At 35.0% G+C, this 144,179-nt stretch overlaps 4 protein-coding genes, 1 long non-coding RNA gene and 1 pseudogene across 8 annotated transcripts in view; 3 read left to right on the forward strand and 3 right to left on the reverse strand.

Annotated features, from left to right (window-relative positions):
* Positions 1-12,974: 12,974 nt before the first annotated feature.
* On the forward strand, positions 12,975-77,470 carry LOC6050461. Its single transcript, XM_038248535.1, has 4 exons — positions 12,975-13,037; positions 65,302-66,092; positions 76,775-76,891; positions 76,958-77,470. The coding sequence occupies exons 2-4, from the start codon at positions 65,302-65,304 to the stop codon at positions 77,073-77,075; spliced, it is 1,026 nt and encodes a 341-aa protein (XP_038104463.1). The 5' UTR covers positions 12,975-13,037; the 3' UTR covers positions 77,076-77,470.
* LOC6050463 lies at positions 36,866-37,900 on the forward strand. The gene is made up of 2 exons (XM_001867035.2): positions 36,866-37,026; positions 37,118-37,900. The coding sequence occupies exons 1-2, from the start codon at positions 36,912-36,914 to the stop codon at positions 37,813-37,815; spliced, it is 813 nt and encodes a 270-aa protein (XP_001867070.2). The 5' UTR covers positions 36,866-36,911; the 3' UTR covers positions 37,816-37,900.
* Positions 57,887-71,936, reverse strand: LOC119765179. Of its 2 annotated transcripts, none has more exons than XM_038248536.1 (3): positions 71,781-71,936; positions 59,089-59,170; positions 57,887-59,025 (listed from the first exon to the last, which is right to left on the reverse strand). In XM_038248536.1, the coding sequence occupies exons 2-3, from the start codon at positions 59,168-59,170 to the stop codon at positions 58,235-58,237; spliced, it is 873 nt and encodes a 290-aa protein (XP_038104464.1). In that variant the 5' UTR covers positions 71,781-71,936; the 3' UTR covers positions 57,887-58,234. The 2 variants fall into 2 exon arrangements, with proteins under 2 accessions (XP_038104464.1, XP_038104465.1); XM_038248537.1 differs by lacking the exon at positions 71,781-71,936 and adding an exon at positions 71,436-71,502.
* A 4,334-nt stretch (positions 77,471-81,804) lies between the features above and the next one.
* The window catches only part of LOC6050468, an 85,276-nt gene continuing 22,901 nt past the window's right edge, over positions 81,805-144,179 (reverse strand). For both annotated transcript variants that reach the window (XM_038248939.1, XM_038248940.1), the window contains exons 2-7: positions 116,462-116,574; positions 106,892-107,040; positions 102,733-102,949; positions 102,299-102,672; positions 96,556-96,730; positions 81,805-84,804 (exon numbers count right to left, since the gene is read on the reverse strand). In XM_038248939.1, coding sequence (XP_038104867.1) covers positions 83,365-84,804; positions 96,556-96,730; positions 102,299-102,672; positions 102,733-102,949; positions 106,892-107,040; positions 116,462-116,574 — 2,468 coding nt within the window. In that variant the 3' untranslated portion in view covers positions 81,805-83,364. The remainder of the gene's footprint in view (positions 84,805-96,555; positions 96,731-102,298; positions 102,673-102,732; positions 102,950-106,891; positions 107,041-116,461; positions 116,575-144,179) is intronic.
* On the reverse strand, positions 138,285-139,394 carry LOC6049496 (annotated as a pseudogene).
* On the forward strand, positions 139,650-141,305 carry LOC119765317. Of its 2 annotated transcripts, XR_005276641.1 has the most exons (3): positions 139,650-140,297; positions 140,368-140,593; positions 140,918-141,305. It is a non-coding gene; the product is annotated as an uncharacterized LOC119765317 (long non-coding RNA). The 2 variants fall into 2 exon arrangements; XR_005276640.1 differs by lacking the exon at positions 140,918-141,305 and having other exon boundaries at positions 139,653-140,297; positions 140,368-140,672.

A 144,179-nucleotide genomic window follows, 5' to 3' on the forward strand; every position in this document is an offset into this window, starting at 1 on the left:
GGTCATCCTCCCAGCAGAGTGATTTACGAGGCATTAATGTGAGCAATCAGCATGGGATTAGATTAATGGATGTGTTTTAATTTAATCTTAATGCACCCCGACTCGAAAAAGGACACTTTTTCTCAGGCCATAAGTCACTTTGCGCTGCTTGATCGCAAAATTAATGCAAAAGACTCGAAATTTGTCTTAACAAGGCGCCTCAAGGCATCACGTTTCGGACTTATCTTAATGGCTTTTGGTTATCGCGAGAGGATGCGAAACATTTCCCTAATTAGAGCAAATCTTGAGCTTTTAAAATGGACACTTTAATGTCGCTTAAAAGCTTTTGCCAGCGAGGATGACACTGCAAATTGTTTAATTGCTTATAAATCAGGAAATCACGATTTAATTTGTCAAATCTGTATTTATGGGTTCGGTATTTAGCTGCATGTTATTGACATTTTTAAAAGAATTTACTGTAGGTGAAGATTTATACAATGTTGATTTATACGTAGAATGTTATTTTTCACCTACCGTAAACCGGGGTGACTTTGATAGGATTTCAATTTGTTTTTAGAATATTTTCCAACAGGTAAGGTTTTTCTCAAGATTATTATTTTTAAAACATGTACTGGGGTAGACCACACAAAGTCCATGCACTATTTCGGAAAAAAAAGTTTTTTCAATAATGTTTAGAAAAATAGTTGAGTTAAAAAATCTTAGTTTGAATTCCGGGGTGTCTTTGATAGCCATAGTTTTTCTTGTTAAAATCATATTTAAGATGTTCAAACTTCATTTGTACGTTAAATGTACCATCACTAAAGTAGCTGATATAGTTTTTAAGAAAAAAAAAATCAATGTTTATATTTAGTTAACTAAGTGTATAAGCTTTAAAGCAAAATACATATAAAATTTAGGTAAAATTGTTAAAAGTCGGAATTTTGCCTGAAATTTGTTAAAACTGGTTTTGTTTATAAAATTATCGATTTATATTGCATTTTATACTGAATTCGAAGCACGAATCACAAGTTTTCACATTTTACATGAAATTTGTTCAACTGAAATTGCCTATAAATTTAGAGACAAACTTTTTTGATCTTCTCCTAGTAGAAAATTACCCAAAGAATCCGAAAATTCATTCCGTTTTCCGATTAAAAATCATGTTCATTGAGAAAATCATGACACTTTGAGAAGTTTAGAATAATGACTTTCATCAACATTTTCTTAACTATAGTTAACTAACTTTTTAAACTTGTCAAAATTTAATGAAAAGTTCTTCTTAAGGTACTTTGAACACTTCTCTACCACGGTCAGTATGTTTCTAAACCATTCCTTACGTATTTTAATTGTACTCTTCATTTTGCGGAAAAACCTATCAAAGTCACCCCGGCTATCAAAGTCACCCCAGTTTACGGTACCTGAATACAAATATGTTCGCTTCAAAATATTTTATCGGAGAAAATTGACCTGTGCTTTTTCGGGATGTTGTTGATTTTATTACGAGAACTTCAACCATAGGGGTCATTTGCTCCATATATTTCGGGATATTTCAGTATTAAATTTGCACCTTTTTTACCCTAAGATTTTTATAACTTTTGACCCTTAAGTCAAAATTGACCTGTCAAAAATAAAAATGTTTGTTTTTTTAGAACTCTAAAAGTGCCCCCCACTTTTCTCTAAAATTCAACTTTGAATTGCTACATTCAAAAAAATGATTTTTAAAGGTATGCTCAAATGCTTTCCCTAAATTTGGTCGTAGAATGCACAGTGGTCGGAAACGAAAATTTAGCAGGAATAATTTATTTCCGCTTCTGGGATGCATTTTCGAGCTTCGGTGTCTAAGAAGCATTTGTTAAGAATAAAATTCTACATCTTTTGGTCAAAACGATATTAGGGTGGTCCAACAATTTCTAATATTTTCAAAAACTATCTTCGCTTCTAGATGAGATAGAGGTGTACTTTCTTCAACAGTATTGTAGTACTAGCCATTTCAAACAACTTTGTCGAAGACACCAAATCTCTATCTCTTAATCTGATCATTCTACAGCATTTTATATTAAAAGCAGTAGGGTGGCCCATCAAAAAAGTGTTTTTATTACGTATCTTTTTTGTATTATTTTTGGCAATTTTGGTGTCTTCAAGACATATTTAGAGCATAAAAATACGCGTCTTTTGGAATGTCAACGAAGTCGCTAGGTCATTTTGGTAAAAAGTTACAGCGTTTTTAAAGTTTTTAATAGGCCTTTTTCAAATGTTTGTATCTTTTTGAGGGGGACACAAAAAAATACGCTCTGCGGTGCATCTGAAAGCTCAAAACTTCTTCTTTAATATGAATATAACATCTCAAAAGGGTTTTTCTTAAACCCATGTTACAGCGATTTAAAAATGGTCATTTTATGAGATTTTGTACCATGCTCTATGAGAAAATTTACATGAATGTCGCATTAATCAGTATCAAAACTGAGCATTGTGAGCTCAAATGCAGGAAAAATTGGTTTGTGGACAAACGTGGTCGAACCTGGTTGTTATGGCAACTAGGGTGGTCTTAGATGACCTAGGGTGGTTCATATTCGTTCACTCTTATAAGAATGATTTTTTTTTATTCGAATAGAAAGAAAAATAAAAAAAAATAATTAAAATACATAACCTGTTTTAAATAGTAAAGCAGCCGAGGATATGATATCTGATTAGGGTAGCTCAAATTAATTAGAAAATAAAAAGATTAAAGATTAAAGATTTTATTCGTTAGAAAATGTATTTTAACATATTATTATTTCCCTACGTTTTCGTAAATCGACTTTTATTTGTATTTTTTTAATAGGATAAAACTTTCCATGCATTTACAGTGTTAAAGGGTGCCATTTTGCATCATTAGCTGTTCCATACAAAGCTTCACACAATTTTGCCAATACAAAATGGGAATGTGAATATTCGTAAACATGATACATTTTCTTATCGATTTAGCGTCTTGAAAAAGTTGTAGGTTATGATTTGAACCCTTCAAAATAGTTTCAGGGAAAAATGCACAATTTAGAAATTGATATTAGAAGTTGATTTTCCGATACTCTTATTTTATTTCTGAAAATTTGTTATATTTGTTAGGAAACATCTTTTAGGCTAGTGTTCAAGTTTTGATGTAAAACCTGGTACTATTTATTTTGATTAAATGCACCGTTTTCATTATTTGCATTTTTAGGTAAAAAGATATAAATTGGAAAAGGATCCTCGTATTGGCATCCTAATTATACAAAGTGACTCCTTCTGTCAAAGAAAATGCATGGAAAGTTTTATCCAAGGGTTTCCAGCAAGGCCTCAGACTGGCAAGTAATTAATAATTACTTTGATTTTTAGCTGGTAATTAGGTAATTCTTTAATTACTTAGTAATTCATGGTAATTAGAGTAATTTAAAGTAATTAATTGATAATTAAAGAAATTTTGAGTAATTAAAGTAATTGTTTTTTTTTTAATTGTACTTCTTCAACAAAACTATTTCTTTTTCATATATAATCTATTATAACAGTATTTTATTAATTTCAAATCAGAGTGAAACACAAAGATTAAAAAAGACTGGTTCTATACACAGTAAAAAATAATGTAAATTTGGAAGCTGTAATTTTGGAAGGTTGAATATTACCTATAATATGATGTAATTTTACCTAAATTTAGACTGAAAAAGTGACATTACACCAGAAAAGTGGTAAAATTACACATTTCCAGAGGTAAAATAACACCTTTTTCCTGACATAAAAGATGTACCCCTTCCCAGATGTAATATTTTCATGATTTTTTTTTCTGTGTACGTAGAAGGCCTTATTCAATATAGTTCTCTCCTAAAACAACCCCTTATTTTTTGTCATGTTGTTTATCGAAGCTGATTAACAACAAAAGGCAACGCCATGATATAATACCAAGTGAAAAATGTTTTGTGAATACGAAAACTATTCATTTTTATTAAGTTATTATAAAAATACGTTTTTTTTTTACAGGACCTTCATTAGAATTGATTATTTTTTAATGCTTTTCCTTCTAATAGGCAGTCAAAATTATTTGAAGTTTATGTGGATCAAATATTTAAAATAAAATGTACTTAATTATCATTGATAAAAACTAAGTTTTCAAGTGATAGCCATTTAAAAACCAATAAAAATAAAAATATGTTTTTTTTTTCATAGTCTGCAGAAATTGACAGTCCTGTCATATCTCTCTATTAAGAGCTAAGCTATTTTCCCTCTAAATTTCCAAATATTTCTGAGACGAATGTTTCATTGTTAAAAACCAAACTCAGTGAAATTAAAATCGAATAATATTCAGATGCAGAAATTAAATCCAATGTGAATGTCACATTTCACATTATCCGTATTTTCAGTAATGGATTTTTTTAATTTGCTTGAAAAAAACATGCAAGGTAATGACAAACCAATGTTTTAAACATTATAAAACTTAACGTTATTTCGATGAATTTCACAATTTTCATGAAGAGCCGCTGAAAAAATTCGTCAAAGTTTATGTTTGGCTCGAAAAATCGGGGGCCGTTTTTCAAACAACTTCTATATTTTAATGGCATTCGACTTGCAATAAACTGAAAACAATTTTAAATTATACGCGAAATTCACAATATCCAGATTGGTACAAAAAAAAAATAAACAGCATAATTATTGAAAGAGCTATCGAATGAGCTATTTATAAATAATTTAGTTTAGAACCGTAGAAATGAATACTTAAATTCAAATTAAATGTTTTTTTTTATCGTAGTGAAAAGTAATTAAGTAATTGATGTAATTAACCATTTTGGACCAGTAATTTGAGTAATTAATTGGCAGACTGGCAAGTAATAAACGCTTCTGGAAACCCTTGGTTTTATCCTATTAAAAAAATACAAATAAAAGTCGATTTACAAAAACGTAGAGAAATAATAAAATCTCTAATCTTTAATCTTTTTTTTTCTAATTAATTTGAGCCACCCTAATCAGATATCATATCCTCGGCTGCTTTACTATTTAAAACAGGTTATGTATTTTAATTTTGTTAAAATGTTTTTTTTTATCTTTCTTTCTATGCGAAATTAAAAAAATCATATCTTATAAGAGTGAACGAATATGAACCACCCTAGGTCATCTAAGACCACCCTAGTTGCCATAACAACCAGGTTCGACCACGTTTGTCCCCAAACCAATTTTTCCTGCATTTGAGCTCACAAAGATCAGTTTTGATACTGATTAATGCGACATTCATGTAAATTTTCTCATAGAGCATGGTACAATATCTCATAAAATGACCATTTTTAAATCGCTGTAACTTGGGTTTAAGAAAAACCCTTTTGAGATGTTATATTCATATTAAAGAAGAAGTTTTGAGCTTTCAGATGCACCGCAGAGCGTATTTTTTTGTGTCCCCCTCGAAAAGATACAAACATTTGAAAAAGGCCTATTAAAAACTTTAAAAACGCTGTAACTTTTTACCAAAATGACCTAGCGACTTCGTTGACATTCCAAAAGACGCGTATTTTTATGCTCTAAATATGTCTTGAAGACACCAAAATTGCCAAAAATAATACAAAAAAGATACGTAATAAAAACACTTTTTTTGATGGGCCACCCTACTGCTTTTAATATAAAATGCTGTAGAATGATCAGATTAAGAGATAGAGATTTGGTGTCTTCGACAAAGTTGTTTGAAATGGCTAGTACTACAATACTGTTGAAGAAAGTACACCTCTATCTCATCTAGAAGCGAAGATAGTTTTTGAAAATATTAGAAATTGTTGGACCACCCTAATATCGTTTTGACCAAAAGATGTAGAATTTTATTCTTAACAAATGCTTCTTAGACACCGAAGCTCGAAAATGCATCCCTGAAGCGGAAATAAATTATTCCTGCTAAATTTGCGTTTCCGACCACTGTGGAATGCTAGACAAAATTTTGGTATATCCGAAAAAGTTGCTTGGATTGGCAAGTCCAACAACTTTCAAGGAGAAAAAAAAATCTCGAAAATATTCCTGACAAGTAAGTTTTTTTATAATCACCCTGATCGCAAACCAAAATGTCCAAATCTTATGCAAAATTTGCTGAAACTCGGAAAATCTGGTCAAATTTATCACTCTTTCAAACATTTTTTTTGCAATTCCGTCATGAAACTACTTACTTTTCCTGTCATTCTCGAACGACGAAATATCCTACTTTTCTGTACCAAAAATAACAGAATCGAATAGCAACACTTTTCAAAATAAATGCTGAAAAGTTCTACTTTTCAACATTTTTTTTTATTTAAACGATTTATTGACAAGATACATGAAAATTTGACTTAAAATTTCATTCAATGGGTGTTTTTCGGAAATGCAAAAAACATTGTATGGAACTCGTTGAAAATCTTGATTTTTCAGCACTCTTTGTATTTATGTAATGTACCACTCGTGCTGAAAAAATCCTCTTTTTGCAACTTGTTGCATAAACTACTATTGTAAAACTATGATAACGCGTTATGAATGCAAGCATGAATGTTTATACTAGAGCGTTCAAAAAATCAATATTTATTAAATAAATAAATAAATTAAATATTAGGGTGTTAGTTTGTTTCTTTCACTCTTGGGGCAGTGACTGTCGATGATGGTTCTGAATTCAGGGTCCAGAAAAAGTAAATTGAGATGAAAAATCAATAACTATATGTACAATGCTTCTAAAAACAACACAAATAAAACCATTTTTTTGATTGATACATTCTGAATCATGATTTGAATATTTTTTCTAAAACAAACATGGCCGCCAAATGGCCGATCGGGAATGAAACCTTTCTGAGCCTTCAATAAACAAAGGAAGAAAAATCTGGCACGCTACCATAATTTACGATTTGACTCTTATTGACTCTTAAATTTAAAAAAAGAAAAATCATAGTTGTAAAATTTGGTTTAATTAAGTTATTTTTCCGCTAACCTTAAATTTACTAAATTAAACATATTTAAATTGACATCACAAGTCGTAAGAGCCACTGTGACCTTCAATACTAATTTTCGTTTTTCTCCAAATTGAATCAAAATTTTATTTACTTTTAGTTTTGAGCACTTTTAGTTTTGAACAATCTCATACGAATGGCTCTTACGTCCTTTTGAAAACTAATCCGAGAAGTGTTTGTAATAACCCTCACGGTGCGTGTCCAAATAAACGACAGCCGTCGCCCAGCTGGGGACATTTCGTGCGGATCTCCCCACGGGAACCACGTACGTACTTTAAGGCTGACACACGTTGAGTGTACTTCAGGTAGCGTTTCCCCACCCGGCGAGGATCGTGCTGCGTGCCAACGCCACTTGTCATCGTCTCACGTGGCCCTCGGCGGGGGGTCTGCACTAATTATCGTTTGCTCATCACAGCGTCTCATTGCTGGCACGAACCCAGGTGATCTGGATTCTTCGCCGGTGGTAGCCTTAACCCTTGAAGACTCAAAGCTGGAACTTTGATGAAGAACTTTCAACTTAAGACAGGGTTGCCAGATTTGTGATTTGTGACTGGTTAGTAGAAGGTTAATTACCCCACCTGCTTTTACCTTTTAATTTCTTCTTGGCCCGCACACCACTAGTGATGTCCAGGCTGGGAATTCCAAGGTGACGATCATCGCCTGATTACGCCTAATTGGGTGAAATATCTGATTAAATGCCAATTGGAATCAATTTGTGCTCTCTCTCTCGCAGCAGAGTTGACGCCGCGAATACCAATTCGTGTAGATCTTTAATTTCCCGTAACGACAAAGTCTCGCGTCCAACTACCCTCACGTGGAAACAAGAAGAAGAAGAAGAACCAGTTTTGCAGTAGTCGTCGATGGCCACGTGCTGCTGGTCCGTGAGGATGTCGAATGAAGAGATTAACGATGACGTTTGGCCACGAGAGAAGAGGAGCAGCAGCCACGGCGATCCGCGAGTTTATGAAAAAGGGCTTCTTCGTGCGCAGAGGACCTTCGGTGACCTTCCCTTATGGTAATCGAACCGAAAGGTTAGCAGATCAATTGATCTACAATTATGACGGGGTGAAGTTGGTGGCGGGACTATAGGCCTTTATCCACCATTGAGAGTAACTTGGACCGAGCTTTTCACAAAGGGAAAATTGTGTTTTCTCAAAAGATCGAAATATTGGGAAAATCAAAGCAGCGTCAGGCGAGCAATTGTTTGTAAACAATGCGAAAACTGTCAAATTTGATTGTTCACTGACACCTGAAATGATATTTATGAAAAAATCGTTGACTCTTTGATGCTTTTATTGAGAGTTCGGAAGAGATTTTCTTCATCGTGTTTTACCATCACTTTCGTTAGTGATAAAAGTTTGCTAATACCTTTGAGCAAAAAATTCCAAAAAATCTGGTCCACTGTCCACTCCGTCCCTAGCCAGCGCCAATTCGCGTTGGGCTAGGTCAGTTTTCTCCGCGGAAAGAGGATACCAACAACAACCCGGAGGAGGCTGACGGTGGCGGTCCCAGCACGAGAATCCTCGACATTAACACTGGCGTTAAATATTGTAATGACGACAGTTACCTTTATTTTGCCACATGTTCATCGGCAACCAAAGGGCAACCTGATCTCGATCGCTGGGTGATGATCGCGGAAGGCAAGCGACGTAGCAAAAAAAAGAAGGTTGTAAATATCTCGCCCCGGTCGTGGCCAGTTCTGCCGGTCAAAGGATCATAAATAATATTGCTGGACCATGGACACGACGCGGAACGGGTGGAGATCTGGAAGTGGCTCGCGTGCCCTCTGCCCCGTCCAGGGGCGTTATACGAGCAGAAGGAGTGCAGACTTGCAAGCATATGTTTGTCTCCTACTGTGGTGGATGTGGTAGCAAAAACATGCGTGAAGAAGTCACTTCTTTGAAGACAGCAGGGCGGGCAGACAGTAGGAAGTATTGTACGGATCGTGTTTATCAAAGCTACTGGATGGTTCTATTTTATTGGTAGACAAGTTGTTTTTTTTTTAATTGATACGAACCTGAGTTACCATCGTGATCTTGAAAAGATTGGCCTACTATCCAAGTCATGAATCAATTGCAAAATTTTTGACAATGCTCGAAAATTGCATGACTTTAAAAGTGACTTTCCCAATAGAAAATCGTATGGAAAATGTTTTGGAATAAAAAAGGTCTTGGCTTTGGATGCTCGAGTTTCGTCCAATTGAGTGCATGTTTGTGTTAGGGACTCCATGATATCCACACAGTATTCGGCAAATATCAACATTGAACCACTCTAGTGACCATATTATGATTTAGGGTTGCCAGATCATCAAATGTCGTTAGTTGCTGTGATGCAGCTTCGAAAAAGTACATAAATATCACTCAAGCAGTCTAAACTTTTGATATGGTTTCCAGATTGTGGAACTTCAAAAACTTGAAAAAGTAAACAAGTAAACAATCACTAAAGTGGTCATAACTTGAGATAGGGTTGCCAAATCTTCAAACTGTTTAACTCTTTTGATAAGTCTTTCGATTAAATTTCCTGTCCAACGAGAAGTTTGACGATGGATCCGGACAATATTTTTATATATATACAGCAATTCCCCACGAAAACAGCATGGAAAAAAACAAAAGTGCTCAGATCGGGCTCCAAATTTTTCTGGGGGTTCCCTGGCCGAAATAATTAGACCCGTATTTTTTTGTTTGGCCATTAGGGTGACCTACGCCGTGTTAGGGTGGTCTGAAAAATGGCCATTTTCGTCGATTTTCGCAAAAACCACTTTTTTCAAAAAATCATATCTCCGCGTCATTTCATCTGATTTTAGCTGTCTTAGACGCAAAAGAAAGGTGATAAGTTGGTCTTTCAAAGAAAAATAATAAAAAGTTTCAAAAATCTAGCCTAACATATGAAAAGGGCGTATGAAACTTTAAAATGCCGTTTTGACGGTGTCTGGACCAAAGAGCCTATGTCTGGAAATATTTTTATCGGATTCCCCGGACATTTTTACATAACATACTAAAAAATGGGAGGAGTTCATTAACAGGATTCCGAGATATGATTTTTTGAAAATAAAATCCGTGTTTTTCGACGCGCCGCGCGCAAAAACCGGAAAATGACGAAATCGGCAAAAAATCAACTTTTTTCATTAAAACTGCGATAACTTTAAAATTTCAGCGATGACCTATAGATGTTATGGTACCAAAAGTTGCGTCTTTAAATAACGAAAATTTTGGTACCCAAACATCTTTAGGTCATCGCTGAAATTTTAAAGTTATCGCAGTTTTAATGAAAAAAGTTGATTTTTTGCCGATTTCGTCATTTTCCGGTTTTGCGCGCGCGTCGAAAACACGGATTTTATTTTCAAAATCATATCTCGGAATCCTGTTAATGAACTCCTCCCATTTTTAGTATGTTATGTAAAATGTCCTGGGAATCCGATAAAAATATTTCCAGACATAGGCTCTTTGGTCCAGACACCGTCAAAACGGCATTTTAATGTTTCATACGCCCTTTCATATGTTAGGCTAGATTTTGAAACTTTTATTATTTTTCTTTGAAAGACCAACTTATCATCTTTCTTTTGCGTCTAAGACAGCTAAAATCGGATGAAATGACGCGGAGATATGATTTTTTGAAAAAAGTGGTTTTTGCGAAAATCGACGAAAATGGCCATTTTTCAGACCACCCTAACACGGCGTAGGTCACCCTAATGGCCAAACAAAAAAATACGGGTCTAATTATTTCGGGCAGGGAACGCCCAGAAAAATTTTGAGCCCGATCCGAGCACTTTTGTTTTTTTCCATGCTGTTTTCGTGGGGAATTGCTGTATAAGTGAACATTAAAAAAGTATACAAATCTCACATAAGTGGCCTTAACTTTTGAAAGGGTTCCCAGATCTTCAAGCAGAACCGAGTCAAATTCCACCTATTTAGACAAACCCGTTTCAGCCAGTGCTGAGAAAACTGAGTGACAATTTTAGTCAATTTTAGTCAGTTTTTTTAGGTAAAACATGAATGTTCAAAACTATTTTCTGAATAATTTTATAAAAAAATAATTTTGAAGAGCATACAGGGGGGAGACATTGGCTATAATCCTATGAAAAATCATCCAAACTTTAAAAAAATATAGTGTTTTAGAATCGGGATGATGTCAGTCATCCATTGCAATTATAATTAAAATTTTCACAAAAATACGTATTTATATTGTATTTTGAAAATGCAATTTTTTTTTCGAAGCAATACTCCAAATTATTGATTTTGCTTTATGGGTATCAAACGTTCGGGATTTTTTCAACATTTCGAAAGTTATAACACACATTTTTGAAAATACTCCAAATTTTCACAAAACTACGTATTTTCGAAAAAAAAATACAAAGAAAATCAGTTTTTTTAACAATATGGGTATCAAATGATCGGATTTTTTCATACATTTCGATAGTTATAATATTTTTTTGTGAAATACTCAACATTTTCACAAAACTACGACTTTTTGAAAAAATACTACAATTTTGTTTTTTTAAATAATTGTAAAATGTTTGGAGTTTTGCATACATTTAAATACATTTTTTTACAAAACTTTAATACAGAACTACGTACTTTTGAAAAAAATACACAAAATTTTAAGTTTTAATGATAAGGGTATCATAAAATCGGATTTTTGCTTGTAAAAAACTGAAATTTTAAGTATTTTTTTTAAATACGTAGTTTTGTGAAAATTTCGAGTGATTCAAAACATTTTTGTTATTACTTTCGAAATGTGTGAAAAAATACCGATCATTTGATAACAATATTGTAAAAAACTTAATTTTTTAGTATTTTTTCGAAAATAAGTTGTTTTGTGAAAATGTTGAGTATTTTCAAAAAATTGTGTTATTACTTTCGAATGTATGAAAAAATCCCGATCACTTGACACCCATATTGTAAAACACTGAAATTTTGAGTATTATTTAGAAAATACGTTATTTTGTGAAAATTTTGAGTATTTTCACAATTACGTGTTATCATTTTGAAAAGTATGATAAAATCCCTATCATTTGATACCCATTTTATAAAAAAATAAATTCTCAGTATTTTTCCGAAAATACGTAGTTTTGTGAAATTGACAGTTTCACAGCGGAATGGCAAAAACAAATTTTCGACGAGCTGAAAGTTTTTTCTTTCTATATCTTGAGATGCAATTTCGGAACGATTCAAAGTCTTCAACAATCTTGTTGGTTATGATCAGAAATAAAATACACAAAAACTACTCATTTCTGAAATCAACTTTCTACCTTAAAAACTGTTTTAACTTATGTATTTTTGATTTTTTTAAAGTATTGAAAATATACTCAATTTTTCATTAGATATTAAAATCTATTTTCATTCGACAAGTATTTCAGTTGTTTTTGAATTAAGTTTACCGATTTCTACACAGAAAAAAATCATGGTAATATTACATCTGGGAAGGGGTACATCTTTTATGTCAGAAAAAAGGTGTAATTTTACCTCTGGAAATGTGTAATTTTACCACTTTTCTTGTGTAATGTCACTTTTTCAGTCTAAATTGAGGTAATATTACATAATAAAAGAGGTAATATTCAACCTTCCAAAATTAAAGCTTCTAAATTTACATTATTTTTTTCTGTGTAGTTGGAAGTATTTTGGTGCTTATTTTTGTTTGAAAAATTAGCATTTTTTTATAGAAAATCTGTATTTATTTATTACTGAACATTGTTTTGGATGATGATTTTTTTATTACCAAAAAGAGGGCTATTTTTCAACTATATTTCTCGAAGGGTGTAAAACGATCCAAGTTGATCCAGAGAGTCACATCAAGGTTTTTCCAGAATTTTCCATTTTTGTTATCACCCTTATGATCATTAACCTTAACTTAAAAGTTGTTTACAAACAAATCAAGTGTTTTTTTATAGGTCCAAGCTATTGTGTTTTCTATGTTTATAGGACCAAAAAATAAAAAAAATAAAAAAGAACCGTGGAATGGAAGCAAAAACAAAGTATTAATTGGTTTGGGTTAGATTGGAATGATGTTTGAAACCACTCAATAAAAATTTATTTTCTTTGTTTTATTTTCAGACTAAGTTGACTCCTCCAAACAAAAACAAAGCAATAATAGCTAACATTAACTGGTCGTAAGGTAAGTTTGTTTTGTTCTTTCAACAATTTTCATCGAAACAGTTCTACAACCAGTTTTCTTCGCTAACTGTCTTCACCATTAATCGCCCTTGCCAAAGTCAACAACTTTGCGTGCAAAACATTAAGAAACTTTTTGTCCGGTAGCTCGCGGCGTCCACCCATCCTTGAACATGATCTTGTTTGTCGTATAATGCTTCATACTTAATGGCTTCTCTCCGTCGTTATACCCCGCCCAAAGTCAGTCAGATTTATTTCCCCGATGGTATTTACAACTTACTACTTTTTTTGCTCTCTCGAAAAGATGATCCTCGAAAATGGGACCTTGCCCGGTGCTATGCCATAGAACGGTATTCAAGACTCGAGAATCGAATTCTTCTGGGATACTCAGTCCTTTTCGGGTTACGTGTAGTGACAGCTGTCAGTTTGACATTAATATTTTTGACAGCTACAGTGACCGGGGGTTGCTCAATCGTAGCGCTGATCTTCGTCACCGTACCGTACGACCGAGTTAATTGGAACTCCTTATGCTGGTCCTACCAGGACCGTCTCCAATTTTATTAAGAATAATCTCTGTTTCCCAAAGGTTGTCAACAAGTTTTATCAATTTTCAACAAGTCACGGTCGGCAATTTGTCCGCTTAAGTAGTGTTCCTTAACGAGATGCTACTTAATTTTTTCGCTCCCTGCCAAGCAGCAACAAAAGAAAGACCCTACTCCGCGGTAGCCCCCCTTAAGTACACGATAAATGCATGTCTGTGCGTAATTTAGTTACCGATGCACATCCTGTCCGCTTGGGGTTGGTGACATTTAGCCAACTTCGTAGAGTTTCACGCGCCGGCTTGGAAAAGGTGAAAAGTATCGCCATCAAAGGAGGCCACTTGTCTTGCGGACGATCCGATCCGCCAAGAACCAGAGTAGGCGGTGGTGACCCAGTAACACGGCGACAATAATGGGTATTGTTGGTTGCAATCAAAGTGGGCGCATCTTGCGCAACGAGAAGAATGCAGAAAGCAGGAAATGCCAGAATGGCGTCCGCAGCTGTCAAACACCCGTTATCGGGTAAACGCCAAATTAGAATGCGAAAGCAACCTTAATGACATTCTAGATTTGGAGGTGTCAAAAAATGTAAACAACTTCTACGAAATTGAGCTCCCTTTTGCCGGCTGCGGTCGGTGAAGGTGTTAAATTCAGTCACGTCCCGCGCGCCACCGCTGCGAAAGTGTCAAAAACGATCCGGAATGACAGCTCCTAGAACCGCTTGCGCAACAGGTAAAGGTGGCCGACGCGTTGATTACCGGTTGCCGGTGACAGACCGCAAAAGAAAACGAAAACAAAAGGACGTCCGTTTTGTGGCGTGATGAATATTTCATTTCTGACATTGACTTACCCCTCGGCTCGGGTAAAAGTGTGTGTGGAACAGAGTGAAGTTCGCTTTGATGACCTTACGGGCGGCGGTGCGTGTCTACGGGATTAAGCCAAAACCGGCCAGAACTTGTAAATTGGAAGTTTTACCCTGGCAACACTACTTTTCGAAAAAACGTGATTTCCGCGGCTGTAATCTGAGTCATGGCACGCTGCGTGAATGGTCGCGTGGTTGGTGACATTGCCCTTTAACGATTCGGCAATATGGCGGATGGGATTTCAGTGTACGAAATTTGACAATTTGGCGTTTCACATTTGACTGTGTTTTTTTTTTAAATATGTGTTTTTGTTTATGCAAAAATCGCTTTGTTTACCTGGTTAGTATAATTACACAAATGTCGAAGCTTTTTTTCGTGATAATGTTACCCAAAGAAACTTCGTTTAAAAAGTAGTCTGGCAAAATGTCAAATAAACGGGGGTTTACTGTATTGTTGATAAACATTTCTAGACTTTTTGAGTGTATCCCTTTCACACCTTATGTCAGTGCCCATCGGAGTAAGCGAGATACACTCAATGTTTACATTTGTTTGCAGTCTATCTCCCTCTTACTTGACGTGAACTGTCACTTGAGAAAAAGTGATAAACTGCTGTTTACAATCGCAGATTCGCCCTATTGAACTGTTACTACGGTGTTTATAGGACCTTATAAAAAGTCTAGACATGTTTATCAACATATTTTGCCAGACTACTTTTAAAACAAAGTTTCTCTGGGTAAATCTGGGTTGTGAATAAGCTTCAAAAATGCATTAAATTGTGGAAATCAATTTTAACTTTTCGCTTTTGCATTTTCAACAAGCGCTGGTTGTTGTCTCATTAAATCCTCTAGAAATTATACTTTAAAATAGTTTGTTTTGAACAACCTGCCCAGAAATCGTGTTTATTGACACAAAATTGATGATCTACCATTAGCTTAATTCTAATGAAATCACTACCAAACTCGAAAAAAATAATAAAAAAAATCGGGAGATAACGAGTTAGTGCCATCATCAAGAAGTTACTGGCAAAAGTTCAACATTTGCATATCAATCAGCGGTTCTCTTGCGCGGGGAGATGTCGCGCTGTGCCCACATGGAACGTCCGATTAACTTTGACAATAAATCGCCACTTTTTTTTCTGCTCCGTGAATCAGCAAGTGGGCTCATTACGGCAGGTTCGGTTAATCTTAGCCTCATCGGAAGATTAATTTCTTTTCCGCGCCAATTTGGAACTTGTTTCGGATCTACCTCGTACACATTGTATGGACTCACCTTATCAGCGACTTTCAAAAATCGACTTTTCTTCACAGAAAAAAAATGTTGTTCTTGTTTTTTTTTGTGGTTATTACCTCCCGTGAAGGCGTGACCGCAGACTTACCTTTTTACGTTCGAAATTAATTTAGAGTGTGGGACGAAACCTAATTTAAATATCAATAGCATCATCGGCGTCAGCCGTAGAGGTCGGGTGATGTCGTCGCCGCTATGGAGTGATGTGTAGAGTTCAGGAGTGCTAGTTGAAGGTGTAACTACCATCTCAAAATTTCAACTTGTTGTCATGTTTGAATAATCATCACCATTTTATTTTTGCTTCTATTTTTAATATTTTTTCCTCAAATCATGAATTTCCAAATAATTCTAAAACATTCAATCGGCACTGTTTAACATATCTGGAATGTAATTTAGGTGAACGGAATTCATGAAAGAAGAGTAAACGAAAGAGAAGAGCCCATTGTTCACGGGTGGCGAAACCTGTCTGTTGATTTGACACATAAGGTCAGTAATTCAGTAGCCTGAATCACATACTCACCGGTGTAAGGTAGCTTTGAGCTGCCGAAGTGTAAAATTTGTATTGTATTGTCGGAATCAAGCGGGGGGTTGGCAACTCTATTCCGACCAAAGAAAACTGACAACAGTCAACATTAGCACGGTTGTCAAATGAGAGCCCACAACAAAAGCACTAGCTGTCAAATGGTAGCCCATAACAATAAATCACTGTTTGGGATTTTGATTTTCAAATTAAAAAAAAAATCATGAAATAAACACGTGAATTGTGCTGCCGATAGCAAATTCTATCAAATTCTTGTAGATTCCATCCAAATATTGGCTGAAAATTCACATCGAAAAAAGTGATTTTTCTGTTTACCTTTTTTGCTTGTTTTCTTTTGGTCGACAAAACAGTGCGCCCGTACACTGAGAATCGGCATTACACATTTTCCAGTTTGCTTTTACACATTTGCATGGGACTTTTGAGTTCAACTAGCATAACACACTTCGTGTAACCATAATAATATGTTACTACCGGTAAACTTGAAAAAAAGGGTGGAAGTAACCCTCAAAAAGGGTTTTTTTCCTTGGGATGACAGATAAAGGGTAGATTGTTGGACTTCGAAGAGTGGACTGTAGTTTTCTCGCGGCGACCGGACGTTTCGGACAGGTGCAAAACACGACCTCTCGATTCAACGTGTGAAACTCAACTTGACTTTTATTCTGTATGCATGCGTGTGTTAGTGTGTACGTCAAAGCTGTCAAACCGCACAGGGTGCGTCAAAACTGCAGGCTGGGGATGTTCAAGTGTCAACGACATACTCCCGGGCGTTGAAATGTAGATTTCAATCATTCTCTTCGTACTCGTCCAACGCCTCGCTCCACAGCTCGTTCTCTCTGGAGTTGCGCTCCAACACCGAGATAGCCGGTTTCACCCTCGACCAGACATCGATCAGCGATCTCAGTATAATCGGCCCGACGTCGGAGTCGACGTACCAAGATCCACTTGTCACCGTTCTTCTGCTTGTGTACGTTCTGCTGATGCACTCTCCAGACCTCACTCACACCAATCATCCGTCTGCGCGCTGGCATCCCTGGTGCTGCCCTTCTTTGCTTCTTCCTGTCAGCACTCTGCTCGGCACCTGCCTTCATTCCGGGCGACGTCGGTGGGGGTGGCGACGACGATGAGGAGTGTTCTTCTTCTTCAAAACGGAACGCCTTCGGGCTAATCCCGTCGCGATCACACGTTCCGGATCACTTTCTCCGTTCTCCGGAAAGTGCTACTCAAACCTTCTTTTTCGAAAACGGAACGCCTTCGGGCTAATTCCGTCGCGATCACACCTTCCGGATCACTTTCGTCGTTTTCCGGACAGTGCTACTCTGTTTCAGCAGCAACGCGTCAATTTCAGCGTCTTGTTCCGACCGCGGAACGATTTCGTTCAAAAAACCTTTTTCCGAGGCAAAGGGGAGCCAACAACAGTTTGAACTGTTGCTCGATTCACGAGACGGCACGGCGTCACACTCGCGGAGTCAACCGACGAGTGCTCGATTTCCTTTTTGAGGTAAGGGCACCTACACCAACTGGATCCTCCAAGTTGATGCTCTTTCACTTGTTCCGCGACGACACGGCGTCACATTTGCGGGCACGGCCACAAATGCTCGGTTCTTTCGCAGCAACCGCTTTTACCCGAAAGCGCGTCACTACACCCGACCGACAGCAGCGATCGAATGCTCGTAAACTCTTTCCCTTTCCGAGGAGGGAAAGAGCTTCCGCCGAGATTCACTGGGTCTCGCGATCCGGTTCGAAGGACCATGTTGGACTTCGAAGAGTGGACTGTAGTTTTCTCGCGGCGACCGGACGTTTCGGACAGGTGCAAAACACGACCTCTCGATTCAACGTGTGAAACTCAACTTGACTTTTATTCTGTATGCATGCGTGTGTTAGTGTGTACGTCAAAGCTGTCAAACCGCACAGGGTGCGTCAAAACTGCAGGCTGGGGATGTTCAAGTGTCAACGACATAGATAGAACCCTTTTTGCGGGGTACTTCTGATTTTGAGTGTAGTTTTCAGTATGACTTCGTCGTGGTAGCCAGATACAAAGGATTCACTACATTCTGCTGATCTGAGCAAAGTGTTGGTATAAAAGGTAACAAACATTCCAACAAACTTATCGCTTGCTATCAACAACTAATCTGTTGGTTTTGTTTATGAAGCAATGAAGTGCCTTACAAACGACTTCATCGATTCGTATCGCAAAACCTGATCAAGGAATGCAAAACAATTTACAGCACCGTCAGGATTCGCGCCCAACAACAACAACGTCAATAAAGTATTTTAATAGCTCAGGATCTCCACCCTTTTCAGACGCATGAGTACCCTCCTGTGGGCTGTGGGTTCCTTGCTCTAATAACGTCCAGGTTGATATTTAAAAAGTGGCACGGAATATTGATGGTACACGCCCATCGTACTATCATGTTGCTCCTTGCTCAGGATGATAAGTCGTGAACGGGTTCGCAATCGTTCGAAATTTGTATTCTTTTTCTTCAGTACCAGTGAAGAAAAACAAGCCTCTTTGGCGCTAATAAATGGGCCGTAAATTTTATGGAACTGCTTTTATTGGTCACCAGCGCCGCCAGACGCAAATAAAGCTCTTAAAGTTTGTTTTTTCTCCTCTTAGTTATTTGTACTAGGGGGAAGATCTAGGATACTCGATCTTGCCAAGCGCGGTGGCACCGATGGGATAGAGCGATTAACCTGCCTGCTGCTGAGGTGGTCGGTTGATTAATTAGTGGCACGATATAAGGTGATGATTTTACGATAATGTCTGAGGTTGCATGGTCATGTTTGAGGTGCTCAATCAATGTTCTGCCTGTTGCAGTTTTTTTTGTTTATCTTAAAACGATAAATAAATTGATTATATTTTTTTCAGTTAATTTTTTTTTGCAAGAGTAAAAATTGCATTCGAAAACGCACTATTCATCAAAATACGAGCACGTTTTCTGAAATTTCTAATAATGCGGCATCCACAAATGATTTTTGGGCAATTTGTTGGTCTCTTTATCAGTCTTTGAATTTTGTCTTAAACGGCCTAACCTACTCTCTTCAAAAAGTTAATTTTTAAGGCATCAAAAAAAAAAAAAAAAATGGAGCATCATTATTCTGGTCTTGTTACATAAAATGACAGACCTAACCCAAACAACTAAACAATACCGTGTACACTAGGGTGGTCCAAATCCGGGTAACCCCCGGTGCTACCCTTGGGTCCTTAGAGATGGTTATCAGAATGAGCTTAAATTCGAAATTTAGCCTAATGATGGGTCAATCTTTGCTTTCAGGGGGTGGCACCTGGTGGTACTCGGATTTGGATCACCCTAGTGTACACTAGGGTACGTTATCCATTAGTGGACCCCTTTCCTATAGTGGACCCTCTGAAGGGTTTTTGATGAAAAATTCAATAAAATCACAATTTCAAGCGTGTTGTTGTCTTCAAATCTTTTATTTGGCATGTTCAGCATCATTTAAAACAATGTTGGCTGACATTGACGTGTCCTTTCAGCCAAAATAAGTGTTTTGAGTTCGATATCTGAAATCAACAACAAAACTGCAATCAGCAACAAAACAGAAATTTTCACAACAAAACTGCAATTATATTTTATGATTGAATCAACTATCTAATCATTTTTTGACTGATTATTCAACTTCAGCAGGTCGAAATAATGTAAGTTTAAGGAACTTTACTAAAATAAAGCGAAGAACTGCTAATTTTTGAGCAAAAATTAGAGGGGTCCAGTAGGACAACGAAAATCCAAACTTTTCCAAAAGTGGACCCCTGTTAATTTCACTTACAAAAATTAAGAAAACTGTGTATTTAAGCAAAAGTTTCTCTTAAACATACAATAAATGCTTGTTGTAATCAACCTAAAAGCATATTTTTTTTTTCAATTATGAGTATAAATATAGCTGTTTTCATGTTAAAAGTGCCAAATATGCTGAAGCCGAAAGAATTTATAATTAATCAAAACTTTAGTTAATGGTACTTAACTGAAGCATCATAGTTGCAGTTTGGAATGATATTTTATAATAATAAATCAATAACGAAACATTATTTTTAAATAAACATGCGTGGTTTTATCAGCAACTGTAAACAAATCTATTGTTTAGTTTCGGTCAATCATTTATGTAATTAATATGGAAAAAATTGCATCAAAATGACTTTTTTCAAATTATTTGTTTGTTTACAGTGGTTTTTGAAACGTTTTCTCTGAACTATTTCGGAAATAAATGTGTTTAAATGTCTGTTAGGTTGTTTTGTTGTTTAAAGCCAAATTTGTTTACAAAACATATTTGTTCATGATGAAAAGTGAGCAAAATCCATCTTTTATTCATTATATCTATCATTAGACCCTGGGTGATGAATAGGGAGTAACGTGATTTTCGAATGATCCCACTTTGTTTACATCTACAAACTAGGAGGCTGTTTAAGCACAAACATGACTTTTTTCTTACTGGTAAATGAGTTGTTTTGTGCAGGGCTGAGCTGTAGGTTAGTCGAGGTTAGTCGTCGACTAACAAGTTCTTTAACAAAAATGTCGCCCTCCTTAAACCATTTGGCGCCCTCAGTAGGGCCCAAGAAAAACTTTGCATTTTGCAAATTTGCCAAGTTGCCGATTTGTGCTGCGCCTTCTTGAAAAAGATAAAGCGCCCCCTCATGAAGCCCCAGGGCGCCCAAAATGCCATTTTTGCAAATTAAAAAAAAGAGCCTAAGGGAGAATTTTTGTGGTAATTGTTTTATTTTGTAATATTTGACATTTTTTTGCTTGACAATTGTGTGTTTTCAAGTTTCGTTCGGTTCGAAGAGGTTTTTCTTTTTTACGGGTGACGAAGAACTGCGACGAGAGTGTCATTATGCGATGTCGAAGATAAATATTTTGGCTTATTTTAGAATCCTGCAGCTCTTCCTGGTCCAGCGAAAAATCATCGCTAATTCTAGCAAAGCTGGTCCAACAAACAGAAAAGATTCTCACTAAATCAGTAGGTTTGAACACAGAATCAAACAATTAAAACAGCTTCTGGATGGTACAACCGCATCGACTCTATAAACAACTTCCATTCATAATTATAAAAAAATGACGATCTCGCCTTCAATGTTTTTAAGATTACTTGACTTCAACTTCAGGTCCACAAAAGCCAAAAAAAAAATCATTCTTGAAAAAAAAACAATTTTTGATCGATAACAATACTCTCCACTTTTGGCGAACAGTAAATTTGTTCCACTTTGACAGTTCAAAATTGAGGCCGTTTTGCGAACCACTATTCAGCACCCAGATTAGACCTACACCATGCATCAAAACATCAAATATCGGTTAAATTTGGTATAAAAATAACAGTTTGCCTATAGTGGACCCGGGTCCACAATCGGATTATGGACCCGGGTCCACTATAGGAAAAGGGGGTCCATAACAGGCAAAAAAAACTTTTTTTTCAAATGGCTATTTTTTCTGCTCAAAAACAAAAAACTGATGAAACAAATACTCAAAACTGTTCAAAACACTCCAGATTCCATTATGTTGTACAAATGGTTATGAAAAAGTGCTTAAAATATTGAAAATTTGTGAAAAATTTGCTTCGGCTCTACTAGGGGGTCCACTAATGGTTAAAATACCCTACAAATTGTTTTTTTCCAGGAAGGTTCTGTGTCCTATCCCTCGCCTAGACCATACCAAAATCCATGATAGCGCTGTCGGCGCTGTCAGACCAAATCTGTCAGACCAAGACTGTCAGACCAAAGAGCAAAAAGTAAACAATCTTGGTCTTCGACGTAGGTGCACACAAATCAAGAAAAGAATATTCGAAAAGAATTTTATTTTTTAAATTTCAATAACTGGTTTTGGGCCGCAAAATTAAATGTACGCCAGAAAATGATTAAACAGTGCGATGTCCTGTACACCGACAATTAAATAAGCAGTTAAAAATTTCGGTTTACACCTGAACAATCTTGAAATTATTTATGCGTATTTGTTTTTCCTCCCGTTCCATCATTCCCTTGTTTTTTTTTCTGCCGTGGTAAGTTTCCAACCGTTCAAATTGAATTATTGAATGATGGATTTAGAAAAAATAATTTCGTCTGTTTGTCTGTGGTGAAAGGTAGGTTGACCTCTCAATTTCGACACTCTAATCGAAACATCCTTGGTATTTCCGTTGAAAAAAAAAGTTGTACCAATTCATCACCGAAGGATTATTCGTCAGTCACCACGATTCGCATGACAAATATATTTTACCCGATTAAAACGGTAACCTGTGACTTAAGAAGGTACCACAAACGACAAAAAAAGGAGACAATCTTAAGGCGCGCGGTGACTGACGAGGCTGCCATTATCTTGGAAAGTGGTCTTCAATTTGTTTCCCATCGCTGGGGGAGTTGTTTTTGTGCCTGCCCGAACTAATAAACATATACAACCCCTGAACCGCGCACCGCACAAATCCTTGGGACAGCAATCAATTAATCATTCCCTGGAACTCTTGAGCCTACTTATTTTATATAAGAAAAAAATCTGGGAAGAAAAAGCGACAAGAACACGCCTCTGCACCAGACTTGAAATTTTAAAATGTTAATTGAAATTGCAATGATGAGAGTAATAGAGTTTTTTCCTAAAATAATAAATTTAAAAAAATATATTTTCAATCTCTCACTTAGACTTAAAATCTGAATTAAGAAATTGCAATGTATTTTTTTCCAAATGTTGAATGACCCTATTGGCCCTCAAAAGCACCGCGTGGTGAGTACGTGTGACATTATACATGCTAAAAAAAGTCGCATTTCGTCGATAAAGCCTGACTTCCCAATGCATCTTTACATTATGCGCGCGCGGTCGCACTTTACAAATTAATTAACGAACCTTATAAAGGTTTTTTTTTCGGGCTCGTCAGACCAGTGGAGTGGCAAGAGTACCTACAGCGAAGGATGAGAGAGATTTATTGCGTTCATTTCATCGCTATATTTCACTGGAAGTAGATGAATAATTCAACCCCACTTTGAACTTTGCAACTTGGGCTTTTTTTCTGTGAATATTATTTATGATTTACGCTTACAAAAGCGATTAGTGCTATACAAAAGCAAAATTCTATGATGCAACATCCACACCTACAATCAATATTACTAAATAGCCATTCATTCACAAAGTGACCGTCATCGTCCCCGATACCGATCTTATTTGCCGACTTTAATGAAACCCATTAAACTCTCTTACTTCCATTTGTTGTGCTTAAACGCAGAGAAGAAATAAAAGCTGCATGAAACGCCCATTTCGACTCTCCGCCAAACACCAATCTTGATTAATTGGCACTGTTCAAAATATTTAAGGCTCAGAACCAGATCTTGGCTGCAAACTGAAATGCATCCGAGTCGTGCGAAAACACACAAAGTATGTTCGACGATATGCCAACGATAAGACAAAACGCATTAACTTTTGTTTTTTGTTCCGGCCGAAGCATGCTTTACGGATGGTGACCCGCCCCCCACGCCTCGAAGGATTTCCACTGCGTGCAGACCCGCGCGCGCACGCCATCTATATGTCAATGACGAAGCGTCGCGATGACACTATCTTCGGCATCTCGCGAGAGAGGGGACCCGCGATGCCGCGGTCAGCTTGGGGGGTCAAGTGGGGTGCAATGGGTTATGAGTTTTAAACATAATATCTGAAAAAAATAAGTAATAGAAAGCAATCAGTTTTGCACACAAATACACAATCGCTTTTAAAATCATCACCCAGCAAATTTAACGGTCAATTTGAATTATTAGAAACTCACCACGGCCATTTTGAATGTACGCTTTTACACGGGTTTGACAGTTGCGTGAAACTGTACACGCAGAAAAATAAGTAATATTTGAATCAACAGAACGTTTTGTTGATTTGAAAATCATGATTTTTGTTGAATCAACGCTAAACGTCAAAGAAGCTTTTTCAAAACAACAAAAGACTTTGTTTGTTTCAACGCAATTTTTTTGTTGATTATTTTCAACAACATTTTTTGTTGGTTTAAACCTCGTACAGGCTGATTCTACAAAATATTTTTCTGCGTGTACTCACGCACACTATCACACATTTTGTGCGTGAAGTGATTGACGAAATTTGATAATGTTGTTCAATGATTCACGTTTGTTTATCTGTGTCCTGCATCTGTGTACTGCAGACAAACAGACTTTTATCACTTTTATATATCATCAATCAATAGTTTAACAGTCTATTTGAATGTTCGGAACCTCAAAAAAGCATTTTTTTTTGCGTTGAATAAGGATTTCACTTATAAAGAATCCAAATAATGTATGATTTCTTCAGAAACAAGTTTTTATCAATTCTTGTTTTGTTTTTGATTTGTGATTCAAAATAACAACGACTTTGTGAAGTCAAAAAGCGGTTCATTTCGATGGAAAAAATGTTGCAAAAAAGGTTTTACGATAAAATGTTTAAAAACAATTGACTTTTTGCCCAAATTTCATCTTGAAAGTTCAATGAAAATGAGATGAAAACACAAAGTTTTTAAGTTTTGCAAATAGCTTTGGTTGTTTTTATACTACGAAGAATTGAAAAATAATAAATACAGTATTTTTGAAAATACCTAAAAAATTTAAACATGCAATATGTGTATCAAACGATGCGAAACTTTGTATGTATTTTCGCATTATAAGTACTAAAATTTTCACAAAATACTGCATTTTATGAAAATCTACATAATATTCATTAAAAAAATTTAAAAAAAATCATGATTCACAATATGGATATCAATCGAGGCAGAATTTTTACTTCATTTGATATTTTTTAGAATTCGATTTTGATGTTAATTTACTAAGCATTGTTACTGTTTTAGAATTTTTGGAATAAAATACCCAATTTTTCCAAATTAACCTTATTTTATAATGATACGAAAATTTTCATAATTTTGATGCGAAATTTAGATGTATTTTCACTTTTTTGGATTTACTCAAAGTTTTACAAAATATCGTATTTTTTGTACCCTTTCAGGCATGACCCAATTTCCAAAATCCAAAATTTCCAAAACTAGCTTATAATTTTCGTATGATCACAAGAATCATTTTCCCATCATCATTTTTTTTTAAAAATATAGATCTGAAAGGGTTGAACGATGCCAAATTGTGTATGCATTTTCACTGTTTTAGAGTTTTTGTGGAATAAAACACTTTTTTTCAGACAATTCCGTATTTCACAAAAATACTCAAATTATCACAAAACATCGTATTTCATAAAAATATTTTTTTTTTCAAAGCTTGCAAACGATGCGAAATGTTGTATGTATTTTCACTATGTTGGATACACAGAAATTTTCACAAAATATCGTATTTTTTGTATTCATTTTCGCTTTATTTGATTTTTCCAGAATTGATACTATTTTTTACAAAATACCGTTTTTCATGATATTTTATTTTTTTTAAATAATTTTCATTGTGGGTTTAATTAATTCGATGGGCTAAAAATGACCCAAAAATCAAAATTTCCTAAACAAGCTTATAATTTTCGTATGATCATAAGAATCATTTTCTCATCATTATTTTTTTTAAATTCAGGCCTGAAACAATGCGAAATTTTGTATACATTTTCACTGTTTTAGAGTTTTTGTGGAATAAAATACTATTTTTTCCGAAAATTCCGTATTTCATAGAAATACTCTAATTATCATAAACACCGTATTTCATAAAAATAATAAAATTTTAAAAATTTACAATGTGGGTATCAAACGATGCGAAATGTTGTATGTATTTTCACTACTTTGGATACACTCAAATTTTATCAAAATATCTTTTTTTTGTATGTATTTTTGCTTTACTTCATAATTTTCCAGAATAGATACTTTTTTACTACTAAAGAAAGGTATAGGGTTTGCTTTTGGTTCCGACTCCAAATCAAGCTTCGTTCCCAAATCATTTCTCGAGTTTAACAAAATACCGTTTTTCATGAAAATTGCATTTTTTTAAATAATTAGACGGTATTAAACGATGCGAAATTTTGTTTGCGTTTTCACTGTTTTAGAGTTTTTGTGGGATAAAATACATTTTTTTCCGAAAATACCGTATTTTATAAAAATACTCAAAATATCACGAAACACAGTTTTTCATAAATATACTTAAATTTTCATAATTCACAATATGGGTATGAAATGATGCGAAATTCTGTATGTATTTTCACTTCATTGGATACATTAAATTTATAAAAAAACCCATATTTCATAAAAATATTCAAATTTCCCCGAAATAATGTATTTAATGAAAAATACTGCAATTTTCATAATTTATAATATGGTTATTTACAACTAACGATGCGAAATATTGAATGCATTTTCACTTTATTGGATATTTTTAAAAAAATACTTGTTTTTACAAAATACCGTATTTCCTTAACATTTATTAATTTAATTAATTTGCAATATGGGAACCGTACGATACTAAATTTTGATTACTTTTCTATTTTATTAGATTTTTGTAATATCGAACGTGATGACGTTTTATGTTTTCACTTTTCACTTTATAAGAGTATTACCGTCATCAGGGGTGACATTGGGTCTGGGGGGTGAGATTGGGTCATACAAATTTCTGCATTTTTGTATGACCCAATCTCACCCCCCAGACCCAATGTCACCCCTGATGACGGTACACAAAATATGGTATTTTGTAAACATATTAGGCCGCTGCAAATATTTTTTAAGTTTATGTCTTTCGATTCCAAAGTCAGAGGGGGCAAAAATTAAAAAAAGAATATAAATTTAAATGAGGTGGCATGGATTCAACATTTTAATGAAAAAAAGTGTTTTCAAATGCGTCAGATACTCGAACCACGAAAAAAATATTTGCATGAAATGCATTTTTTTTTCAATATTCCGTCACCGCCATATTGACCGCCATCTTGGATGTACAAATTTTAAATCACTTTAGCGTAGTTTAGGGGTCATACTTAAGCTCCACAATCAAAAATTAGTTAACGAAAAAAATGTTTTTTTGTGATTCGATTATCCGAAGTGAATTTACATAAAATTTGAAAAATATTTGCAATGGCTTAAGTATTTTACAAAAAAACTCTCATACATTTAAAATGCATACAGAATGTCGCAGCGTATGATATCCATATTGAAAATTATGACAATGTTAAAAAATGTGGTATGTTATGAAAATTTTAGTACTTATATTATATTCACTAAAATTAAATGTGGTTTTTGAATGTTTGCAAAAATTGTTGAATATTATAAACTTTACTTGTTTTACCCAATTGCCCGACACCGGTTTCGTGGACCACCAGTCTGGGAGAGGTCGCGGGTCGCGGTCCACGTCGCGTTCGATGCCGTCCGGTAGTGGATCATCATCAGCCTCGGGACCCTGAGAGGACTCGCCGACTCTCTGCGTTGACCACTTCGAGCGATAATGTCGTCGCATAAAGAAACGATTACGCGGGTTAATTTATACGGCTTACCGGGCGCGCAGAGAGATTATACGCCTTTTCTTGGGGCTCTCTCTCTCCATGTCGGAGCTTATCTCCTTCCGTGGCGTGTAAAATTATTAATCGATTACAATGGAACAATTATTGTCCGCGATATTTTAATATTAAATTACACGCTGATTTATGAGGAAATTGGCGGGTTGTGGCCAATGCGCGCAGTCCTGGGTGATCTTGAGGTCTACCCTTCTTTTATTTTGTTCTGTTCTGTTCAAGTCCCAAGTTATTAGTGTATAATTTTAGCCCGTGTGCTAATTGCACGGATTAATTGATAACGTACGGTTATGCTCTGCGGCTGGAATATTAAAGTGCGGCCTCCTTTCACGGTTCTTTGCTTTACGACGTGTTTCGATAACGATATGCGATTATCGGAAGATAGTACGTTATTGACTTTGGTTCCGCCGCGTCTGGGGTGTACTTTCAATGTCATTGGAATAATTTTTATAAGCTAGTTTTTTTGGTCGGTCAAATTGTTATAATTATTATAATTGACTTCAGAATAAAAGACAGATTTTTATAAATTCGTTCATCCGTTCCAATAAGCTGCACAGACAGGTTCGACCACCATCGATCATTGCATCGAATATCCCATTTAAGAATTTGCCAAGAGAACGACAGTTCACTGCACCTCTTGTCTCACTTCGATGACCAGTGCAAATACATCAGAAAAAAAATACCCGGTTTACTGACGTCGCAAGCCGGCCCCACATTGAACCTGACACTTGTCAGAACAACTGGCACCCATCTCTCGATCAGTTTGTTTAATTGATCCAGAAGGATTCTCCGAAGGAGATCCTTTCCTGGCGGGGACGTTTTCCGAAACCCGTTCCGAAACCTGTAATTCTGGAACGACTAGAATCGAGTCCGATCACCCACAGCAATCCCGCGATAGATCGCTAATCCCGCAGGGATTTGTAATTGACGTTAAAACAATCAAATTCTTATCGTTTTTACGTCAATTTATGGCAATCCGACAAAGCGAGATTAAATCGTTAAGCGGCGCGCGTTGGCTCCCGCGATCTAGATCTGGCGCAAGCCAGCTGTACGAGTCTAATTTGACAACTCGCTGACGTCCACGGTAGTCTTCCGCAAAGGGGCTATGCAGTGTCGTTGGAACGTTAATGAAGCATCCAGTGCGGGCTGAACTAAAACCAGAGAAAAAGAAGCTCGGAAATCGGAGCAAGAACAAAACAAACGACATTTTGTGCATGCCAAGGCGGAGGAGTGTGACCGCGGGACGTGATAAGAATTGAGCCAAGAGTTGCGTTCGTATACGCAGACGATATTCATAGTGAACGGTTTCTTGCGGGTTGTAGGGTAAATGGTGCTTATTTCGAACTAACTTTTAAAATTATGGTGAAACTTTTTCGAGAGGTTCAAATTAGGTACCCTCACCCTAACATGTTTGTTTCTTCCTACGCACATATCTTGTTAGTACGAACGTTCTTGGCGGGTGCAAAAATCCTTGTTTTCAATCGTGTAGAATATGCTGTTGTGGCAATGTGGCCGTTTACGGCCTTTCACTTTTGGTTTGGACACTCTTTGTACCCTCTTTGGATTGCAGATCTTTAATTGAATTATAAAAAGTATATTGTATGGTTCTTCGACCAATTGTTTTCCATGAGATAGTCCCTTGGGGTACTCCAGTTAATAGCATTGCTTTGTTAATATTTTAAGTCACAATTAAAAGTTAATTGGATTTTATGCATTTTGTGCAATTAATTTTTAAAATTAGATTTATGCTATCATAAAATTATCAACCACAGTTGTGAAAACTATGGAGAAAAAATTTCGAAATGGAATGTTTTAAAAACAATTTTCATCCGATATTTTATTCGACAGTAAAAAAAGAACCATTGCACAGTGGATAGAGTTGTAATTTTAGATCATTTAAAATGTGTGTATTTCAAAATTTGTCAATTGTAAACAACATGTTTGTTGATCGATAAAATTATCGTCGATAATATTATCGTCTAACGATAACGACAATGGTTATCGTCGGGACGATAACGATAATCTATCCTTATCGCTATCGCCATCGCCGTGATGGATGATAACTAGTTTTTTAAATTTTGAAAAATCTACTTAATTCAAACATATTATGCAATATTTTCAATGCTTCCACTAAGAATATATTTTTTGAAAATATAGTAAGTTTAAAAGTATGAATACTCAAATTGTTCTCAAAATACCGTATTCTTACGAAAGTACTCAAATTTTCATAATTTGAAAAGCGTCATTGTACTTTTTCACTTTTTTTTATAATTCTAAAATTTCACAAAATACCTTTTTTATTCGGAATTACTAAAATTTTCAAAATTTGCAATATGGGTTTCAAACGAAGCGAAATTTGTTAAATAAAAAAGTTAAAAAATTGAAATGACCGGCCACGGTATCAACATTTGAATGGAAAAAGTGTTTTAAAATGTATTATACACCTGTCCAATTGTTTTGCAATCATTAATTTCCAATAATTTTAAGTACTGACAAAAAAATATTTTTGCGAGGAAAAAAAGTTTTTACGGTGCTGTACATTGTAAATTCATAAAAGTTTAAAATATTGTTAACGAGCCCAAACATGCAAATTACGATTATCAATGCAGAAAAAGGCATTTTAGATTGGTCTCAGTCGATTTGACTTCTATATCCATTGAAATGTTGATGTTTTTTGAAAAAAAAAATTTTTTTTTGCCCCCTGATTTTTGGGACCAATTTTGAAGGTCATAAACTTTGAAAAATATTTGCAACGGCCCTAATTCAACCACATCATGTTATATTTTCAATGCTTCCGCTATGAATATATTTTTTGAAAATATAGTAAGTTTAAAAGTATGAATACATAAAATTGTTCTCAAAATATCGTATTTTTTCGAAAGTACTAAAATTTTCATAATTTGCAATATGGGTATCAAACAAAGCGAATTTTTTTAACTTTTAATTTTTTTTTAAATTTTACAAAATACCGTATTTTTTATGGAAATCCTCCAATTTTTTAAAATTTGCAATATGGGTTTCAAACGAAGCGAAATTTGTTATTCATTTTCAAATTATTAGGGTCGCTTTTGGAAAATACATACCAAAACTTTTCACAAAATACTATATTTTTCGAAATTACTAAATTTTTTATAATTTCAAATATGGGTATCAAACGAAGCAAAATTTTGTTTGCGTTTACACCTTTTTAGAGATTTTTCACCTTAAAAAGGTTTTTTTTGGAAAATACAAAAGAAAATCCTAAATACCGTATTTTTTGAAAATACTTAAATCTAAGAAAAATTAAAATATTGGTACTTTCAAAAAAATACGGTATTTTTTTGAAAATTTAGTGTTTAAGTATCCAAAAAAGACTCTAATAATTTGAAAATGCATAGCAAATTTAGCTTCATTTGATACTTATATTGCAAATAATTTGAGTATTTTTGAAAAGATTGGGAATTTTAAAAAGTTTTAAGTTTAAAAAAACTTTAATAAGGTGAAAACAAATTATGAAAAAAACATGCAATTTCTTTGTGATTTCTCTATTTTTATGATTAAAAGTCTAAGCCTACGCCTAAATAGCCTAAGATATTACAAATTGATGGATGGAATAAAAAAATACAAAAATCATTAATAGTGTTTTTTTGAAAAGGGCTCCAAATGTCAACATTTTCAAAAACCGAATGCGGAATTTTTTTCTCTCCATACAATTTTACATAAAGGTCTCCATAATGACCATTATCCCAAATCCAATCCTTGTGAAGTTACATAAGTTTTTTTAAAAGTTGAACAAATAAAGGTTTATGTAATTTTTTTGGCAATGTTGCCAAACTTTTCTCGTAATGTTTTAGTCTCGAAAAAAATAAAAAAGACCAATTTTAAAAATAAAAGATAAATAAAAAAAAATACAAGCCATAGTGTTGACATTAAAATTGAAAAAAGTGTTTGAAAATGCATTTTAAACCTGCCCAGTTGTTTTCCATTCGTTATTTTTTAGAGTCTCCTACGTTTGGCGGAGACTCGAAAGGCGAAATCACAAAAGGCGAAAATTCATTAGGCGAAATGTATCAAAAGGCGAAAACCACATAAGGCGAAAAGCACATGTGGCGAAAAAATACCCAAAGTACGCGCCAGGTGGCCGTGTGCATCTCGGCCGCGGCCTCGGTGCACACGGCCACCTGGCGCGTACTTTGGGTATTTTTTCGCCGCATGTATTTTGTATAAAGCATTTCCTCTAATATTCCTGTTCTTTTTTCAAATAATTTTTTACAGATTTTACATTAATGATGTTACAATCAGAATTATTTTGTTCTGTGTTAAAAACCATTTTTTAGACCAAAACAAACCTCTCTAGATAATATATTATATTTGGTTCGCCAAAGTCAGATTCCCCTTGAGTGTAGCAGCGTACTAAACTTCCAGAAGTCGTGTGTTCGTTGCACATACCGGAATGGTAAAGAGTTAAACATGCTTAAACATTACACAATACAACTACAGATCAACTAAACCACGTAAAAGGGCCAAAACGAAGTCTTGAGTTTTAAGGTCCGATTATAAAGATAATAAACATATGAAACACATTTTAAAAAATAGCCTTTTAAAAATACTCTAGATGTGTAAACAAGCAATACATCCACGAACGAGCTGGATGGATTGTTTGTTTACACTTTGTACTTCATTGTCGGAGAGAAAGGAAGAATCCTAATCAAATAATACTTTTTCGCCATTTGATCCATTTCGCCTTTTGTGCTATTTCGCCTAAAGTGGTGGGTCTACTTGTTCGCCTTTTGAATTTTCGCCTTTCGAGATCTCGCCTATTCAGTTATCGCCTTTTGTGGCAATCCCATTTTTTACAATATTCAAGTATATGAGAAATTTGTTTTCGTCAAAAAAAACTTTTTGCAGTACTGTTGAATTTCACAAATAATCAAAATATGTTTGATCGATCCTAGACTGCTAAATATGATTTAAAACGCAGGAAAACACATAAAATTTAAATTATTTCTGCAATGGCCTAACTCTTTTCACAAAATGTTAAATGATAAAAAAAAACATTGAAAATGTATTCCAAATTCAATTTTAGAAATCATTTTTAAAACCATCATCAGGGGTTACAATGGGTCTTGGGGGTAAAAATGGGTCACACAAATTTCTGTGTTGTCACCCCTTATGAAGGAAGTTAAACAAAGTTCGCAATCAAAAAGTACTTTAGCCATTTAAGGGTTAATTTTGGAATTGATCTCCAGATTTTTTTTTCAGATAGCCGAGAAATTCTTTGCAATTGCCATTTTTGATATCTGAAAATTAGAAAATTCTTGCTGTTTTCCAATTATCAATTATCAATTATTATAAAACAAAATCTTTGTAAAATTCATAAGTTTGGCAGGTTAAGGATTCGGTCCTATTCCCATCCAAATTTACTTTTTCTCACTATTTAAACAAATTATTTTGCAATTTTGTGATTGAAAGTTGCTTGCTCACTTTGTATTGAGCTATTTAGGCTGGTATACATTTTATTTGAAGTTTTTGTCGCCCACCCCCTTTGAAATTGGCTCGAAAAATCAGGGGGGGGGGGGGGGGGAACTTTTTCAAAAAACATCAAAATTTTTATGGAAATTTATGTGCAATCAGTTGAAATCAATTTAAAATGTATTGCGGATCATTTATAGCATGTTTGGGTTGATTTTAAAATCTTTTGAATTTTAAAAATTTCGATCTTAAAAATTCGCAAATAGTTTTTTCTTGTTGAATTCATTGAATTCAGTTGAAAAATCTCCCCTAGAAGATGTTATTGAACGTCAAAGATTCTTTTTCTTACGGGCAAATTTGCATTTGACATATAAAAGTTATTAAAAATTCTGTTTCCAAAATTGCAGCCATTTTTTCCGGGAACCAAAAACCCTCTAATGAGAATTCTAGCGATGATAAGTGTACGCTAATAAAACCCGAAAGCTGAAACCACAAGTCATCGTCCCACAAAACTGGCGTCACAGCGGGTCTAGGAATCCGCACATTACGGTGATTAAAAGTGCGAAATGTCCGTTACTAATCAGGCGCTCCATGTGAGAGTTGGATTCGTAGAGAAGTTCCGCCGGTTTGATCGCCTGTGAGTTATGACCCCACTAAAAAGTTATGTAAATTCAGTTCACAACGCAACCGGCTGATCCCGGCTGAAATATTCCAAAGCATGATTAATACCTTTATTTTCTCAAGTTTCTCGGAGAGATGGTCTATAATGATTCACGGTGAGGAGATTTACATAACATTTCAATAGAGAAACTAGCCGAACTGGCTAGATTTGTGTACCGGAGGAGGAACGAGAAGCTGTTCTGGGCATAAAGCATGCTCCACTACTGATAAGACCAGTCACATTTGTTCTCACGATATCTGGCTGCGAAATGGAACTTTCTTTTTATTTAGAACACTCTTGTGTACGGAAATAAGTCAGGAAGGCTGTTCAAGGGGAAGTCAGTGGTGTCTCATTTAAAGTACGAACTTCTTAGTTTCAAATACATAGAACAGTGAAAATTTCGCATTTGAACACAAAATTTTGAACACATTTCGAATCAATTAATCAAGGTTGTTAACTTTAAAATTATCGAGGCTCGATAACGATAGTTCTATCGTTATCGTTAATTCGATAATTCTATCGGCGATAATCTTATCGCTGATAATGGACGATAACTAATTTTTAACATCTATCTAAAATCGATCAAAAAATATCATGTTAAATTTTTAGTGCTTTTACTAAGATATTTTTTTAAATCTAATAAGCTTCAAAGTAAAATATGTACTCAAACTTCTTCACAAAATACCGTATTTTTTCGAGATTACTAAAATTTCATTTGCAATATGGGTATTAAACGAAGCGAAATTTGGCATGCTTTTTCACTTTATTAGAGAAATTTTCACAAATTACCGATTTTTTTTTCGAAGATACTAAAATTTTCAAAACATGTAAAATGGATATCAAACGAAGCGAAATTTTGTATGCTTTTTTCACTTTATTAGAGATTTTTTTAGAAAATATAAAAAAAATCACAAATTACCTTATTTTTTTTATAAAATACTCAAATTTTCAAAATATCCAATTGTTCTCAAAATATCGTATTTTGTTCGAAAGTACTCAAATTGCAATATGGGTATCAAACAAAGCGAAATTTGTTTACTTTTTAAACTTTTTTTAATTTTTTCAAAATTCCGGTTTTTTTCATGGAAATACTCAAATTTTCAAAATTTGCAATATGGGTTGCAAAAGAAGCGAAATTTGTTATGCATTTTCAAGTTATTAGGGTCTCTTTTGAAAAATACTAAAATTTTCACAAAATACCATATTTTTCGAAATTACTCAAATTTTCATAATTTGAAATATGGGTATCAAACTAAGCGAAATTTTGTATGATTTTTCACTTAGGCCGTTGCAAATATTTTTCAAAGTTTATTTCGCCCCCCTCCCCCTTTAAAATTTGTTTCAAAAATCAGGGGCAAAAAAATATTTTTTCGTAAAACTGGAAAATTTCAATGGAAATAGAATTTTAATCTCACAAAAATAAAATTTTCGTCAATACTTAGAAATTTAAAAAAAAACTTATGATTGCAAAACAACTGGACAGGTGTATAATGCATTTAAAAAACTTTTTTCATTCAAATGTTGAAACCGTGGCCAGGTATTTCAATTTTTTAACTTTTTCTATCCCCCCCCCCCATAAACTTCAAAAAATATTTGCAACGGCCTTATTAGAGTTTTTTTTTGTAAAAAACTATCGTTTTTGACGAGAATACTCAAATTTTTAAAATTTGCAAAATGTTGATACCCATAAAGCGAAATTTTGTCTGCTTTTTTACTTTATTAAGTTTTTTTTTGAAAAATACTTAAAAAATCCAAAATACTGTATTTTTTGAAAATACTGAAATTTAAAAAAATTTAGTAGTTTCGAAAAAATACGGTATTTTGTGAAAAAAATTCAATTTGAGTATCAAACAAAACAAAATTTTGCATGGTTTTTTACTTTATTAGAGTTTTTTTTGAAAATACAAAAAAATTCACAAATTACCGTTTTTTTTTCGGAAATACTCAAATTTTTAAAACAAAATTTGCAATATGGGTATCAAACGAAGCAAAATTTCGCTTTGTTCGATACCTATGTTACAAATTTTGAAAAATTGAGTATTTTCGAAAAAATGCGGTATTTTGTGAAAATTGTAGTATATATAAAAAAACTCTAATACATTGTAAAAGCATACAAAATTTCGCTTCGTTTTATACCCATATTGCAAATTATAAAAAATTTAGTATTTTCGAAAAAATACGATATTTTGTGAAAATTTTAGTATTTCACAAAAATACTTTAATAACGTGAAAGAAACATCCAAAATTTTGCTTCGTTTGAGACCCATATTGCAAATTATAAAAAATTTAGTATTTTCGAAAAAATACGATATTTTGTGAAAATTTTAGTATTTCACAAAAATACTTTAATAACGTGAAAGAAACATACAAAAATTTGCTTCATTTGATACCCATATCCAGGTTTTTAAGCGAAGATGGCGTTCGAATGGTGAACGCCCGAAATGTCAAAATCGCGCAGTAGCACCAACATTAGGAAAAAAAAGTGGCTGTCATGCCATGGCACACTTTTTCCGTAATGTTGGTACCACTGATTGATTTTGAAATTTCGGGCGTTCACCATTCGAACGCCATCTTCGCTTAAAAACCTGGATAGCAAATTATGAAATTTTGAGTATATTCGGAAAACACGGTATTCTGTGATCAGTTTTGAATACATTTTAAGCTTTGAAACTTACTAGATTTTCAAAAACTATATTCTTAATGAAAGCATTGAAAATTTAACATGATATGGTTGAATAAATCGATTTTAGAAAGATTTTAAAAATGAGTTATCGTCCATTATCGGCGATAAGATTATTGCCGATAGAATTATCGAAATAACGATAACGTTAACCATTATCGTTATCGTCAGACGATAATATTATCGACGATAATTCCTTGCAATTAATCAAAATTTAAACTCTGTAATAACATTTGTGTCAAACAAAATCTTTTAACGATTTTTGTTTATTTTTATAACATTTTATCAAAAATAAGATCCCCCTGAAATCCCCTTCCCTGCAACCGAACAACATCTGCTCCAAAGAGTCCCCTTCTAATCACTTGAAATAGTAGCTCGCGAAAGCTCGCCAAGAACGGGACCCCGCAAAGTCTATTCTGAATCACGCACGATGCCAAAATCTCGCCGCGATTCGGCCGACTCGTCGCCGTTAGGCAGATTAATGGCGGCCATTTGTCTTGCCGTGGCCAGTTTCGGCACCCCGACAGTTTGGGCGGCCATCGACGGTACGGAATCCCCACCTTCGGGTAATCCTAATTGAGTGAGACTTCATTAAGTGGGACTGTTTTCTTCCTTTCCTTTAATTCGGACTTAAAGTGCCAACGAACTGTATCCAGCACGAGGTCATCTCCGGCTCGTACGATCAGTACTTTGAGCTGGACGCCATCGGGAACCAGCGGACGGAGGATGCCCCGGTCGACCTGGTCATGTACATCGCCGTGCAGAACATGGAGGAGGAGATCGCGTTCCTGCTGTCCCACCAGGATCGCTCGTTCGAGTATCCGGACTTTGCCCGGACGTACGAGGTCCGCGTGGGCAACGTGTACACCGTGATCTACCGGGAAACACTCAAGATGAAGGCGTATCACAGCGCCACCAACAAACTCTTCCCCGGTGATCAGTTCAAAATCCACTTCCGCATCCTAAAACAGGGCAACGTGACCATCACCCTGGACGACAACACCAAGAAGCCACTGTTGAACGTGTTTGACGAGGCGGGACCGCTGGACGTGCGGTACATCAGCTTCGCTTCGAGGATGAACGCGTACCCGATTGTGTTTCACTTTGCGTGCAACCAGGAGGTGTCCAGTACGGAGCCGGGACCGCGGTCGGAAGCGCTGTCCGGGTGTCCGGTGTGTCCGAAGCAAAAGTGTGAGGTTATCGTGAGGGCGTGCACGGATAACAGTAAGGACGGGGCGGCGACTGATCCGGCCAAGCAGCGGTACTACTTTAACTTTAATATGTACTTGAGCAAGAATAAGGGGAAGGCGGTGGAGGAGAATTTGCTGGTTTAGGATGAAGTTTCTGGAAGTTTCGACTTCACCGATTAGGGTACCTTATGAAATGCAATTTTAAATAAAATAAAAAACTCAGTTTTATCTGAAAATTCAATCAAAGAATTATCCATTCTTCAGTGCACAGTGGTCCGAAACCGCAAACGAGCGAGACGAAATTAATAGCGGCCACACGTTAAGTAAAAAACGTTTAATTTTACCTCTGAAACTTTGTAATTTTACCACTTTTCTAGTGTAATGTCACTTTTTCAGTCTAAATTGAGGTAAAATTACATCATAAAAGAGGTACTATTCAACCTGGGTGCAGAATAGTTGTCCGCAAAGCGGCCTCAATTTAGAACTGTCAAAGCGGAACCAATTTACTGTTTGCAAAATGATACCAAGAAATGGCAAGTATTGTAATCGATCTATAATTTATTTTGTCAGGATTAAAAATATTACTCCAGCTTTTGAGGTATTCGAAGTCAACAAATCATAAAATACAAAGATACATAATCTCGGAACTTCCATTCGGTTGTTCTTCTGGTTCACAAAATTCCACCCACTTCTGACGCAATTTATCGTCACGTGGAGAATTAAAAAAAACATATTTTGGCCGCCCATCGTTTAGTCTACGAACAAAAAATGCGCGAAGCACTAAATTTTTCAGCGAAAACTTTAACATCAACAGATTCAAAATGTTTCAAAACCAGTCACTTCAGCAGCAAAAAATATGTCACGCTTGAGCTTGAACAAAGCCTTCTACTTTGTTTATGTTTACAGTAGTAGTGCACTTGTAGTAGTGAGGAGCAGTTGGGAGCATTCGAAAATCACGTTACGCATTCTGTCTTTTCAGCACCCAGTATTCAACCTTCCAAAATTACACCTTCCAAATTTACACAATTTTTTACTGTGTAGGGACCGCCATTCTGATGGAGGCGTTAGACTATGACAAACAAACAAAGGAACTCGCACTTTTTGACAGTTTTTTTTCAGATTGTCTGTGACATAAACTTTGAAAAATATTTGCAGCGGCCTTGGAGTGATTCCTAAAAAAAATATTTTTGGATGTATCATTTCTGACTTACGTTGTAGTGGGTTGGTGTCTTTGTTTTTCTTTACACTTGTAGAGCTAATCAAAACAAACTTTTTTTTTTCAAAGAAAACGAAAATCGGACCAGTTCAACAAAAGTTACAGTCAAAATACGATGAAAAAAGCGCAATTTCAAAATGTTGATAACTCAAAAAGGTGATGAAGTTGGGCTCACGCTTGGAAACATCTGGAAATATATATTGTAAAGTACATTTTCTGAAAATATCTCGGAGTACTTTTTTGTTCAAATTATTTAATCCTTATATTTAAAAAAGCTTTTGAGCTAAACAGAAACACTTATTTTATTTATAAAAAAAAACATTTTGATGGGCTCTACAAATGCATAGAATTGCTAAAAAAATGTACAGAGAAATATACATCAACTACTAGATTTCAAATGAAATATTTCCCGGAATTAATAAAATAAATAAAATTCAGTCTGGGCAGTAGGGCGTCCAATTATCCCGGGTTTTGAATTTCCCGGGAAACGGGAAAAATAATTTTGAAATCCCGGGAAATTTTAAAACAGTTATAAAATTCATGTTTTCATTATATTTGCATGATTTAAAAGCCTTCATTTTTTTCAAGCTCAATACTATTCATTGGTGGTAATCTACACTTCAATCTAAACTAGGATAGCAGTTTTTATTTTGTTCTTTGTTGTGCTTTGGTTTTTTTTATCTAATGTCTAATCCAATGCGAATTGAATTAAATAAGTCTCTTATAAATACATAATTTATATTTTTTTTATATGTCTAGATATGACTAGAAAAGCCTAAAAAAAACTTTGTCCAAAATAACAAATAAAAAGAAAGCAATTAAATTAAACCAGTTAAATTAGACATTCATGTTTTACATAAAAAATATTTTACAAATTATCTTAAGGTCATTACCGCCAACTAGGGAAAATCGGAACTAAAGTCTAAATAGGTACAGTAGATTTTAGAGTAATTAATTTGGAGATCGGTGTACTAATTGTTTTGTTCTTTTCCTTTTTAAACCGAAATCAATAAAAAAATAAAAACAGTATGCTAAAAAATTACTAAAACAACTGTCTTAATTCGATACATTCGTCTTGATTTGCCAAAAATGTTTCATGAAAAATATTTTAAAATTATATTATTTTCTAAATTTAAAATCACAAATATACGTAGTCTTTTCTAAAATATATGAAAGTTAAAAAATTTGTTTAAATCGCTAGGCAATTAAAGGATTGGTATTTTTTTACAAATTTCTTTTATAAATCAAATTAATACTGATACCTAGTTTGAATAGGTCCTACAAACATATGAAAACACAACAGCTTATAGGACCTTTAAAAAAAAACCCTGGATATATGTTTAATATTTAATTTTTATTTAATTTCCAGACAAAAATTTGATATTTTTTCCAATTTTGGGAATTCCCGGGACAAAATACGAAAAATCCCGGGATTCGGGAATTCCCGGTTTTGGAAAAATCCCGGGAATTTTGTCCCGAGAATTCCCGAGATGGACGCACTACTGGGCAGATATAAAGTTTTCATTAAAAGATCAATTTCGCATGAATTTTGATCTAGCTTGGAACTTTCAATTGACTTTTCCTTATTTTTCAAAAACTTATTTTTCAATTCTTTGAGATTTTTTAAAATTAAAACCTATTAGGCCATTGCAAATATTTTTGAAAGTATATGTCGCACCCCCCCCCCCCCGCTTCAAAATCGGTTCGAAAAATCAGTGGGCAAAAACAATATTTTTTCAAAGATCTTCAAAATTTGATAGGAAATATAAGTTTAACCAACTGAAAACAATTAGACATGCATTTTTCTGTATTTATAACCATATTTAGCATGTCTGGGATGAATCAAAAATATTTTAATTTTTTGTGGAATTCCAATGTACAGCACCTCAAAAAGTTTTTTTTCGGCGAAAAAAAAATCTCTTCAATACATGGATATTTTGAAAACTAATGATTGCAAAACAACAGGGTAGGTGTAAAATGCACTTTCAAACACCTTTTTCATTAAAATTTCAATTTTTATATGTTTTTATTATTTTGCCCCCACCCCCATCGACCACGATCAGAGTCGCGGGACGTAAACTTCGAAAAATACTTGCAACGGCCTCTTTTTTTTATTCGATACTTTGCCAGATTTTTCAAATTTTGACCTGGTAACACTGATTTCAATAGAATCTTCTTCTTTTAATTTCCCTTATTATTTACATCTCAGCAAACTTATAAGAACTGATTATTTTTGAACTCATCAAAGTGTTACAGAAATATGAATAAAACATTTTAACCACTTTATCTTATTTTTCGCTTTCGATGTACAGTCCAGACTCGATAATCCGAAGGCCTCTGACAAATTTCACTTCGGATAATCGAATCACGAAAAACATTGTTTTTCATTGTCTCATTTTTGATTTTCGAGTCGAATATGACCCCAACACTACTCTAAAGGGAATTAGAATTTTTAAGTCCAATATGGGCATAACTATATTTGTAAAATGAATTTGGTATGCAATAAAACAATAAACCACTTAAATTTTATTAAAATGAGGTCGCAGACTCGTATTAAATGTTAAAAATTAAAAAACAATGCAAAAAAAAAGTTTATTCGTGATTCGATTATCCGAAGCCACATAAAAACCTTCGGATAATCGAGCGCTTACATCCGACTGCAACTCGCTAAGATCACCGTCTCCGTGCTGTGCGAAAAAAAGTCAATTTCGAAATAATTTGACTAACACTAATTCAATTTATTCAACTTTATGAGGAACCAATTGATGAAGTGCAAACTGACTTAGTATCAGCGCCCAAACAGTAAAACAACCTTCACTCATGAATTGTGCTCGACCTAGAACCTGAGAGGGATATTTGAGGTTAAACGGATTATGAATTGACGTTTTCAAAAAGAATATTTAGTGAACAATACAGAAAAACCCCAATGGTATGACACCTACAGATTTTTATCGGACGTCCATTTTACCCCACACCTCCTTGCGGGTAATCATTCAAGCGACAGCTTAATCGAAAACGACAAACACGTCTGGAATTTGCAAATCCCGAATTTTTTTTTCTTCAAATGTACCGTTTTCGCATCAGTCTTTTTTTTGGATCCCCCTTCAATTTTGATCCCCTTTTTGGCCTTCTCCATTCGATGGGTCTGCGCAATCCGATCCGGCCGAGCAATTAATCATTTTCTGCGACGCGGTTCTAGCACGGACATCTGATCCACTTTTTTTTGCGGGTTCTCAACATAACCTAAAACCTGTCAAAACCCGGTAAAAAACCGGATGACATTTGAGATAGAGGGGGGCCTGTCACGGCAGATTCCTGCAGACTCGTCCATCCAGAACTTCCAACATTGAAACACGATTATTTGGTGTACCCTTTTAATTGACCACCAGAAGACGATATTTTGAAGTGTGGTGATCGTGCGCTGCGTGATTAGAATAGGATTAAGCTGGCTAGAATCGTGTCATAAGAGGTTAGAACTGAGACGCGGCGAGTAATTGAATCTGTAGGCTTATAATTGTTGCCAGTCATTTTGATCTAGTTTTGAGTTGATCAAAATGTTAAGCCGTTTTTTTGTGGCCCAACTTGTCCACACAGTAGTTGTTGATATTTATGCAAATGCCACCACCTAGTTTTAATCGCTGTTAAATTTTCAATTTACGCTAAACAGGATTTGTTAGCATGACACAAATATCACAATCCAATCTTAAGTAGATGTCAGACGGTAGTCAAATGCTACTCGCTTGCTGCATCCAGTTGTCTCTGTTGAAGCTGTGATGGTGACGCGATGAAACGTCACGCGATCTGTCAACCTTCAAGGATGACTAGATGACCTCGTCATTGGTTGGCAGAAGATTTGACACCGGATGTCATTTGCATGGTCATCGCTGAATGTCAGCGCAATGTAATTTGGGTGCACCGTGAAATGTTTTGTTTTCTCTTTTTCATTGTTATTGTTATCATGAAGGCAATTTAAGACTTAAAACAACAACAAAAATCATGGAGGTCAGCGTTGATAATGTTCTCACAGAAGCTTTATTAAGGGCATTGTTCTCTAGTATGTTGAACTCATTGTGTAATATACTGAACTTCACCTTGTTGATGCCATCAATCACAATTATAGTGAGGTATTCGTTCACCGACAACAACACCCCTTCCAGTGTTGCCGAAAAAAGGAACAACATTCCTTTCATAGCTGCTCGGAGCCATGTCAACTGACCGTTCTAAAATGCGACCATCAGAACACGCACATCTGGGGAGAACTTCTCACGCACAGCACGAGATCAACCGCCTGGACTCAACGAGTGCCATTCCCCCGGGTGTAAACAAATCAGAACAAGCTACCACCTCTCTCCCACTGAATTCTCGTTACGGGGACCTCACCAGCCCCTCAGATATCAGCAGCTTGTGGTCAGCCAAAGAGGGACCCCGTCCAGAACTTGGTCCAGAACGAGAATTTTCAAATGCCAAGGACAAACGGCGCGCTGGTTCGGTGTACGACCGGGCTAAGGTTCTTGGCGGCGGGAAGAGATCCGAACGAGTTCTACAAAGTACCCGCAGTAAATCTACAGGAATCCCGTGCCTCTAAACGATGGAGCTGTTTGCGTAGCACATTTAAAGCAATAATTATTGTTTTGAACCTGACCCGAGAGATGGCGCGCGCGCGTCTGTTTTAAATAGTCTACATTGTTTCTTCGAGTTCTGGAGAAAAAAATCTTGTACCTGCACAATTATCGTCATATTTCATCGGTTTGAACTCGTAATCGTATTCTTGACGACCTCGGAAACTGACAAAGTGTCATCCCTTGTCCCATCCACTTGTCTGTGGTGCTCCCTACGGAGCAGATGTTGAAGGGATTACGAGGCACCTGCGGTGGCGCAAGCCCGGGATTGATCTTTCTGAACTAATGACATGCACCCTTCAGCGTGAGGATCACCAGAAGGGTCTTCGGGATGATGCCACCTGCTGCTGGTTATTGAAAGTGACGTTCGGAATTACACACCCTGTCAGTCGTGGTTTGATCTGCCGGGGATGCTCGGTGAAGGAAGGATTAAGGGGCACCCAACAAGGGTGCCTGTTGGTTCATGATATCCTAATTATGCATATTAAGAAATTTAAAGGTTACGTGTGAAACATTGTATGAACTGGGCGATGCCAGAGGTGAGATAATTCGATGTAATCGTACGTCGCAGCGTGATTGAGATTGACGCACAATTATATGATGCCAAATTTGGCATTGAATGCGTTGCATACAATCTTGCAGCAAAAGAAGGACACCAAAATTTGATTACGTATATTTATTTAAAAAAAAAAAAACACACACAACACGCTCTCAAAATCAGTGCCTATCAATATTAATTTTAGTTCATAGCTATGTTGGTTTCAATTTTCAACCTCCTAAAAATTAACATTTTCGGGGAGCGGCCGTGGCTGCCTGGTTACGGTGTTCGCTTTGTAAGCGAATGGTCCTGGGTTCGATTCCCATCTGCTCCCAACGAGAAAGTATAGGAAATATAAATCTTGAAACTCTGAACATGAACGAAAAATCAAAGTCGCTCGAGTCGGGGTTCGATCCCTCGTCCTTTGGATTGGTAAGCAAAAATGCTAACCACTAGACCATCGCGACTTGGTGAACTATAACTGGTATTAGGAATAATGTTACTACCAACTATATACGCGCTGGCTCCTTGTCCATCTGTCAAGGGTTCGGAAGTTCTAAATAACGTTTGAACCCGATTGGTGCAAACGTTCTTCAGGGCGGGGCTTGTCGATAAAGCTGAATTACCTCGCGCTCGGCTAGCCAGCGTAGAAATGGGTCACCGAATTGTTTTATTGATAACATTTTCCTCATTTAATCATTCATCATTTTATTATTATTATTATTATTATGTGTACACTAAAAGAAAAATAATGATGTAGAAATTGTCAAGGCTAATGCGGTTAATGACAACTTTTCTGCCAAAAGAAGCTCGCTAATCAATCGATTTTATGTGTACACTTGACAGCGAAATGTTCAGCGATAGCAGTCACAAATGCATCTTTATTATTTTCATGAATAAGGTCAATAACAAAACTGACCTATCCCTAAAGGTTCACATTTTAATAATTGAAATTTCTACTTGTAGAATGTTGTTACATTCTAATAAATAATCCTGCAAGGTTAGAAAAAAAAAGAAATTAAAAAACTTTTTTTTGTTCTAAATGAAAAATCACCCTTCTGGGTAATTGCAGATTCGAAAAGTACATTAAATTTTCCATGAATAGACATGTTTCAAATTTTTTGAAGTAACGTAACGAAAAATGGAACAATTTTAGAAACTATTTTTATATTTTTTTTCGATGAAAAATCCTTTTTTCGGAATTCTCAGTACGCCATCAAACCGAGCGTCCAATTTTACATAAAAGTCTCTTTGACACCAAATTTCCAAACCATCACCATTTCAAGCTGCACATTATTGAAAATCATGTATTTTTTCGAATGTTCAAAAATTGAAGGGGTCGTACCGCCTCCGTCACGATATATCCAAACATGAAGCTCGGATTCGTGATTAGGGGCAAAAAATACCTCTTAGGACAAAGTTTGAAGCAAATCGAAGAGTGGTCGGGATAACAGCTGTGTGAGTTGGCGGAGAATTATCCTGATATATGGGAGCGTTCTTTTATTACGTAACGCAAAAAATCGGATTGTTATACCCCCTCCCCCCCCCCCTCGACAACAAAATTTCCATACAAATTTTAAAAAAATTGTATGGATCGTAACACGGCCTCCGACCCCCCCTCCCACCAACTGCGTTACGTAATAAAAGAACGCTCACTTATATATCTAACAAGCTCTTCCCGGCAAACTTCGTCCTGCCCTTGTTTAGTTTCCTGACGTTTCTTGCTTGTTTGCTAATTCAGCCTCCTGTGATCAAAATTTGATTTTACATAACTTTTCCCATCAATCTGCAGATTTTCCGGAATCGGTTCCAGAGTGGCCAAAGTTGTAACTTTTTGGCGTAAGAACCTTCCTTGGACTTATACGAACCCAACGCAACAAAGAGCACCTCAATCCGACGCTCCGTATTGAACTGATTCGCATTCGAACAAAACCGTCGAAATTTTTTATATACACGGAGAAAAAAGAGTTCTCAAAATCGTGAACAAGCGTTCATGAAAATGGGAACCTCGAACAAAGTGTTCAAATCTCATGGTACGATTTTGAAAAACGTACCATGAAATTTGAACACTTTGTTCGTGGTTCTCATTTTCATGAACGCTTGTTCACGATTTTGGGAACTCTTTTTTCTCCGTGTATATAGATATAGATATTAGGATGTAACAAAAATGACTTTTTGGCGGGCATTCAGGGGTTTGTTCCGGTGGGCATACTGAGCCCAAATCCCAAATATGAGCTTGATTGGACGTAACAGGAGCTGGCGCTCCGCCCTTCAATTTTAAATGGGATTTAACCCGTAAAAAAAGATTTTTTCAAAAATGTCAATTTTTGAGGCATTTTGGCCACTGAAGCGTTTACCAAAAACATCACTGGCATGTAGGCCAGATCCTTGCGCATCTTTTGGTATATATAACATTGAAGTTTGGAGCACCCTGGAACTCGGTACAGACCTTCGAAATTTGGCATTTTTTCGAAAAACCGCCCCCGGCAAAAAAGATATGCGTCGCGTCTCGCGACGCCCGAGACGCCATTTGATTTTGCTGGGACCGAGCTCCAGGGTGCTCCAAACTTCAATGTTATATATACCAAAAGATGCGCAAGGATCTGGCCTACATGCCAGTGATGTTTTTGGTAAACGCTTCAGTGACCAAAATGCCTCAAAAATTGACATTTTTGAAAAAATCTTTTTTTACGGGTTAAATCCCATTTAAAATTGAAGGGCGGAGCGCCAGCTCCTGTTACGTCCAATCAAGCTCATATTTGGGATTTGGGCTCAGTATGCCCACCAGAACAAACCCCTGAATGCCCGCCAAAAAGTCATTTTTGTTACACTCTAATAGATATAGATGTTGCTGTCGATTTTTGTTACAACTATTTATTTATTTTTAATGTTTTTTTTTTTTTTTTTGTTTGATGCCACTATATCCACTGCGACCAGGAATTAGATCTATTGCGGACTTGCAATTCTATTTATAGAATCACAAAGGCTTCTTCTGTTATTAGGCAGATGTTGAAACATTTGTAAAATTTTATGAGCTTTTCGACAAAAATATTTTGAAAATTTTAGAAACAAGACTAAAATTTCAAATGGGCATAATATTGAATGTTTGGCCCTTTTGAAATGTTCGTCTTGATTCTAAAGTTTTTGTCAACCAACACCCTCCCCCCCCCCTCTCCTACAAAGTTGGCCCGAAAAATCAGGGGCAAAAAATCTTTTTTAAAACACTTTAAAACACACAATGGAAAATTATGTACAATCAGCTGAAATCTATTTAAAATGCATTCCCCTTCGTTTAGTATCATTTTTAGCTTGTTTGGGTTGATTTAAAAATCACCAGAATTTTTTTCAAAGCTTTCGACTTTTTTTCGTTATAATTTTTGTTTTCGTCAAAACTTACATTTTTTGAAAACTAATGTTTGCAAAACAACTGTACTAGTGTAAAATGCATTTTTAAAACAATTTTTGCATTCAAATGCTGCTACTATGGCTTGTTATTTTAATTTTAATATTTTTTTGCCCCCCCCCCTTCGATTCCGGCCAGAACCGAGGGACAAAAACTTGGAAAAAATATTTGCATCGGCAGGGCCGTAGCCAGGATTTTTGTTCGGGGGGGGCTTGGGTGCAAAAATTCAAGGAGTATAAAAATCAGCAAATCATTTATACCATCACTTGGTCTGTGGTATAATTATCGAGATGAATTGTAAAATTGTAATGTAATGTATGCAAAAAAGTTTTCAAAGATTTTCATATATATAGTTTTCAATGTCTTTATTGAAGAAACTCCTTCGTTATTTTTTTTTATTATTTTAACAGCTAGTTTGTATTAATTTTGTTTAAAGAAATATCGATTTATCTAACCATAAGTATTATGTTTTCTGTATTTTATACTGAGAGAAAACCCCACGAACAAACTGGTAAATTTGAACTATCAAATTTTAAACCGTCTGAATTTACATTTTCAGCTGTGTGATAATTGTGATGGTTTATCTGACATTTTTCATTTTTTCTAGCACAACATAAAACTCATAACTGGAATATTTGTTTTTCTTAAAATTTTATAAACAAACTTAAGCAATGTTTTATTTTAATTGTTCTAAGCTATTGAAGCCACTTCATATTTTGCGAAGCTCCTGGTGCTCTCAAAAATAAATAATTTTAATGAAATACAAAAAAAATATAATCGTTGAAATTTCAGGTTCTGAAGTGTCTCCATGGTAATTGGACGACCCTATAGGCCTATAATAGATATCTGTTAATAAATAGATTTGTAGAAAAAAAATCAGTGCCTGTGTTTAATTTTAATGTGTTAAAAAATTTAGATAAAATGTATTAAATTAATTTTTAACGCCAAAATATTCACTGGAAGAGTTGTTAATAATGCATATGTAACCATTTTTAAATGCATATGTAACCGTTAAAATTTTCCTCGATTGCATCAAACATTAAAACGATTCATGTTTAACTTTAATATTCCGACTAAACGCCATTTTCAAATTCATTACTCATTGTACTCTGAAAAATTGGTCCAGAATTTGAGCAAAAATAAAATTTTAAAACATGACAAAAAAATTTAATCAGATCTTAATTCTAAAGATAATTTTTTAATAAAATTTCAATCTATCGTTGCAGTTGTGCTTATCTTCGAAATTAAAAAAAAAATATTAAATTAAAAATAAAATTTTCTGATCGAATAAACGGTTAAATTTAAACCAAAGAGTATCAAAGAGACATTATTAAAGATATCCAGAGTCAAAATATTTAAAGGTCTATGAATTCATAGAATTCATTAATTTTTTATCGATAAAAAAATAAATCCACAGTAAGCTTTAAAGTGCATATTTCGTTAAAACACAAAAATTAACATTATCCAATTTATTGAAAATAGTGAACAAACTGTTTAACAAGTATTTCAATGAAAATGATGTAACAGCAACATCAAGCAAAACTTGTATTGTTCTTATCGTGTAAAGACTCAGAACCATTGGAGATTGATCTATTAGTTCTGAGACACATCTTCTTGAAATAAAATAAAATGTACGATAAAAATTGTAAATGCGAACACGATTAACAAATTAAAATCTATGATTCACTTATTTATTTATTTTGAAATAACTGTCAAAACTATATTATTTTTAAAATAAGTTTTAATAACCAATATGATTTTACAAGATACAGGGGAAAAATAATGTAAATTGGCTGTGGTGGTTCTAGAAAAGACCAAGAAAAGACTCTCTTAATATTTCTAAGCAAAACAAAAAAAAACACAAATGAAATCCTTTTTTTTCTATTTCTGGGATCTAATCATGTTTAATAATTTAGGAGTGTAACCATTTATTAAAATCGATGTTTGTTCAAGCAATATCTTGACTCTGGGAACAAAATCCTGCACATTTTATGGTTTAGAAATTTTATATTTACGGAACCTTGCTAAATTAAAAATAAAGAAAACTTTATGTAAGAATTCATAAATCGATTAGTTTTATCCTGTAAATCTAATCTTAAACTGCATTAGAATTCAAACATACCAATATTCGAAGTATCAAAAAATTTAGATTATTATAACATAATTTATTGAAATGATTGAAAATTATTTTTTGAATATCTTTATTTAAAAATGATAAAAAAATATTTATTATTATTTTTTTATAATTTAAGGATTTTTTTAGTTGAAATTATTTTATAATTTTTTATGTTTTTGATTTTTTTTCATTTTCATCATGTGTAATTATTATCTTAAATTTTTGTTTTAAAAGTAAAGAATACTTTATGTAAGAATTCTTAAATCAATTACATTTTTCCCGTAAATCAAATCTTAGTCTGAATTTTGCTACAAGAACTATATTTTACATTCAAACGAAAATTTTTAAAAGTGTCCTGTAGTACAGAGACTCTTAAAACTCCATACAAAAAATCTCAAGAAACGGTCAAGAAAAGGTTTACGAAAAAACTTCTCTTAAGCGGTACGCAGCTGAAAAGGAACAGAAACAAAAAGCGTCGTTTTATATTTCTTCGGGTGCAATATGAGTTGATGAGATTTGATTTGTTTATTTGAATGCGACTGAAAATAACGTTTGAAAATAATGTATTCGCTTAAATAATATTGAAGAATTGCCTCATGAAGCTGACTATCAAAACGCTGAATCTTAAAATGCTGAAATAAGGGAAAATCCATTACAATAATCCCTTAATTTTCTGGTAAAAATAAATAAATTTAGGAATACTTGAATTCAAACATAAAAATATTTAAAGCATCCGATAACTAAGATTGAAAAAACATAATTTATTGGATTTTGAATAACTTAATTTTAAAATGATATTTTTATTAGTTTAGGATTTCTTAGGTATTAATTATTTTACTAATTTTTCAGATTAAGATTTTTTAATTTTTGGAATTTCAGATTTTTTGATATTATTCTGTTGAATTGTTATCTTAAATTTTTTATGTTTTTATTATTTTTATTTTTGATTTCTGGCATTTCTTTGTCTTATACCAAAACAATTGAAATTATTTTTAAATCTTTAATTAGCCGTTGCGAATATTATTCTGAAGTTTATGTCACTAAACTCTGACCAAAGTCGAGAGGGTTAAAAATCAAAACTACAAGCTATGGTTTTATTATTTTAAAAGTGTTTCAAAACACACTTTAAATCAGTACAGTTGTTTTGCATCATTAGTAAAATCATGGTAAAATAATTTTTTCGTGAAAAAAAACTTTCCGCGGTTCCGCGACATGTTACAAAAATTCTAAATATTTTTCCACGAGCCCAAACATGTCGTATATGATTATCAAAGCAGGAAAAACATTTCAAATTTGTTTTCCGAACCGACCTGGTCGCTGGTCCTAAAAAACTTAATCGAAATAAGTTATTTCCATTAAAATTACGAAGCTATTTTTTTTTAAATATTGTATTTGCTCTCTGTTTTTTGAAAAGGTGGCAACATAAACTTTGGAAAATATTTACAATTGATATTTAGAAATAAGAAATTAAAAAAAATAATAAAGGAATTTTAAAATTTTCTAAATGCAAATTCTAATCCGTAAAATCAAAAAAATAGAAATTAAATAGTTTAAAAATGAATTATTGATCAGAAATTATACAATTTGAAAATGATGTTTAATTAATATAATTTCAGAGTTTTTGAATCCAAGCTTAATTTTTTTTAACGTTTTGAATATTTTTATCATTTTATTTCTTCCTTTAAAAATCGCAAGCTTATGCACAAAGTTAAAATTAGTTGATAATAAGGATTCACAGGAGCAGTGCGTGACCGAATGGTTACGCTGTCCGCCTTGTAAGCGGATGATTCTGGGTTCGATTCCCATCTGCTCCAACCTTCCATCGGATGAGGAAGTGAAATGTCGGTCCCGGCCTTAGTTGTTGTTAGGCCGTTAAGTCATTCCAGGTGTAGGAGTCGTCTCCATGCCATAAGTACAAACAACACACCAAACCAAGCCTACTCCGGTGGAATCGCTGGCGGCGGTTGGACTCGCAATCCAAAGGTCGTCAGTTCAAACACTGGGGTGGAAGGTTCCTTGGAGTAGAAAGAGGTTTGGGTGCTCTCCCCATTCAAGCCTTCGGACTCCTAGGTTCGAGCAGAAACTTGAAATAGAGACCACAAAAGACCTGGGGGTCGTTAATGTGGATGGTTTGATTTTTGATTTTTAGTTGATCTTCCGATTTTTGATATATTAAATAAAAAATTGAGATTGGCCACGGTGGAAACTAAAAAATGTGACCAAAAGAAAGCATTTTAGACGAGTGGTTTCGGAAAAAAGGTTTACGAAAAAGTAATAAAAAAAATACACACAGATATTTCTCAAGCTAAGGTCTCAGATATGTAACTAACCATATTCTTAAAACCAAAACGATAAAATTAGAATTGTATTTCTGATAATAGTCGAAGTTCACTCAAATGTTTTTCATATTAAATGCTTTCGTTTTTGAAATCAAAATCTAAATATTTTTGAGAAATTATGATAAATTTTGAAAAATGTAGAAAAAAACATTTGTTAACAGTTTAAAGGTTTTAATGCAAATAAAGTAGAAGATCTTCAGATAATCGAATCAGGAACAAATGAAATCGGCATGTTTTATTTGCTTGTTTTTAACATCAAATTCGGCATCTGTTTTTTTAAAGGTCCAATACATCAAATTTTCAGTTTTTGCTTTTTGGGTGTTTTTTAATACCCCTGACGGTTTCAAAAGCACCCAAAAAGCAAAAACTGGAAATTTGGTTTATTAGACCTTCAAAAAAAACACCAGAAATATTTCTTGACCTCAATTTTGGCCGCCACATTGAATCCAAAAATTCTAAATTATTTTATGGTTCTTCAGGGGTCATACTTAAGCTCTACAATCAAAAATAAGACAACAAGATCTAAGGATTTTTGCTGTCCCTATTAATACTGTAGTCCCGATTCGCCCCAGATGACGGTAATTATTTCTATGTAGCCCCTTAGAGCAGTCTGCTCGGAAATTGCTATTTTCGAAGGTTAATAACTTTTTAGCAAAAAACCCAAAAAAATAAGGTGTCTTCGGGAAAGTTTTTCCAAATTTAAAGAAGATATTAGATCTGAAAATTGGTAAGAACTGGATAGTTATTGCGCCTTCCATTGGTCTAAAACTGAAACAGTTGCTCTCCATACAATTTGACGATTTTGCCCAAACTTGGTGGTCAGTGGTCAGAAAAAGCTCAAATTTTGGAGCTTAGGCTAGTGATGCGTAAATCTTTGATTTCAGGGGATAGCCCCAAGTAAGCCCAGATTTGGACCATCCTAACCAATGTAATGCTAAAACTACAAGATAAATGAGATGTTACTGAATGGAACAATGTTCAAATCTGCAGCTCAATTTTTAAATATAGGATCCATAATCTACAAAAACTGAGCCCGGCAATGGACAGGCAAATTACTTAGTTTGATCAATCAATTCTTGATTCTCTATCTTACAAATTATTTCAGGGAAGAGAACACACAATCATTGATTTGAGATTTTTTAAGGTAGTATAATAAAAAAAAATGGAAAAATTTCGGGGGGGGCTGCAGCCCGGTAGCCCCCCCCCTGGCTACGGGCCTGTGCATCGGCCTAAACCTTTCGAAAAAAATATTTTCAGAGGTGGGCAATCTACTTTTAAAAAAATCGAAAAACGGGATTGTTTTAGTTAAAATGAAACTTTAAGTGGCTATATTTAAAAAACGGTGCACTTTATCAAAAAAATCTGTAAAGTACTTTCCAATAGCCAATTGATTTTACATTAAAAACTGAAGTCGAAAAATTTGTTTCCTTTTTTTCAAAAATCATTTTTTAGATACTAACTCGGCGGTAAAATGTGTGTCCATACTTCTCTATGGCTCATAAGTTACAGTTTTTTATCCCCTAAACCTATGAAAAAAATCAAAATTTAAAAAAAAAATATGAATTTTGTGTAAATGAAGTTTCGGCATTTGTTTCCATCTACCTCTTTTTTTCGGAATAGTTCTCATCAATACCTACAACTTTGTTGAAGATACCAAGTTATTCAGAAAATTCCTTCAAAAGTTACAGCTGTTTAAATATTTACATACCATTTTTGTATGAACAGCTGCCAAAATTGAATGGAGACTTGTATGGGTGAACCAATGACACAAAATGGCTTCTTTGGTCGTAGGGAAGACCCCCACCAAAGTTTGAGCCAAATAAAAAAAGTAACAAAAAATTAAAATGATTGAAATAAGTTGATTTCCTAGAGAATAGAAAATCTCGACAATTCTCGGCATTAATCGATAGATGCAAGGTAAGTATGGGAAAATAAATAAGTGCATTGACTTTCCGCTGAAATTTTATAAAAATTAGCAATATTCAATATTTTTAAAAAAATTGTACAAAACTATCATATTTTCATGCATTTACTGTTAGGTATGTGACTAGCAATTCAATTTTTCAAAAAAGTTTATTTTATTGTACCCTCTGGAATAAATTTGGATTCGGATTTTTTTTTTATGTTGTTCTCATAGACAGAAACTTTGTTTTCTGCTTGTGTTTTCACTACTTTAATATCCACATATAGATGAGACTACAGTGTCATCTTTATGTGAAGAAATAAAATCTAGTTGCATTAATTCAAAAGTAAAATCAACAAACTGTGAAACATTTGTGACGTTGGTAGATCAAGTACTACCGACTCCCATAAATTTGGATTATTCCCATAAACTGAAGCGCTCAGTAGGATTCGAGGAGTAAAAAACCTTAATGATGCCAATCCCTAGATAGGCGCCAATTCTCGGTAGTCGCGCGTTGGACACGTCCCATTAAAGTGCGCTCTGTTCTGACCACCACCAAGACTTCATTGAATTACGCTATCGTGGTCCGCGGGTTTAGGGTTTCATACATCTTTTACTGCTGCTGCAGAAGACTGTAGGCCTTTGGGCGATAGCCTTCTGAATTAATACATCATTTCGTCGCTGTCGTGCTAACATGTCGCACGTGCATTTTGGGCCAAATTGAGTTAAGAACGCAATTTTGTGCTACTCACAGATACCCAAAATTCATTGTTGTCACTTTTATTTAATATGAAAGAAGATTAAATCTTGTCGTGTAAGGGACCGGCCGTGGCTGACTGGTTACGGTGTTCGCTTTGTAAGCGAATGGTTCTGGGTTCGATTCCCATCTGCTCCCAACGAGAAAGTTAAGAACACATAAATTTGAAATGATGAATATGAACGAAAAATCAAAGTCGTTCGAGGCGGGGTTCGATCCCCCGTCCTTTGGATTGGTAAGCAAAAATGCTAACCACTAGGCCATGACGACTTGATGAGCGGGGACTGGAATTAGGAATACTGTTACAGAGAGCGAGTTGTGGTGCTATAACCACGGCAAATAGTGTCCAGGGCATTCGTGGAAATACAATGTCCCATCCCAGAGGGTCCCGGAGTACCAAACCTTCTTAGCATGGTGCTCCCAACGAATACAACCAAATCTCGGAGCGTATGGTGGTGTGTCCCCACGCTTCTTCCTCCCCTGTCGATTCAGAATTGTGTTGTTGTTCGAACACTCTTTGCTCAAACTCAACCCAATTACGAGTCATCTCTGCGATATGGCTTTACGCAGTAGGCCTGGCCGCTTTAACGCTTGTGATGTTTCAATGTATTTCGATGCAATGGCGCACTACAAATGTTAATAAATGACAAGAAGAGTGCTAGGCGTCATCTAACCTAAGGCACTCTCCAGGATCCCTTCGAAAGATTGGCTGCGTTAGGGTCTGATTAGATTAGATTAGATTAGAAAGAAGTTTAAATCTTGTCGTGCTATCTTGACACAGCCTGAAAATTGCTGTAAGTGCGACAACTGGCCAAAGGGATTTCAGGTCAGAACGCGTTTGACACACGTACATGCCCGACTATCGTAAACATTTTTAATTTTAACTCGGGACTCCAGCAACCAAATTCTACCAAACTTCGGGACAATGCACAGAATGGTCGACCAAACAAAACGTGATTGTTATAGTTTACATTGGGTGCTCTCGTTTTTGTTTATTCATTAACACGCGTTTTTCTCGGAACGTCAAAAAGCGACGTGCGACAAGATAGCACGACAACGTCGACCTGGTGGTGGCGCCATTCTGCAACGGTCAGCGGCGGCGGTTCCTTATTGGAATCGCAACGTTGGAATTACTTTACGACTTCAATATTGAACTTATCTGGGTGGCGGGCTGACATTTGGCGGGTGCGAATTCTAGGAACTTTATTGTTTAGTGTGATAATTGTTTATTTGTAAGGAAATCCCACCTATTTGCATCAACCTTTAAATATTATGATAAGCATTTGTCTTGAATTTGAGAATTAGGGAAAATATACCTATTTTAAGCCTAATAAACGGTCGTGTTTGAATGATACCGTAAAACGGGGTGACTTTGATAGCCGGGGTGACTTTGATAGGTTTGCGATTTTTCCGCAAAATGAAGAGTACAATCAAAATACGTACGGAATGGTTTAGAACCATACTGACCATGGTAGAGAAGTATTCAAAGTACCTCAAAAAGAACTTTTCATAAAATTTTGAAAAGTTTAAAAAGTTAGTTAACTATAGTTAAGAAAATGTTGATGAAAGTCATTATTTTAAACTTTTCAAAGTGTCATGATTTTCTCAATGAACATGATTTTGAATCGGAAAATGGAATGCATATTCGGCTCTTTGGACAATTTTCCACTAGGAGAAGGTTGAATAAGTTAATATGAGTAATAAATAATATGTGTTTTTAAAACACAATTAAAAAAATCTCCAAATTTATAGGCAATTTTAGTTGAACAAATTTCAAGTAAAATGTGAAAACTTGTGATTCGTGCTTCGAATTCATTATAAAATGCAATATAAATCGATAACTTATAAACAAAACTATGTTTAACAAATTTTAGGCAAAATTTCGACTTTTCAACAATTTTACCTAAAATTTATATGTATTTTGTTAAAAAATTATACACTTAGTCAACTAAATATAAACATTGATTTTTTCTTAAAAACTATGTCAGCTACTTTAGTGATGGTAAATTTAGCGTACAAATAAAGTTTGAACATCTTAAATATGATTTTAACAAGAAAAACTATGGCTATCAAAGTCACCCCGGAATTTAAACTAAGAATTTTTAACGTAACTATTTTTCTAAACATTATTGAATAAAACTTGTTTTCCAAAATAGTGCATGGAATTTTTATGGCCTACCCCAGTACATGTTTTAAAAATAATAATCTTGAGAAAAACCTAACCTGTTGGAAAAAAATCCAAAAACAAATTGAAATCCTATCAAAGTCACCCCGGTTTACGGTACTGGATAATCTGGATTGTTTCTTGAAATTCACTAAAACCTAGTACAACAACGAGAAGAGCAACTTTTTGTGAACATTTCTATTTATTTTCACCTTTATTAAAAGTTATGCTATTCCTTTTAATACAAGCATTTAAAAATATATTTCCCAAATGCATTCTAATCAGTCGAGTGCATTGGACCACGCCCGTTTTCCTATTTTCAGCTTAGTTCTTTTTTTCTTCCAGCGCTCTTTCGGGTCTGCTTAGTGCTGCCAAAACTGATGAAATTTTAAGCGAACACTCTCGAAAAGTAGCATTTATAGAGAAAATTTCCTGGCATCACTGGCTCACTCCAACAGGCGCTGCACCAGCAATGTTGGTGGTGTTGGTGGCCACCCTTTGTTCTTTATTTGCCTTCGCTTCTCGCTCGGTTTTCTTCAGCCTTCGATTAGAATGGATGGTCAAAATTGAAACGTCAAAAGACTTAGCGCGTTTGTTTTTTTGATGGCGCTTGCCATTTATTTACATGTTTCGGGATTATTTTTCAAGTGAGTGACTAACTAATGTGCAAAAGAACATGTTGCCGGTAGTTGGAAGCAATTTTATATCTTAAGCGCTTTGGAATCGTTAGCGCAAGTGAAAAGATATTGATGGCGACCTTCGTTAAGCAGTTAACCTCTCATCTTTCGTGTGGATGTGTGTGCCACCAAAATGATGAGAAATGGTCTCGCAAAATAGAAATTATGATCAAATGTGCATTAAATTTGATCTTTTTGGCCAGTAAATGGCATAAATTTGCGTGCTTACTCGAGGCGGTGCTGTTGCTGGTAAATGTATAGCCTAAAAAGTATTTTTGGAGCTTTAATCGAACATCAAACTCTTCATATGACGAAGATAGGTGTTTGATTAGAAAGGGTATATTTCCCCTACCACGCGTCTCCATTTCTTATTTACAAATATTTCTAGTCGTTTTGATGGAGCAGCAAGATGAATGAATTGAACTTGTTATGAATATGTGATCAGACTTCGGATTTCTTTCAAGCAAAAACCAGAAACGCAACTTTGAGCATCAATTATTGTCCGTTTTTATTAGTTAGTTAATTTGCATGCATGCTGCATAACATGTTGTAACGTGTAGTGGTGAAGGTAGTAAGTTTCAAGGAGGAAAAATACAGCTACTGCTAGAAGTATTGTCAACTACTGTAGACGCTACTTGAAGGATTTTAAAACACGTGAGAAAAGTTGATATAATCTCGCAGTAAATAGTCTCTCTACAAGTGCCCTATAAGAATTCAAAGTTTAGCAAACGCTTTAAAACTGTTGAGTTGAGTTTGATATTAGAGTTTGTTGGAAGAATTTCGTTGTCATTGTCCGATATGCCGATTTCTTTGCCGTGGTTGATCCATCATTTAGTCCAGCTTGTTACTGTCGGTAAAGTCAACCGCCGATGAAGAAGAAGAAACCGCAGTTTTCCCCCCATTCTTCCCGTTCTTGCTTAAATACATGTTAAAGTAGAAGAAATACTTTTGCTTCTCGGCGTCCGTCATCTGCCCCTGGGAGTCCTGCGACGTGTCCGCACAAGCCCGCACCACAACCTCACACTTGGCCGGCATCGGACACACCGGGCACCGGTTCTCATCCAACTCGGCCGCGTCATTCTGGCTAAAGTGTCCCTCCCCCTCCTCCGGTTTCTCCGTCGGCGGTGGCGGCGTCGTCGGCGGATCCCGGCAGTACATGTACCACGTGATCGGATACGCGTTCATGCGCGACCCAAAGCTGATAAAGTGCACATCGATCGGCGGCGAGTCGTCCACCACCGAAAGAATCGGCTTCGGCAACCCGTCAATAATGACCGTAATCAGCCCCTTCCGGGTGATCTTGATGTGCACCTGGAAGTGTTCCGCCGGGAAGAAGTTGAAGGTGTGGCTGTGGTGCGCCGACATCCGGAGCGTTTCCTTGTAAATAACCGTGTAAACATTGCTGATCCGGATCTCGTACGTCTTCTCGTAGTCAGGATGCTGGCGCGAGTGGTTGCTGACGGACAGGAGCAGGGCGATTTCCTCCTGCATGTTCTGCAGCTGGACGTACATCACAAAGTCGACGACGTTCTTTTCCGACCGGTTGTTGCCCATCGCGTCGATGTTGAAGTACTCCTCGTACTGACTTGTTGTGGTCGTGTGGATGTCGCAGTAGCCGGGGACTGGGGGGAAGGGCAAGTTTTTTTTTTGGGAAAGTGTCTCGATGGGAAATGGTCAATACTTACTGTCAATGGCGTCACCCATCGGAGTGGAGCAGATTAGGACCACCCAAACCACCAGGTTGAAGAACCTAGTTGACAGAGCCATCTAAAAATTAAAAAAAAAGATTTTTAATGTTTCTTGGTATCATCAGGTTTACCACTTTTGTGTTCCATTTTTTTAAATTGCACTTTTTTCTCACGTTTTTTTAGAAATCTAGAAATAAGAAAATAAGACAGAGTGTCAAATATAGATTTTTAAGTCATATTCAATATGTTGATACTTTGGCTCAATTGGGTCCTAAAATGAAGCTTAGATTGCTGATATTATTGTTTACAGCGATAAAGCTTATTTTTCTGAGTACAATGACCCTTTGTACGACCACAATGTATTAAAAATGGATTTTTAAATCAATTTTGAAAAATTAACTTCGCGGTCCTTCTTGACAGAAAAGCTCCTACTTGACAGCTCGTTCCAAGGGGACCATAGTTGATCCATCGAAAAAATGTTGTTTTTGCAATAAAATGAAAAAAGTGATAAGAAATGGTTTTTAATCGTGTTTTTTAACGTTGTACATAAAAATTGACATAGGGCTTTAGTACCCAATTCGATGGGCAGATTCAGATTCAAGGCTAGTACGGAGTTCGGAAGGAAAGGGGTCAAGAAACAGCTTCACGAACAGCAGAACAAAGAAGAGGGAGCGATTTCTTGGGGCATTTCTTCACCCTCTCTGGCTTGCTTTCGCCGCCGCTGCTTCCCATTTGATTTTTTTTTTCGTGGCCGGTTCTTTCCGAAGTGCATATACAGCTTCAGCGAGTAAAATTACATCGAAAAACATATCTGCACTAGCAAAACAAAAAAAAAAAAAAAAACAAAAAGTTCGGATATGTTTGGACAATTTTCAAATTTCGTTACGTTACCATACACTTTTCCCTTGATAATTTACCTTGATAATTAAAAAAAAATACCCCTTAGACAAAGACAATAGGGTGCCCAGAAAAAATGACCCCCTGCTCCACAAGCGGAAAACGGTTTTTTGGGTTATTTTAAGCATCTGTGTAAATTTTGAGCGAATTTGGTTAACATTAACCCATTGATACTCTTGCCCAAAGTTGGCGAAAAAAATAATTTTCATACACTTTTTTAAAAACTAATCAGGATCGAGTTTCACAGCTTTGGCATGTTCTACAAAGTTGTACAGCATTAAACTTCTAATAAGAATCTCACTTTTGAGAATATTTGGATAAAAGTAGTGCGCCCTGCAGACAAAACCGTAAGATTTTTTTTTCGATTTTTCCCATACAAACTTCACCCCCGAGTATCAATGGGCAAATGTTGACCGATTTAGCTCATATTCGGCCAAGGGTCCTAAAATAGTTCAAGGAACAATATTAAGCTTGTGGAGCGAGGTTTTGAAAAAAAAGTTCCATATTTTGGGCACCCTAAAGGACAAGGATCATGAAAAGAGTTTGCGCTTTTTAGAGACAAAAAATTTAATAGAACAAATAGCATTTTTTCTGTAACTATTGATTGATAAGTTAAAAAACAATAATTACAATTATATTAACGATCATATTTTATTTGCTCTGACCTCTGACCATCAATTTTCCTCAATACTCAACCATTCTTAAAGGAATTTACTCTGATGCTTTTCATAAAAGAAACGTTTAAAGAAGAGAAAAAAAATCCCAAAAGAATTCCTGAAAAGTAAGAATACTAAAATACCCTAATCGTGAACCATCCTAATTTTCAAACCAGCGAAAATTTAGGAATACTGGCTCGAGCCTCGAGTTGATTTAGGCTCGAACTCGAGCCAGATCAAAATGTTACTCTCGGGATTCCAGTCGAGCTGTCAAAACAAAGTACAGTCCAGACTCGATTATCCGAAGGCCTTGGGAAAATTCCACTTCGGATAATCAAATCTTCGGATAATCGAATCACGGGATTTTTTTTTTTAATTGTTATATTTTTGATGTTTAAGCTTAAGTATGACGCATAAACTACTCTAAAATTACTTAGAATTTCGGCTTAGAAGATGGCGGTCAAAATGGCGGTGATTACATATATAAAAAAGGTATTATTGAATTTGAAAGACAAAGAGATCAAATATTCAAATTTGAATAAAACGCAGTCGCAGAACTCGAATTTGATGTTAAATATAAGAAAATGAAATAACACAATTTTTTTTGTCGTGATTCGATTATTCGAAGTCCCATACAAACCATCGGATAATCGAAACTTCGGGTCGAGTCGAGTCGACCTTGCAAGAATTAGGTTGGAATCAGGGCCCCGGTGATGGCCTGATATAAGCTACCGAACAACATTGGCAATATGGCGTCGTTTGTTTACCAAGATGAGATTGTTTGTGGACGAACCAAAAAAATCCTTTTTTGTAAAATTTTCTTTAATCGTTGTGTACTAATTTTAAAGTCATACATAATAAATAAAATTTTGTTAAATTCTAGAACAGAACAAATATATTATTTATTTTTCAATTTAAACCGCTTTCATCGCGATTCTAAGCAAGATTACGCAACAATACATCGTGCCTTTAGTTTATCTTTAGTTTTTAAACCGGTTTGCTTTAGATTGTTGTTTAAATTATGAAATTTTGCAGAAATTAAGATAAGTTGCAAGATTTCTAACTTCAACCATGTGCAACAATCTCCATTTCACCCGTGCGGGAAACCGATAATGGGGTAATTCATGCGTTCCAGACTGTCAAAATTCCAAAACGTCACGCGAATCTTCGGTTCGCCGCTTTTGTTCCTGTATAACGTTTCGAGGCAAGGCCCTGGTTGGAATACCTTTCAATTATTTTAATCGATAAACATAATCGTAAACGTTGTAAAACTGTTGTTTAAAATAATATATATTACAAAATGTTAGTGCGTCCATCCCAGGAATTTCCGCGACAAAATTCCTGGGATTTTTCCGAAACCTGGAATCCCGAATCCCCGGAATTCCCGAAATTGGAAAAAAAAACTCTAATTTTGATGATTGAACAGTTGAACACTTTGTAATCGACAAGAATTATAGCATTACATTTTTATTCAGCATATATCAGCATAAGGGGAAAAAATTGAAATCGTTGAAATTTTTCTTTACAGGTCCGCAAAATGCCTAGTGCTTCAAATATTTTCTTTTTGATTTTATATATTTTTTTAAAAGACTGGGTATTAAATATACTTCAAAAATAATATCATATTTAATAATTTTTCATCAAAAATTGGCATGACAAATCAGGACAATTGTATCGAATTAAGACAGTTGATTGGCATAACAATGTTTTGTTTTTTTTTTTATTCCTGTTAAAACAGGAACAGAATAAAACATTTAGTACCCCAACTTCCAAATTTATTGCTATAAAATATCCTGTAACTATTCAGACTGTAGTTTCGATTTTCTCCAGTTGACGGTCGGTAGTGACTTAAACATAATTTGTAATATATTTTTTATATAAAACAGAACATTTTAAACTTATCTAAAAATTTACATCTAATAGTATCATTTTATTTGTTGTCGTTTCTTGTTTTTTGACACTTAAAAGTTTTTTTAAGCTTTTCTAGTCATTTCAAATAAAAAATAAAAATATTTATTTATAAATGACTTATTTAATTTGAATAACATTGTGTGTGTGTGTGTGTGGTCCAATCCAATACCCGCTAACCGGTAGCGATATTATGGGAAAGTATAATTTGTATCAGACTTTGTATATGCCGAATGCTGATACAACTTATCTCAGTCCCGGGTATTAGGTGGTGATAGCCCTCGCGCTGCTTCCAACGACCCGTTTCAGAATGACAGAGCTCCTTGCGGTCCAATTCCGAGGTCGCTGGGCATTGTTCGGCCCCGCCTAAACATAGAAGCAAGCATCTGAGGGAAACTCGATCTATATTTAGACTTCCAATCCCGTCAGGCAAATCAGGGATCAGCGCGTATTTAATATGAGAAGATAACATGTTTCAACACTACGGATCATTTCACTGCTAGAGTGTAAACCTTCTGATGGCCGACTGCTTAGCGTCCCAGACCACCAATCCAAAGGCGTGAGTTCGAATCCCACCTGATTATTTTTCGTTTTTGTTCATATTCAAAGTTCAAATTCCTGATTCCAAATTTCAAAGGTACCGACCGGGATTTGATCCCTGAACCTTCTGCTTGTGAGGCAGAAGGCGTAACCATTAAGCCACGGAGCCGGTAATTTTATTTAATTTGAATAACATTGGATCAAAAATTGTGGTGCACTTAAAATTCAAAATTGCTTGTAAGCTATCTAAAAACTGCTATCCATTCTTAGATTGAACTGATTGAGCTAATTCTATGATTTTTAGCTTGAAAAACATAACAAATATAATAAAAACATAAATTTTATGAAAGAAAAAAAAAATCCCAGGATTTCAAAAATATTTTTCCCGTTTCCCGGGAAATTCAAAACCCGGGAAATTGGACGCCTTACAAAATGTTTTCAAATTGATGATGTACAATATGATGTTTATTTGGTTAAAAATATTTAAAAAGGAATCCAACCTTATTTTTGCAAGGTCTTGTCGCTCGATTGGAACTCTGTTTTGACAGCTTGACTGAAACCCCGAAAAAATATTCCTATTTTTTAAATCATTTTGACAGTTTTAGTAGAAAAATATGTTTAACAAGTTTTTTTTTTAAATTGAGTTTATTTTTATTTTGTATTGGTAGTTTAATATTACATTAATGTTAATATTGATATTTTAGTAAATTTTATTCAACCACAAAATTATTTCAGGAATTTATGTTTTACCTTTCATTTTCATGCAAAATTTTTGAAGAGACAACCTCTTTAAATGTATTTGTAATAGACTTAATTCTAAATTTCTTGATTCTTTTTTGTCATTTCGAAATTTTAATGTTTATATTTTCAAAATGTTTATTTTTTTTTTATTTCATTTGATTATTTATTTTTTCCGATACAGAAAAATAACCTTGATTTTTTTTTTCTACCCATACTTAGGGTGATTTGATTTGACTTAACTGCCCATGTTCGCATAAATGTCCCATATGCAAAAACAGCAAGCTGAGAAAAACGCATTTGAAGTTTGTCCCATACATAAGGCTACGTGTTAAGTTTTCGCGAAAAAACTGGATTTCCTCCTGATTTCTAGGACAAAGTACTGGATGTTATAGGCTCTTTCGAAAGAGCACACAATTTTGAGCCAAACTTCATCAATAACTCGAAATCGATGAAAATGCATATGGGACATTTATGCGATAAGGGCCAGTTAAGGTGATGCCAATTTTTTTCATAGTTTCAATAATCGGGGCGCAAATTAAAATTAATGATAAAATTTGAATTTTCGTTGAAAATACTTGCATAATGCAACAAAGATTGTAAGCTATTTTAAACGTTAACGTTAATAATGTTTATTTGGGCATTTTATAAATGCCTAACAATTTGAAATCTCTTGAAAAATTTTGAATTTTTGGACCACAAATCGATAAAAGACGATGGCGAAAAAAAGCATTTTCATAATTTAATTTATGTTTGTAAATTTGTGACAGAAGCATAACTGTAATGATTTATAAAGCAATTTGTGTTTTTTTTTGCTCACATTTGTAAAAATAAGGCTTGAAGTTTTTAATTTAGATTTGTTTATGTATTTTTTTCAAATTGTCCAAAATGTTCAAAATCTATTCACAAGTCAGAAAATATTTTTCAGGCTGTTATGCTGGGGATTCCCGACTTTTTAACTAAAAATTTCAACTTCTCAACTTTTACTGACTTGAGTTGCTACCCTGGATGTCCCTTTCGATTTGCAACAACTTCCGAAGACACCAAAGCTCCAAACTGGATTTTTTTTAAGAAAATCAAATTTTGACTCAATCTGGATTATTGAAAGGGCAGAATCTGTAATTTAAAAATGTTGTGACATTTTCAAATTAATAGAAATTATTATTTTCGCAAAACCAATATAAGATAATATTTTCTAACCTTTTTTTGTTGTTTTTTTTTAATGTATGATTTTTATCTGCTTTATCTTATTTTACTCTTTGCAAAATTGACCAAAATAAATCACTTCAAAACACTGGTTCAGGAAACATTTTTGTTGTCTTTCATGCATTCCTCGAAACATTGGATTCTTGTTTATTTCTTGACATATTTTTTAATCTCTTTAATTTTTAATAGAGACGTGTTCAAAATTTTGAATCCAGTATAATGTTCACTAAACTTTCAACCTTTCAACTCTTCCCTCTCCTTCCAGATGCGCCCCAAACGTGCCGACGTCCTCGGCATCCCGGTGCTGCTGCTGCTGCGTCTTCTGCAGCTCCTCTCGCTCACCCCGCTGGTCCTCGGCCATGGCCGCCTGATGGAACCACCGGCCCGGAACGCCATGTGGCGCTTCGGCTTCCCCAACGCGGTCAACTACAACGACAACGAGCTGTTCTGCGGCGGTTACGCCGTCCAGTGGGAACAGAACCAGGGCCAGTGTGGCGTCTGTGGGGACGCTTACCATCTGCGGGATCCGAAGCCCCACGAAGCGGGTGGAGAGTACGGCCGGGGGATCATCTCGCGGAGGTACTTTGCCGGGCAGGAAATTGACGTGGAAATCGAGCTGACCGCGAACCACATGGGCCGGTTCGAGCTGTTCCTGTGTCCGAACAACAACAAGTACTACGAGGCCACCCAGGAGTGCTTCGACCGGTACCCGCTGTATCTGAGCGGGACGAGCGAGGTCCGGTACTCGATTCCGCCGGAGTCCGGCAAGAAGGACATCTTCCGGTACCGGGTGCGGCTGCCACCGTACGTGACCTGCACCCAGTGTGTGATGCAGTGGACCTACTTCACGGGGAACATGTGGGGCCGGTGTGACAACGGGACGGAGGGCGTTGGCTGTGGGAAGCCGGAAACGTTCCGGAACTGTGCGGACATTAGTATAGTGTCGAACACCGGTGGGGGGATTCCGCCGCTGTTTGTCGAGAAGAATCCGTTCCTGCTGTACTACCGTGATCTGCGAGCACCCGGACCGGACAATGTGTTCCCGCTTATTATTCGGTGAGTGATTACGAATTATTATTTGTAAGCTACCATGCGTCTCCTTTGTATCATAATGGAGACGCATGGTGTTTACACTTTAGGCCAATGTACATTTTATTACATGTTTTAGTTACGCACCTCTCCAAATTTTCAAATTTTTGAAAACCGTAAATCGATGTAACGTTGATTTTTTCCGCACAATGGCATTGTCCATCTACTTTTTTCTAAAAAAGTTTTTTTTTGATAGAGCCTTAAAAAAATTCGTTAAAAATTGCTATTTTAAAATTCGGGGTGACTTTGATAGTAACTTACAAATTTCAGCTTGAAAATTGTTAAAATTGAATTGATTACGTAAAACGGACCATCAGAAAGGTTTGTTTAATGTTTCATTACCTCATAAAATGTATCTATGTTTCAGAGTTCTAACTTTGTCCAATTTTCTTTAGAAATAAAAAAATAATAATTCTTAAGTAATTAGTTCCACTGGAAAAGCCCGAAAAATTGTAGATATTTGAAAATTTTGTTATAAAGTTTCGTACCTAAAAACTTATTTTGATTGTTTACCATTTAAAATTATTCAAACTCATTTTCATAGCGAAATTCAAAATTTAAGTAAATCAGTACTGAAAACTTCCTTAGCAAACGTATAAAGCAATTTGTGATACTTTTTGTTTATTTTTTTTTTAACTTAACGCTCTGACAAAAATATCGTATGAAAAGGCAAAATCTTGCATAAAAAGCACTAATCGACATTTAAACTTTTAAATCGGGGTTCTAATCTACTTCGGGTTTCTAAGGTCATTTTCTCGTCGTTTTGTTGACAGTTGGCAACTATTTCAAAGAATTTGCTAATTGACAAAATGACACCTGTCAAAACAACGAAACCACGTGCTTTGAAATCGGAAAACAATAGAGAATTGTTGAAATATCAGTTTGACTTTGGATTTTGGATTTATATGATTGAGTGCCTTTTTGATTCGAAAATTTTCAAATTGCAAAAAATATGTGAATCCGCTCTGTTCGTAGAAAATTTCACTTCCCACTAAAACTTATGTTCTTTTTGAAAAATAATGCATTATTTTATGAGTATGTGAATTAAAAAAAACGTTACTTAATCCACCTTAAGGTGGTTGGTGCCTTCCTCGCATTCATGTTGTATTTTAGGTTGTATTTACAAATTAATTGAAGAGTTTTTTTTTATTTTTTTTTCATTTATTTGTTATAATTATTGATTTTACTTGAACAGCAATTTTCAATTTTTTTTACCAACTCTCCAAAACAAAGGAGAAAAGTCTCATGAGTTATAAAAAAAAATAAAAAGTTCGTGTAAATCTTTGTCGAGACAAAATGATGCAGCAACATAATCAATACAGATTTTTTCCAGAATAGACGCAGACACTGCTTAAGCAATGTGGCAACCGGGTGATACGCATGCAAGGGGGTGTGGCTGCCAATCCCCCGCGTGGACCAAAATCCCTACGCATGCTGCGCGACTCTCGCGCGTAAGCAAAAAGATCCGGCCTTTGAGGTTATGCAAAAATCACCCTTTTTTGTAGCTACAAAAAAACGTCTTCTTGGCATAACTTTAAAAGTACTTCACTAAACAGAATAAAATTTAATAGGGTCTTAGGGGACCCCAAAACGAACAGAATAAGGCGGATCCGGCCAAAATCGGTTCAGCCAGTTCTGAGATAATCGTGTGGAAAAAAATCATGTCTACACACATCCCGACAGACATTTGTTCAGAATTTGATTCTGAGTCGATAGGTATACGTGAAGGTATATCTAGGAGTCGTATTTAAGAAGTTCATTTTTCGAGTGATTTTATAGCCTTGCCTCAGTGAGGTGAGGAAGGCAAAAACCAAACATAAATTTTCAAGCCTCATTTCAATATGTTTGAGCAAAAAGTATTAAAAAATGCTTTATACATTATCCCAATGCCATAAAAAATCATTGAATTCAGGAAAAAAATATTTTCTTTCAGTTTTATTTCTTTTCTGATTTTTGTTCCACACATTCAAAAATATTTCGAAAGATTCTTAAATTCTTTGTATCAAAATAAACAAATATACAATATATAATGCATTCTACGATCTACAATCAATTTAACCAATACTTTTGCCTCATGTTTATTTGTGAATATTTTGGGATTGATGGTTTAAAGGTTTAAAGAACAAAATGTCAATTTCCAAAAAGTTTATCGGAAAAAATTTCAGTAAGTCAAAATTCAACAATATTTTAATATTATTTCTTTTTTATAATTGTGTAGAATTTTTTCATTCTTTATCGAACTTTTTTATCTTGTTTCTATAAAAAATTATGTCTTCATCCACTGTTAAAAAAAAGTTATTGTTACTTTAGAATTTCAAAATATTTTATTCTTGTTTCATTTACATTTTTGAGAGTTTTGTTTTTCATCCATCCAAACATGCGCAGTTCCTTGAAAATGTTTTGCGAAAATACTACAGTGTTTCATAATATTTTTCTGTATTATTTTTGTGAGTATTTTTTTAATCATCAACAGTTAGGCCGTTGCAAATATTTTTCAAAGTTTATGTCGCGCCCCCTTTCAAAATTGGTCCAAAAATCAGGGGGCAAAAACATATTTTTTTCAATAAACTACAAAATTTTAATGAAAATGAAAGTCAAATCAACTGAAAACAATCTAAAACGCATTTTTCTGCATTAATAATCATATTTAGCATGTTTAAGGCGGATTAAAAATATTTTTAATTTCTATGAAATTCCAATGTACCAAAGTAAAATTGTATTATGCGAAAAAATCTAAATTCTGTGTTCTTATTGCTTTCATTGTTTCAGTAAGTTAAAAAAAATAGCTGGTCTTAAAAAGTTTAATGAGAAAAATTCTAAATATGACTATAATTTAAGGAATATCATTTTCATTCATAGCAATTTATTTTTATTTCTGTATTTTTTCGTTCGTTGTACATTCTACAAAAATATCCTGTTTGTTTTTAATTTTTATCAAAACTATAAAGATAAACGATTTTTTACAAAGCGTAGGATTGATTCGCTGATTAGTTAATTATGCTGATGTTAATAAAAATATTCATATTTCAAGCCTAATTTTCAAATAAATTAAGCAAAAAGTATCACAAAATGCTTCACACATGAATACAGTAATGCGGTTCTATTCCATTCCCCAGAATGCCATTCCTCAGAAATCCATTCCCCAGAATCCCATTCTCCAGAATGGTCCAATCCCCAGAAACTCATTCCCCAGAAAAGTTTTTTTTTATTACGAAGGTAATTTATTTGAAAAAGTTTTCAGTTTTAAAGTGTGAAGTGTTTAGATTTCACCTTTATTGTAATCAATGCAGACAAATGTTTAATTTTCCCTTCTTTAAAGAAAGGAAAACTATCTTGACTTGTGATAATTGTTGACAAAAGTTGAAATTTCCCTTAAAAGTTAAATGTTCCCTTCTTTAAAGAAGGTAAAACTCTCATGACTGTCATTACTGCTGATAAAAGTTTAATTTCCCTCTAAAGTTGAATATTCCCTTCTTTTAAGAAGGGAAAACTCTTATGACTTGTGACATGCTGACATAAATTGAATTTTTCTTCAGCAGTTATCCCTAATAAAGAGAGTTCTCCCAACATAAAGAAGGAAAACATTAATTAGTATCAGCAGTAGGGTGCCCAGAAAAAATGACCCCCTGCTCCACAAGCGGAAAACGGGTTTTTGGATTATTTTAAGCATCTGTGTAAAATTTGAGCGAAATTGGATGAGATTAACCCATTGATACCCGAGCCTAAAGTTGACGAAAAAAATGATTTTCATACAAAAAAGACTTTTTAAAATCGCTAATAACTTTTCAGGATCGGGTTTTACAGCTTTGGTATGTTCTACAAAGTTGTAGAGCAATAAATTTTCAATGAGAATCTCACTTTTGGGAATATTTGGATGGAAGTAGCGCACCCTGCAGACCAAACCGTATGAAAGTTGAGTTTTCCATACATTTTTTCGATTTTTCCCATACAAACTTCACCTCCGAGTATCAATGGGAAAATGATGACCGATTTTGCTCATATTTGGCACAGAGTCCTAAAATAGGTCAAGGAACAATATTCAGCTTGTGGAGCGAGGTTTTGAAAAAAAGTCCCATATTCTGGGCACCCTAATCAGCAGTTATCACAAGTCGCGATGTCTTCTTTAAAGCGATTCTAATATTGAATAAATGTTGAAAATTTAATATCATTATGCCAATTGCCCATTATGAAGTCATTATGCCAAATCACGTTATGCCAAACGGCGTTGGCATTATGCCAAATGGGAAATATGTATAACATGTATTTTAGGGTCCTTAATATTTCTGGGGTATGGGTCATTCTGGGGAATGGATCATTCTGGGGAGTGGGTTTCTGGGAAATGGAATTCTGGGGAATGGGATTCTGGGGAATGGGATAGAACCCAGTAATGCCTCAGTCAAAAATTTGCAATATATCATTGAATTCATGAAAACATTTTTTTCTAATCTGTGGTTCCAACAATTTAAAATTTGCAAAAAGCATAAAAATGCTCTATTTTATTAAAAATGCAGAAATAATCATTATTCAATGTACCGTAAACCTGGGTGACTTTGATAGGATTTCAATTTGTTTTTGGAATATTTTTCAACAGGTGAGGTTTATCTCAAGATTATTATATTTTTAAACATGTACTGGGGTAGGCCACACAAAGTCCATGCACTATTTCACATAATCAATCACATTTTTTGATGAAATAGGCGAGATATACCCATTTTAATCACTCTAAGCCGTTCGACCAAAACTCATCACATTTACAGATTTCCGCTATTAAATCCACATTTTCAGATGTATCAACAATGGAGAGTTGCTTGCTCACTTTTATTTGAGCTATTTATTACTTTGGAACATTCAAAAACACTTTATGAAAGCTGTAATTAATGACCAAAGTGCTGATAGGCCGATAATAGAAATAGGCTGCAAAATGGTATAGTTCCCCTACTATCTGATTTTGTCATTTAATTAACTGTAAAGAATAGTAAAGTATTTCAAATGATCCTAGGACTTGAATAGAAATTACAGGAATGTTATAGTTTTGCGCAAAAAAAAAACAATTCAAGCCTGTGATTTTATTTCAAATCAAAATGATTGAATTTTGATTATTAAAATGATGTTTAATCAAAAATAAAAAAAAGTCCAAAGAACTAAATTCTTGCTCCACTAGATACTATACAAGCAAATTCATTAAACCCCACCACACGCCGTAGCTAAATGTATAATCAGCTTATTGAAAATAATTCACGCTTTAATTATCCTTAAAAAAGCGCTTCCCCCCCTCCTCCCTCCTTCCAAATTTTCCAATCTCGTCCTCACTCGTTCAATGTTGTGGTTTGCGGCTCACTACACATAACACAGGCCAAAACGACAACGAGGACGACACACTATAATTCAAGTAGCTTTCCACCACCATCAGAGCATTAATTTCCACTGCCTTGTTTTCCCTCGCAAAAGTTCTAGAACACTTGCTCTGCTGATCTTCTCTTTTTCCCTTTTTGGCTCTCTGTTTATGACTGCAGCAATAAGCGAGCACGTTAAGCCCTCCTCGTTTAATTAAAGAGTCACTTGGCGTTGAAAAGTTGGTCCTTTCCTTCCCAGACAAATTAACTCGGCAAATTATTTCACTTTTAGCTCCATAAACTTTTCAAGAAAACTACTTACCTTGCGAAAAATTAGCGCCTGAAAGTATACTTCACTTCTTCACCGCGCGCTCACTTCCTAATAAAGACGCCCGCAGGAGACCACACTCTCGGAGTGTCCGACGTCCTTGACGGTTCCGAACCGAGTGTCACGTGCGACACCGACAATGACGACCGAGGCGCGCCGACACGATGGACAGGCTCCATTGCAGTCAACTTGTGTGCTGTGTGGTTGTATACATTCAGGGGGAGGCACATCCTCACTCAAAAAAAAAAAAAGCGCCCGAAAGTAGACACCCGAAGCGCTCGTTCGTATTCTGTTTTTGGGGGGTACTTTTTAGACTCGTTACTGTGGGTGGAGTTTGGGATTGTGGGGAGCGGTAAGGGGTCTCGAAATTGTCGAAAAATGTGTCTAACTTCTCCCTTTGGTCACACCACCCACTTTACCGGCATTCGATTTTTTAACTGGGTACACTGAAACTGGAATCAAATTGAAGTTTTGATTTTGTTTTTTTTTAAATGATTGTATAATTCATAAAAAAAATCACGATTCCAAACCAGAATTACTAGGATAAATATAAAAAGTTTTAATATCAAAGCGGATAATATTCTCAAATTAAAAACCAAGCCCAACATTTGAAGTTAAGTTTAATTAATTTTGAAAATATTTATACCGGAAGCATCAGATAATTTCGCTTTTTTTTTGACAATGAAAATCGATCGAATAGTTGTTGAGTTGACATATTGTTAGGTACATGAATGTTAAGGGACCATCCATAAACCACGTGGACACTTTTTTGGAATCTCATGGACAATCGCTAACCCCTCCCCTCCCTAAGGTGTCCACATGGTTTATGGATGGTCCCTAAACGCTATTTTGTTGAAAATCAAAAAACCTCGTTACTCTGTTTGTTTATTTTTTCTGAGGCTATATCTCAGCAACCATTGGACTTATCAGTGGCTGCGATGCAAAGTTGTAAAATAAGTATTAAATACAGTTCAGACTCGATTATCAGAAGTTTCGATTATCCGAAGTTAGATTATCCGAAGGTTTGTATGGGACTTCGGATAATCAAATCACGAAAAAAAATGTTTTTTTCGATTTGTTTTTCTCTTTTTGTTTCAAACATCAAATTCGATTTCAGCGATCCCATTTTAGTAAAATTAAATAGTTGAAAAAAAATAATATAAAATATAAAAATCTCCGTCATTATGGCCGCCATATTAGATTTGAAAATTCTTAATGACCCCAGAAAATGATGAATTTTCATCAGTTTTTGATGAATATTCATCAAATTCACATTTTCACAATTTTTTTATTTTATATTACTCAAAAAAGAGGTAATATTAAACCTACCAAATTTTCAACATTCCAAAATTCAACTTTTTTCTGTGTAGTGTAGGGTAAGCTTGACAATAAAAAATAAGACAAGCAGTGTTGCAAATGAGTGATAGAAAAGCTATCAATTGATTATCTCTGCACCAAAAACATCCGAGAGTATAGCGGCCGTCACTATAGCTTCTGAGATCTCTTTTTGTGTCTCGTGATTCCCAGCAATGTCATTCTCTCTCTATCACTCTTCCCCTTTTCCTCGACTATGCGCTCTCACCGCTGAGTCTCTCAATCTCTCAGAAAACTGCAATGAGAGAAAGCGAGATGGCGATTAGGAGCCGACCACGCATGACGTCTCGTTAAACTGCCTTTTGCGAAATTGGTTTTGTAGCGGCTTTTGTGGTTAAACGCTGTTGCGGTAGCATGATCGTGGATGCGGGAATGAGAGAGAAAAAGAAAATGTCAATCGCGAGTGTGTAAACACGAAAACGTGTTCGGCTATGTTCGGCGCTGAGAGTTTCAATGAGGAGAAAAGAGCAGTTGTATTTGAGTCATGAATATTCAGGCGGGATAATTGTAGTTGCTGAGAGCTGATATTTTGATATTTTAACAACCCTGAAGACAAGAAAAAAAAAATCGTTTTTCGATTATCCGAAGTGAATTTTTTCCAAGGCCTTCGGATAACCGAGTCTGGACTGTATGCTTAAAATAATAGTTTCGGCAATGGTTTAAATTTTCGGATATTTTCATAGCTTTTTTGCACAGCTGTAAAAATTGTATCTAGGAGTAATTCTCTAGAATTCCGCAATTTTTTTTCGAGATTATTAATTTTGTATTTTTTTATTTGGATGATTTTGGAAAAAAATTGTGATCGATTTGGTGTCTTCGGCAAAGTTGTAGGTTATGTTTAGGGCTTTTCAGAAAAAAATAGCTGCACGGAAAAACATTCCCGACTTATTATTTTATTTTAAATCACTTAAAGTTAAATTCCCAAAATACGTATTTCTCCATTTTCGAACATTTTTATAGGAGAACAGCATGCAATTCCATCGTGCATCTAATGTAGGCATATCAGCACTTTGGCGATAAATTAAAGCTTTTTAAAGGCGTTTTCACCTTAAATCAAATAATTAAATAGCTTAATGGGAAGTGAAGAAGTGGGTTTCTCACAAAAGTTTTTTACAATTAAGTTGTTTAACCCTTTCAGGTCTGATTTTTTTTTATTTTTTAGATGATGATGGAAAAATAGTTCTCATGACCATACAAAAATTAAAGGCATGTTTTGGAAATTTTGATTTTTTGGTCATATATGACCCATCAGGCCTGAAAAGGATAAATAGTGGAAATTGGCGGATTGGGTGGAATCAGACCCGAATCCTGAACCTACCAAACTTCCCATATGTTTTAGGGGACTAAAAATGGCACCAGAGTTGAGGATGGTGCAAAAGCAGCTACCGGAGTTATACATTTTTAAAAACAATATGATTATTGAAAAACCGAAAATGTTGTCAAACAAAATATCATGAATAATTTTTAAACGCAGGAAATTTACCATCGAAAATGACTTTACACATTTTTCGATCAAATGCAAAGTTTCCATGATACAGGCGTTTTGAGGTTTAAATTTTCTACAAATGTTCAGATTTGAGTAAAAAAAATAAAAAAAAGAGTTTTTTCAGTATCACTTTATAATCCATTTTTTCTGAAGTTTTTTTAAAAGGTCCAATAAACCAAATTTTCACTTTTCACTTTCTGCGTGTTTCATACCTTGCCTTGAGTGAGGTGTATTCGAAAATAATCAACAATAAAAAAATAAAAAAATCGATTGATTGGATCATTAGTAGTTGTCTACGATTTAGCAATTTTTTGATTTGGATGAAATTTTTCCCATGGATTTCCTATGTCAAGAGAAGCAATCTTGCATCATTGGTTTTCTGTAATTCTGTATCTTGAAAAGGGATTTTGTGTTTTGGGCAAAGTTGTAGATTATGATTAGGACTTTTTGGAAAAAAGGTACACGGAAAACAACTCAATTCTTTTTATTTAACTTTTTATCACTAAAAGTTAAATTTCCAAAATACGCATTTTTGAATTTTCGATTTTTTTATATGTTTAAGAGTAATACAAAATAAATCTTCTGAGCCATAGTGCGTTATGGTGCACAATCTGGTTAAATCATTGAGAACCTGGACAAAAAATATATAAAATCATTTTTAAAGCAAAATCAAATTTGCAGTCGAAAAGCATTTTTATTTGTTTTGTGATTAAAATGTTTCCTAGTTATAGCTACTTTTTGGTACAAATTTTCGATTTCTTTTATTTTTTTTTTGCAATTCAAAAATAATTTAAATTTTTTTTTTGAAAAGCTAAGAAAATGTCCAGCAATTTTCTCTTTGAGACTTTGAAAAATGGGGCAATTAGTTTCTGAATTACAGTTTTATCTAAGTGTTACCTTTTTTAGCCTGTACTGATCTCGGAAACTATTGGTTCGACTTTAAATGTTACACCCACAGTTGGGCAACGCCAACCGAGAGAATAAAGAACACGATCTGGTAGTATAGACACCCCTTCAAAATTGGTTCGTAAAATCAGGGGGCAAAAAGATTTTTTTTCAATAAACATCAAAATTTCAATGGAATTAGAAGTCTAATCAACTTGAAACAATCTAAAATACCATATTCTGCATTGATAATCATATCTAGCCTATTTGGGCTGGTTTAAAAATATTTTGAACTTTTATGAAATTGCACAAAAATAAAATTTTCGTCAATACTTAGAAATCTATCAAATTAATAATTGCAAAACAACTGGACAGGTGTATCATGCATTTTAAAACACTTTTTTCATTCAAATGTTGGTACCGTGGCCTGTAATTTCAATTATTAACTTTTATATTTTTTTGTATAAACAAAGCCTGCATACATTTTGCTTTATTTGCGAGTTTGCCGCAAACTGTTAGACATGAAAAAGTGCGAGTTTGTTTGCGGTAGTGTAATAGCTCCTTTAGTTACAGTTTCTGAAAGGACAAAAAAACTTTCCCTCCTGAGTGACAGCATCAAGCAAGAGTGAAAACTAGCACGTGAGAAAAATGAAAACCGTCTTTGCCGTTCGTCACGCCACACGGAGAAAATTCTTCGTATGTATATGCAACCATAATAACAACTACTTTGTTATTGTCTTGATCTTTACTGTTTGTGCTGGAAAATTCTACCGCTCCACCGCTTTTCTCTAGATGCAAATAGTTTACGAGCAAATTCCTGCAGTGGTGGAGGTTTTTTGATGATTGGCATTCCCCTTCAGCAGTGCCAGTGACGAGTTGAGACTGGTTCGAGGGGGGTCATCCATGAATTAGGTGGTGAATTGCAGAATGCTTCTTGGAGAAATTTGAAAGTGGAGGTGGAGTGGTTTATGGAAGACCCCTTATCCTCCTTGCCTTAACTTGTATTCTTCCGAAAACGAGGAAGGGTAGCATTAAAATGCAATAACGAAAAGTGACCTTGGTTCTTATGTAGGTGGCCAGAAGTGGAACGACCCTTCCACGTGGGAATTGAACTCGAGTCTATTTTGTCAATATTTGATGGTATCGACTGATTTGAAGTGTCTTACGATATTACCATGCAACGATTTTCCCAAAGATTTATTCATTTTTTAACGATTTAATTTTCTCGTTCTCCTCCGTGCAGCGACCAGCGGTGCTTCCCAACCCAGGCCTACCGGAACTTTATCGGAATGGACGACTGGTGCCAGCAGAACTGTCTGCGCTATCCTCCCAACTGCCCCGAGACGGTGTGCCACTGCCCGTGAGTATACATTCGATGATGAGATCTTAACCTTGAAAAGGACTTTCTGACTGTTATTCATTTTAGGACAACCTGCGAAGCGATCGGCGAGCTGGAGGGTCGCGACGGCGCGGACGTGTACTGTTTGGACGAATGTCTCACGTACAACTCCAAGTGCCCCACGGACCGGTGCCACTGCTACTGAGGAACCAACTATAGAATTTGAAGCAAGGATTACGATTTTGAACGGATCTCGATTTGGACTAGCAAGCAATGAACGAATCTTATTATTTTGTCTCCTTTTTAAATTTTTGTTGTAATCAAACAATGAAAAACTTGCCGTTTTAATTTTGTAGTAACACCCCCCATTCCCCCCCCAAACAAAACCGGTGAATAAACTGTACATTTTACCTGACTGTGACCTGTGCTGAGCAGTGAGAAGAAAAAAAAGAAAAGTGATTGTGGGAGCAATGAAGTAGAACACTTGTGCAAATATGTAGAGTGTGTGTAAATGTTTTAGTTTTTTTGTGTTCTTGAACGGAAGGAAGCTGATATTTTTTTTTTAGTTTGCTCAAATAAAGTGTGTATAAAAGTTTGTAACTTTGGCGTGCGTTTTTGTTGGGGTGTAGAAGAAAGAAAAAAGTCCAAAATGAAGAGCTAAAGTAAGGAAAGCGCCTTTGGTTAGGCAACTTCAAAAATAAATTATTTTGATCGCGGGCTTACCAAGCAAAGAACTTAGCGATTCAAAAAAGTAAATCTTTAATGAAATTAACTAGTTATTTTTAAGCTTATTCCGAATTCACAAAGGCATTTTAAAAACATGTTACAGTTGAGCAATTCTCTACGAAATCGGTTCTTTTTTCTTTAATTTTAATTTTTTGTATTTTTGTAATCCGGCTGAAACTTTTTTTGTGCTTTTTGTGTGCCTAAAAAAGCAACTTTACATCATTAGTTTGTCCATATTTTCCATTTCCATACAAATTTGACAGCAGTCCGTACAAAAATGATCTATGAAAATTCAAAAATCTGTATCTTTTGAAGGCATTTTATGATCGATTTGGTGTCTTCGGCAAAGTTGTAGGGATGGAAAGGGCTACACTCAGAGCCGTACCTTGGGTCCACGGCGCCCTTGGAGAAGCATCAATTTGGTGCCCCACCCAAAATTACAAGCATTTTGATAAACTGATGTTATTTGGAGAATTGGAGACCTTGTAATGGTTAAAATCAGAAACACAGTATTTTTATTGTTTTATATTTCAAATTGATTTGAGATAGGTTGAATTGAAAATTTATTGAAGGAATTAAGTTGGCTGAATATTTTCTCAGATTTCATAAAATCGATAATAATAGCAGGGTTTTGTTTTTCTTAATCTATTTTTCAGATAAATGCACATAATTAATTACTCAATCCTGATGCGTTTTCATTTCGTACAATTAGATAAAGAAAATTCCTTCTTAAAAATTATAAAAATAATAAGTATAATTTTTCAACATGCAGCGACAGAATCAAGTTCCGTCAAAATCAATTAATGATCATTCATAATCCAGCGCAATTTATGATGAAACTTATTTTAATGATAATAATAATAGCATTATATTTGGTGAAAAATATGAAGATAAGAAATTTTTAAATTTATTTTTAATTCATAAAATTAAATTCCATATTCTAGAAAATTGTTTGTTTTTTAACAAAGCTATATGAATATTTCCTAACCTTGATAAAATATTATTTGTTTGGTTTTAACTGAAACTCATTTTTTCTGAAAATAAAGTTCTAAATAGTTTCTCATTATCAGAGCTTTTTAGACGATTAAAAAAGTAAATGTGTAAATTTTGGCAAAATAACACTTGAACAGTAGCGTGGCTTACGAATATATGAAAAAGACAAAAATGTTTTATTTCTAGTGCCTCAAATGGAATTTACAAGTACTACAGCCTCAGAAACTATCCTGAAATTTTAAGTGCATTTGGTTAATGTTTAGTTGTTCCACTCTAGTCCTCGAAACTTAAATAAATTTAATTAATTTATTTTTCACTTTTTAACTAATCTTCGAGAAAGTTTTCCTATACCCTATGATATTTTTTTTCTCAAATTAGAAGTTTCTTATAGGTTTTGAACCGGGAAACAAATTTGTAGAACATCACAAATTTTTAGGGCACGTAATATTTTTTTCCATAGTCCAAAAAATATCCTGTATCTTTTCAGGATCAATTTCTAGCGCTTTGCGATGTTTTACAAAGTTGTTCCTTGGATCAAAATCTGTAAGAAACCTAAGAATAGGAAAATTTGATAAGGTTTTGAGAAACTTTCTCTAAGGAGAGGTTAAAACTAAAACATACCCATAGTAAATTTTTGAAGTTCAAAACTAACTTCAGGTCAATGGTGGAAGTACTAAACCTTAACCAAATACGCTCAAAAATTCAGGCTAGCTTCTGGGGCCATGTTGCTTCAAAATTAGAGTAGAGTAGAGGCGTTCGAAATTGAATACTTTTGTCTTTTTCATATAACCGTGAGCCACGCTATTGAACAGCCAGAAAAATTAATCAATAAATTGTGAAAAATAAAACAAAATAAAAACAGGAGATAGATGGTAGCTGGAAATGGAAAGGAGAGAAACCCCATTCTGCGACGTTCAGGTACATCCACAGCAATTGACTCAACATACTGCGAATCAAAACAATACCGTCTACAATCACAAATTACTTCCCTTTCCCACATTGTCGCGCCCCTTTCTTTTAGCCGTCTCGACTCTGACCCGCGGTGGTCAAAGGTTTACGATCCGTTTCCACAGGCCACCGGCTAGGTCATCATGAAAACCAAGCCAACGTGGAGGTAAGAAAATAGGACACTCGCAAGGAACCAGAGCTATACTGTTCTGATCAAGATAATTCAGATGATCTAACAGAACTACGGATGTAGTTAGTTGCGCTCCTTCCAGGATGTTCCTCGCCTGAGCGTCAACTGAAGAGGTATCATCAGTATCATTCACAATTGGCCTGCAACAGCTGCCAAATTTGTATTGAAATTTATATGGACAAACTAATGATGCAAATTGGCTTCTTTGGGCATACCGAAGGCACCGAAAAAGTTTCAGCCGGATAAAAAAATACAAACATTAAGATTAATGAAAAAAGACCGATTTCGTAGAGAATTGCTCAGTGGTGAAAATTTTGGACCTAATGGACAACTAGTAATTTGCCAAGAAAATAGTGACGTGATTTATTTATTGCTTTATTTCTAATTAAAGAGAAAAAAAGTGAATTATTCATGCCCACCAAAATGTAGATAATGACAGCACGTATCATTCTCAAGCGGCAGATTCCTGCCACATTTGGTGAAATGCACAGTTTCGTTGAATTAAGTTTGGTAGACCCAAAATAGGTACCAGGCCCAAAATAGGGACAAATACTCTATTGGCAAATTTTGGATTGCCATTTCAGTAAAATAAATAACTGAATGCGATGCAGTAATCATCACTTTTGCTGAAATTCGGCAATGAACAAAAACATTGCTGACAAATCAGATTACAGATTTTTGAGGAAGAATTCTGCATAATTTTAATTAAAATATTTTCGAAATGGTTGTGTGAGCTCTTACATTACATTTTAGATTGCATGGCATTTAAAGGCATTAACAACGATTTAGAATATTTTATTGTTGAAAAATTGCTTTAAAATGTTGATACAGATTTCAAATACAGATTTTTGTCCCCTTGGTACAGATATACAGATTTTTGGCCCTCAAAAATACAGAATCAAATTTGACAACCCTGCTTATGACTTATTGTTTGGATGCTGCCGAGACAAAATCCTGTTTCAAATTTGTTTTGTTTTGTAGTGTGATCTTTAAAAATAAAGGTAAGAAAAATGTGAGTAACAAATGTCTCGATTTTTTTTATATTAGAGGTTTGATGAAATAAATGTATAAATGTAATGGAAACATTTTTAAGGCAAGAAAAATCTAATTTTTATAACTTAAAAACCAGCAACGATTGCTGAATCTTCAGCAAATGATTTGTCAAACTGACGCAATAAAATTACCAAATCTGCAGCAACATAATTTGACATTTCTTTTGCTGAAATTTCAGTTGTTTTGACAACCAGTTTACTGAAATTTCAGTAAACTATCTGTCAAAGTGACAAATGTCAGTTAACTGAGAATTCAGTAGAATCTAAATTACAGAATCTTTTACTGAAATCTCAGTTGATAAAAGTTCAGTAAAACTGCTCGAATTTAGCAACGAGTTGCATTCATATTTTTTCGCAATACTAAAAAAGAAGAATTTTTGTGGAATCTCGATGCACAGTACTGTAAAAAGAGTTTTTTTTGTCAAAATCAAGATTTTTTTTAAACTAAGGCCGTTGCAGATATTTTTAAAAGTTTACTCTGGTCTGAGTCGAGGGACATAAACTTCAAAAAATATTTACAACGGCCTAATGAATTGTTAAATTAAAAAAAAAATGGAGTCTTCGCTTGATTTTTTTTCTTTGTATTTTTTTTTGCTCCTCTTCAAATAAATGTATCTTTTCAAAAGTCACTATTTTTCATGTTTACTCAAAATTTGCCTTTTGTCCCCCAAAACTTATCAATGAATTTCAAAAAAATAAAAAAAATACTGATTGTTGAAAAACGGGTTAATTTTTTTTTTAAGAGAGATTGTTTACACCAACTTTGTTGAAGACACCAAACCGATCAGAAAATTTCTTCCCAAAGTACATATTTTCAAATGTTATAGTAGGAACAGTTGCCGAAATAGTATGAAGACTCATTTAGACAAGTCATTGACTCAAAATGATTGCTTTGGCGATATGAAAGACCCCTCCCCCCTTAATGCGTAACGTAATGAAAGAACACCCCTTTTATACAAACATTCATATGTTTTGAAGGATTTCGGATACGTTTTCGGCAGAACAATAAAACAAAAACGACAATCTTTTTTTTATACAATTTTTCGCATAGTCTTTCATTTGTCTTTATTTCCACACACTTTGCTTGGCCGCATAGCGTTTGTTGTTGCACAATCAGTATTATTTTCCCCTCTTCTTCTCCTTCTTTGTATTAGTTTTATTGTTTCACTCTTCTGCAACACATCATTCTGGTTCGTTTCGTTAGTATGCTTTGCTTTTTTTGTTTATTTGTTTGTTTCCCTTTCTCTATTGTTTATCAACACGACCGATTGATAGACAAACGTTTCTTCTTTTCTCTTTCTTTAGTTCGTTCGTTTGTGTTTCTACTCATCTCTCTCTCTCTCTCTCTCTCTTTCACTCTTTGCTTCCCGTCGGAAACACGAATGGCTTTAATATTGTGACTTTAAGTTTTTATTATTTTTTTTCTCTCTCTCAGTTTGTGTTCTACATATTGAGCGTTGACTGACATTACTGTTTTTTTTTGTTTGCTATGTATTGGTTGGAACCTTGGAACAAGTTAGAGTGTCTTTTATTCAAATGTTCTGCTTTGTGTGTTTTGATTTCACTTACTATCAGTATTATAGTTTGCTTTGAGTTGTTTTTACACGAACGATAAATTTTTTTGTTTACCTTCTTTGACAGTTTGAAAAATCAGTAAACAATTGAAACTCCGCAGCAAGCGTTGACTTTTTTGCGCTGCTTTTTACGCGAGTGTGAGTGTTTGACAGCGCCTGCTTACGCAGGTGTGATGATTCGCTCAATTTTTTATATTGAGTGTGTGTGTATATATTAATGATAACGCTCTCTTTGACTTAATAAAAAAAAAACGAAGCAAGGACTTTTTAGAGGAAATGGGGAAAAAAGGGCAGGAAAGATCCTAAAAAAGTTAACAAAATGTTAAGGAAACAAGGCCTACTTTGTGTTTGTTCTACGCGCAACCGAGTGTCAAGTTGCGCAATTTTTAAATTTAAAGCTAGTACAGATAACAATTGCTAAATAAGTTGGAAACAAACAATGGTAAGCTTGTTTAAATTAAATAACTCGCGTGTGAGTGGGCGTTTGAGTGTGATGCAGCGCTTGTTCTCCCTCTCTCTCTCTCTTTCAAATTAATCAATATGGCGGTACGTTGTTTTTTTTTTTGCTTTAACTTTATTACATACTTTTTTAACTTTGTTCGTGCAGATAAATAGTTTTGCTTGTTTTCGATAATATCTTTTTTGTCTTGTTGTTTGATTTAAAGGTTAAGTGAAGGATTACAGGAAAGAAGCTTAAGTAAATCGAATCAAATTTGTTGTTGTTTTTTTTGTAACTTTTGTTCGCGCTCAACTTCTAATACTGATCTCTTTTTGTTGTTTTCTTCTCGCTTGCTTGGATTGGTGAACTCGCGCGGGTGACGTTTCGCCACGCGGCTTTTGTTTACATTTCTCTCTTTTTTGGTGAGTGCGTTCAATGCGCGAACTTTTTAGCCGTCAAATGTTTTGAAAAAAGTGTCAGGAAAAGTGTGATTCGTCCCAAGTTAAAAAACACGTTGTCGACATTTTTTTTTGTTTTCACAAACACACAGATTTTTTAAAACAACACAAAACTTACTTGTGGTGGTGCTGGCGCTGGCGCTGCTTGCCGAGGTCCGCCCGGCGCAGAACCTCGGCGTACGAGAGGTCCAGCTTCTTGAGCTTGTGCAGATCGTGGCTCGCGGTCGAGGGCTTGAACTGGACCGGCGTGTCGTCGGCGAGGTCGGCGAACCGGTTGTGGTTGGCGGGCCGGACCGGGTTGCGGGGCTGCTGCTGGGAGGAGGGCGTTGGCGAGTTGATGCTACGGTTGTAGATGGTCATCGAGGTGCCGTTCCACTCGGCGGTGGCCGTTCCGTTGGGGGACGAGGTGCTGACCAGGTTGGAGGAGGAGGGCGTGGCCGGCGAGGCGGCGTTCGGGTTCCACGGACGGTACAGGGTTCGGCCCTTCTTGCCGGAGCTGCCGCACCGTGGCGATGACGGAGTGGTGGACACCGGAGAGTCCGACCGGTCCATGTCGGGACCGGTTCCGCGGTTCCGACGGCGTCGGGACTTCTTCTTGTTGACTCCGACCGCCACCGTCAAATAGTCCAGCGGTTGACGCTTGTACGGCGTCAGGATCCGGCCGTCCGGAAGAGCCGCAACGCCGACCGGAGGTTTGTTCTCCTGCTGCTGCTCACCATGCTTCTCCGCGTACTTGTTCTGCTTCTCGATCTTCTTGCGCTCCGACTTGGTGATGCACTCGGACATGGCAAACGACTGCTCGGACACCGCCGACGAGATGACGCTCTGCGTGTCGTCCCCAAACTCACTCGGCGGCTCCTCCGCAGCCGGCGTCACCGGAGGAACCTTCGGCGCTCCACCCTTTCCCCCATTCCCACCCACAACCGGATTCTGATCGTCCAACAACGGCAACTGATCGCCCTCATCCCGATTATCCGCCGCCTTCTTCAAAATCCCAAAGATCTCCCGGAACAACTCCCGGTGCGACGGGCTGAACCGGAACCGCGAATCAATCACCGTCTGGTCCTCATAGATGCTGAACTTGCAGTCCTCCCCGTCCGCGATCGTGCACAAAAAGTTCCGCGGCCGCTCGTCCGTCTGCGTCGCCTTGTTGCTGATCTCGTCCGAGAACCCGGAGCTGGTCGTTTCCGCCTCGGAAAAGTCCGTCGGCGTGCGCAGCCCAATCTTCCGCCGCGTCGTGCCCCCGCCGTTGCTGCTCTGGTCGTCCTTCTTGCTGTTCCCGTCCTCGTCCGTAAACTTGGTGTTGAGCGAGCTAAAGTCGCCCGAGCCGAGCTCCTCGCCCGGCTGCTGCTGCTGACCCGAGGACTGCTGGGTTTGGCCTTGCTGCGGCGGGGTCACTCCGGTCAAGGTGGTGGCCGTCGTCGTGCTCGCCTTGCGCATCAGCGAATTCCTCTGGACCTCCAGCAGTGCTTCATACTTTGCCACCAGCTCCCGATACGGATTGTTTGAACTAGTGCCCGATATATCCAGGGTATCTGGCTTAGGAGAAGAAGTCTGCGAACGATTAGGGGGGGTGGGGGGGAAGAGAGGGAGGAGATTAGTAACCGGTTCTTGTATTTGTGTGTGTTGGTTTTGAGGTTAGGATTGTGCATCTCGAAACTGTCAACTTCATCTGACATTCGTATCTGTCTAGTGCAAATCAATAACTGAAAAGCAGAGAAATGTCAAAACACTTCAAAAATGTTGACGAGGATTTGTTATCCAAGTAGCCCTTCATTTCAACTCTCATCTGTCATTCTTCTGTGAGCAAAAACACGAGGTTTTGTTGTGATTCCCCATCAAGTGCAATTGCAAAACATCATCGAAAAAACAAGGAAAAGGCGTCAGTTTTTCTCAGTGAAAAGGTAAACATTGGATCAAGTGCAGTTCTGATTGGTAACGGTATTGATCACGCAATAATTTCACCGAAAAAGCAAGAAGTTTCAGTGAAGTAACTTTCAGGTTACTCCAGTAAACGAAGATTCCATCAGCGTTATCCAAGTAGCCCTTCATTTCAACTCTCATCTGTCATTGTTCTTCACGAAGTAAACAAAGCACGCAAGAGGTTAGTTCTCGTTGCATACAATTAAACCTTTAAAAGAAATGTTAACAACTTTTCAGGCATGCAGTTTGGATATTTGACAACTGTGATCCAAGACTCCTCCTTTATTTTTCATTTGAAGTTTATTTGTGTGTAGTGAGCAAAAGTGCGTGGCTATTCCTCTAAAGTTCTTCTCAGTGAAAAGGTATACATTGAATCAAGTGCAGTTCTGATTGGTCGGTGTTGATCACGCAAAAATGTCACCGAAAAAGCTAGGAGAAGGAAACGTGTCTCTCAAAACAGTTCAGTGAAGGAACTTACAGTCAACGAAGATTCCATCAGCGTTATCCAAGTAGCCCTTCATTTCAACTCTCATCTGTCATTGTTCCCCAAGAAGTAAACAAAGCACGCAAGAGTTGAAGTTTATCCGAGCTTCTGTCTGGCTCGGCAAAGTCAGATCCCTTAAAAGAGTAAATATGCTCACTGGGAATACTGACCGGTAGGGGATGGGTTTCGACTAGCGGCGTGCTGGGTTTCCAATCCAGAGGTCGTGAGTTCGATTCTCGTACCGGGATGATGAACATGTGCAAAATCTGTCATTGTTCCCCAAGAAGTAAACAAAGCACGCAAGAGTTGAAGTTTATTTGTGTTTAGTGAGCAAAAGTACGTGGCTTTGCATGTGATTCTCTCTACAGTTCTTCTCAGTGAAAAGGTAAACATTGAATCAAGAGCACTTCTGATTGGTCACGGTTTTGATCACGCAAAAATGTCACCGAAAAGGCAAGAAGAGGGATGCGTGGCTTTCAAAACATTTCATTGAAGGAACTATCAGGTCACTCCAGAAATCGAAGATTCCATCAGCGTTATCCAAATAGCCCTTCATTTCAACTCTCATCTGTCATTGTTCCCCAAGAAGTAAACAAAGCACGCAAGAGGCATCATTTAGTTCTCGTTGCATAAAAATGAAACTTTAAAAGAAATGTTTACAATTTTTTAGGTGATAAGGTTAGGATTTTTGACAACCGAGATCCAAGACTCTACCTTTATTTCATTTGAAGTTTACTTGCGTGCAGTGAGCAAAAGTACGTGACTTTTCTTATGATTCCCTCTCCAGTTCTTCTCAGTGAAAAGGTAAACATTGAATCAAGTGCAGTTCTGTTTGGTCACAGTATTGATCACCCAATAAATCCAATGAAAAAGCAAGGAGAAGGAAACGTGTCTTTCAAAACAGTTCAGTGAAGGAACGTACAGTCAACGAAGATTCCATCAGCGTTATCCAAGTAGCCCTTCATTTCAACTCTCATCTGTCATTGTTCCCCAAGAAGTAAACAAAGCACGCAAGAGTTGAAGTTTATTTGTGTTTAGCGAGCAAAAGTACGTGGCTTTGCATGCGATTCTCTCTACAGTTCTTCTCAGTGAAATGTTAAACATTGAATCAAGTGCAGTTCTGGTTGGTCACGGTTTTGATCACGCAATAATTCCACTGAAAAAGCAAGGAGAAGGAAACGTGTCGTTCAAAACATTTCATTGAAGGAACATTCAGGTCACTCCAGAGAACGAAGATTCCACCAGCGTTATCCAAGTAACCCTACATTTCAACTCTCATCTGTCATTGTTCACCAAGAAGTAAACAAAGCACGCAAGTGATTCAAGACTCCACCTTTAGTTTTCATTTGAGTTTATTTGTGTGTAGTGAGCAAAGGTTCTTCTCGGTGAAAAGGTAAACAATGAATCAAGCGCAGATTGGTTGGTATTAACCACGCAATAATGTCACCGAAAAAGCAAGTGAGGGAACTTTCAGGTCACACCATTTTCGAAAATACGTCATCTATAATCAAAGTAGTTAAAGTAGGAAGTTAACAAGGTGAGCACGAGGCCATCAAAAACCATGAAAATCTGTTTAGTGAGCCAAAACACGTGGTTTTTTGGTGTACAGTTCTTCTTAATTAAGAAGGTAAACATTCAACCAAGCATGACTGAGCACGTTTGCATGCAGAAGCATCGTCGCAAAAGCCGTGGAGAAGGACAAGTGTCTATCAAAACCTGCCTGATGGAAATCTCAAAATATTCAAGAACAAGAGAAATTCTACAACGTAAATAGAACGACCCTTCTTCTCTGATCTTCCGTTCATTCGGCAAAGCACAATGCAATAACATTATTTGATCCAAGCGTAATCAAGTTGAAACGTCAAATTCTTGTTCAGACTGTGAAGTAAAGCCAGATATTGTGGAAATTCTACAACATTTATGTTTTAAAACATCAGGCTGATATGCATAGAAAGAACTTAATGACAAAAGGATAGATAGTGGAAGTGGATTCATGAGAGAATTGAGAGCTGATTCGATGCTGATGTTCCGTTCCAGGTACTTCAACATGAAGTCCGTTTTTGAAATGTCAGGAAAGTGATCAACTTGATACTGAGTCGACTTACAATTGAGATACCAGCAAAAAGCGGATTTTTGAATAGAAATGATTTTAAATTGAAAAAAATACAGTCAAAAAAGAAACAAAAATACGCCTGTCACTTTCAGGTTCGTGTCCTCGGAATGCTAACTCAATACAGTGGTTGGTGTCTCGGATAAACCCCGACTTTTTTTTCGAAATGCACAATCCTTACCTCGTTTTAAGCTGCGCTTGAGATAAATATAGAAAAAGATAGCCCTGCAGGCTTCGGCTTTGGTTTAGTTTTCTATGATAAACAAAGGTTAAGGAGGGGGATGCAGTTTTTTTTTGTACAAAGGGGGGCAGCAACTTCTACCGCAATCACGACTCGCATGGTTTGTGTAAATTAATTATATATTTAACTTTATACAATGTATACAATTCACAGGCTTTTGTTACAATTAGTCTAGACACAGAGATATTAGTATAAACACCGTTTGTTTTTGTCTAACTACAAACTAAAAACTAAAATACTACCAAAAAGGAAGGGGGGTTCAAACGAATGTCTTTTTTTGTATTGTTGTTTGTTCCCGTTTCCTCCTGCTTGTCATCTACCAGGTAAATCTGTACAAAAAAGCTACAGTAAAAATGACTCCAAAAGTAGTTTCATGCAAAACTACGTATCACATTCGATTTGATCTACCGCAAAAAAAAGGTTGTGTGCGTGTGTTCTAATGAAATAAATAAGTTAGTAAGTACCGGGAACACACGTACACAACAAAATACGATTTTTTTTGTTTTTCTCGAGAGCTTGCGTAAAACCAAACAATACTAAGGTAAATGTAACTTAAAACCAACGTTTAATATTAATAACAACTTCATTTGAACTTATAGGTTAGGAAATGCATCTTTCGCTTGACTTGATTTGTTTTTGTTTGGTTTTGTTTTGCTTTGTTAAAAATACCCCTACAACTACAACAACAGTGTTTGGCACGTGACAGCTCCCCACTTGCAGTGGTGGTAGTCGTGACGACGACGACCGGCGACGCCTACTGTGTGACGTTTCACAGGCTTCTTGTGTGGGTGTGATTGTTGTTTTGTTTTTATGTTCAAATTGGTAAAATGTACAAAGAGAAAGAAAAGGGATAAAGAGAGAGTTTCAAGAAGAAAAGGAAAAAGTTAAAAATAGAAAGTTTCCACCCTGAAAAACAATAGTAAACAAAGGTCCAAGAAGGTAAAAACTTGTAAAAAACAGGTGTGTCTTTGTGTTTGTAGAGCAACAACGCAATATTTACATAAGGTTCAATTGGTCGTAGCTCGGCAAGCTGATCATGCGGTAGATCAGCAGGGCGGGCCACTGAAACAACTTGAGAATCCACTTGAGGATGGCAAACCGGCGCACGAGCGCGAGCCACAGTTCGAGCAATAGCTTGATCAGATTGACCGGCAACTCGTGCAGATATTTGGTCGAGTGTGCACAGATTGAGCAATATGGGGGGGAGGCCGGCCGAGCCTACAATTGAGAAAAGAAGAAAACAAAAAAAAAGAAGAAAAAACGATAAGGAAGAAAGTAAACGACACGACACAAACTAAACTAGGAGGGACAACATCACGCGCGCCGTGCGAGGTAGAGAAAGACTCGACAGAAACAAAACATTGAAATTTTGACAGAAGAAAAACTAAGCCAGAACGTGTCACAAACAAATAGAGAGGAATTTTGAAAAAAGAAAATTAAAACGCGAGATGAGCGAAGGGCGTTTACGAACTGTGATAATTCAAAAACAAAAACAAAACAAAAAGAAGAAGAGGTCGATGAAACTGTCAACCAAAATGAGAAAGAAGAATTGCCGAACGTTTAAGTTGGCTTTGACCGGAAAACAAATGTTTTTTTTTTTGACAGATAGAAAGGCATGAAGGTGGGAAGAAGAAGAGTAGGCCAAAACCATGACGCTTGTTTTTGTTGTTGTTTTCTATTGGTTGTTTCGAGAGCGTGTTTTCGTGTGGGCGTGAGAAGAACAAACATGGATGAAGAGAAAAGAAGGACGGGAAGAAGTTATGTTAGACAACTGTGCACGGTAGTTAAGTTGGTCAATTTGATCGCTTTTTGCTTAGTTTTTTTTTAATTTATGAAAAAATAAAATCGTACAAAATTTAATGTTTAAAAAGTCGTGTTAAAAATATTAATGTGCAAGTTTTAAAATATAAAAAAACAAGCATAATAATCTTTTCTTGTTCTGATAAAAAAAAACAAAAATGAAAAAAAATAGTTTGATTTTAGAACAATAAAAACTAAAATCAAAACGTCATAAAGAATGCAAACTCAAACTGTTGTCAAAGAAACGGGATCACTTTCAACTTTGACACCCCTTTCACACTCACACACACAAACACATGACTAAGCGTTTGATTTAATGGTGTGCGTGAGCGCTGAATCTAAAGTGACAGTTCGACTTATTTTAGTTTGATTTTGACCTACTTTGATTATTTAGGTACAAAAGTGTGAGATCACTGAGATTTGAGTGAATTATTACATATTTTCGAAAGGTTCCTATCTGCATAGGAACTTAGAACCTTTTGAAAAAATAATCCATAGACAAATAACTGGAAGAAAAAAGAAAGAAAAGAGAACAAGACTTTTAATGAGAAATTATTTAGAGGCTAACATGTTTGAACTAACCTTTTTGAAAGCACTTCTACAAATTCTTTAAAAAATATTCAATGATATGGTAATCTCAAAAAATGTAAGATGCAAACTGAAACTGTGTTTTTATATTGCACCTCGGTTCGAAAAATTGCTATTTTAACGGTGCACATCAATCAGAGCTTTTTGCACCGATATTTTCGTTACACACATTTAAATGTTTTGAAAACTACGGGAACTATTGATATACTTTGGGCATCATTCCCCCATACACAACAAAGTTCGACAATATTTACAATCAGAAACGTCAGAATTGTCATGACTTTTGGACATTCAGGGTTCACTGCAAATATTGCGTTGCACAAATTTTGGTACACACTTAGATTTTTTTAAATCAAAGTAGGTCGGTACAAATTTTATTTAAAGTTTTTGTCTTGCCCCGAAAAATCAGGGGGCAAAAAGATATTTTTCCAAAAAACTTCAAAATTTCAATGGAATTTGAAGTGCAATCAGCTGAAATTTTGACAGATGGTTTACCGATCTCAACTTTACAGATTTTTTAACTACCGAATTCCGTTAAGGGAGCTTTCGTTTATTACGTAACGCTTTTTCTTTTTTTTTGCGTTACGTAATAAAAGAACGCTCCCTATGCAATCTAATTGTGTAATTTGACACTCTCCTTCCCTCACGTAACCAATTCAGAATATACAAATGTGTTACGTAATATTTGAACGAACCGTTTAACGCACACTTTTCAAAGACAGTGAGCAAGAGAGTAACTCTCCATTTCCTTTTCGCTCTCGAGCTGAAGTAAACGGAGGCAAAACTAAAACTCTCGCCTACACTTTTTTAAGCTTTTCGCTCGTATGTTTCACGATTTTTTCAGGCATAACGAGGGATAATGCAAAATGTTATGAATTTCAGAGAGAACGTGGAGAAAAAGTACGTTGCGACTCTCTTTTCTCTCAATTCTCTCCAAATATCTTATTTTCGTGTTGATTTTTCATGTAGTCTTTCATGCATGTGTTAAAACTTATCAATGAAAAAGGAAAATAATACAAAAAAAAAAGTAAAAAGGCCGTTGCAAATATTTTTCAAAGTTTTGTCTCCCCTCCCCCTTCAAAATTGGTCTGACAGAAATAGAAGTCTAAATCAACTGAGAAAAATCTAAAATGCCTTATTCTTCATTGATAATCATATTTAGGATGTTTGGGCTCGTTTAAAAATATTTTGAACTTTTATGAAATTATAATATACTCCACTGCAAAAAAAATGTTTACCCGCAAAAATAAAATTTTGTCAATACTTAGAAATTTTGGAAATTAATGATTGCAAAACAACTGGACATGTATATCATGCAATTTAAAACACTTTTTTCATTCAAATGTGGACACCGTGGCCTGTTATTTAAATTTTGCCTTCCTCACTGAGGTAAGGCTATAAACCTGCTCTAAACATGAACTTTTTATTGAAAGCTCGAAAACCCACCTTCATGTATACATATCGACTCAGAATAAAAAACTGAACAAATGTCTGTGTGTGTGTATGTGTGTGTGTATGTGTGTGTGTATGTGTGTGTATGTATGTATGTGACCAAAATTCTCACTGAGTTTTCTCAGCACTGGCTGAACCGATTTTGACCAAACCAGTTGCATTCGACTTGGTTTAGGGTCCCATACATCGCTATTGAATTGTTTGAAGTTTCGATAAGTAGTTCAAAAGTTATGTATAAAAATGTGTTTTCACATATATCCGGATCTCATTTATATGCATGTAAACGATGTTCGGATCTATCATCCGACCCATCGTTGGTTAGGCAATTAAAAGACCTTTCCAACGAGTCCACAACATTGGAGATCTGGCAACCCTATATCGAGTTATTACCACTTTAGTTATATCTAAGGCTACCAACTGTACGGATTTTTTCCTTACCGTACGGATTTTCGACTCTCTTCGCGGATTTTTAACAGGCTGAAATTTTTGTACGGAATTTTTTGCAGAATACGGATTTGTACGGAATTTTAAAAACTTAAAAAAAATAATTGCTTTTTTGATGTGGCCAAAGCTTTGCCAACTAGACATTTTTATTTAACTGTCAGTTTGATTTTAAATCAATCTGGCCGGGATCGAGAGGGGGGGGGGGGTCAAAATAAAATAAAAAAATATAAATATTGAAATAACAAGCCATACTTTCAACAGTTGCATGGAAAAGGTGTTTTAAATTGCATTAGTTCAGTTGTTTTGCAATCATTAGTTTTAAAAAATGTAAGATTTGACGAAAACAAAAATTTTAGCTAAGAAAAAAAAACATTTTGCGATGATGAATATTGAAAATTTTCAAAAATTCAAAAGATTTTCAAATCAACCCAAACATGCTAAATGCAGGGGAATGTTTTTTTAAATTAATTTCAGCTGATTGCACTACAATTTCCATTGAAATTTTGAAGTTTTTTGAAAAAAAAATTTCTGCCCCCTGATTTTTCGGGCCAACTTTAATGGGGTGGAGACAAAAACTTTAAATAAAATTTGTACCAGCCTAATTGTTCTTTTCAAATTACTTACAAAACATATTTAGCCAATAAAAGTTCCAAAGGTTTTCACAAGCTTGTAAAAACTTTGGAAAATTTGAGTTAACAAATCTAGAGTTTTTTAAAGGTCCTATAAGCTATTGTGTTCACATGTTTATAGAACCTGTTCAATAAAAACTCTGGAAATGTTGTCGTGAAAACACTGAGAATGATATTGTTCGTTAAAACAAATATAACATTTCGCAATTTTTTAAATGATTCTACAAATCACGGTTTATTTTGTGTAAGCACTCTGATAGCAAAGTGAAATTTGTCAGCTGTAAAAACGACACAGTTTTATATTTTTAATTCGCAAATTCCAAATTTATCGAAATAATTCTTTGACAATTTTTGTTATACCATGGTGTCATATCGGCAAAATGTACGGATTTTTGCTCAGCAAGAGTTGGTAGCCTTAGTTATATCTATGTACTTATTTTTCTGGATCTAAAAAAATAGTTGAAGTATGTGTCCAAACCGCTCATATTACCCATTGTTGGTAAACAGTGAGGAAGGCACCAACCACATAGGTGGATTAAGTAAGTTTTTAACTTTTACTTTATTTTTTTGCCCCCTCCACAACTTTGATCAGAGTCGAGGGACATAAACTTCAAAAAATATTTGCAACGGCCTAAGTGTCAAAAAAAATGATATAAAACTTTTGATATCAATCAATATCAATCACTTCGTTTGCGAAAAGATAAATTACCATTTTGATAGCATTTTTAAAGTTGGTTCTTATTATCTTACATAAATAATTAAACCAGAAAAAATAACAAAAAAATAAATGTCAACGAGGGGTCCACGGATGAAAAAAAAAACAAGATCGATAAATGTTGTTAATTTAACGTTTCAACTAACAAAAAATAACATTTTATTTAGCTGCTTAATATGATGCATCGATGATCCCCTCGTCATTTTGGATCAGGGTTACCAGGTCAAAATTTGAAAAATCGAATCGAATCGAATCGAATAAAAATCTGGAAAAAACTGGCAGTCGAAAATCTGACATTTCTGAATGGTGAAGTGGAGGTAGCTGGTAGGAAATGATTTAATTCAAAAGTTTGTATAATTCAGATGATTAAACTGTTTGTATGGCCTCAAAAATGTTGAACTTTCATTTCCTTCAAGAAAAACACATTATATATTTTATGATTTTCAATTATATTCGTTCATTTTAATCAAAAAGTTGTTAAAAACGGGTATAATGTAAAAAATCAGGCACAGAGAAGGATGAGTCTTTATTCTGGCAGTCACTTGAAAAATCTGGCACTCCCTGGTTTATCTGGCAACCTGGCAACCCTGTTTTGGATCAACACAATCAAAAAGTTATTTTTTGCAATTCCGTCGCGAAACTACTTACTTTTCCTGTCATTCTTGAACGACGAAATAGCCTACTTTTCTGTACCAAAAATAACAGAATCGAATAGCAACACATTTCAAAATAAATGCTGAAAAGTTCTACTTTTCAGCACTGAAATGGGTGCTGAAAAGTTGAACTTTTCAGCACTTGTTTCGAAAAGTAACACTTTTCAACATTTTTTTGATTTAAACGATTTATTGACAAAATACATGAAAATTCGACTTAAAATTTCACTCAATGGGTGTTTTTCGAAATTGCATAAAAAGTTGTATGGAACTCGTTGCAAAACTTGATTTTTTCAGCACTCGTCGTATTTATCCAACTCGGTGAACCTCGTTGGATAAATGTACGAATCGTGCTGAGAAAATCCTCTTTTTGCAACTTGTTGCATAAACTACTATTACAACCACATCCAGGCAGGCAGACGTGTAATCAAAATTTTAAAAAAATATAGCTAATGGTAATAAAAAGTATTGAAAATCGGTCAAGCAAATTGTAGACAAAAACGATATTTTTTTAAATGAGCTTAAAACCAAAAATCTGGTAAAATCCGACGAAATCTGGAATAGAGCACGGTTTATCTTTATATTGTCGGGCACTTGAAAAATCTGCCAACCCTGTGTGTAACTAGCAAAGCATTTTTTCGACTCCCACAACAAACGCCAAAGCAGTACAAATTTGCTGCCAGATTTTTTTCCAGAAGATATCCGGAAAAAAAGATCCGGCAACAAATTTGTATGACGACGTTGACGTTTGCTGGGGGAGTGGCAAAAATGTCAACAAATCGGTTTGTGCATCCCAGTCACGAAATATTCTAGCAGAGCTGGTTCTGCCAGAATCCCGCTAGAACGTCGTGACCGGGATTGAGCAATGTCACCGCTAGAGTAACATAAGCATTTTGACAGCTGGAGCAATTTTGCAAATTCCTAGACTACCAAGTAGGGACCATGCATAAACCACGTGGACCCTTTTTTGGAAAAGTGTCCCCTCTCGCTTTCGTGGACAATTGCCCATATTTTTCAGTACAGTCATAGTATTTATAGGCATAGGCTGTGGCTGTAATAAGAGATATTTAAACAAAAATGTCAAAACTCCGCAAAAATCTCAGAATTGTAAACAAACGACGCCGTGTTCCCAATACTGGTTTTTTTATCCGTTTAGCGAAAAAATCGCCACAACTCGAGTCTCTCTACTCTATTGCTAAAATAATTGGTAGAATGATAGCTCAACGATTGAGTTTTGAGATTTCCGGAAAGAAGTTCGAACTAAATGTGCTGTAAATTGTCGCACATGACCAGTGTTGGCAGCAATTTAAAAACAAACAAATCCAGCAATGGTATTATCTCAAAATCTCGTATTTTTTTAAGCGAACATTTCTCACGAAAATCGTTGTCTGAATCTCACGGAATCACTATCAATGAGTACTCAGCGAAATTCTATTGATGACGATTCTCTGATCAAATCTAGTGGTGTTAAAAGAAATAACAAGGAATAATTAATAGAATTATCGTTACAAAACAAAGGATAATGCATCATGCGTATCCAAGGTCAACAAAAAACTAAAATATGAAAATTATTGTTTTGATTTGTTGCAGATTTCATATATATTTTTTTTCGTTTTTTTTTTTCAAAAGTTTCTCAAATTAGTTTGTTTTCCTACAATGTCTAATGTTATTTTGTACAATTTTCTACCAAGTGCTTAAAAAATTACTCTACAGTTGCCAAATCGTTTCGAATGAGTTTGTTAGTAGTAGTAGTTGTGTGTCTAATGTGAAACAGTTCAAACTTAAAAAGAAAGTAACTAAACTAAAACTAAGTGTAGGGTTAATTTAAGAAAAAAAAAGAGAAAAAAAACCTTTCCACTTACAAAATGTGCTCTCAATCAGTGCCCAACAGAAACCTTCTGGATTGCGGTAGATAGTGGTAGAAGCAGGTAGAAGCGCGTGTTCGGACCCCGGTGCGTGCTCTCAACTGTGTGCAGTGCGTTATCTAGGAATTGCCCCTTCCCGGCGTAACTTAAAACTACCACCAAGCGACTTTGTACAGGCTCAACAAAAGTAGGGTGAATTGGGGTAAAATGGGAAAGGGTTGTTGCTTTCTAGTTTTTTTTTCTAAAATATTTTAAACTAAATAACAAAAACGAAGAAGAAGGGAGGGAAGGGAGGAGGAAAGGGGGAAGTAATATCACAGCGCAAACACCGATAGCTCATCGAGATAATCGCCCACGGTGGGCAGCTTGGCTAGGAGAAACCCAAAAATGGAGCTAATCACCTTGATCGTGACCGAGGAGCGGTACACCGCCGATGGGACGCCCGCCTCCGAGGCCGCGTTCTGGATCAGATCCATCAGGCTGCGGTCGTCGTCGGCGTCGGTGCCCGTGATGATCGATTCGTCATCCGGCCGGTCCTCGAAGCCGCGCAGACAGCGCGTGCACATTTGGCCTTGTCTGGAAAGGAGTAAGGAAGTTAAGATTATTTTTTGTATTTTTGTTAAATTTAAACATTTTTATTCATGTCCTTAATCATCAATATTTTATTAATTTACCCAAGTCAGTTCTACAGAATAATGTATCGGCTAGTAACTTTGGAGTGAATGGGACAATGAAGATCGTTGAACAGCAGGTGAAGTGCGCAAAATGTCAGGGTAAACACACAGCTAACAATTGCGAAGTCACTGCGTGTAAATACTATATTTGGTATAGTATAAAAGCAGTTCTCTAGAATTTAGCAAAAAAAAACTGAGTTTAATTTTTGTATTTATTGATTTGGACTATGTCCATCGAATCCTAAATTTCAAATGAGCCATTTTACATCATTGGTTTCTTAATATAAGTCTCCATACAAATTTGTGGGCTGACTTAAGCAAAATATTCGAAAATCTGTATCTTGAGAAAAGATTTTCATATCTACTTGGTGCCTTCAGCAAAGTTTTAGATTTTGATTAGGACTTTTCAGCAAAAAATAGGTTAATGAAAAAAAAAATCTAATTTTTATTAATTTTTTTATGTTGAAATGTCGAATTCTCAAGAAAATGTTTGTTTTTATTTTCGTATTTTTTGTATACGTTTTAGGAGACTACAAAATACATCATTTGAGTGATGGTGCAAAATCTGGACCAAAAAATATTTAAAATAATGTTTTAACGTAAAATCGAATTTGAAATCGAAAAGTACTTCACAATATTTTAATTTTTGATTTTTTAAGTTTTTTGAGTTTAAAGAAAAAATCTTGGAAGAAAAGAAACTCTTCTGAGTTACTTTTGAAAGGTTGAGAAAATTCGGTCTAAACTATGAAATATGGAAAATTTCTAGACCTTTTCAAAAGAAAAGCATGATATTTAATATTTAAAAATATTTTTATTGAAAAAATCGGAAAACTTTGCAAGAGGTGATTTATACCGTTTCGAATTTTTACGTGAGTCTAAAAGAACAATTGCCCGATTTTCAAAGATTCTTTGAAAAATTTATAAAAATTCAAAAATATTTTTTCGAGGTGCTCTTCTTTCAGGAATTATTTTTTAAAGTGAAAAAACCTAAAAAAAAACGAAAATATATTACTAAAAGTAGCGGAACGGAAAAAACGGTATATTTCATTAAAAAAAAGTTAAATAATTTTCAATTTTAAATTCGAATTTGCTTTAAAACTGTTTTTTTTATAGATTATTTGTCCACATTTTCAAAATAAAAAAACACTATTTTTTCAAAAATTCATGCCTCTCAAATCAGGTTTTGCACCATCACGCACTATGGCTCAAAAGATATCAATTTTAGTTCCCTAAAAGATATCAACAAATTTGGAGAAATTATAAGTACGTATTTTGTGAATTGAAATTTTAGTCATAAAAAGTTAAATACACAGCAAAAACAGTAATAATCCAGCTGCGTGTAATCTAAATATTGCATTATTTTATGGAATTTTATGTAATATTACACCCTGAAATATGTTGCCCATCTGTATGGGAAACCTACTTGACCGAAATGTCAAGGTTATATAGTCGTTTATCCTTTCCTTTCTTGAACGATTTGATGGCCGAGCGGGCTAAGGCGCCAGTCCTTACTGTTGGTGCTTTTGAATCTTGTCGGTTGCATTTTTTTGGTGTTTATTTTTTTTTTTTTGACGAAGGTGATTTGCATGCTTTTGCATGCAATTTTACCATCGGATTTATTGCAGTGTAAATAAATGGGATTTTTTCTTCCGTGTAGGTACTTATTTTTTTCTTAAAAGTTTTAATCAAAATCTAAAACTATGTCGAAGACACCAAATCGATCAGAAAAAATCGTCTCAAGATACAGAATTTCATACATTTATACATACATATTTTGTATGACCAGCACCCAAAATTGTATGGAAAAATTAATGATGACTTTTGAATGAAAACATTTTGGGAACAACTTGATAGCAGCTTACAGATAATTTGGAAATTATTTGGAACAATTTGAGAAAAATTTAAAAATAATTTTGGAACAATTTGGAAAATGTTTAGGAATAATTTGGAAACAATTTAGAAACTTTTTTTTTACAATTTGGGTACAATTTGAAAACAGTTTGGAGATAATTTGGGAAAAAACATGTAAAATTATTTGAAAAACAATTTGGAAACTATTTGGGAATGATTTGGAAACTATTTGGGAACAATATAGGAACATTTTGGAAAAAAATTGGGAACAATTTAGAAACATTTTGGAAACAATTTGGAAATAGTTTGGAAATAGTTTGGAAACAATTTGGGAAGAACTTGGGAACAATTTGGAAACAATTTAGAAACATTTTTTGAACAATTTGGGAACAATTTAGGAACATTTTGGAAATAATTTGGGAACAATTTAGAAACATTTTGGAAATAGTTTGGAAACAATTTGGGAACAATTTGGAAACAATTTGGAAACAATTTAGAAACATTTTTTTGAACAATTTGGGAACAATTTACGAACATTTTGGGAAAAATTTAGAAAAAATTGGGAACAATTGAGAAACAATTTGGAAACAATTTGGAAATTGTTTGGAAACTATTTGGAAACAAATTTTGAAACAATTTGGGAACAATTTGAAAACAATTTAGAAACATTTTTTGAACAATTTAGGAACAATTTGAAAACAGTTAGGAGATAATTTGGGAATAAACATGTTAAATTATTTGAAAAACAATTTGGAAACTATTTGGGAACGATTTGGAAACTATTTGGGAACAATTTAGGAACATTTTGGAAATTATTTGGGAACAATTTAGAAAAAATTTGGAAACAATTTGGAAATTGTTTGGAAACTATTTGGAAACAATTTGGAAACATTTTTTTTTAACAATTTGGGAACAATTTGAAAAACGTTCGGAGATAATTTTTAAACAATTTGGAATTACTTGAAACAACTATTTGGGAACGATTTGGAAACTATTTGGGAACAATTAAGGAACATTTTGAAAATAATTTAGAAATAATTTGGAAACTATTTGAAAACTGTTTGGGAACAATTTGAAAACAGTTTGGAGATAATTTGAAAATTATTTGAAACAATTTGGAAACCATTTTAAAAATAATTTGGAATCAATAAGGAAACATTTTGGGATCGATTCGCAAACAACTCGGGAACAATTTAGAAACATCTTGAAAACAATTTGGAAATAGGTTGGAACTATTTGGAAACAATTTGTGGACAACTTAGAATCATTTGGGGAACAATTTAAAAATAGTTTGGAGATAATTTGGAAACAATTTTGAAATAATTTGAAACAATTTTGTAACGATAAGGAAACAATTTGTAAACAGTTTGGAAATATTTTGAAAATTATTTTGAAACAATTTGGCAACGTTTTGGAAACAGTTTGGAAACAATCCGGAAAATCGAAACATTTCAAAAACTGTGTGGTAAAAAATTTATACAATTTCAAATCATTGTGAAAACAACGTTTTTAGTTGTTAAGAAAGTTTCATTAAAACCTTAAACTCAACAGCAAGCAAGGTGTGAAAGTTTGCGCCCAATTATGATTTCCTCCCTCTCCTCATAACAAAAACAAAAACCCAAAAGATTATCCAGCTCAGCCTGTAGAAAATTGAAAACAAACTGTCAATTTGGTCGTAGAGAATTATTCGATTTTTTTTTATCTAAGGCCGATGCAAATATTTTTGAAAGTTTTTGTCTCTCAACATTTGGATGGAAAAAGTGTTTTAAAATGCATTTTACACTAGTTCAGTTGTTTTGCAATCATTAGTTTTCAAAAAATGTAAGATTTGACGAAAACAAAATTTTAGCAAAAAAAAACTGTTTTGCGATAATAAACATCGAAAATTTTCAAAAATTCAAGATTTTTTGCTAAATATAATTCTAAACGCAGGAGAATGCTTTTTAAATTGATTTCAGATGATTGCACTTAAATTTCCATTGAAATTTTTAAGTTTCCTGTATTTTTTTTTGCCCCTTGATTTTTTGGGGCCAACTTTAAAGGGTGGGGGGGGGGGGGGAGACAAAAGCTTTGAATAAAATTTGTACCAGCCTAAACAAAATAAGGAAAAAAAATTGAAAAAATTGCAAAACAAGCCACAGCAAAGGATAGTTTAGAAAAAAATACAAGAAACATAAATGCGAATAACAAAAAATCATAGAGTTAAATAAAATGCTAAAGTATCTAAATAAGAAAAAGATGAAAGCTAGAAATTGGCCGAAAACCAAACAATTCAAAAAATGAGCAATAAATAAATTTTAACAAAATAAATGCCAACAATAGACAGAAAAAAAACATTACTTAGACATTTTTCTAGGATTTTAGACAAATAATTTGGAAAAAATATATTCACGAACTCATTGTTTTTTTTTAATATTTTTTGATAGAAGCATAATTCATTTCATTCACAATTCATTTAGTGACCCTTATTGTTTTGAAAATCAGGTTCGAAATTTGACTTTTTTTTGCTTATAACATAAATAGTCTTATTGGCGTCATCCATAAAGTATGTCACGCAAAAATCGGCCAAAATTTTTAATTAACATAAAAAACAGTATAATACCTTATAAAAATTAGAAGACCTTGCATTACATTTAAGTATTAAAAAATCTTGAAAACTGTTTTTCACAGCTTTGCATCTAAAAAGTTCAAAACATTTGTAGCAGTTTTTTTACGAACACCCTGCCTTCAAAGCATTTGTTTGTATCGAGCCAGAATTTGTTAAAAAAAAGTTCCAGCCGAATAAAAAATAAGATTGTGACTACATAATCAATTATAATGTGATACTTTTAAATAAAAGTGACCAAAAAATTATAAAAAGAGCTGTTGACATTTAATTGTGCACAGTTTAAATTTATATTATGCATTCATAAAAAAACCTAGCGTGACGTCACAGTCTCGCATACCCCCCCCCCCTCCCCCCTTGTCACATCTTGTCACACCGTCGGTAACCCCCCCCCTCCCCCTCCCCCTCAAGAGCGTACGTACTTTATGGATGACGCCTAAGCAGTGGTGTCTGAAATTTTCTAAAACCAAGTTCCCCATTCAGTAGAGCAGCTTTTTGTGAACATTGCTGTTTAATTTGACTTTTGCCAGAAGTTATTTCTATTTCATTTGCAAGCATTTTACAAAAATATTTTCAAAGTCTATTCCCGTCTGAGGAGAATGCCCTCTTGCCCACGTAATTTCTATTATCGGCTGAGCTCTTTTTTTCTCTCATCGCACTTGCGTGGCTGCCAGATCATGTTATTTGAAACAAACATTTGAGATTCCATAGGAAGTCTCCTGGCATCACTGGCTCACTTTTACACGCGCTGCTTGACTCTCGCTCGTTTTTCGTCAACATTCGACGAAAATAGGTAAAAAGTCAAGTGACTCAGTGCGTTTGTTTTTATTAAGGCGCTTGCAAAATAATTACATGTTTCGGGATTATTTTTCAAGTGAGTGGCTAAACCATGTTCAAAAAAACATGTTGCCGGTAGTTGGAAGTAATTTGGTATCTTAAGCGCTGTGAAAACGTTAGCGCAAGAGAAAAGATGATTGTGGCGACTTTCGTCAAGCGGGAAACAAATACACCAACCTGACTTCCTCCAGGATCGACAGCTCCTCGTGCACGGACTTCATCTCCTCCGTGGTGTTGATTTGCACTATCTTGCTCTGGAGGATCTGGTTCTCCTGGGCGATCGCCGCGAGCTGTTCCTCCAGTTCCGCCACCCGGTTCTGTTCCGCCACGAAGCACTTGCGCGTCCGCTCCAGCTCCTGCATTATCCGGATCAGTTCCTCGTTCTCTTCCGCCAGATTCAGGTCCGACAGTTGGTGGTTGGTGTGATGGCCTCCGTGCTGGTGGGAAAAGCTTTGCCCAAGGTGACTGCCGTCGGTGACGTCCGTCGAGTGGGACTGGTCGCGGAAGGCGAACGAAAAGTTTTCCGGCTTTGAAGTGTCGATCTCGGTGATCTAAAAAAAAAAACAGTTTCATTTTAGTGAAAAAAATCGAAATTTCAAACAGAAACTCACCTCATCTTCGTCAGGTCCGCTGAGGCTGGCATCGTCGCCGTCGCCACCGGCCACCGGTCGCAGCTGGACGCGGGAACCGGCTCCGTTTCCGCTCAGGCTGTCACTCTGGAGGCGTTCGTTCTTCTTCCGTTCGGCGTCCAGCTGCCTCCGGACGTCGTCCATGGTTTTCGTCAGCTCGTCCACCTTCGCCTCGAGCGTTTCAATGTTGCGACACAGGCTGAGGAAGGGAAAAGAAAAAAGGAAACATGTCGTTATTTGAAAAATTACATGATTTGTAACAAAACAAATTTCGTTAATTTAAAAAAACTAGACTGAGATAATGCACAAAAATACAATTAAATTCCCTTAGATAAGCAGTGTTCTGAGTTGTTTTTCCTTTCAGGATGTAAGGTAAACTAAACTTAAAACAATTTTAAAAAATATTTCAAACAACGTTAAATAGTAAATATAACGTGTAATCAGGCCACAACTAACTTATTTCAATTTTTACCGTTCGGTTTTACATCAGGTGTTCGATGGAATTTAATGCTATTCATACACCCAAAGTTAAAGAACGAGAGGAAAGTGCTATTTTGCGAGAGTAAAGACCTCTCGCGTGTTCATTCTTTCATTAGAACAGTTCATCCTATTGAGTGGCTTATATGAACAAACGAACGCCACTTAGTCACCGAACCATGGTGGCCCATTCGGCAAAGGCACGGTTCAATATGCCGAAGGTCTTGGGTTCGAGTCTCGGTACCGGTTCTTTTTTTTTTTTTTGATAAATGAACTTTTTTTGAAAATGAACCATGAGTAAAGTACTCACGGTAATTTCGGGATTTATCCTCTCCGTCCGCACACAGTACCATTTTACTACCGAACCGTGCTCTTTATCCTCTCGTATGCCGATGCCCAGTTCTGGGTGTATTCATGCATAAATAATGCTGGTAAAAATTTCCAAACCTTCAGAAATTATTACAAATTGATTTAAACTTAAAAAAAAAAAAAAGTTAAATTACAACGCGCATGGTAGCACCAATACTGATTATTTTTTTAATTCGAAGTCATCATAATTAATGATCTAATTTAAATTTTGCATTCGAGACGATGATTTGAGCTTGTTGCAGACTGGATTTCGTCATGTAGGATTTTGAGGGACCAGGAAATGCTTATTAAAGTGCCAAAAATTTCGTCCTTTTAAACTAAAAAAAAGTTTTTTTTTACTTTTGGTTGATTATTCCCCGTTTTTTAATTTAGACCAATGCAATTTTTTATTTAGTGTTTAAGGTATTTTTTTAAATATTGATTTTTTTTTATATTTAAATAATATAAAAGTACAAGAAAATGTTATACTACTGACCAAGGTTTGGAAAACATGTTGGAGTTCATCAACGCATTTAATAGGTCAAGTGTTTTGACTTTTCTTTTTTTTATTAATTTTTTACAACATTGAAAGACATATTTTATCAAATTTTAGTTACAATGCAAAAAAAAAAAATTCTTTTTGTTCATCTTGAAGGTAAAATTACAAATGTGGGGAATAACAATATTTGTACCGTTTCAAGTTTTCTATGTTATAAAAAGCCATTTGGGGTATTCGATTATGATTTTTTCAATATCATTATTTCATTGAAGAATTTAGGAAAGAGATTTCTGATCGATTGGTGTCTTCAGCAAAGTTGCCGATTATGATTAGGACTGTTCAGAAAGAAACACATATTTTATTTATTATATAAGTTGTGACAGTTTATTTGTTAAAATCGGTATTTTGGTTTGAGGAATACTCAAGGCATTTTTTCCTAGCTTTTTTGAATTTAAAAAAAATGTATTTTAAATCGCGATGATTTGGAAATTATTAGTTCGGTTTCTCAATGTTTAAAAAAAACTTTCGAGAAATAAAAATAAATAAATAAATAAATAATTTCGAAATTTTAAGACCAAGCCCAATTTTTAAAAAAGGCAAAAATAAGTGTTTATAGCTTTTTGAAAGGTTTTTTTTTCATTTTGCACTGAAAAATTTAAATTTCTGTTTTTTCCAAAAATCTTTTTTTGAATCTATGTCTTCGGTACCAGATATTGAACCATCCTAAACTCTGGCGCGATATTACGAGAAATAAAAAATACGTATTTTGGGAATTCAAATTTTGGTGACAAAAAGTCAAATAAAAATTCGGGTTTTGTTTGTGTATGAAAATTTAAAAAAATAATTAAAGATCTCCAAAATATTTGCAAAATTTTAGAGAATTACACTTATAGGACAGAGGGGATGCGATCAGAAAATGAAGATTTTTTGTCTTACGTACGCTCCCTTAAAAGTTAACTCAAATCATAAGCATAAAAGAAATTTTGTTTTTTTAGACATATTTTTATTTAGCGATTTTATTTTCAAAATTAACTTGCCCGAGATACAAAAACTATCAATTAAATTTGTTCTAGATTTAATAATTCAATAAAACATTAAAAAAATAGTATCTTTAACATTATTGAAATGTTGAAATTTAAAATTTTAGAAAGATTTCGAAAGAGTACTAACTCAAAAAGCCAAATTTAGTAAACATATATTCAAAAAACAAAATTAATTGATACTTATATCACAAATAGAGAAAATTTCAGAATTAAAAAAATATGGTATTTAGTGTAAATTTAAGTATTTTACACTTAAATTGAAAATGAGGCTAAAAATTAATACAAAATGTTGCGTCGTTTGAAAATGAATATGGCAAATTAAAAAAAAACTATTAAAAAAGTATTTCGTAAAAAAAGTTTAATTAAAAACGAACATTTTTGAGCACTGAAGCTTTTTTCAGTTTAAAAACTTTCTTTAACTTTTCAACTTGATTCCTCTTCGAAAAGTATGTTTATTTTTTATAACGGGATTTTATTTACATGGATTGTCGTTGACTTACTTTATTTAAAAAAAAATAATAAAATAGTCAGTCTCTTTAAAAAAGGTAGCAAATTTGAAAGCACTTCAAAGTGTTTACACACGCAATTTTGTTCTCGAATTTATTTCAAAGACCTTTCCACTAGTTTGGAATTTATTTTGAGAGCCAGAAGTTGATTACGTTCCATTCAATGGCGATAGTTATTTGCAATGTTGCCAAATCTTCATTTTGTATTGTAATTCTGAAGTAGGTCTCTCAAATACCATTCTGAAAATGCAAAACAATTTTGATGCGCAGTTTTGCAAATTCATAACATTTGTATTTGAGGAATTATTTAAATTTTCATTTAAGTTTTTATAACATTCAACAGGGCTGCCAGATTTTCAATTCAGGTTCGTTTTCTTTGATTAAAAAAAAAGAAGCAAATAAGATTACAAAATTAAAATTCAAGTAAAAGTTGTTTACTTTATAATTTATTGCAGCTAAATAACCCAACGACAGCTGAGGGTTAACATATTTTTTTTTTCGTTTTCTAGTCGGAGACCTTCAAACGTTTTTTTTTTTCTAAAAGCAGACGAGCGGGCAATCCATCCCAATCAAATGTCGAATTGCCGAAAATAACTTATTTCGCTCGTTTGTCACGCAGAACGGTGAGAGGACAGCTGAAAGAAAAGAGGTGTGTTCGTCGTAGCAAAGACCACAACCAAAGACGCATTAGGTAAGGCTAGCTTGTGAGACTTTTACTCTGATTACGCACGACAAGAGGAGAAGGTGGATTGTCCTCGTTGGTTAGGGTAGGGTGACCTTTTTTGGTAATTCTTTAATAAAATTTGAAGGCACATTTTTAAATTGAAGATTTAGAGATATTTTAAAATATTTTTTTCTTGTAAATTTCTTAAAAGAGAGCACTTACCCTAATTTAAAGGGGCATTTTTGTTGTCTACTTGGCGTTCCGTTCTAAATTTAGCACCATTATGTATGGATCATCGACTTTTGTCGGTCACCTTTTATTTATTTTTCTCGTGTTTTTTCCCGTGGCTCGGGCGTTAAGAACGTAAATCGCTCGAGTGCGTCTTTCGGCGTGATTTTCCGATCCGAAAAGAAAAATGGGTTAGGCCAAAAACAAACAAACAAACTAAGCTTGTTTACTCGAAAAAAGCAATCCCGCCCCAAAATGGGAAACTGCGCAACTGCGTTGTTTACTCGAACGTAAATTTCCTCTTCCACAAAACAAACATAATTTTTGAGGAGTTTTTAACACTTAATAAATTACAAACACACTAGAATCTACTTACGTTTTGACATGCTTCTTCTCGGCCTGGTTCTCTAACGCTAACTTGTACTTGTCCCGTTCGAGGTCCTGTATGCTGACTTCGAGCTGCTCGTAGATCTTCATCCGCGAGTCGTTGACCTCCCGCAGGGCACCATTCTGCTTCGTCAGGTACTGTTTCGAGAGAAGGTGAGAAAAAAAATTGTTGAGAAATTGTGAGAAATCGAATTCAGGACTCAGATTTGAAAAAATCTAAATTTTTAACTATATTTTAGTCGAAGGATTAGTTTTTTGCTTTACAAACTGAATTTTTACAGTGCATAATTTCAAAATATTTGTTAAAAAAAAATTGGCATATAAAAATAACACATTTCGAAATTTTTTTAATGATAAGGACAAAATAAATGTCATATCTTTGTGGGAGCTTTCCCTATAACCAAAGAAGTCATTTTGTGTCATTGGTTCACCCATACAAGTCCCCATAAAATCTTGGCAGCTGTCCAAACAAAAATGGTACGTAAATATTCGAAAATCTGTAACTTTTGAATGAATTTTCTGATTAAGTTGGTGTCTTCGGCAAAGTTGTAGGTATTGATGAGGACTGTTCAGAAAAAATAGGTACCGTAAACTGGGGTGACTTTGATAGCCCGGGGTGACATTGATAGAAATTTGATTTGGTCACTAATTTTGATACATCGAATGTGACAGTCTCATTTATGCATATACAGTATGTAAAAAAAGTATTTACACCCCTTGGGCACTATGCACATATTGTGATGAAACATCTAAACAATTTAATGTTGACAGAAACCTAGTACTACGTTTTGTTCAGAAACTCATGCCAGACATTTTGCTACAAAAAGCTCATGAAAAGATGATTTCTATAAAGTTATATAACAAATACTATTACGAAACTAAAAGGTGCAAAAAAGTTTGTACACCTTTCGAAAAATTAACATAAATAATGTTATTTGTTGACAAATCACCATAAATCCAGTCTCCCAACTTCAAATAGGCATCCTTGACTGATTAAAAATAATTTGGATTGAATATAAAGTTTACTAACTACTTAGTATAAAAGTTTATATAACTCTGGAAATTCTATATAAAACTTATCTAAACTTAATTTTGCAAACTTTTAATTCAACTAAATGTCAATATATTACCATAGAATTGCTAAATAAACATTTTGGAGTGGGTATAACACCTTTTTGGGGGTATTTGTATCGATAGAATAGATTTTTCGTTGGAATTTCGTACCAACCCGGAATTACGTCGTCGGCAAATCCGCCGGCATCCGAACCGGTCCACAATTCTTAAGTCAACCTATGTGGCATCGGAAAGGGCATAAAATTTCCGATCTTTTGATACCCATACATCTAGGTTTTCTATAAAACCCACGTTTTTAAATACCTGGGCAAAAAGTAAGTTTGATCCACGATAACAAAAATTACGAAATTCCATACATTTTTGGCAGATTGCTCAAACAAAACCATAACAACGTTTTTACCTAGGTATTTAAAATCGTGGGTTTTATAGAAAACCTAGATGTATGGGTATCAAAAGATCGGAAATTTAATGCCCTTTCCGATGCCACATAGGTTGACTTAAGAATTGTGGACCGGTTCGGATGCCGGCGGATTTTCCGACGACGTAATTCCGGGTTGGTACGAAATTCCAACGAAAAATCTATTCTATCGATACAAATACCCCCAAAAAGGTGTTATACCCACTCCAAAATGTTTATTTAGCAATTCTATGGTAATATATTGACATTTAGTTGAATTAAAAGTTTGCAAAATTAAGTTTAGATAAGTTTTATATAGAATTTCCAGAGTTATATAAACTTTTATACTAAGTAGTTAGTAAACTTTATATTCAATCCAAATTATTTTTTTAATCAGTCAAGGATGCCTATTTGAAGTTGGGAGACTGGATTTATGGTGATTTGCCAACAAATAACATTATTTATGTTAATTTTTCGAAAGGTGTACAAACTTTTTTTGCACCTTTTTTAGTTTCGTAATAGTATTTGTTATATAACTTTTTATAGAAATCATCTTTTCATGAGCTTTTTGTAGCAAAATGTCTGGCATGAGTTTCTGAACAAAACGTAGTACTAGGTTTCTGTCAACATTAAATTGTTTAGATGTTTCATCACAATATGTGCATAGTGCCCAAGGGGTGTAAATACTTTTTTTACATACTGTATTTTCGATAATAAGCTATCCCTTAATGCTTACATACCCAAAATTCTCAAAAATGTTTAGATATTAAATTGCCGATTTTTTAATTAACTTTTTTACAAAAAAAAACAAAAAAACGTGTTGAATCGATTGTAAATAATTGAGAAGATCTTTTGAAGAATATTGAGCAAACAATTCAAAAAAATACATGGCTTTATCAATTTTGAAACTAAAAAAAACCTGTTTAGCATGTTCAGCGCTTTATTTTAAAATCTGTTATAAATAAGTACAGTAATGCCTCGGTTTAGCACGGCCCTGTGCTTAACTAAAGCACAGAGCTTATGGGATTTGGGATATATGGGAGACATTTGCTATAATCCTATGAAAAATCATCCAAACTTCAAAAAAAATTATAGTGTTTTGAAATCGGAATGATGTCACCTATCCATTGCATTTATAACTACATGAAAATTTTCAGTAAAAAAAACGAATTTTTCCTGTATTTTAAAAATGCAATGTTTCTCGAAATTTTTTGAATAATTATTGTTATAAATAATATGATCGGAATTTTTCCATACATTTCAAATGTAATAAATTTTTGTTTGAAAATATTCAAAATTTTCACTAAATTACATATTTTTGAAAAAAACTTAAAATCTAAGTTTTGTACAATATGGGTTCATACATTCCGAATGTCATCAAAAATGTTTGAAAGCACTCAAAATTTTCATAAAACTACGTATTTTCGAAAAAAATACTTAAGTTTCAGTTTTTTACAATATGGGTATCAAATGTTCGGAATTTTTTCATACATTTCGAAGTCATAATTTTTTTTTATTTAAAAAAAAACTCAATATTTTAATTTTTACAATACCAGTTTCAAATGATCGGGATTTCGAAATAAGTAACACTATTTTTTTAAAAACTCGAAATTTTCACAAAACTATGTATTTTCGAAAAAATACTCAAAATTTTAGTTTTGGTACAATACGGGTATCATATGATCGGGATTTTTTGATACATTTCGAGCAATTGCACATTTTTTTGAAAATACTCAAAATCTTCACAAAACTACGTATTTTAGAAAAATTACTCAAAATTTCAGTTTTTTACAATATGGGTATTTTAAAATAGTGTTATAACTTTCTTATGTATAAAAAAAGATTATTTGATACGCATATTGTAAAAACCTGAAATTTTTTGTATTTTTTCAAAAATACGTAGTTTTGTGAAAATGTTGAGTGTTTTTAATTTTTTTCGTTATTCCTTTCGAAATGTATGAAAAAATTCCGATCATTTGATACGCATATTGTTAAAATCTGAAATTTGGAGTATTTTTTTTTTTCAAAAATACGTAGTTTTGTGAAAATTTTGAATATTTGAAAAAAATGTGCTTAAATTTTCAAAATGTATGCAAAATTCCTGATATTTAATACCCATATTGTAAAATAGTGAAGTTATGAGCATTTTTTCGAAAATACGTAGTTTCGTGGTTTTTATAGAGTTTTTGTGTGAAATTATTGCAAAATATTTCTTAAATTCATTAATTACTTTTTTTTGACAGAAACAAAGTTTCCCATTATGCATTAGGTTTGATATTTGAAAATCAGTTTTATTTTTCGCCCACCAAATCATAACTAACTTTTCGAAAGGTGTCAACAAACTATAGTTTGATCTTTTGGAAAGATAGCCTTGATTCTGTTGATTTGAACAAGTATTATCGATATTAACCTTAGTATGGAGGCTTTTTTTTCTATTAGATGCTTTATCTCAGCAACCATTGACTAAACTTCAATGTTTTTGAAACATTTTTGTGGGTAAATTAGTTTTCCAATGTTTTAGATTTTTAAAAACAATGAATTTCATAAACAAATAGATTACAAATTTTTCTAATGCGAATTTTCTTTTATTCAGAAAAATGAAGTACAATTGATCAAAATGTCGATGTTTTGAAAACAATAGATAATATTTTTTTGAATTAACTTGGCAAACAAAGTTTGGGCAGTTTAAGCCACAGCTTAAAGCATTTTTGATCATCTAAAACATATTTCAACAAATTTTGAAAACCGAAAATTGTATTTTTTTTGCCCTATTTAACCCTGTACTGCCCAATTTTTTTTTTCGAAAATTTTTATTTTTCCCGTGTTCAGGAGGTCATTTTGAGCAACTTTTGTTCTACGAAAAACTTTACTTCTCTTGTTTTATGTTTTTCTTGTTTCATTTTTAGTATTTTAATTTGCATTTATCTTGTTTAGTTTATGTTTGTTTTTGGTAGTATTTGGCCTACTCTACCACCTAATATAAATACATTTCACCTATCTAATTTTTTCACGTTTTTACAGTCACTTTTTCATTTTTTTGCATGTTTTTCACATTTTCTGCTATAGAATCGCACCATCATCATTTAAATTGCAAAAAAATGCGTAGAGGCATAGTCTGGGACACTACAAAAATTACTGCATACTTCTTTTTACTGAAAATATAGGAAATGTTAGTAAAAAACACAACCAAAGTTGACCCCTAAAAAAATGACATTTTTAAAATCATTGGCAAAGTCACATAAAACAAGTTAAACTTCCAACCCTGAAATTTTCTAAAATTTTAAGAGTTCTTCTTTCCAATGCTTTTTAAAGATCAAAAATCGGTTGAAAATTTGATTTTTGGCGATTTTTTAGATCGAAGCCCGTCTAAAGGCGGGGTTGGGTTGTAGAGGGTTAACAGTGCACATCAACCCGGGCTTTTGCACCAAGATTTTTGTTACAGATGTTTTAGTATTTTCGAAACTACGGGAGCTATCGATAAAAAATTTCATTCATCCCCTAAAGTACTGTCTACAAAGCGATTTACAATAAAATTAACCTTTTTTTACAATCAGATTGTTGTAGAATTGGGTCCGTAAGTTTATCAATTTTGGAATAAGATGACAACAACTTCCTTGGTTGCTGTGCACCCTTAAATTAAATTTTATCCAGCAACTAATGCAAACAACGATCATAATTTCACTAGATCCAATATTTTTCCTTTGATGAAAAATCATGTTTCCCATGCTTCCAAATACACGAAAAAATCTCTCGTTAATCAGCCTTGAAATATGAAAAATTGCTCTCTTCAAAAACACGTGAAAAACTGTTGCAATTTCACCTAATCGCAGCGACTCGAGGTCCGCTAGAAAACCTCTCGCTCTTTTTCCAGCTGCATTTTTGCCGTTTTTTTTTAAATTGGAATTTGCTGTCCGACCATGGCTTTGGTGACGAAACTGCGCCAATACCGATCACCCCGCCCGGTTCACGCCTCTAATTTGCTCACAGAAGCAGCTTAAGCCACTTTAGGCCGAGCTCTCGGAACCAGCCTGTGCTGTGTGGCTTGCCAAATCTTAAGAGCAAGCCGATTTAATTTTTCCAATAGTTTAAGACATCATTAGAGGACTGGCTGGCGGGACGGTGTAACCGGCTTTTCTTCGATTTTTGAACGAGAAAATGCCAAACTGAATTAAATTAGGAAATAAATTCATCAGGCGACTTGAGAGAGGGGGGTTGGACAGTTTTTTTGGCATTGTACGACGAGGAGGAGCGACTTTTCGATCGCGATGCGGTCATCGGACGGTTGAAGAGATTCGACACGAATACTAACTATCGGATAGACAGTGTAGACTTGCCGGCAGCGGCACCGACAAAATATCTTTGCGAAGTCAGCTGATGTAACCACCGGCAAGTTGACTGAAGGCAAAGAGGAGGAGGAGTAGGAGGAGGGTATTGCTATCATGGTTGATTGAAGGATTGCCGAAATGATACGGTGAATCGTTGATTAGATTAGGCATGGATGCAATGGGTCACAATCTGAGCTAAATTGAGATAACTTGAAGTTAGACAGAATAAATATAAAGTATATTTGTAGAGACTAATTGAATTGCTAAAAATATGCAACATTTATGTAAGAAAATAGGTAAAATACATTAAAAATTTAAGTTATTTTAATCCCAATTGGCCAACTCTGGCAAAGGCACTTAATCATTGAGCTAGAAGAATATATTTAAAAAAGTAAAAAATATTGAAAATGTTGAAATTTTAAGCCCTAATTTAAACATTTCGAGCAAAACCTATGTAGTAAAATGCTTCATACACCAGTACACTGCCCAAGTTCACATAAATGTTTCATATGCATTTTAATTAATTTTGATTTCATGTTACATACAAGCATGCTAACATTCAGAAAAATCTTCCAAATTCGACAAAAATTCTTTTTTTTTTAGGACAAATTTGCCTGGAATTTTTCTCTGCTTGCTGTTTTAGCATGTGGGATAATTATGCGCACAGTTGTTTTTCAATAATAAGTTTAAAAAATATTTGCAAAAGCCTAACGAGAAAATAACATAATTTACAAAGGACAACTATGCATATATGTGCAGTATAAATAAAATTAAAGAGTGGTAAACGGAATCTTATCCAAATTTGTATAACAAAAAAGTGCTAAGAAATTCAATTCTAAAGCAAAGTCTTTGCTGATTTGGAGAGTCATTAAGTCTCCTTTTGGTGATCTACACTGCTCATAATCGCATACTTGTCTTATGTGAAATTACAAGTTTTTTTAATAATGGAGAAAAAAAAATGCTCAAATTAATATTAAAGATTCGAAAATTCAGTTTTTTTCTTAAGTGCCTATAAATGCATAGTTGTCCCAAATGAAGTTTTTGCGTTTGATCGAACCATAATACTGCTTTTGCCACAATGTTCTATGAAATCAACTATGTAAAGCGTTTTGTGTTTACAAAATAAAATGTTGCTATGATTTATTCAAAACATTCCATATGATTAAATAATTGCATAAATGTCCAATGGGACAAGTCTGCGTTTATTGTAAATTATTATGAAAAAAAACTTTAAAAGGGGTTTTTTCATTTAACCTAAAAATGCACATGAAATAAATTTCCAATTGTGGCCATTATACATTCTGAGTTAATAATTTTGAGGTAAATCGTCTCATAAGAAAATAAACGTTTCAAATTAAAAAAAAATCCAGAAAATTAGTGTTAAAACAAAATAATTTCGTTGCCTCTGTTTTCGTAATGATTGCATCTGATCAAATTCAAAAAGTACAAAAAAGTTATGAAAATCTATTGAAATAATTTACAAAACCAATTGAAGATTGTAAACATTTTTGTTATTTTATGGGGTTACATACATGTAAATTGGCAAAAATGTCAATGGTTGGTTTGAGCACAAACTTGAACTTTTTTTGAAATCTGTTTTCAGGACATTAAAATATACATTTTCAACTATAAACAAAATAAATTTGAAGATATTTGGTTGTATCATTGCCGAGATACAGATATATGAAGTTAGCATTTTCAAAAAACTGGTGCCACGATATCTCAACACTGCATTGACCAAATTGGCTCAAAATTTAGGTGAAGACTCGTTAAACCGGTACTGTGTGCATGACGAAGGCCGATTTTCAAAAAGTTTATTTTTAAAAAAGATAAAAATATTTGTATGTTTTTCATATAAAAAATCGAAAGTGTTCGATTCTTGTATTTTCTAAAAATGCTAAATTTCAAATTCAAATTCAAATTCAATTCGTCATGCACACGGGATATGTCTTGCGTGGCTTCACCCCAAATTTCAGCCAATTTGGTTCATCCCATCTCGAGACATCATGGCACCCGTAAATCAACTGTGTGTTTAGAGAAAAACGCTCACAAAGTTTGACAATCCGCTCGGCGCATGGCAAAATGTTCAGCCTCAATCGTCTGTAACTTACTTTAATCATAAAATATCTTCATGAAACTTTCAGGAGTGATTGAAAATCATCTTTTAAGTTGGTTTAATAAATTTTCTGTAATATGAAATTTTGTGTTTTTTTACATGTATGTAACCCCTTAAGTGAAATGGAATATTATAAACATTTATTCAATTTTGCATTCGGACTGAGGTTTTTTATTTTCGAAAATGCAGGACAATACAGTCCCAAAATTCCAACATAAATATTTTCATAACAATATTCTTCCCAAAGGCCCAAAATCGTTTTAAATGATTCTTAAATATTTTTTTCCAAAAATGTGAAAAAAAATGTTTTTCGATTCCGCTAAATCATACATGAGACATTTATGCGTTCGTGGGCAGTGAAGCAACCTGTTGAAAATGATAAAATATAATAAAAAAAAATCAAATCAAATATTTTGTTTAAAACAGACTAAGTCTCAACCCCAGAATTTATGCAATAGGGTGGCTCCTGTTCACAATTATAAATTTCAACTTATAATAAAAATTGAAAAGCATTTGTGCCGATTTGGCAACTCTTTCTAGTGTTATGAGTAATAGCGAGAAGTTTGACTAACTGTTCAGAGTCAGATGTCACAAAATTTGCTGGAAAATGGCTTTTGAAAATGCATTTAAAAGAAAGTTCACTTGAATAATAATTTTAAAGATCTGGCAACCCTGTCTGAAGACATCTCCACCTAAACTGATATTCGTCGAATTTCGCAAAATCAGGTGTTTTTTTTTTAAATAATTAGTGCTTATTACAGAAATTACCTTCAGACATTATTACTTATTAATATAGTAGTTTATGCAACAAGTTGCAAAAAGAGGATTTTTTCAGCACGAGTCGTACATTTATCCAACGAGGTTCACCGAGTTGGATAAATACGACGAGTGCTGAAAAAATCAAGTTTTGCAACGAGTTCCATACAACATTTTTTGCAATTCCGAAAAACGCCCGTTGAGTGAAATTTTAAGTCAAATTTTCATGTATTTCGTCAATAAATCGTTTGAATCAAAAAAATGTTGGAAAGTGTATTTTTCGAAACAAGTGCTGAAAAGTTCAACTTTTCAGCACCCATTTCAGTGCTGAAAAGTAGAACTTTCCAGCATTTATTTTGAAAAGTGTTGCTATTCGATTCTGTTATGTTTGGTACAGAAAAGTAGGCTATTTCGTCGTTCAAGAATGACAGGAAAAGTAAGTAGTTTCACGACGGAATTGCAAAAAAGATATTTTTAAGACAATCTGACATTCTCACGACTGCAATTTCATATTAAAATAATGAAATGTTTGTGACTGTGCTCTTCATTGTTTAACACATTTTAAAGTTGAAACGATTATGTCTGTTTTTTGTTTAACGATTAGGGTAGTCTTAGCAGAGTTAGGGTGGCTCAAAATGTAATTTTTACTGCCCTTTTGCTTTCAAAAATATTTTTTTTCAAGAAATCAATTATTCTAACCATATGTGCAAATAAAAAAAACATTAATTTCAATCAATATTTCTTTGTTAGGTTTCCTTTTTACAAAAAAGTTACAATTTTGAATGTTTATAAGAATATTTAAAATCAAAGGCTTCCTTTAATGATTGAAAAGCTCTGACATGAAAAAAACCTTGCTAAATTACATTTAACCAACTATGCCGAAATACTCACCTCGATTTCCTGTGCCTGATCCTCGATGATGTTCTGGTGGTGTTTGAGTGCACTTTCGAGCTCCTTGTTCCGTTCCAGCAGGGTTTTCCCGAGTTCCGCCGCCAGTTGCAGATCTGCAGAATCGAAATAAAAAAGAAAACCAAAAGTTCATTAGCATCAATTCCGTAAATTGCTGTTGTTTGTTGTTGTAACAAGTCACAGATGCTGCTGAAAATCACACATAATTTTCTGAAATTTATCGTGCGAACAAATCACCCTCGACAAAAAAAGTTGAATGTTACCAAAATTTGACAAAAATTGAAAATTTGCCCAAATTATCAATTTTCGGTGCAGTCCACACACAAATTTGGGTGGTAATTTTCAACCTGCAATTTCGGCGCTGATAATCCGCGATCCTTACCGAATAATTGTCCAATCATGCGAGTTGCACCGCGCTGCAATCGAACACGCGTTAGAGACTCTAATCTCATTATCAGCCGATCAAAGATGATGATGACGACCACCCCGTAGTGAGAGAGAGCGAGGATCGAAAATTGATCCAATTTGACGGACAAAATGACTCTCGAGAGTTGTGAGAAAATAACTTCTGGGTAGAGATTTCAAGAAAGTCAAAAGTCTCTTCACGTCTTCTGGACTAAATGTTCGCTAACTGTAAATTTAAGTAGTTCATCCATCAAGGTTGGAAAAGAGCAGCTTTAAACATAAATTAGTTCATAATGCTCTCATTTTAGTGATGAACTACAAGCGTCAAGAACCAGCAATTCTTCAACCCCCTCAGAATCCGTTCGTAACTTATCCCGAGTGAGGAGCAATCAATTATGACTGGGACCAAGCAAAATTATGAGAGATTTTTTTTTCCTCCTTTGATTCTAGTCAACTTGAACTGGGGGAAGAAGGGAGGGGGGGGGGGCAACAATTTATCATAAACTATTAAATTGTGTGCAAATAGTAAGTAGCTTCTCCGGTTGTTACTTTTAACATGCCATTGTGTCAAAGTTGAGGTTCTGGTCGGTTTTTTCCCACCACCAACAACACTCTACACTGGAAGTCAACAAATCTATCTTTCTTTTCAGTGGAAGGGGTCTTGCTAGTTGACCCTTTTGCGACTGCAGTTCATTTTTTTATCGAGCATTTCACTCAGGCTTTGAACATTGGCTATTTTGTTTTCATTTTTTTTTTTAATTTTGTGAGTATTTTGTTAGTTTGTCTAAACAAATCTTCATAAAAATTTTAAAATGTTCCTTAAAAAAATGGGTTCGGAATATTTAAAATGTGATAAATATCTTGAGGACGATTGTTTTTTGACAATTGTTGCACTCTAAAAAAATAACATTTTTTCGTCACCCAAAAAAAACACACAAAATATATTTAAAAAAAATTGAATGAATTTTTAGACGATAAAAAATGCCAGCTATAATACAAAATGGTCAAAATCACTTTGGCAGTGCTGCCAATTTTTGAAGAAAGTTTAAGTTTTTCAAAAACTTAAAAAATAATAAATTTTTACTTTTAACATCAAATCCGAACTCTGCTACCCAATTTTAGTAAAATTTTAATATTTGATTGCCTTTTAAATTAAAATGCATTTTTCTAATGTGTCAAAAAATCACTTAAGCGTAGTTTTGGGATCATACTCAAATTCGTCAGTCAAAAGTAAACCAACGAAAACATTTTTTTGTGGTAGTATTACCGAAGTGAATTTTTTTCCAAGGTGTTCGGATATCGAGTTTGGACTGTATTGAAAAAGGTATCTTGAGAACGGTTGTTTTGGTCAAAAGTTACACTCTGAAAAATTTTATGTCAATGTTTTAAGTCATTTTTCACAAAAAATACAGAAAATAAAAAAAAACTAATTTTGCAAAATGAAAAAAAAATTGAAAAAATAGACGACCAAAAACGCCATCTTTTGAGCTATAACACAAAATAACTTTGGCAATGTTGCCACTTTTTGAAAAATGTAAAACTTCAAAAACTTCGAAAATATAGTTGAAAAAACTTTACTGAACTGTTACATAAAAAATAACCGCTTTTTTGCTCCAAAATTCATAAAAAAATTACTTAAGACTGCTAGAAAAACAAGATTTTCTGAGTATTAACATAAAACTTGAAACTTTGAACAGATTTTCGAAAAAAAGCTAAATAACAATTTTAAGCCCATTTATCAAACTTAAGGCGGTTTTAAAAACAACCAAAAAGCAAAAATTCAAAAATTCCTCAATCCTAAAAAAAAGTTTCTTCAATGAAAATTTAAATTTTCAGCAATATTTTTTTACTACTTGATCTTTCAGAATTTTTTCAAATAAAATTTGCAATGGCCTGATGCAAATAAATATATTAAAACATCATTTCAGAAAAAAAAACTGGACAGTTTAATTTATTTTTAAATTTGTCCTAAAATGATGAAAATATCTTTGAAAGTTTTACCATTTCTGATATGAATTAAAAAAGCACAATTCTTTAAATTTGTCAAAATTCAGTAATCTTTTTAATCTAATTGTTAAGATTTATAAGATTTTTTTTTTTAGTTTAAACGTTACCAAAACGTATTTTTTGTAGACTTTGATAGTTCAAAATTTTGAAGCGAATCCCAAAATTTTTAAATTTTATCTTTTTTTTTGCTAGTTTATGTTTGCAATATTGTTAAATCTGCAAAAACGAATTGCAAAAATCAATTTCTTTGGGTTTAGCTTTTCAGTTTAATAATTAAAAAAAAAACTGTATATTATTAGTTCTAGTGAAATTGCACAAGTTTTAGAACTAAACTTCATCATTAACTCAAAAGCGATAAGAATATTTTTTTTTTAATTTTCAAGTTCCGATACCTCAAAAACTAAGCTACTAGAAAATGAAGGGCTGTTTGGATGATACTTAAAAACAATAAATTTCTTGTTTCTTCTTCATTTATTGGCTGTATTCCAGCAACCAATTTTAAACTTAATTTCAAAAATTTAAAAATTTGGATTTTGGGAAAATGATTTTTTATAAAAAAAAGTTATTTTAAAAATTGGTAAAAAAATATTGGAACTTTTCGAAAAAAATATTTTTAGGAATGGACACTATTTCAAAAATTCAAAGAACAGGATTTTTTCAGTTAAAATTAAACTTCAAGTAGCTATTTATATCTTGAAAACGGTGCACATTATCGAAAACCTGTTTAGTACTTTTCGATTGCAAATTTTACATTATAACTGAAGTCAAAAAAAATTGAACACAATTTTATTTTTTTCCTTAAAATATATTTTTTCAAAAAAATTATTACTCGGCGGTTAAATTTTTGTCCATACTTCTCTATAGCCAAAAGATTGCGGTTTTTTGACCTCTAAAATATATTTAAAAAAATCAAAATTTCAATATATAAATTTTGGCAAATTGATTTTTCTGAAAAAAAAGTTTAAGGCCGTTGCAAACATTTTTTAAAGTTTATGTCCATCGACTCTGACCAAAGTCGAGGGGGGGGGCAAACAAATAAAAAAAGTATAAAAATTGAAATTACGAGCCATGGTTTCAACATTTTAATGAAAAAAGTGTTTTAAAATGCATTATACACCTGTCCAGTTGTTTTGCCATCATTAGTTTCCAAAAAAACTAAGTATTGACGAAAATTTTAATTTTTGCGAAAAATAAAATTTTTGCGGCGCTGTGCATTGGAATTTCATAAAAATTCAAAATATTTTTTAACGAGCCCTAACATGCTAAATATGGTTATCAATGCATAAAAATGCATTTTAGATTGTTTTCAGTTAATTAGACTTCTATTTCCATGGAAATTTTGGAGTTTTTTTGAATTTTTTTTTTGCCCTCTGATTTTTCAGACCATTTTTGAGGGGGGGCGACATAAACTTTGAAAAATATTTGCAACGGCCTGAATTAAAAGTCGGTAAATTTATTTTCCGTGTACAGCACATGTTCGGTAACTGGGCTGAGAACGTAGCCCAGTCACTGAATGCTGCTCGCTAACTGGGCTGAACGAAAAATAACGCTGGGACCACCGATGCATAATATTTTCTTGATAAAATATAAAAATAAAAGCTAACCAACTTTATTTACCTTTCATATTTCTTAAATTGTGACTTGAAATTAAATAAAAGTTTGCAAAAAGTTTTTTTATTTATTGAACATGATTTTTGCATCCATTAACCCCTCGGTCATTTCGGTTTGTTTTGGTTTTTTTTACGTTTGTCTACTTTTTGATTGGGCTACTGCCCAGTTATCGAGCGCCCATTTAAAAGCAGCCCAGTTAAACAACGCCCAGTTACCGAACAACTACTGTACTTCTTTTTTCTAAATTGTCCTCATCAATACCTACAACTTTGCCGCAGACACCAAATTGATTCGAAAAATTGCTTCAAAAGTTACACATTTTCGAATATTTACGTACCATTTTTGAATGAACAGCTGCCAAAATTGTCAAAATTGCATCTCTTGACAAAAAAAAATGGTCGAAATCGGCCGATTTCGTAGAGAATTGGTCAGCATTTTAAAATCGAACAAATTTAATTGAGCATGAGCATGAGCATGAGCATGGTTGACTGCCAATGAGCTGCTACTCCGTTATTGACGGATCAGCTGAAGTTACACAATGAACCAACAGATGAGTAGTGGGAGCTAATCATCCTCACTGTATAACCCCTGAAGATCTCTGCTTTAAGTCAATACCGGCGCCCCCCCAAGGAGATGCAGTTCAACAAAGGTAGGAATGTTAGTCCGATAGTTGAAGTTGCAGACTCATCAGATACAGAGTTTGTCGCTCTATACCTGTTGACACCGCATGAGACCGTTGAATCCACAGCATCTCCTTCAAGCATCACGGGAAGTGGGGGAATTGTGTTAGTAGGGGAAGGAAAGGGAAGGTCAGGATTCATCTTGGTAGATGATATGACCAGAAAATGAATGATCCTTGCCTTCCGAGCTACGACGCTATGAGAAGGACTTATTCAATCGCGCATTTTTTGAAACTCCTTACCGCCGGCGTGCCATCCGAGCAACGAAGCTATGGGAAGGGCTTTACAACTAAGTGTAATTATGATTCGGCAATGTGCAATTAATAACACATTTTTTTAGTTTATTATTTCATACCGACGGCGTGCCATCCGAGCAACGAAGCTATGGGAAGGGCTTTGGAAGGAAGTGTAGTTATAATTATCGTTTTAATCGGCGACGTGCAATTCATAATATAATATCCCAAAAGTATGAAATAGCTCTGCTACACAGCGTACGACTTCTTCATAACAAACCCGCTCGACAGCAGAAATTCACACGACGAAACGAATTCCCGAATTTTTCACTACTATCTCGCGGGTTCTCGCGCGTCGATTCACGAACCGATCTCCCCCACGAACACCACACGACTGAAGGCCCACTTTCCATGGCCAACGCGATTTTTTTGAAAAAATTCCAGAACTTTCATCACTTTCTCGCGCGCGTTGATTCACGAACCGATCTCCCCCACGAACACCACACGACTGAAGGCCCACTTTCCATGGCCACACCGCGAATTTTTGAAGAAATTCCAGAAACTTCCATCACTTTCTCGCGGGTTCTCGCGCGTCGATTCACGAACCGATCTCCCCCACGAACACCACACGACTGAAGGCCCACTTTCCATGGCCAACGCGATTTTTTTTGAAAAAATTCCAGAACTTTCATCACTTTCTCGCGCGCGTTGATTCACGAACCGATCTCCCCCACGAACACCACACGACTGAAGGCCCACTTTCCATGGCCACACCGCGAATTTTTGAAGAAATTCCAGAAACTTCCATCACTTTCTCGCGGGTTCTCGCGCGTCGATTCACGAACCGATCTCCCCCACGAACACCACACGACTGAAGGCCCACTTTCCATGGCCAACGCGATTTTTTTTGAAAAAATTCCAGAACTTTCATCACTTTCTCGCGCGCGTTGATTCACGAACCGATCTCCCCCACGAACACCACACGACTGAAGGCCCACTTTCCATGGCCACACCGCGAATTTTTGAAGAAATTCCAGAAACTTCCATCACTTTCTCGCGGGTTCTCGCGCGTCGATTCACGAACCGATCTCCCCCACGAACACCACACGACTGAAGGCCCACTTTCCATGGCCAACGCGATTTTTTTGAAAAAATTCCAGAACTTTCATCACTTTCTCGCGCGCGTTGATTCACGAACCGATCTCCCCCACGAACACCACACGACTGAAGGCCCACTTTCCATGGCCACACCGCGAATTTTTGAAGAAATTCCAGAAACTTCCATCACTTTCTCGCGGGTTCTCGCGCGTCGATTCACGAACCGATCTCCCCCACGAACACCACACGACTCTTTAAAATCGAACAAATTTAATTAAAGAAAAAGTGGAATTTTTTTAAAAGCATTTAAAAAAATCAAAATATATTTTTCATTACCAAGTATTAAAAAGGTCAATTTTGCTTCAATGTTAAATCCCCCCCCCCCCCACCTTTCTCTTTGTTAATACCGGAGTCCGGACACTTTAGTTCACAGCTTGACAGACGAGCTTGTAGCTCAGTCCCCCTACAACTATAAGTACTTGTAGCTACCAGGGTTACTTTACACTTGAGAAGAAAAAAACGCATGACCTTGGGTTCAAGGCAAAGCTCATTACACGGGGTAGCGCATCAGCGATTACCCAACAACAGACTTCGCCGATGAGTGCATCAAAAAGGGTGATAAAACTCACTCAGCTACCTGTTTAACTATTATTATTATTTTAAGTTTTGCATATCAGAACCCCCGATCTTGGACTCCCCCTCTCTCTGACTCTGTTGTTTTAGTTCAAGTAGCAGCTGCAATTTGCACTTCATTAGGTCCCCGGGCGAACGTGGCAGTTCAACGATCATCATCAAATTGAGAGCACATTGTCTTTTTGCTATGAATTATGAATTTATTTTTTTGATGCGTTCCAAGTTCTCAAGGGTGAGATTGATCGCGCGCGCTTGGAGTGAAGGGTTCGTTTTTTCTTCTTCTTGTTTATAATTTATAATTCAACAAATTTAACCTCTCAATTCAGACCATGTGAAAATGGGGATGTTAATTAATGCGCAGATGTTTACCGTTACGAAACGTCATTGTTTGGGTGACTTACTTGAGGAGTAACGGTGGCACTCTTCTGGCGGAAGATTATCTCTGCATTATGGGAGATGGGACAATATGCGAAGTCGTCGGAAGTGGTGCATTTAAGTTTGCTTTTGCGAAATTTCAGATGAAGTCACTCAAAAAATTGAAAATTTCTTGAATTAACAGTATTGCAATTACATGAATGAATTCTCAAAATAAAAAAAATTAAATCTCGAAAAAAATTGTCAAGTCATTTTCGATTACAAATTTTGATTTTGTTTTAAAAAAGATTTTAAAAATTTTGGTTGACAATATTTACGATTTTTTCCAACATTCTTTTTTGAAATTTGTATCTTTTTTATTTTGCACCATTGCAAATTTTATTTCAAGTTTTTGTTCCCCTCCCCCCCCTTTCAAAATGCCTCAAAAAGTCGTTGAAAATCCAAATTTTCATTAAAACAAACTTATACAATTGATTGTTAACAATTTAAAATGCATTGACTTACTTTTTTTTGTATTTTTAATTTAAAAGGGCACTTTTCCTGCAAATTTGGAATTTTTGAAATATTTTCATAGTTTTATTAATCTTTACAATCTTTTGGTAGTAACAAGTAACTGAAATAATGTTTGAAGATAGGCTTGAAATTTGTTTTTTTTTGCCTTAATTTTTTTATAAAAAATATTCTAAAACATCAAAAATTAAAAAATACGTATTTTATGAAAAAAAAAATTAATTATAAAAAGGCAATTACAAAAATCAGGATTTTTCCGTGTACCTACTTTTACATGACCCTAATCATGACCTACAACATTGTTCAAGATACAAAATCGATCAGGAAATCCCTTCTCAACGTACAGATTTCGAAATATCCGCATGCCCATTTTGTATGACTAGCCCGCAAAATTCTATGTAGAAAATTGCAAAAATTGTGTAAAATTGGAAGGTGTTCATCATCATTCATCATTCATCATTCATCATTCATCATTCATCATTCATCATTCATCATTCATGACATAAAAGATTTTTTTAACTTTTTAGCATTGAATGAAAAAAAAAATGGCATTGTTTTGCATGAAATGCTTGGAAAAAAATTACAACCAAATAAAAAAAAAACAAAAATAAAAATTGCAAAATTTTGAAAAATTAATGCAGGTTAAGAGTAGAGTGATTTTTGACAAAAAAAAAGATTTTATTATTCTCAGATATTTAAATTAATTTACAGTGTCGCGAATGTTTTATTCTATTTTTTATATTTTTTCGTCAATACAATAAAATGTTCTATAACATACTGTTTTTTACGATACAAAAATTTTGGCATGTATTTTCGCAGCAATCGAGTTTTTAATGTAAATTATTGAAGATTTAACCATTCAAAAATTTGGCGTCAATCTACGGAAATTTTTGTAGCGATTCTCAGCGTTATAGAAAAAAAGAAAATTTCTAATATATTATCTCTTTTTTGAGTAATTTTATCTAAAAAATGTGAAAAAATTAAAACTTGATGAAAATTTACCAATTCCTGATGTAATATTACATATTTTTTAAACACAAAATCTGTCATCATTCCCTCATGAATATTACCATTTTTTTCTGTGAAAATACCGTATTTTTGAAAACAGTCAAATTTTCAAAATTTACAACACAGTTAAAAAATAATGTGTGAATTTAGAAAGTGAAATGTTGGAAGGTGGAATATTACTTCTTTATGGTGTAATTTTAACTCAATTTAGTAGACTGAAAAAGATATTACATTAGAAAAGTGGTAAAATTACACATTTTCAGAGGTAAAATTATACATTTTTCTGACTTAAAAGATGTACCTCTTCCCAGATGTAATATTACAATGATTTTTTTTACTGTGTGTGGATCGACGCGAAATTTCGTACACTCAAAAAAATGAGTTCGCGTAAACGTGAACAGCGTTCATGCCAACGGGAACCAGGAAGAAAACTCTTCACTTTCATGGTGCAATGCACTACACAGCAAAAAAAGTAGTAAAGTGCCTGCATGTAATACACCTGCATGTATTTTATTTTGTGTAATATTACATGCTAATTCGATCCCCAATCCTTCAAATAAAGACTAACACCCATTACTACTTAAACGTGTAATATTTGCTGTACATTCGATACAATATTCAACGCAACCTTGTACACAACTTTTACTGTCAATTTTCGTGTAAAATTATCGACGAATTCATTTAGCCGACTTTGACAGATCTCACCGACGGATAGGTATTGAAAAGTCATAAGCTGTCATAAGCAGTCCACTCTTCAGATAAATCGGAGCTGTAAGTATGATTCTGATAAAAGTTTTTTAAATTTTATAATGTTTAATGTTCTGTTTGTTCAATTTCCTCTCATTTCTTGCAGATTTGTCAAGTCATCATTTCTAAGTCATCTACTTTTAAAAGGTATGTCTTTGCAGGAACATAAAAAAAGTAAAACGTTTCGTTCCGAAAACTGACCTCAAACATCCGTAAAGCACGTTTTTTGTACAACTTCCCAATAAAATAACTTTTCTACGGTCTATTTATTGATAAAATCTTGTGATAAAATCCCAGTGCCATCAGTTTCCTTCTGTCAGGTGCATCGCGATCGTGTTTGGAGTTGCCCGAAACAACCGGCGGACTTGGTGCGTAAGAGCTAAACACCCGCAGGAGTGTGCCTCATACCCGGTTCTAATCTGCCGGACACAACACGAATGGGTTTCGGAGCGTCCTCCTGAAACCGGCGGACTCGGTGCGTGACAGCGAAACACCTGCAGACGGACGCCAAAGGTAAATATGATCAACAAAAACACCTCGCGAGGCCTCGTTCAAACTTCAAAACGGCCTTTTACTTTGTTTTTTTCTTAGAGATTCTACCGTGAGACGGAAAAAGTTCCCCCATCCTCCAGGCCGTGCATCATACCCCGATTCCAATCGGCCGGACGAAACACGACCGGGTGTCGGAGCGTCCTCCTGAAACCGGCGAACTCGGTGCGTGATAGCGGAACACCCGCAGGAGTAAATTCCCCCAACCTCCAGGCCGTGCATCATACCCGGTTCAGATCTGCCGGACACGACACGAACGGGATTCGGAGCATCCTCCTGAAACCGGCGAACTCGGTACGTGACAGCGAAACACCTGCAGACGGACGCCGACGGTCGTTGCCGGTGGAATAGCACCAAATTGTCCACTCGCGAAAGTCAGTCAACGACTCGTCCAAAGGTAAATATTTATAAATAACAACAAAGATCCGCGCTCAAAACTTAACAACGACAATTTGCTCTGCTTTTTTTAGCCCACGAGACGGAGTGAATTCTATCAACACCAAGGCCGAGCCTCATACCCGGTTCCATTCTGCCGGACGAAACACGTCTGGCCACTTGAGACCGGTGGATTCTGTGCGCTTCAGCTTAAACGACCCGCTGTAAAGCAGAAGGACTGCGACGAATTGTTGGTCGTGAGACGGTGTGAAACCGCCCAGGCCAAAAGACTACGCTTGTTCCGAACGAAGATGAGCTCCTGATGGGCTTCCGGCCAAGCTGCAACGTCGTCGAGACGTGGACTTCCCCCGGAAGATGCACGCTCATCTCCTCGAAGCAGTCCATCGGCACCGCATGGTGTCGAACGAAGGTGAGCTCCTGGTGGGCTTCCGGCCAAGCTGCAACGTCGTCGGGACGTGGAATTCCCCCGAAGCTGCACGCTCGGCGTTGAAACGTAAGAAAACATGTAAGTGCACAAGCAGAAAGGTGGAGATTGACTTTTTCTTGCCTCTTCTTCTTCTTCTTCTTCTTCTTCTACTACATTAATCTCTAATCATTCTTTCTTATTTATTTGCATTTTATTTCTCAGATTTGCACCACTATCGAATCAAGTTGGTCACGTGAATTTCAAGGCGCGAAAAAGTCGGAAACTGGACATCTCCTCGAAGCAGTCCATCGGCGCCACGAACGAAGATGAGCTCCTGGTGGGCTTCCGGCCAAGCTGCAACGTCGTCGGGACGTGGACTTCCCCCGGAAGCTGCACGCTCATCTCCTCGAAGCAGTCCATCGGCGTCGCATGGTGTCGAACGAAGATGAGCTCCCGGTGGACTTCCGGCAAAGCTGCAACGTCGTCGGGACGTGGACTTCGCGCCTCCCCGTCGTAAACTGCTCGATCAACATCGGTATCCAGGACGACTGAAAAATTGAAACTTTTTAACGACCTTTTTAAGAAGAAAAATGTCCATTCGGTTGGATTAATGTCGGTGGGAATAGATTTCTTTGAAATGCATTGTATTGTTGTGTTAATAAAACTGTTTTTTTGCATTTTATTTTGCTTGGTTTTATTTACATTGACGTCTATGACATAATAACCAATTCGATACCTATCCCTGGTTTCAAAATTGAGATTCGTGTAATATTACACGTTTTTTTTGTACATGCATGTGTGTAATTTTAAGTGTTTATTTTGACCAAGGTGATGTGCATGCTTTTGCATGCGATTTTACCATCGGATTTTTTGCTGTGTATAAAAGTTGAACAGTTTTCTTCCTGGTTCCCGTTGGCATGAACGCTGTTCACGTTTACGCGAACTCATTTTTTTGAGTGTAAAGATTTTTGCACTATCAGTGTTTTTAGAGTAAAACACTCAAATTTTCACAAAATTCTGAATTTTATGAAGGTCGTTCATCCAAAGTTTTCCCAGAAAAATATCTCGCCTAATTTATTTAAGAAAAATTAGGAACTCTTTTTTCAAGAGTTCTTTTGCGCCATGGGTTTTCCACATAGTAAAAAATCATTATAATATTACATTTGGAAAAAGGGAAACCTTTTATGTCAGAAAAAGGGTAATTTTAACCTTTGAAAATGTATAATTTTACCAATTTTCTTTTCCAGTCTAAATTGAGGTAAAATTACATCAAAAAAGAGGACCTTTTAAATTTACACATTTTTTTATTGTGTTAACTGATAGGATCTATTGAAAAATTAAGCGAGAAATAATATTTTCCGTTGTTTTTTAGGGTGTCGAACTCAACTATGACTACAAAAATGCTCTGAAGTGGCATAGACATGAATTTGCAAAGCGGTGATGAAGTGTTCAGAATTTATATTCGGTCATAAAACAAGAAATCAATCTCACAAATTTGACTAATTTTGGGTCGTTAATAATTTTTTTTTGTCATGATTTTATTATTATAACTTTCCTATTCTTCGGACAATCGAGTTAGGACTGTAGAGTTAGGAGAGTAAGCACTCAATATTTTTATTTCAAAATAAAGTTTTATCAACACCTAATCTACCAAACTAACATAAAAAAAGGTTAAAAAATTATTTCGCGAGCTAGCGTGTTCAGGTGTTAAAAACTAAGATTTCTTTTTTTGCAACATAGATATAAAACAACGCTACACAGCAAAAAATCCGATGGTAAAATCGCATGCAAAAGCATGCACATCACCTTCGTCAAAATAAACACTTAATATTACACACTGCATGTACAATTTTTGCAAACACAAAAAAAAAGTTGCAACCGACGGGACTCAAACCCAGCACTAACAGTTACGACTGGCACCTTAGCCCGCTCGGCCATCAGATCGATGACCGTATATATAATCTGACATTTCGGTCAAGTAGGTTTCCCATACTGATGGGCTAAATATTTCAGGGTGTAATATTACACAGAATTTCATAAAATAGTGCAAAATTTATTTTACATTCAGGTCTTTTACACGCAGCTGGATTACTACTTTATTTGCTGTGTACATTCTTGTTTTTAGTGTAAAATTTTCACAAAAACCATCGACGTCAAACGACGTAATTTTGATTGGATTTCCACTGATCAAAAGTTTTTGGTTTTTAAACACTCAAATATCCCTAAATTTGCAAGTTTTCACATGTTTGTACCCAATTTTGACCCATGAGGCAAAACGACGTTGATACCAATGATTGAAATACGTTTTCTAATATTCTATTTGATATTTGATGATTCTATGTTCTAAGGGTAATAAATTTTTAAAAAAAATGTTAACGTGGTTTATGGAAGATCCCTTTACAATAAGGGTCGAATTTCGGCTCTTTAGGTCCAAAATATATCCATGAACTGTGATCTTAATTTTAGGTCAACCCGTCTTGAGAAACAGTCAAAATTAGTTAAAAATTCGCTTATTAGGTCCAAAATGGGGACATTTAACCTATCTCTCATTCAAAAGTTAGAAAAAAAAACCAAAATATTGATCATTTCGCCAAATCGCACCAACCAAAAGTTGACCCCCAAATTTGCACGCTAAAACAAACTCCACTCCGCTGTTCATCTTGTGTTTGTGGGGGGTTTCACTTTTATTAAAATTATTTAATTGCAATCATCACAGAAATCGATACTGCTGCTGCTGCACTTGCAAATTACGGTGTGTGTAAATTACAGTTTTTTGTTTGTGTTGCTTTCGGGCAAACGATATCCAAGATGGCGGGCGCGCGGGAGTCAAAAGCGCGCGCGGGCGCTCACTCGCGGAAACTGGGTCGATTAGCTTAATTTTTTTTTTCTTTCTTTTTGCATTTGTTCAATTGAACGTGTACCAGCATGTTCGATTGTTGAAGTTGCTTTTTTTTTGGCTTGGTGCAATTTTCGGCAAGTTTCGACTTAATTTGCGCGCCTTTTTTGTGTTTTCGCGCCATGTGGTGAAAAGCATGTCAGCAGCAGCAATTTCTTTCGCTTTTAAGCTTCTAGGCTAATGAGTGGCTTTAATGGTGGCTTAATCGAAGCTATCAAGCGGGAGTTCTAAAATTTCCTTAATGCTTATTGGTGCTAGTGGTGGCCACTTTAAGTGTTTTTTTTTTTTCAAAAATGATTTCCGCTGATTTTTAAAGGGATTTTTCCCACGCAAAATTATTACTTAACTCATAACTGTCAATTTAACGAAAAATTGATACCAAACATTACAGAAACCAATATCGCTCGCCAAACCCCTCAACAGTCGCGCATTACCTAACCTCAATTAAGGGCTTTCATCTGACTAAACATCGCTTAAGGGTTTCTCACTCTTGCGGCGGCAGCAGCAAAAGCAATTGGAAAGTGCAGTTGGCCCTTTTGCACAGTCGACGTTCAATTACTTTCCATTTAAATGCAATTGTTTGAGCGAAAAAAACACCACCCCCACGAAATTGAGCTGCGCAAAAACTAAACGTCTCATGGCTCAACCGTTTTTCTTCTTATTATTTTCATTTTGTTTGCAAGGCCGAAGCAACTCCATGAAACTATTATCTTTTAAACACGATGCGTTTTTTGTCTAAGCTTTTGCCAGCGCGTTTAACCTTAAAGTGGCCGAGATAAAAAATATCTGAAAAAATTTAAAAATAAAAAAATCTCTTATCATTTTATCAATTTATCAATTTATCAATTTATCAATTTATCAATTTATCAATTTATCAATTTATCAATTTATCAATTTATCAATTTATCAATTTATCAATTTATCAATTTATCAATTTATCAATTTATCATTTTATCAATTTATCAATTTATCAATTTATCAATTTATCAATTTATCAATTTATCAATTTATCAATTTATCAATTTATCAATTTATCAATTTATCAATTTGTCAATTTATCAATTTATCAATTTATCAATTTATCAATTTATCAATTTATCAATTTATCAATTTATCAATTTATCAATTTATCAATTTATCAATTTATCAATTTATCAATTTATCAATTTATCAATTTATCAATTTATCAATTTATCAATTTATCAATTTATCAAATTATCAATTTATCAATTTATCAATTTATCAATTTATCAATTTATCAATTTATCAATTTATCAAATTATCAATTTATCAATTTATCAATTTATCAATTTATCAATTTATCAATTTATCAATTTATCAATTTATCAATTTATCAATTTATCAATTTATCAATTTATCAATTTATCAATTTATCAATTTATCAATTTATCAATTTATCAATTTATCAATTTATCAATTTATCAATTTATCAATTTATCAATTTATCAATTTATCAATTTATCAATTTATCAATTTATCAATTTATCAATTTATCAATTTATCAATTTATCAATTTATCAATTTATCAATTTATCAATTTATCAATTTATCAATTTATCAATTTATCAATTTATCAATTTATCAATTTATCAATTTATCAATTTATCAATTTATCAATTTATCAATTTATCAATTTATCAATTTATCAATTTATCAATTTATCAATTTATCAATTTATCAATTTATCAATTTATCAATTTATCAATTTATCAATTTATCAATTTATCAATTTATCAATTTATCAATTTATCAAGTTATCAATTTGTAATCATTATCAATTTGGGATTTGGAATTTGAAAATTGGAATTTGGCATTTGTAATTTGAAAATTGGAATTTGAATTATGAATTTTACAATTTGAAATTTGGAAATAGGAAATAGCAAATAGGAAATAGCAAATAAGAAATAGGAAATAGGAAATAGGAAATAGGAAATAGGAAATAGGAAATAGGAAATAGGAAATAGGAAATAGGAAATAGGAAATAGGAAATAGGAAATTGGAAATTGGAATTTGGAATTTGAAAATTGGAAATTGGAATTTTAAATTCGGAATTTGAAAATTGGAAATTGGAATTTGGAGTTTGTAATTTGGAAATTGGAAATTGAAAATGGGAAATTGGAAATTGGAAATTGGAATTCAAAATTTGGAATTTTGAATTTTAAATTTATAATTTGGAATTTGGAATGTGGAATTTGGAATTTTGAATTTTGAATTTAAAAATTGGAAATTTAAATTTGGAATTTGTAGTTTGGATTTTAGAGTTTGGAGTTTGGAATTTGGAATTTGAAAATTGGAAATTGAAAATTGAAAATTAGAAACTGGAATGTGGAATTTGTAATTCTGATATTTTTCCATCAGTATTTCCAGTAGGTATTCAGCAATCAGTAATCAGTAATGATTAATCAGTATTCAGGAGTCAGAATTCAAAAGTCAGAAGTCAAGAGTCACTTGTCAGATATCGAAAGCCAGAATGCAGATTCTGACCCTGGTCAGTTCCGAAATTCAGCTAACACGTAACAAAAAAAAAATAAAAGGTGGTCACTCAAAGGTCTATAACAATTGAGCAAACCCCTCCAACTCCAACTCTTTCGCTCCGAAACGCAACCTGCATCGCTTTCAGGATCGTTCGCTCTTTAATTGAATTATCAGAAATTGGTTTTGAACCAAGCCTCACTTTCTTCAGCACGCGGGGATAGGTCTCACTTACCCCAATCAAGAGTTGGTATTAACCAACAATTGCCCGTGTAGATCAGGTTGTTGAGCGCGAGCGCGCGTGCCCAGCGTCGTCAGACCTTTCAATTGGCTTTTATATTTTTTCGTTCGAATTTGGCGTTGGATGGTTTAAGCTTGGTTTAAGCCAGCACGAGCGAGCAAACGAACGAGCAAGCCTTTTGTTTTAATTTGCCTAATCGCAGGAAAGTTGCTGCTACTAACAGTATTGGGCAAATCGTCAATTAGCATAAGGTAATTAGGCTGCATGTCGGTACTGTAATTCAAGCCAACGCGGATTGGATTGGAGCGGTGAAAGGGGGCTTTTAATTTAAGGAGAGGGTTAGGAAATTAGAGTCACTTTTCACGAGTATTGTTTAGTCACTTTTGAAGTGATGGAAATTACCGTCAGAAATCGATATTTTTTAGAAGTTTAAATTTTTGGGCAGTGTTCCCAGAATACCAGACAATATTTTTTTACTTTTATAGAATTCAACAATCATGCACTAAAGCAACCTCAACATCAATAATAACAAACAGGTAATTTCGAATTTTAAAAATAGATTTCACCTGAGTATCCTTAAATTTAGTCAGGGTTGCCAGATTTTCATATTTTTTCATAATTAAAAAGAAATCAAAAAAAAAAAGTTTTTTTTTCTATTTTGAATAGCCTTTGCTCAACGAGAAAGACCAAACCAGACTTCACTTCTGTTCAACGGCTCTCTTCTTAAGAATTCCCAACTGGTTTGCAGTTGCATAACCTGAAAACGACCGGTGTAGACGCAATCCTCGCACGTTTCAGTCTTGTTTACCATGCATTCTTTTCAGCATGTCGTCAACGCAGAGCAAAGTTTTCCATATTGTTTTCGGGGTGTAACATTTGGAAAGGGCGTTTCCAAAAATTCTAATAAATTATTTTGAATTCAAATTGTAGTTTTTACTCTAAAATCAAATATTTTAAAATGGAAAATCAAATTATTTAAAAGCCATTTCCAAATGTTACTTTCCATGGTAATTTGTAAACAAATAAACGAGCCAAAGTTGATTCAACCCCCGGCTAGCCTAACTAGAGAAGGTCTGACTTGAAAAACACACACACACTATTTATTTTCGTGCAGCCATCCGACTAATTGCCTTGTTTATTACTTTTTAATGTACCCCGAGAGCCCTTTCTAATAACGTTGGTCGGTCGTTCGTGGTAGCGGCAGCAGGTTGGAGAGCCTTTTTCCACGCGTGGTCCGTGATCGTTATTCCGCGCGAAACCTATAATGGACTACAAATGAAAACAAACCCGGTGCCTCGGTGGAACACGTGACCTGGACCACTTTGCGGTCGATACAAAGTAAGTAGCGAGGTATTATTCATCTGCCGGGTGGTGGGAAAATATCGTGGAAAATGGATCTCGGATTATTGGTGAGTGATGGTGTAGTGCGTCAAAGCTGTTACGTCAAAAAGGACGTAATGGCCACTTTGGACAGCGAAGGTGGAGCAATGAAACGTATTTTTGGTTACTTTTCTCATTTTAGAACACCAATTACAAATGTTTTGACTCGTCACTTGACATGTGCATGCGAAATTTTCAGTCGGAACCGGAATTCCGGATTGACCGAATTTGACAAAAATGACCAAACGACCAAAAGCTGTATTTTTGACAACTTCTCTTATTTTAGAACACTAATTACAAGTGATTTGACATGTCGCATGACACCTTCACTTGGCATTTTAAATTTGGAATTTGAAAATTTTAAATTTGGGATTTGGCATTTGGAATTTAAAATTGGAATTTGGAATTTGGGATTTGGGAATTGGGAATTGGGAATTGGAAATAGGAAATAGGAAATAGGAAATAGGAAATAGGAAATAGGAAATAGGAAATAGGAAATAGGAAATAGGAAATAGGAAATAGGAAATTGGAATTCTAAATTTGGAATTTTAAATTTTGAATTTTGAATTTTGAATTTAAAAATTGGAAATTGGATTTTGGAATTTGGAGTTCAGAGTTTGGAGTTAGGAATTTGGAGTTTAGAGATTAGAGTTTAGAGTTTGGAATTTGGAATTTGAAAATTGGAATTTGAAATTTTGAATTTGGAATTTGAAAATTGGAATTTGAAATTTTGAATTTGGAATTTGAAATTAAAAAAATAGAGATTTAAATTTGAAAATTGGAGATTGGAAATTGGAAAAAGGAAATTGGAAATAGGAAATTGGAAATTGAAAATTGGAAATAGGAAATAGGAAATAGGAAATAGGAAATAAGGAATAGGAAATAGGAAATAGGACATTGGAAATAGGAAATAGGAAATAGGAATTCTAAATTTGGAATTTTAAATTTGGAATTCTGAATTTTAAATTTAAAAATTGGAAATTAGAATTTGGAATTTGGAGTTCAGAGTTTGGAAATAGGAGTTTGGAGTTTGGAGTTTAGAGTTTGGAGTTTGGAATTTGGAATTTGAAAATTGGAATTTGAAATTTTGAATTCGGAATTTGAAAATTGGAATTTGGAATTAAAAAATTAGAAATTTTTAATTTGAAAATTGGAGATTGGAAATTGGAAAGAGGAAATTGGAAATAGGAGATTGGAAATAGGAAATTAAAAATTGGAAATAGGAAATAGGAAATAGGAAATAGGAAATAGGAAATAGGAAATAGGAAATTGGAAATAGGAAATAGGAAATTGGAAATAGGAAATTGGAATTCTAAATTTGGAATTTTAAATTTGTAATTTGGAATGTGGCATTTTGAATAAAAAATTTGGAGTTTGGAATTTGGAAATTGAATTGGAAATTGGAATTTGCAATTTTGAATTCGGTTTTTTTTACAGTACGAATCATAAGGGATTTTGGATTTTCTGATAAATTAGATTTAAAAAATGGTTCAAAAATGATCAAGCTCCTAAACACAGAAAGAATATTTGTCTGACCATTAACGGCGCCCGCCCTCCCAGAACGTAGATCTCCAGACCCGCGCTCATCGGTTCGAACACCGTCGCCGTCGTCGCACCTGCTCAAACCACCTTTTTTCAAGGCACTTGAACTCACGTGAATGCTCGGCGCGTTCGCGCAAAAATGTCGGAAATTGCCCAGTTTAGCCGGCCAATTATGGCCAATTCCTCCTCCTCCGCTTCTTCCTCCATTCCGTGTGATCGATGCTCGATCGAATTGCGGTATTTTTCGGACCACTTTCGTCCGCGCATAATCGCGCGCCATTCATACGTGTGTGAATGTGGTCCAAACGGGCGCGAATTATGGACAATTTGGAGCTACCGCGGCAGCAGCGCCATCCAGTGGCCGATTTGATTACCTCGCAGAGGGTAGAGTAGGCTGCGATCGTGATCGCGCGACGACGATCGAAATTGACGTGTGAGTGTGATGTAACCGGCGACATGTGAGCAGATGAGTGAGGTTCGAGGTTGGATTTTGGATCATCGTCGTGAGTGAGCGGACAGGTGGCAGGAAATTGCGGTTGCAGTTATTGAATTTTTCGAATTTAAAGTACGGGTCGTGGCGGGGGTTGTGCAACCGGTCGGCCAATTGGAGTAAAAGATCGGGATGGTTGACGCATGAGAGTGAGATTTTTCGTAGTTTCAATGTCCACGAAACTTCAGTACATAAAACTGATCATATGCTGAGTAGTTCTAACCTGATTTGAGCTCTCCAAACCCTCATGAAGTGGTGATCTTGCAGTAATGGATGATCAACCGAACCTTCATTCGACTTGTTGGCATCTTTTTTGAGTTCACAGAACTTCAGTGTGCCGAACTGAATATATTGCAAACATTTTGGCGTTTTTTAGCACTCCAAACTGTCTCTAAAGTGATGATCTTGAAGTTGCGGAGGATCAACCGAACCTTTAATCGGTAAGTTGGCTTCTTTTTGAGTTCACAGAACTTCAGTGTATCGAACTGAATGTATTGCAAACCTTTTGGCGTAACTTCCCGGATGAACGAAGATGATTTGCTGATCATATAGAATTTTTTAATGACTATTTAGTAAAAATTCACCACTTGTGGAATTGTTCTTCCAAAAACATTTTATCAAATGGTGATTTTTTGTGAAATGGTGATGTAATTTTTTCTAATAGTTATTGATTTTGGTCGAAATTTTTGATGATGTTTGACCATCTATTGACTATTTGATAAAGCAATTATAAAAAAAAATAAGTAAAAATTGATATAAGGTTTTTTATCATGTTTTCTTGTTAATTTTAATGCGAATTTTGTGTTTAAAACATATATGGTTAATGATTATTATTAATGATACTTTGTGAAATGGTGCTATTGACAAAATTTTACTAAGTATTTTTTTAAGAAAAATATATTTTTATAACTATCTTGGCCAGAGGAATTGAGCACACTAACAATGTATATATTTCGTTTGAAATGCAATGAATTTATTTGTTATTACAAAACACTATTTTTAAATTAATTTACAATGGTTTTCATAGAACTTTACAATGGAATCTGTCGATTGAACTTTGTTTTTTTCCGCATGTAAAATAAACATTATTTATTAATATGCATAATAATATGTGTTTTAATACTGTTGTAATTCACAATATCAAATAGGTGCACGCTTTCATTAATACAATCAGCTGATTGAGTTGAGTTGGCATCACTGCTTTACGCCAGGGAGAAATCATTCATGTTCTGCAACTGGCGACTAAATGCAATCGGAGCATTCCGACGTCAATTGTAAGGTGACCATTGGCCGGATGGTTCCGTTGATATCGTAGCGGCGGTCACTCCTGCACGCCTGCAGATTATCCGGACCGGGCAGGTGTTCTACAGCCGCGTCAGTTTCGAGTTGCCCATGCCCTGCTTGGACGACTCGCGGATGAGATCTCCCAGCGGACGACGCGAATCGTGGCCACTGCCAGAAGCCGGCTGGACCTCTGCTGCCGTTTCAGAGGTTACCGCAGCTGCGGTACCAAAAGTCGCAGCAACTGCCGCGTCCGGACTTTTGAACTTCTTGCATCCTTCATTCATCCTCCAAAAATTATGTTCAACTCGGTCCTCTCGCTGAACGTAAAGAACTTGGCAAAAAAAGCAAGAATAACTCACAGAGCATCGAAAGCCTCGCCTCAGCAAACCGTTGCACGTTCGCAGCAGGTTCAGCTTGCAAGCGGTAAAGAAAAACTCCCTCATCCAGATCTAGATATTGTTTTCCACATAGGTGCACTTGTCAAAAATGCATCAAAAATGTCCCCCAGCACCACATCGGAGTACAGACTGTATAGGGAAACAGACTGTCCAATGCAAAATAAATAGGCACTGGCAACGTATGTTTTGCGCTTGCAACACTGCCAGTTTTGCTGGGCGTAAAGGGCGTTTGGTGTCCAGCGCGTTTGGTGTCCAGAAACATTGGCCAATTCCATAGACAATCTGTACATCGGAGCGGTAATTTCCTACCGACAGGCAGCAATCGCAAACGAGAGAAACGTTTCGATCGCCTAGAGCTATTCACGTCTAAGATCTGGGCAACCCTAAGTGACCGTTGAACGGGTTCCTGCTGTACTGCCAGGATCAGAAGTCAAAAAATCTCCCCGGGACGAGTATCGATCCCAGAATAAATCCCTCTCGGAGCAGTGGTGCAAGCTGAGCGAGACCCAGAAGAAACCTCCCATCGACGAGCGGCCGCCGCTGTGGCCAAGTACCGCGAAGACATGCTAAAGTGGGAGGAAAAGATGATCGCCCAGGACAACGTGGACGTTGTTCCCCGGAAGAACATGCTGATTTCACCGCATGCCAAGGACGTCGCTCTTGTGCACCACCTGAATCCCGGTGCGTCGCGTGGTAGATGGCGTGCCGTCCCAGATCATGCACGTCCTCATCCGACAAGTCCGGCCGATCGCCGGAACCGAGCACACCGTACGCGTAAATCGAACCACTGATCACCTAGAAGACCTTGCCGGGGGTGCGTGTTCCCTCGGAATCGATGTAATACAGCTGAGGACTGCGCTTGTCGTACCCGGCCAACATCATTCCCATGCTGATACACATGCCCTTGTAGTAGTACACAACGTTGGACATGATCTTGCTGGTAGCGGCCACCGAAATGCGTTCCTTGTTGCGCAACTTTTAGATTCGGCACTCCTTGGCCAGCACCCAATCTCAGTACACACAATCGGCCGCACCATCCGCCAACGTTCCCAGCAGGTATTCGTTAATCTCGACAATCTTCTTTATCGTCTGCGAACCGATAAACTGACCGCCGGTGGCACGGGAATCGACCGCCACAATAACTTCACCCTGGAACCGGAAACTAAGCGTCGTCGTTCCGTGATCAAAGTCCATTTTGATGCTGCTGGATTCGCCATCGGCCTGAAGTTTGACCAGATTCTCCTCAGGCTGCCGAATAGAAGAGAAAATACCCGAACAATGACTCGGATGTTAGCCAGCACGAATATAATCTCCTCCCCGCTCCGCTACAAAAACATACCTTATGGAACGGTGGAACCGCCAGCGACAGACTGTTTTCCAAGTTGTGGCGGCCCAGCGAAATGTCCCGCTGGAAGGATTGGTAGCCATGGGGCCACCGGCCAGCAGCGAGCAGCTGGAGTATTCGCAAACGTCGGAAGAACCATTTTTCCACCGAAAAATCACAAAAAAAATAGAATTTTTCTTCTGCTGAACAGCTCACACGGTTTGACCGACGACGTTTGACAGTTTGCTTTGACAGAAGTTGTCAAAAAGTTGGAGAGAGCGAGAGAGAAACAAGAGAGAAATGAGCATGGCGGCAGCTGTCACCCAGTCAAATCAATCCGAATTCTGAAACGGAATCTAATTAGAATCGTATACAACAACCGGTTCCGCCTTCGAACCGGTTGTTGCGTTTGAAACGGAATTAGTATACGATTCTAATTAGATTCCGTTTCAGAATTCGGATTGATTTGACAGGGCACGCGAGTGGTAAACTGCATTTAAAATGTATGGGGGAAATCAGGAAAAATTAATTATTTTGACGTAGGTAATTTTTTTATCTACTACCAGGAGAATTTTTACCCCACTCCCTTGCATGGTGTCGGAGATTTTTGAAAAAAAACTGATTTTCCTTGTATAAATTTAAATTTCTTACCACTACTCGTACAGTGCCATCTCTTAGAAATTTTGCCGCGGCGGGTATCCTATTCTCTTAACACTGCAAATATTAATCATGCAAATAACTATTTTAATTAAAAACATATAAAAAAAAATTAAATAATAAAAACCTTTAGCAGGTAAATTTCGCGCAACATTGCCTAAACGCACCTAACAGTGTATGTTTACATCCAGTTGGACATCTGTGCGCGTCGCGAAAACGTCAGCTGATGCTCAAGTGTTTTGCTGTAGTTTGCGTATTTCGCTGTTTGCGAATGAATTACGGTGCATTTTTTTTTTTGATGATGTTTCGTATGGATTCGAAACGAGTGCTGTGAAACTTGTGGACCACGTAGGTTTAGGATTGCTCGGCGTTAAACATCTGTGTTTGTGGATATCTTTCAAGACGGCATCCGTGATTCTTCTGAACGATCAAGAAGAAACAGGATAAATTTGAGAGTAAGTAGATTACAGCTGTAAAGTAAATCTTGATTGCGACAAGGATCCATTTGTTTTTGTTCACTTCTAGCCTAAACCCAGATCCAGCAGACGACCCTGATTGATACACGGATCAATAAGCTTCTGTTCGGTGCGGCTAATCCAGCCGGATTTGGCAAGTTGGCGATCCAGACCTTTCCGAAATGGTCAAACCGACTTTCAGAGGGAACCTTTGTTGACGGAGCTGGAAACAGAACCGATTTCGCGTGGATTTTTTTTTCAGAGAAAGCGAAGCATTTCGCAGCATGTTTTTGTTTGTATGTTGACATGTTTTATTGTGGAGCAACATTTGAAAGGTTGTTGTTATTTATTTTATTAACATGACTTTAACCTAGATAGATCATTCGTCACTTGCATTTGAAAGGGGTGGTCCGAAATAGATCTTACAGCATTTTTTTTTCATTTGAACACATGGAAAGAAAGGCCGTAAGAGCAATGTCGTACTGCCCTCTTCAATTGTTGCTCCAGTTATTGTCTATGTATTGCCAAGCTTTTTAGAATTTTTTCGAGATCAAACAGCATCGAAAAAAAGAGGAAAAAGTGCAAAATTGCTGACATAGATTTTTTTTTAATATTTTCAGATAAACTCATAGTCTAGGATATAACGTATTGAAGAATATTACCAGCAACCTAATGGACAAATCAGATAAGTTAACATTAAATGTAGTAAGCTAGATACTGTGCAGTTTGTTTTCTTTTTTCAGGTTTAAACCAAGAGCAACAAGATCACCAGGTGAACTGTCGATAGCCCGGCGTTGCACGACTGCTTCGTTTTCCTTCAGAAGCGGCTGCTGAAGTTACGTTAAACTTGGAACCCATCTATCCGACCGACGATTTCCACAGGATGGCGGAGATGGAGCTGATATTCGGTCAACTTTCTACCGCATTGGATGCCTCCTTGATCTGTGATTTTTTTTTCCTCTGTATAATTTAATCCTAAGACTTTTTGTGGATTTTTTTTTTTTTTTTTTTTTTTTTTTTGTGGCAAATGGGCAGTATTCATGATTGCTAAGAGTCGCAGGACTCTCGCCCTTTGCTATTAGTAAGTATCCAGCAAAGCAAAGGGTATAGCATGCATTTGATACTGTCAACTCCCATTCGGCTGTGTTCTCGTCGCTGTCATGTTGTAAACTGGAGCCGAGGGTGGTCCTGTTGTGAATTCTAGTTGGAGGTGGTCCGAAGATCATTGAAGAAGGTAGAATTCGCCATCACCCAAGACACGAAGGCACGAAGGATAGACCATGTCTTGGAGGGTGAAAGGATGATAGGATTTAGTGATAATACCACAATTTAATATTTGTCTTTCTCTCTTATTTCAGACAAAATGTCTGGTCCGAATCCAAGGTGTTGCAGAAATCTTCCACTATACAAAATGGGGTCTTCCTTCTATCATTTCCTGTATTTTGAAAAAGGTGATGCGCCGAATGTGGACATATAGTTTATCACACTTACTCCATATGGTGTGAACGTGAAATGCTGTATGTTTACAATTGGTGCATTGACTATTTTCAAAACAAGCTAGATTTTTCCTATTATTTTAAGATAAAATTTAGTAAAATCTATCTATCTATTTTTTGCTATTGCTATAACTTGTCCCTTACTTCACAAACTTTAAGTACTCTATTCTTCAATCTTGGAATCGCGATACATTGTTGTAGAAATGCAACTGCTGAAAAAATTGGTAAGAAATTTGGGCATAACTGTTATTAATATGATTAAAGGTACGTTCAATATGTTTTATATTAACTATTCTAGTTTGTTTGTCCTGTCCCATATTTCACAACTTCAGTTGTTTTCTTGTAAACTTCTCGTTACAAGTTGGTAGTTCTGTCTAGTTGCAAAAGAAGGTTTCTTTATTCTTTCTTTCTGTGTTAGTCTGTTATTCAATGTTCGATTTTATTTTACATTGTACTTATCCCATTTTTTCTCTTTTTCTCTTTCATGTACCTTGCGAGCATACGATGACCAAAAAAGTCATTGTGTCAGCCAACACACGTGTATTTTTCACAAAGCCGCGAAACAGAACAAGTATTTTTATAAGTGCGTGTATAACAATCGGTCGTTGAAGCTCAAAAAAAATGTGAGAACAATATCGCGCCGTGGTTCAGTGATAATAAGGCGAAGAAAGTAGACGATTCCGCATGAAGAATATAGCGGAAATTATGTGTTAATTGCACAATGGATGAAGGTTTGAAGTTGACACTATCAAAAGGGAATGGTAAGATGCAATAGTAATATTGCTAGGTTTGATAGTGTCAAAAGGTAAGATCAAGGAATAAGGATTATATGAACCTATATTGTCATAATTATTGTATTCACTGAAAATTCTATCCACTTTCTACCCCCAATGTGTCCTGCACTGGGGGTGCCTGGGGTAACTTCGAGTTGACCTGGGCCGCCCGAGGAATTATGTCGTAGGTGGTTCGTGTACTTCTCACTCACCTCTCCTCGCGGCAAGGTTTTCCGTAGGTCTACACTCGAACATGCAACATGGGACAGCATGAATCTTCAGCTGAAGCCGGACGAATGTATTCCGAAATTACAGAATTACAGAACTTTCTACCGCATTGGATGCCTCCTTGATCTGTGATTTTTTTTTCCTCTGTATAATTTAATCCTAAGACTTTTTGTGGATTTTTTTGTGTTTTTGTGAAATAAAAAAATAAATAAGCTATTTGACCAAAGCAAAATAAATGTTTCTAGCTCAAAATTCCGAAAATCCTTGAAAAATTGATGTTCATTCGAAATGTTACAACTATTTCCCAAAATGTAATGCGCCATGAAAAATCACTGAAATAACTATTTAAAACCATAAAAATACCATTTGAGAAATGGTGAAATCCCTAAAATATATACGCAAAAATGAACTTTCAAAAAGCATTTGACAAAGTGTCGCTAGAAGAAAAAATCAAATAGTGAATATTGCTAACAACATATATGGGGAATAGTTCACTATTTGAGAGACAGTGAGGAATTAAAAAAATGATTTACCAAATAGTGGCTATACAATTTGTCAAAATGTTGATTGAATATTTAACAAATGATTTCCAAACGGTTTTTTTCTATACGGGTTGAGCTCTCCTAAGTGTGTCAAAGTGATGATCTTGAAGTTGTGGATGATCAACCGAACCTTAATTCGATATTTTGGTATCTTTTTTGTGCTCACAGAACTGCAGTGTACGAACTGAATATATTTCAAACATTTTTTTGCGCTTTTTGAGCTCTCCAAACTGTCTTAAACCGATGATCTTGAAGTTGCGGAGGATCAACCGAACCTTTATTCGATTTGTCAATACATTTTTTGAGTTCATAGAACTTCAGTGTACCGAACTGGATATAATACATACATTTTTGGCGCATTTTGAGATCTCCAAACTGTCTTAAAGTGGTGATCTTGAAGTTGCGGAGGATCAACCGAACCATTAATGGGTAAGTTGGTTTCTATTTTGAGTTCACATAACTTCAGTGTACCAAACTGAATATATTGCAAACATGTTTGCGCATTTTGAGCTCTCCAAACTGTCTTAATGTGGTGATCTTGAAGTTGCGGAAGATCAACCGGACCTTTATTCGATTCGTTGATATCTTTTTAGAGTTCACAGAACTTCAGTGTACCAGACTGAATGCACTGCAAAAATTTTGGCGTATTTTGAACTCTCAAATGTGTCTAAAAGTGATGTTCTTGAAGTTGCGGAGAATCAACCAGACCTTTAATCGATAAGTTGGTGTCTTTTTAGAGTTATCAGAACTTCAGTGTACCGAATTGAATATATTGCAAACATTTTGGCGTATTTTAAGATCTCCAAATTGCTTTGAAGCGATGATCTTGAAGTTGCGGAGGAT

Source organism: Culex quinquefasciatus, chromosome 1 (assembly GCF_015732765.1).
Source record: "Culex quinquefasciatus strain JHB chromosome 1, VPISU_Cqui_1.0_pri_paternal, whole genome shotgun sequence".
Taxonomy (NCBI): domain Eukaryota; kingdom Metazoa; phylum Arthropoda; class Insecta; order Diptera; family Culicidae; genus Culex; species Culex quinquefasciatus.

Bases quoted from the DNA above. Each gene is read 5' to 3' on its own strand.
- LOC6050461 (XM_038248535.1), top strand. From the start codon at position 65,302: ATGCGCCCCAAACGTGCCGACGTCCTCGGCATCCCGGTGCTGCTGCTG. The intron at 66,093-76,774 runs GTGAGTGATTAC...TCCTCCGTGCAG, and splicing joins GTGTTCCCGCTTATTATTCG to CGACCAGCGGTGCTTCCCAA. The intron at 76,892-76,957 runs GTGAGTATACAT...TATTCATTTTAG, and splicing joins GAGACGGTGTGCCACTGCCC to GACAACCTGCGAAGCGATCG.
- LOC6050463 (XM_001867035.2), top strand. From the start codon at position 36,912: ATGCCAAAATCTCGCCGCGATTCGGCCGACTCGTCGCCGTTAGGCAGA. The intron at 37,027-37,117 runs GTACGGAATCCC...TCGGACTTAAAG, and splicing joins AGTTTGGGCGGCCATCGACG to TGCCAACGAACTGTATCCAG.
- LOC119765179 (XM_038248536.1), bottom strand. From the start codon at position 59,170: ATGGCTCTGTCAACTAGGTTCTTCAACCTGGTGGTTTGGGTGGTCCTA. The intron at 59,026-59,088 runs GTAAGTATTGAC...CCTTCCCCCCAG, and splicing joins GATGGGTGACGCCATTGACA to TCCCCGGCTACTGCGACATC.